Here is a 144,179-nt window from a genome sequence, read left to right as displayed (position 1 = left end):
ATATTCACAATAACACCTCCCTTAGTGGTTAGTATGAGTCAGATGTCTACATGCAATCCTTTAATTCTATAAATTCCCCTTTGTTTGTAGCTCTCTCAGTTTAAATGATAAGTTGTTGGTAAGTTGAATATCTCAGTTTTAATGATGTCTTAATTTTAAGGTAGATGGAAATTCAGAGGCAAAACTCTTTTCTCGCTCTTACATTGTATGTTCAAATTCATATACATTGGCAGGGATCCAAAATGTTTCTCTCATGCACAGCAACTATTAAAAGGAGAAGTGGATATATCAATTAAAGGATGACACAGTGCCACTCATTAACAATTCCATCTACAAGTATGTCCAGCCAAAGTATCTGGATGTATCTGGAACAAAAATGAGTATCTTTTCACAAACCCAGGTATGTTAGAAATAAAGTGTTATTCACCTTCTTGTATTATTCAGATTAATTTCCCTTGACATCTGTTGTACTACAATAGTGGGAAAAAATGTCCTTCCATTTGTAATTTCCTTTCACTTCTTCAAGATTGTATCTAAGTTCTGAAGAGCTTACAAAACACCAGGGAATCAGTATGTCCCAATTTCAGTGTCTTCTGAGCAAGCAGGCATCTGCCCAGATATTCTTCCTCATTTCTGATCCACACGGTGCCGTAAGTCAAAGGATTTCTCCTGTAATTCTAAGTCTAAGCACCATGGATCTTCTCCAATGCCAGTGCAGAGCCTGGAAGCTCTGCAGGGTGACCAAATTCCCATCCAGACTCTCAGTACCTTGAGACATTCCTGGGGTTCTGACAAGAGCTCAATCCCTTTTGCAGTCAATTTCTCCAAAAGTCTCAAGGATCTTGCCAGTTTTGAAGACTCTGGGGCCCTCTGATAACTGTCCATCCTCATTTTAAATGGAAAGAGAAAGGAAGAGGAAAGTCATCCCTTTCTTCAGAATGCTTTCAAGTATTCTGTGTATCTTTCACTCACTGAGAGGCCAGTAAGGAACAAGACTCTAAGAAAACTTATAAATATTTTATTATCACAAAAACATATTCAGACAAGGAAATTACTATGTATAACATAGACCTCCATCAGAGAGAATCAAGGTGGAATTGGGAGTTGGGAGCAGGGGGAGGATTTTGGACCAGTGCCAGTTGCCTGCTTTCATGATGGAAATCTTGTATTTGCTTTTTCCTCTTCATCTGGCAAACACAAACTTATAAGGAAAAATCAGTTTTACCTTTCAGTTGAGCTCACAAAGTAGATGAGCCAGCTCTGTGTAAGCCTGTCCTTTTCTGTAAAACTGTGTGTGTGTGTGTGTGTGTTTAAAATATTGTGAAGCCATTTAAAGAAGCATTGAAAATTTCTACAGATTTCTTTTTAGAAAAGGTTAAACCAGAAAATAGTGAACTATGAGAGATCTCCCAGCCTCCTCTCCTTTTTCAATTGCATTCCAAGACAAGAGGGAGCACATGAAATGGAAAAAGAAACTCCACCTCTGACTGGATGAAGATGCACCTGTAGCCAGAATCCACTCAGGATGGATTATGCTGGACAGGAAACTTGGACCACAATGAGAGACACATGCACAGGTGCCGGGAGCCGGCGAGAGACATTCCACTCGTGACAAAGGTCATGAGGAAGAAGGCTCGGCATACGCAAAGGCGGGATCGAGCCTCAGGAGTCCCCCCGGATATTTTCGAGCATCTACCCCCAAAAAACCCAGAGTCTGCCTACTTTATTGCTTTGTGCTCTCACCTCTGACTTTACTGGGGGCTGTCCCCTACCACCATCTCGCTCTCTCTGTCAAATTAACTTACAGCTCCAGTTAATAAAGTTCCTGGGCAATTAGGAGTGTTTAAATCCAAACCCCTCAGATGGCTCTCTAACTCGCCTGACAAGTTTACCCGGACTCCTACAGCTATGCATACGATTGTTTACAGTCTCCCAGCCTCGAGAGGCATGGGAAGCTTAAGATATTCAAATAGCTTAGAGCCTCTCAGAGAGTTAGAAACTGTCAGAATAAACTAGTAAAAGATTTCATTGATGAGCCAATGCTTGTTGCCAAGTTTTCACATCCCCTGAATTGTATCCTTGAATGTGTATTAATTAATATAGTTGGTATATAGAAAAAATAAGTAGTGGCCTTGGTGTTAGTAACTTTAGACCCTTAAGGTAATAAATTCTTTCCTTTGTTGTAAACCCATTACACATCCGCCCTATAGGAATGCAATTTTATCTTCGGAAGATGGCGCCACACCTTAAAATAATTACTCATAGGGAAAATAAGTCTTTGTTGATAAGTCCTTGTCAAGAGTCATAAAATGTTAATAGGCCTTCTGGCCAGAAGATGATGTAGATCACCTAAACCATTTGTATACGATAAATTTGCAGGAAAGAAACCCTGGTTTTTGATAAGGATCAAAAACTGCTGACTTTGCATCCCCTATTATCCTCTATGTGTAACTTAGGGTATAAAAACCCCTGTTGAAAATAAAGCTACGGGCCTTGCTCACCAACGCTTGGTCTCCCCATGTCATTCTTTTCACATTCTGGCTGAAGTCTCCATCTGGAGCGAGGATATCTTCTGCGACCATTTATTTGCCTGGGCTTCTAAGACCCACTCGAGAAGGTGTCTAAGGTGGGGCACCTTCCACTATTCGAGAGGGCACCTGTGGCCTCTGTGGTCAGAGCTAACCTGGTGTCACGGGTTATATTGATTTTCCGCGTAAACCAAGCTACTCAGCCTCTTTTCTCCACTGAATTTTCCTACTGAGCTATCCTCATTCTATTACTCTTTATATCTCTAATTAGCATATAAATAGTCGCCTAGGCCGTCTCTCCTTCGAATACCCTGGATCAGCCGGGGCTGGACCTCAGCACACAGGCTTCCAGCAGCTAAAGTGTCTGAGAGGGCACAGGCTTCTCTGAAGTCATGGATGGCTGAGGGGCACATGGACTGTCTAAAAACGCTACCCTAGATTCCTTCCTATATTCCTGACATCACAATGTGCACAAGCACCAGCTGAATTTGAAACATACAAAACACACCATTCTGCAAATGTGCTGTGATGTGGGATGTGAGAAAGGTCAGGATTCTAAAGCTTCTAATTTTCCTCAGCTGAACAGCTGGAGGCCTCCCTGGGGAGGCAGAAAGTTTCTGAACCCAGATAGCAGAGCTTTCTTTCTACAAAACATCTTTCAATAAACTGCTAGCTCAGGGAGTAATCTCCTATTTGAATGCGGTCTTTTTAATGATATAATATCTAAAAATATATACATATGAAACAAAAGAAATAAAAATGAGGGATAAAAAATAAATAAAAAATGTAGCCCTTGAATAAACAAAACTACTGAGTAAAAACCATTTCCAATAACTTTAAAACAGTAATAAAAATAGTGCACCTAAAAGATTAGAGATCAAGAAAGATACAAAATCTGATGATTAATTGAGAAAAAAGGAAATGAAAAAAAATGTCATGTGGAATTTATGAAAAACATAGAGGAGAAAATAAAATACACCAGGACAGAAATTAAGTCCAAGAAATTTTAATTCAAGAAGTCTTTCTTGAACTAAAAATACACTTAAAATGATAGATTATAAGAAATTATAGATTAAAGAGGTACATAATGGGTCAGAAAATATCAATACATAATTTTAAGCTTTGATACAAGTGCTAGAAGTTACTAGCATTCCAAAAACAGAAAGAACCCTTGAAAATCCAGGAAAAAAATAGACCATTTCCCTCCCCAAACTCAGAGGGCCCTCTCATCTCTGACAGCGGCATTCATTTCTGGGAGAGAGGATAGAATGCACACATCTTCAGAAGGAAAATCATTGCCTGGTTAATTACAAGAAAAATTTACCAGGCCAAGATATTTTATCAATTTAAAGATGACAGAAAAATATTTTTAATATATAGAACTCAGGAAATGTGATTCACACAATCTTTTCTTGAAAAATACATTAGAGGAAACACTTAAAGTGAAAAGAAAGGACCAGAAACACTGTGGTAAAAATTGCGGACATGGAGCATTAAATCCATTTAAATACAGGACATAGGCTAAATAATGAAGGGAGTTACAGTTACAGAGGAGGATTTTAGTGTTATGAACTATGACACAGTGGAAACAGTACTGTACCAAATAAAGTTGATATGGCAAAGTACAGAGAACACCTAAAAAAGGATGAGTATGTATCTGGCTTCATCTTTTTATAACTTGAGACCAAAAGATGTAGTTTAAAGCTATAAATAAAGTAACAGAGATATGCGTGCTAAGTCACTTCAGTCATGTCCAACTCTTTGTGACCCTATGGACTGTAGCCCACCAGGCTCCTTGGTCCATGGGATTCTCCAGGCAAAAATAATGGAGTGGGTTTCCGGGTTCTCCTCCAGGGGATCTTCATGACCCAAGGATGGAACCCACATCTCTTATGTGTTCTGCATTGGCAGCTGAGTTCTTTACCAGTAGCACCACTTGGAAAGTCCAAAAGAGATATACTCAGTTATAAAGATTAAATACAAAAATAAATCATATTAACAATATGAAATCAGGCAACATAAAACAAAAATCAGAGGAGGAAACAGAAGTATGAGGATGTCAAATTATGCTAATTGTAGTAATTCATCATTCAAGTCATTACTGACTCCTGCTTAGTCCCTCAGTCATGTCCGACACTTTGCAACCCCATGGACCAGGTTCCTCTGTCCATAGGGATTCTCCAGGCAAGAATACTGGAGTGGGTTGCCATGCCCTCCTCCAGGGGATCTTCCCAACCCAGGGATCAAACCCAAGTCTCCCTCATTGCAGGCACATTCTTTACCGTCTGAGCCACCAGGGAAGCCCATTACTAACTAAATAAGAACTAAAATTATGTCATACAGTAACAGTAGTAATATATATAACTACATGAGAAACTAAAATCAGAGTGCAAAACTTTCAGAATATCAAAAGAATAAACACATAAAACCAAATAAAGAAAATAAGTACTTGCTTATTTCCATCTATAAAGACTGATTATGAAATAAGCAAGTAACCAATAATAAGATCAGGGGGGTGGAAAGTGTTGGCAAGATTAGATTTAAACCAATAAAAATAATTTAATAAAAAGTGTGCCATATTTTTTAATTAATTTATTTTTTAATAGAAGGGTAATTGCTTTATGGAATTGTGTTGGTTTCTGCCAAAAGGTTTTTAAATTATGAAGGTATAAACAAAATCCATAGTGGCTTCACACAGTGTCATCTACCTAGTGGAACTAGACACCCTTCTCTGTACAATTCAAGGCAGACTGGACACAAGGATTTGCACGAGCTTAATAAAGATACGGGAGACACAGCAGCCACTACCTGGAGCTGGTCTAGGGCTCCAGGTGATGGCTGCAGTTCACACTGGCCCTGCTTTTCTGATTTGCCATTAACAAAAGTCTTCCCCTGAGCCTGTAGCTCTTCCACCCTCCATGAGAGTTTCTCGTTCAGCTTCTCCAAGTCCAGGACCAGATGCATGTGCAGCTCTTGTGAAAAAAAATCACCGGATTCCTCCACAGATGACTTCGACATTGAGACTGGACGCAGTAACAGGCGGTTTCCAGCCGGTCTCATGAATTCCAGAGCATCCCTGTTCTCTCCCTGTTTGCATCCAGCTTTTCTTCTTGACTGTTAACCTCAGCGATTCACAGTAACTTCAGGACTCCAACAGAGGCAATGATTTTCCAGATCTTCATTAGATCTCACAATTATTTAAGGTCATATGCCTACAGACCCATATTCTGCATCAATCATAGTGGTTCTGTGTCTCTGAATGAATCTTAACTCATACAAAAACAATGGTAACAAATGAGGTTTCAGGCAAGCAGCCTTAAAGATGAGTTCTCTGAACTGGTCCTGAGTTTTCTGGAACTGGTTCTCTGGTCTGATTAAATTTAAAGATCTTAGAGACTCTTTTTGCCAGGGGTAAAGGAAACATGGCAGGCAGTGGAAAGTAACTTAAACCAGCACCTTCAGAAACTTCTGTTATAGTGTCTATAGACAGCAGGGCTTAGAATTACCAATAGTTGCTCTCAGTGAACATTTTAGAAACATTTAGGAGTTCAGTGAGGCTGCTTGCTTGCTTTTAAGGGCACTGGAGAAGACGTAGGTGGTACAGATCTTAAAACTTGACATTTTAAATTCCGAGCTCAAGGTCAAAGTGACTAGACGCTTTCTATGATTATCCTAAGGCGGGGGGGGGGGGGGGGGGGGGGCGGGGGGCGGGGCGGGCAGGGGGAAAGACCCTCTTATTTTCTATTTCTGAAGGGTGAAATTTTTGAAAGGGTCAGGTGATTGAATTATAATGCAAATTGAGTTCCCAAACTCACAGAGTCTCATATGCTAAATTTAGAACACTGATTGGAAAGGACATGGACCCCAAATATCCGGGCCAGTATATGAAGCTAGGAACCCTTGAAACCCTGCATTCTGCTCCCTCCTTTGTCAATAAAGGAAACACTTTGATTCCTGAGATTAGTTCCCAATTGCCAGAAGGAAATGTTAGTTCAGTTCAGTTCAGTTCAGTCACTCAGTCGTTTCCAACTCTGTGCAACCCCATGTACTGAAGCGTGCCAGGCTTCCCTGTCTATCACCAACTCCCAGAGCTTACTCAAACTCATGTCCATCGAGTCAGTGATGCCATCCATCTCATCCTCTGTCATCCCCTTCTCTTCCTGCTTTCAATCTTTGCCAGCATCAGGGTCTTTTCCAATGAGTCAGTTCTTTGCATCAGGTGGCCAAAGTATTGGAGTTTCAGCTTCTTCCAATGAATATTCAGCACTGATTTCCTTTAGGATTTACTGGTTGGATTTCCTTGCAGTCAAAGAGACTCTCAAGAGTCTTCTCCAGCACCACAGTTCAAAAGCATCAATTCTTCTGTACTCAGCTTTCTTTATAGTCCAACTCTCACATCCATACATGTCTACTGGAAAAATCATAGATTTGACTAGACAGACTGGTTTGCAAAGTAACGTCTCTGCTTTTTATTTATTTATTTTTAAATTTTATTTTATTTTTAAACTTTACAATATTGTATTAGTTTTGCCAAATATCGAAATGAATCTGCCACAGGTATACATGTGTTCCCCATCCTGAACCCTCCTCCCACCTCCCTCCCCATACCATCCCTCTGGGTTGTCCCAGTGCACCAGCCCCAAGCATCCAGCATCGTGCATCGAACCTGGACTGGCGACTCGTTTCATACATGATATTATTCATGTTTTCATGCCATTCTCCCAAATCTTCCCACCCTCTCCCTCTCCCACAGAGTCCATAAGACTGTTCTATACATCAGTGTCTCTTTTGCTGTCTCGTACACAGGGTTATTGTTACCATCTTTCTAAATTCCATATATATGCATTAGTATACTGTATTGGTGTTTTACTTTATGGCTTACTTCACTCTGTATAATAGGCTCCAGTTTCATCCACCTCATTAGAACTGATTCAAATGTATTCTTTTTAATGGCTGAGTAATACTCCATTGTGTATATGTACCACTGCTTTCTTATCCATTCATCTGCTGATGGACATCTAGGTTGCTTCCATGTCCTGGCTATTATAAACAGTGCTGCGATGAACATTGGGGTACACGTGTCTCTTTCCCTTCTGGTTTCCTCAGTGTGTATGCCCAGCAGTGGGATTGCTGGATCATAAGGCAGTTCTATTTCCAGTTTCTTAAAGAATCTCCACACTGTTCTCCATAGTGGCTGTACTAGTTTGCATTCCCACCAACAGTGTAAGAGGGTTCCCTTTTCTCCACACCCTCTCCAGCATTTATTACTTGTAGACTTTTGGATCACAGCCATTCTGACTGGTGTGAAATGGTACCTCATAGTGGTTTTAATTTGCATTTCTCTGATAATGAGTGATGTTGAGCATCTTTTCATGTGTTTGTTAGCCATCTGGATGTCTTCTTTGGAGAAATGTCTATTTAGTTCTTTGGCCCATTTTTTGATTGGGTCATTTATTTTTCTGGAGTTGAGCTGTATGAGTTGCTTGTATATTTTTGAGATTAGTTGTTTGTCAGTTGCTTCATTTGCTATTATTTTCTCCCATTCTGAAGGCTGCCTTTTCACCTTGCTAATAGTTTCCTTTGTTGCGCAGAAGCTTTTAAGGTTAATTAGGTCCCATTTGTTTATTTTTGCTTTTATTTCCAATATTCTGGGAGGTGGGTCATAGAGGATCCTGCTGCGATGTATGTTGGAGAGTGTTTTGCCTATGATGCTAATCTTCTCTGTATCGTTCCAATTTTAGTATATGTGCTGCTGAAGTGAGCACTATGCTGCCAAAGCGAGCACTGTCTCTGCTTTTTAATATGCTATCTAGGTGAGTTGTAGCTTTTCTTCCAAGAAGCAAGCATCTTAATTTTATGGCAGCAGTCACCATCTGCAGTAATTTTGGAGCCCAAAAAAATACAGTCTGTCACTGTTTCCATTGTTTCCCCATCTATTTGCCATGAAGTGATGGGACCGGATGCCATGATCTTAGTTTTCTGGGTGTTTAGTTTTAAGCCAGCTTTTCCATGCTCCTCTTTTACTTTCATCAAGAAGCTCTTTAGTTCTTCTTCACTTTTTGCCATAAGAGTGGTGTTATCTGCATATCTGAGGTTATTGATATTTCTCTTGGCAATCTTGATCCCAGCTTGTGCTTCTTCCAGCCCAGAGTTTCTCATAATGTGCTCTGCATACAAGTTAAATAAGCAGGATGACAATATTCAGCCTTGACATACTCCTTTTCCTATTTGGAACCAGTCTATTGTTTCATGCCCAGTTCTAACTGTTGCTTCTTGACCTGCATATAGATTTCTCAGGAGGCAGGCCAGGTGGTCTGGTATTCCCATCTCTTAAGAATTTTTCAGTTTGTTGTGATCTATACAGTCAAAGGCTTTGGCGTAGCCAACAAAGAAGAAGTAGATATTTTTCTTGAACTCTCTTGCTTTTTCAATGATTCAACAGATGTTGCCAATTTGATCTCTGATTCCTCTGCCTTTTCTAAATCCAGCTTGAACATCTGGAAGTTCACATACTGTTGAAGCCTGGCTTGGAGAATTTTGAGCATTACTTACCAGCGTGTGAGACGAGTGCAATTGTGTGGTAGTTTGAGCATTCTTTGGCATTGCCTTTCTTTGGGATTAGAATGAAAACTGACCTTTTCCAGTCCTACGGCCACTGCTGAGTTTTCCAGATTTGCTGGTATATTGAGAGCAGCGCTTTCACAACATCATCTTTTAGGATTTGAAATAGCTCAACTTGAATTCCATCACCTCCACTAGCTATGTTCATAGTGATGCTCCTAATGCCCACTTGACTTCACATTCCAGGATGTCTGGCTGTAGGTGAGTGTTCACACCATCGTGGTTTTCTGGGTCATGAAGGTCTTTTTTGTATAGTTCTTCTGTGTATTCTTGCCAGCTTTTGTTAATATCTTCTGCTTCTGTTAGGTCCATACCGTTTCTGTCCTTTATTGTGCCCATCTTTGCATGAAAAGTTCTCTTGGTATCTCTAATTTTCCTGAAGAGATCTTTAGTCTTTCTCATTCTATTGTTTTCCTCTATTTCTTTGCATTGATGTCTAAGGAAGGCTTTTTTATCTCTCCTTGCTATTCTTTGGAACTCTTCATTCAAAGGGTGTATCTTTCCTTTGCCTTCAGGCACTCTGTCTATCATATCTAACCCTTGAATCTATTTGTCACTTCCACTGTATAATCATAAGGGATTTGATTTAGGTCATACCTGAATGATCTGGTGATTTTCCCCACTTTTTTCAATTTCAGTCTGAATTTGACAATAAGGAGTTCATGATCTGAGCCACAGTCAGCTCATGGTCTTGTTTTTGCTGACTGTAAAGAGCTTCTCCACATTTGGCTTCAAAGAATATAATCTATCTGATTTCAGTATTGACCATCTGGTGATGTCCATGTCTTCCCTTGTGTTGTTGGAAGAAGGTGTTTGCTATGACAACCCCTGGCAGTTGCCATAGAAAAAGTTACTTATTAACACTTTTATTGTCCTATCCCCACCATCTTTGTTGTTTCTAGATCTTGTTGTTATTCAGTCACTAAATCCTGTCTGACTCTTTGCAGTCCTGTGAATTGCAGCAGTCAGGTTTCACCATCCTTCACTGTCTCCCTGAGTTTGCCCAAACTTATGTCCATTGAGTCAGTGATGCCATCCACGATCTCATCCTCTATCATCCCCTTCCCCTCTTGCCCTCAATCTTTCCCAGCATTAGGGTCTTTTCCAGTGAGTCAGCTCTTTGTATCAGGTAGCCAAATATTGGAGCTTAAGCTTCAGCATCAGTTCTTCCAATGTATATTCAGGGTTGATTTCCTTTAGGATGGACTGTTTGCATCTCCTTGCTGTCCAAACAACTCTCAAGAGTCTTCTCCAGCATCACAGTTTGAAAGCATCAGTTTTTTGGCACTCAGTCTTCTTTATGGTCCAACTCTCTCATCCCTACATGACTACTGGAAAAACCATAGCCGTGACCATATGGACCTTTTTTGGCAAAGCATTGTCTCTGGTTTTTAATATACTGTATATGTACTGTATACTGTATATGTCATAGGTTTTCTTTCAAGGAGCAAGTGTCTTTTAATTTCATGGCTGCACTCACCATCTGTAGTGATTTAGGAGCCCAAGAAAGAAAAATCTGTCACTGTTTCCACTTTTTCCGCATCTAATGGCCATTAAGTGATGGGACCAGATGCCATGATCATTGTTTTTTTCAATATTGAGTTTCTAGTTTAGCTTTTTCACTCTCCTCTTTCACATTCATCAAGAGGCTCTTTAATGCCTCTTTGCTTTCTGCCATGTGTATGGTGTCATCTGCATATCTGAAGTTATTGCTATTTCTCCCAGCAATCTTGATTCCAGCTTGTGCTTCATCTAGCCCTGCATTTCACATGATATACTCTGCATATAAGTCAAATAAGCAGGGTGACAATATACAGCCTTGAAATTCTCCTTTCCCAATTTTGAACCAGACTGTTATTCCATGTTCAGTTCTAACTGTTGCTTCTTTACCTCCATATAGGTTTCTCAGGAGGCAGGTTAGGTGGTCTGATATTCCCATCTCTTTAAGAATTTTCCACAGTTTGTTGTGATCCACAGAGTCAAAGGCGTTAGCATAGTCAATGAAGCAGAAGTAGATATTTTTCCTGGAATTCCCTTGCTTTCTCTATGATCCGATGGATGTTGGCAATTTGATCTCTGGTTCCTATACCTTTTCTAAATCCAGCTTGTATATCTGGAAGTTCTCGGTTCACATATTGTTGAAGCCTAGCTTGTAGCATTTTGAGCATTACCTTGCTAGCTTGTGAAATGAGTGCAATTATGCAGTAGTTTGAACATTCTTCGGCAATGCATTTCTTTGGGATTGAAATGAAAATACCTTTCCCAGTCCTGTGGCCATTGCTGAGTTTTCCACATTTGCTGGCATATTTCTAGAGCTACAACCAGAGAAATTTTGGAAGGTACCAGAGGATAAGGTGAAAGTTTAGCCCCCGAGGAGATACAAGATAGATCATCACAGGAGTCACAGGATGTTGCCTTTATATATCAGTAGAAATCTGAGGAGCACTTAAGAGAATGAATCCCAGTGTTGCTGCATCTGGGTGGCAAAATGTAATGCTGGACCAAGCTCAAGTTATTAATGTGGGCTTACAAAAGAGAAATTCCAGGTTGAATGAGTCAAAAAGTCACTGGCCATGGCTCTAACATTTTCCTGATTGATTGACAGAAATCTAGACCCAGTGCTGGCCTATACTAAGTAAGGTAAGATGCTAGAACTTTCTCGGTATATTGTAGAGCAGTAGTTCTCAGTATATTTCACAGATGACTGGAGTCCCTAAGAACCTTGTATGAGGCTTGCAGGATCCAAACTATTTTCATAATAACTTTATATATTATTTAATATTTTCATCAGCTTGACATTTATACTGATAATGTAAAAAAAAAATGTATGTAGAACTGCTGACATATTACCATAAATCACAACAATGGCACTATACTTTACTAACAGTTTTTGTATGCTTTACCACCATGAACTTGTAGCAAAAAAAAAAAAAATGCCAGTTTCACTTAATAATGTTTTTGATGAAGTAGTAAAAACTGTTAACATTGTAAAGCTCCACTGTTTGAGTACATTCATTTTTAATATCTTTTGTAATGGCAAAGGAAGCATGCATAAAGGATTTAAGGTTGGTACTGATATTATCAAAAGTTAATTTTTAATATTGTATAATGGGACATGTCAATATTTGGAAAATCTGAATAAAACAGCATGGTGCTACAATATCATGCACAGATAAGAGATATATTCAAAGTGCAAGGCAGAGCAATGGATGTTAATGTTGTTACAGAACAGAAAATTTTATTTATATGGTTTCATTGTCACAGTGAAATTAACCTTTAAGAAATTATTATGGGGCCGTTTGGGCCTCCCTTGTGGCTCAGCTGGTAAAGAATCTGCCTGCAATGCAGGAGACCTGGGTTCAGTCTCTGGATGGGAAGATCCCTGGAGAAGGAAAAAGTTACCCACTCCAGTATTGTGGCCTGGGGAATTCCATGGACTATATAGCCCATGGGGCCGCAAAGAGTTGGACACGACTGAGTGACTTGCACTTCACTTTCACTTTGGTGCTAAATCAAAAAAGAGTATCTACAATTATCTGAGAAAACTATTAAAATATTCCTCCATTTTCCAACTAAACATCCATGTGAATCAATTCTTTCATCTGTTCCACCCAAAGTAAGCTACCTCAAGAAACTGAATACTGAAGCAGATATGAAATCTAGCTATCTTCTCTTGTTTTCAAAGATATTTTCTTTTCTTTTTTTTTGTTTTCTTTTTTCTTTTTTAATTTTATTTTATTTTTAAACTTTACAATATTGTATTAGTTTTGCCAAATATCGAAATGAATCCGCCACAGGTAAACCTGTGTTCCCCATCCTGAACCCTCCTTCCTCCTCCCTCCCCATACCCTCCCTCTGGGTTGTCCCAGTGCACCAGCCCTAAGCATCCAGTATCGTGCATTGAACCTGGACTGGTGACTTGTTTCATATTTTCAAAAATATAAAGCAATATCACTTTTCTCATTATTTTTTTGAGAAAATATTGCTATTTCCATTAAAACTATGTCATTTATGTCAATATGTGATGAGTTTATTCTTGTTATTTTAAATAAATTATTGATAAACATTGTTAACATTGAACAATTTTAATTTTGGTACTCAATAAGTCACATAAGTAAAATTCTTCGAGTTGCTCAATAATTTTTAAGGATATGAAGGGAGGGGACATCCATGGTACTCCAGTAGTTAAGAATTCACCTTCCAGTGCAGGGAACATGGGTTTGATCCCTGGTCTGGGACCTAAACTCACACACAGCAACTACTGAGCCTCCATTCTCTAGAGCTGGTATGCCACAAAGAGCCCGCGGGCTGCAATGGAGATCCCACATACCACAACTAAGACCCAATGCAGCCAAATAAATAAATAAATATAGACTTTTAAAGAATACAAAGGGAAACTGAGATGAGACATTTGAGAGTTGGTGTTATACAGGAAGATTTTAAAGCCTTAGGAAGACTGGAAGAGGCTGGAGTAAATTTTCACATACACATTCTCCACATCTCCAGGAGTATCAGGAGGATGTGTCCAGCTCAGCATAGGCCATGACTGACCATGTTAATTGCTCCCTGAATTTCATGGTCATTGCAGGACCTTGGGGCCAGAAACAAAGTGGATGTTTTACCACAGTGGGTTCAATTCAATTCAGTTCAGTTCAGTCGCTCAGTCGTGTCCGACTCTTTGCGACCGCATGAATCGCAGCACGCCAGGCCTCCCTGTCCACCACCAACTCCCGGAGTTCACACAGACTCACATCCATCGAGTCAGTGATGCCATCCAGCCATCTCATCCTCTGTCGTCCCCTTCTCCTCCTGCCCCCAATCCCTCCCAGCATCAGAGTCTTTTCCAATGAGTCAACTCTTCGCATGAGGTGGCCAAAGTACTGGACTTTCAGCTTTAGCATCATTCCTTCCAAAGAAATCCCAGGGCTGATCTCCTTCAGAATGGACTGGTTGGATCTCCTTGCAGTCCAAGAGACTCTCAAGAGTCTTCTCCAACACCAAAGTTCAAAAGCATCAATTCTTTAGTGCTCAGCTTTCTTCACAGTCCAACTCTCACATCCATATATGACCACTGGAAACCATAATCTTGACTAGACGGACCCAAATCATACTCAGAAGGGATTAATCCAGAGGAATATTTGGCATGAGTTAACCAAAATCATGGAGTCCCTAAAACTGAAATAGACAGGCTCTAGCAAAAGTGCTTGGAGAAGGCAATGGCATCCCACTCCTGTACTCTTGCCTGGAAAATCCCATGGACGGATGAGCCTGGTGGGCTGCAGTCCATGGGGTCGCTAAGAGTTAGACACAACTGAGCGACTTCACTTTCACTTTTCACTTTCATGCATTGGAGAAGGAAATGGCAACCCACTCCAGTGTTCTTGCCTGGAGAATCCCAGGGACGGGGGAGCCTGGTGTGCTGCCATCTATGGGGTCGCACAGAGTCAGACACGACTGAAGCAACTTAGCAGCAGCAGCAGCAAAAGTGCTACTTGACATTTAGGACAGAGAGCTCAATAGATCTGGCAAATGTTAAGATTCATGAGAGTCACCACGGAGAGAGCTGCAGCCCCTCTGGAAAGTGAGGACCTTAGCTTATAGACAGACCCCAGACCATGCACATGAAAGAGGTCATCTTATTCCTCTTAAGGAATGATCCTTCTTCCCTGCTTATAGCTGATGCTATCAGTCTTCTGACTGGACCCCCCACGTACACACAAAAGGAACTTGTAACCATTTTCCAGGATGATTGTGTACTGAATTAGGTGAAATAAATAGACTTTTAGGAGACAACTGAACATCAATTTAAAACTTAAAATCATTACATGTAGATAAAAAAACATGCAAATTAAAATGCTAGTCACAGAGTGGGAAAGATATTTGTGACACCTGTAACAATACAGGATCACATTTAAAACATCTTAAGAACTATAGGAAAAGACTGTCAATGTGTGTTCTTTTTTAATTTGGCAAGAGATTTGAACAGGTACTGATTAAAAGAGAATATCTAGATGGCCAGTAAGTATATATGAAAAGCAAACTCGTTAGCAATCAAGGGAAATAAAATTTCAATGAGACACCACTGCACGTCAACCAGAATAGCTAATTTTTAAATAAATATGCAAATTTTGGCAAGGAATATATCCATGATCCAGGTTATATAAACTAGTATATACTCTTTGGAAACTTAGATAACTACTACATTTGATCCTGTGTATACCCAATGATCAACAGAAATGCCTTCACATATGCATCAAACTGTGCACAGGAACGTTTATAATACTGTTATTTGTAGTAGTCTTCCTGCAGAAGGAGTAAATGGTATTGCAATAGGAAAGAAACTTTGTTTTCTATAACAGATTAATTACTAAAGGGATGTTGTCTATAAGCTTGAATTACACACAATGGCACATCTCTGGGAACACTGTCTCCCAGGTAATGAGCATTCACTAAGCTAAAACACCTTTGTTTAGCTCAGAGGAAACATCCTGACCAGGCCTTATGAATGTCTGCAGGGAGGAAGAAATTAATACATTCACTCCTGAGGCTGACCCAAACCAGAAATTGTTTGACTTTACTCCCTCCCCTTTGTGTATAAAAGAAGCCTGAAATCTAACTCAGGGAACTTGGTTCTCTGGGACCTGGTTCACCATTTTCTCAGTCTGACATCTTTTCAAACAAAGTCGATATTCCTTGTCCCAACAACTTATCTCTTGATCTATTGGCCCTGTTGTGCAGCAAATAGTACTCAGTTTGACCTTGATAACAGTCATCTATTTATACAATGAAATACAGTACAAAAATGGAAATGAAAGAAATACTGCTTCGTGCAACAAAATATGATATTCAAAAAATAAATAGTGAGTAAAAGAAGCTGACATCAAAGACTACATAGCACAAGATTCAATTATAATAGAACTAATATAAAGTGTTAGAAGTAAGAGTGCTGCTGCTGCTGCTAAGTCGCTTCAGTCGTGTCCGACTCTGTGCGACCCCATAGACGGCAGCCCACCAGGCTCCTCTGTCCATGGGATTTGCCAGGCAAGAACACTGGAGTGGGTTGCCATTTCCTCCTCCAATGCATGAAAGTGAAAAGTCAAAGTGAAGTCGCTCAGTCGTGTCCGACTCTTAGTGACCCCATGGACTGCAGCCTACTAGGCTCCTCCGTCCATGGGATTTTCCAGGCAAGAGTACTGGAGTGGGGTGCCATTGTAGTGGTTACCTTTTGGAACAGAGGCTGGAGATCCCAGCACCATTTATTGAAGAGACTGTCCTTTCCCCCACTGTGTATTCTTAATATTCTCATTGAAAATCAGTTGATCATCTATGTTAGGATTTATTTCTAGGCATTCTATGCTATTCCATTGATCTATATGTCTGTCTTTGTGCTAACACCATGATGACTATAGCTTTGAACAGGAAAACCTCATTTTATTGAGCTTTACTTTATTGTGCTTCACCACCAAAAAGTTATGGCTCACAGAATGATTGGATGATTTTTTAGCATTTTTTAGCAATAAGGTATTTTTTAAATTAAGATATGTACATTGTTTTTTTAGACATAACACTACTGTTCATTTAATAGACTACAGTATAGTATAAACATAACTTTTACATGCACAGGAAAACCAAAAACTTCATATGACTCACTTTATGATGATATTTGCTTTATTGTTGTGGTCTGGCACCAAGTCTCCATATCTCCATGGTATGCCTGCAATGCATTTTAAAATCAGAAAGCACAATGCTCCAGCCTTGTTCTTCTTTCTCAAAATTGCTTTGACTGTTTATAACCTTTTGTAGTTCTGCATGAATTGTAGAATTGCTTTTTTCTATTTCTATTAGAAAATGTCATTGGAATTTCGATAAAGATCAAATTAAATCCATAGATTGCTTTGGATCATGTCGATGTTTTAACAAAATCAGTTCTTCCAATATATTAACACAGGCTATCTTTCTATTCATTCATCTCCTTAGTAAGTTTGTTTCCAAGTATTTTATTCCTTTTGATGCTATTGTACATGGGATTGTTTACCTACTTTCCTTTTCAGACAGCTTATTGTTAGTGTATAGAAACATAACTGATTTTTGTATGTTGATCTTGTATCCTACAACTTTTTAAAAATTCATTTATTAGTTCTAGCAGTTATTTTAAAATAAGTCAGTGAGTTTTTCTGTTCAACTATTTGTTTTTCAGGATCATGCATTCTGTTAGGTATTTTTAAAATATTTTCTATCTCATGAAATTCTCTCTTTGTTCATGTGTTTTTCTATGGATCTTTGTGAGAGCTATTTTTAATTTTCTGTTAGGTAAATTGTACAACTCCACTTAATTAGAGTTGGTTTCTGAAGGCTCATTTTGTTCTTTTGTTTGGAACATCTTTGCCTGGTTCTTCATTGTCCTTGACTCTATATATCAGTGTCTATGTGTTGGACATAGCAGGTCTAGATTTCAGTCTTCATTATCTACCTTTGTACAGGAGAAATGCTTCACCAACAAGCCTGACCAGAGATTCTGAGGGTCTCTACCAACCCTCCCCATGGAGAAGCAGGCCACTGTGGCTTTTGCTTGCTCATTCTGTACTAAAGCAGGTGGGAGCTAAAGCATTTAGCAGTCCAAACCATTGCCTTCATTCCCCCTGTGGCAGCTACACTGTCCCAGAACCATCAGCACTCCAAGACAGATAAGACAGAAGCCAGTCCTCTAAGTGAGGAACCCCCTCAGAAAAGCTGGGACCCAGAACCAAGTCCTCTTTTCCCCATGGTGAAGCCGGGTGGAGCTAGGGAATCTCTTCCTGATCATATGGCACTGCAATAGGTGCATGGTCTCTGGCAGGAAGACATACCATCTTACTACCAGCTTTGGTCAGTCTGGTTTTGCATTTTCCCATGATGCAGAAGACTTACAATCAGTTCCTGATTTATTCCAAAGGGAATTTGTCCATGAAATATTGCAGTCTTGATGTGTTCGGTGTGGGTGGGATATGAAGGGTCCACAGCCAATTGCCATTCAGTTGATGCCACTGAAATTGACATATTATGTTAATTGTAAAACATGAAAGTAATTGTTTTAAAATCAGGAACAAAACAAGAATATTTGTTGTTCTAGGCTGAATTGTGTCCCCACAAAATTTTGTGTTGAAGTACTAACCCCCAATACCATAGAAAGTATTTGAAAATAGCATCTTGCACAGTAATTAGGTTAAAATGAGGTTATTAGAGTGTGCTTTAGTCAACTCTGATGGGTGTCGTTATAAGAAAAGGATATTAGGACACAGGCACATACTAAGGGAAAAACCACACGAAGATTCCAGAAGAAGAGACACTGTAAAACCCAAGGAAAGAAGACCTAGAAGAAGCCAACCGTGTCAGCATCTTGATAGGGACGTCGATCTAGAATTGTGAGAAATTAAATTTCTTTAGTTTCAGCCACACAGTCTGTGGTATTTTGTATGGCAGCCACAGCAGACTGACCTTCATGACACTGAAGATGCTAAACAGTACAATGATAAGTAAATATTAATAATTAATTAAAGAATGTAAAAGAAATAAAACTGTCATTTGAAATTTTTATTATATACAAAAAGTTCAAAGGAATCCACCATTAAATTAGAAAAAGTAATAAGATAATTTGAAATTTTTACAAACTGCAAAATATACAAAGTCAGTATACAAGATTTGAGGAGGATGTGGATTGCAGTCCTCTGAGAGCCCAACTTCACAGTTGAAGACTGAAAAATCTCCCAGAGTTCAGTTCCCATTTCTTCCAGAAAAAAAAAGAAAGATAAAAAAGAAACAGCATTTTCATGTTCAAAGGACTGAATTACCTCTTTCTTTTCACTAATTCAAAGAAGTTATCTTTTTCACTTTATCATTAAGGACTCAGTAAATTCAGCCTACCAAGACTGAAGTTCCATCTTTTTTATTCACTCAATAATACTCCCATCAGTTTTTTACTGTGAGGTTAACCACCTACAATCTGAAATTTTGTAAAATCATGAAAATATTTTAAGTCCATTTAAAAATTTCAAAATTTAAGGTGCTCTTAAAGCAAAAACCCCCCAAAATCCTTTCTCAGAGATCACTGCAGAATAGCTTGGGTGATTAATTCATTATTATAATAATTAATGGATTGTTAATTCACTCAACTAGCTGAGAGAGGCTGGATGATGTCACAGGACAGTTGTACATATACACAAACACAACATCTCACCAATTTGTTTATTAAATTGCCTTGTGACACAAATATTTAACTTCCTCATCTCCCAACTTCAATGCCATCGTGTGGTCTACATAAACCCAAAGTCACCTGGGTCTTCAGTCATCTGTCTCCTCATTCAACCCATTCAGTGCATTGGATTTGCACTGCCTGGACTTCCCACTTCAAGATGGAAGAACTCTTCCCTGGCATCTAGGAAGACTGACAGTTATTGGGTCATGGGATCCCCCCTCCTGGTGACCATCCGTAGCTAATGGCAACATCCTTGCCCAACATTACACTCCTTTCATGAGCAGCTATCTAACTGATCCTCAGGTGTAGGAAGGGCTGTGAAGGCACATCCCTTTTGCCCACATTCAGGACCCAATTCGCTGTACAATTAGCTAGTGTTTCCATGGTGATTCCCTCCTGGGTCCTGCCTCTTTCTCTCCCTAGCCCTTCTAATCTTGAGAGCACTCCCTGACTCCATGCAAGCCAATCACAGTCTCACAGTTGACTTCCCATGGAACCTCACCTCTGACTAAGCAGTTTCATAGCAGGTAAATTATATAAAGTGCTAAAGTCTGCTTATCGTCAGTGTCCTGGTTTTATGTTGTTGTTGTTCAATTACTAAGTTGTGCCCAACTCTTCATGACCCCATGAACAGAAGCATGCCAAGCTTCCCTGTCCTTCACTATGTCCCAGAGTCTGCTCAAACTCATATTCATTGAGTTGGTGATGCCATCCAACCATCTCATCCTCTGTCATCCCTCTTCTCCTCCTGCCTTCAATCTTTCCCAGTATCAGGGTCTTTTCCAATGAGTCTGTTATTTCCATCAGGTGGCCAAAGTATTAGAGCTTCAGCTTCAGCATCAGTCATTCCAGTGAATATTTGGAGTTGATTTCTATGGATCAGCTGGTAAGGAATCCACTTGCAATGCAGGAGACCTGAGTTCGATCTCTGGGTTGGGAAGACCTCCCCCCCCCAACCCCTCGGAGAAGGAAAAGGCTACCCACTCCAGTGTTCTTGCCTGGAGAATTCCATGACTGTATAGTCCATGGGGTCACAAAGAGTCGGACACGACTGAGTGACTTGCACTTTCACTTTCAATTTCCTTTAGGATTGACTGGTCTGATTTCCTTGCTGTCCAAGGGACTCTCAAGAGTTTTCTCCAGCTCCAAAAACTGGTTCAAAAGGTGAGAGATTAGGAAATTAACAAGTTAAGGCAAAGTAACCAAATGTTGTGTAGAAATATTATCCTTATCCTAATTAGTTCCAAACCATCTTTAGTTCACTTTGGAAAGTCCTCCACTGATTGTTTTGTTGCTGTTGTTTTTTTAAAAGATAGGTTACAAATTACTTTTACTATACTTTCTTCATAAGTTGGGGTGAGGGTAGGAAGGAGAACCTCTATTTCCCAATAATAGAAGAATAAGCCTGTAAGTAAAATTGCTTCCTGAAATCTTTTTTAATGTCCATTTCTATCAAGACAGGGAAAAAGTGGAAACAATGTCAGACTTTATTTTTCTGGGCTCCAAAATCACTACAAATGGTGACTGCAGCCATGAAATTAAGAGACGCTTACTCCTTGGAAGGAAAATTATGACCAACCTAGATAGCATATTCAAAAGCAGAGACATTACTTTGCCAACAAAGGTTCATCTAGTCAAGGCTATGGTTTTTCCTGTGGTCATGTATGGATGTGAGAGTTGGACTGTGAAGAAGGCTGAGCCCTGAAGAATTGATGCTTTTGAACTGTGGTGTTGGAGAAGACTCTTGGGAGTCCCTTGGACTGCAAGGAGATCCAACCAGTCCATTCTGAAGGAGATCAGCCCTGGGATTTCTTTGGAGGGAATGATGCTGAAACTGAAATTCCAGTACTTTGGCCACCTCATGCAAAGAGTTGACTCATTGGAAAAGACTCTGATGCTGGGAGGGGTTGAGGGCAGAAGGAGAAGGGGACGACAGAGGATGAGATGGCTGGATGGCATCACTGACTCGATGGACGTGAGTCTCAGTGAACTCTGGGAGTTGGTGATGGACAGGGAGGCCTGGCGTGCTGCGATTCATGGGGTCGCAAAGAGTCGGACACGACTGAGCGACTGATCTGATCTGATCTGATCTATCAAGACAAGAAAATTTGAATCCTACTTTTTAAACAAAGAAAACATTGCCAGTGGGAAAGAGATAATAGGATCCATTTGTGAAGATATTTTGATGTTTCAAGCATACTTTAAGCACAAAATATATTTGTCTCTCATGGCTCCTGCAAATCATAAGGCAAAAAAGTAGACTGATATTTTGAATTCTGAGAAACTGGTATATTACAAAAAGGAAGAATCATGCCCAGTCCTTTTTAGTGCTAAACTCTCAAGGCAGTTTTGAGCACATAATAAATGCTTAATACTACTTGTTAAGTAGATAATCAAATGAGTGGATGTCTAAGTATATTGGTAACCTTCTGAAGATAAGCCTCCATTCATCCTCATTTGGAATATATTTTCCTCATCTCTAACAAAATTAAACTTGTACTTTCTTTTCACTTTTAATTTGATTTATCAATAGGTGATAATGCCATATTCCATTTGAAAAGAATATATTCTGTCCTCTCTGTTAGAAGTAGAACTAGAAGTAGAATAAGTCAACCTAGAAAGAGAAACCACAGCTGTCATCCTTAAAATGAGATTTAAGAAAGTTGTTGAGACAATTAATTACTTGGCATTAGTTTCACAATTCTCCTATTCTCAAGGCTTGTATCATAATAACAGAAACCATAATCCAGAGAAATGGAAAGATGCTCCTTGTATTCTTCCATTGTTTTTAAAAAACACTTACTGTACTTCTTCTGTGAACCAGACACTGCACGTAGGATGTAAAAATGGATGAAATAATACTCAAGAGGTCACACTCTAGAGAGGAAAAGATATTGGACCCATGTGATGTATAATGCGAGAAGCATAAAAGTAAGGTGTAGGGCACGCACAGAATGTAGAAGGCAGGGGGCCACGTCCCCACAGAGGGGAGAGGGCTTCTCAGAGGAGGTGGCCTCAGGAATGAACCTTAAATGATGAGTTAGGATTCACAGATTGGGGTCAAAGAAGCTGTTCTAAGGACTTCCCCAGTGGTCCAATGGTTAAGTGTCTGCCTTACAATGCAGGGAACACAGGTTTGATCCCTGGTCAGGGAACTAAGATCCCACATCCTGTGGAGCAACTAACCCTGTGCCACAACTAGAGAGTCTGTGAGCCATAATGAAAGCTATCGAGTGCTGCAACTAAGACGGATACTACTAAATTAATAAATATTTTTCTTTTAAGAAGCTATTCTAATCAAGGGTGATTAAAGCAATAGTGGTGAAATTGGCTAGGAGTACACAGGGAGATTTTTAGGTATTGGGATCAATAGGAAGTGGTGATGGGATGAATGAGCCAAGAAGAGTCAACAGGAAAAGAAGAAAGGTTGACCCATGCATATTTGATGCATGAAGCAGGACACCCAAAGCCTGGGAAAAAAACTGAGAAATAGGGTGGGGAGGATGGTGGGAGGGGGTTTCTGGATAGTGGGGACACATGTATACCTCTGGTTGATTCATGTTGATGTATGGCAAAAACTACCACAATAAGTGTGAAGTAATTATTCTCCAATTAAAAAAAATTCTTTTAAAGGGAGAAACGGGAATAATGGACACACAGAGGTCTAGGACAGAGGCCAAATTCAACCTGAGCTTGTCCACTGAAAGCTCACTTTTCAAGGGTGGAAGGAGGCAGAGTAGCATTGGAGATCAGAAAGACTGAAAGTTAATTCTCTGGGCTTTTACTAAATTTTTTATTAAAACTTGCTCTAGAGGGTGTGCCCCTCTAGGGTCCAGCCCCGGTGGATCCAGGGAATTTGAAGGGGAGACGGCATTGGCGATCATGAGACAATAGCTTAATTGTTAACTAGAGATATAAAGAGTGGTTAAATAGGGATAGCTCAGTGAAAAAATTCAGTGGAGAAAAGAGGCTGAATAACTTGGTTTATGTGGAAAACCAATAAAACTCCAAGACAAGGAGTTTGCACCACCTACGTAGGCCACAGGCATCCTCCCATTCTCCCAAAGGAGAGGAGACACTAAGGCCTCCCTGGTCAGATCTTAGAAGCCCAGGCAAAATTAGTAGGCTTGGCGAGCCTCCATGCTCCAGATGGGAATTCAGCCAGAAGGTGAGAGAAAGAACGACATGGGGAGACCAAACTTCGGTGAGCAAGGCCCACACTTTATTTTCCAAAGTAGTTGTTATACCTTAAGTTGTGCATAGAGGATAATGGGGGAAGGGGTAGAGTCATGCAAGGTCAGCAGTCCTTGATCCTTATCAAAGCTAGGCTTTCTTCCTGCAAACTTATATGCAAAAGTTTAGGTGATTTACATCATCTTCTGGCCAGGAGGCCTGTTAACATTTTATGACTCTTATTTTTCTCTAAAGGTGATTATTCTAAAGTTAGGGGCCACCCTCCAAAAGCATTAGATAAAGTTGCATTCCTATAGGGCAAAAGTGTGGTGGGCTATAACAAGAAAAGAATTAACTCAAGGGTCCAAGGTTACAAACATTAAAGCTACTACTTACATTACTATACACCAACTATATTAATCAATACACTCCCAGGGACACAGTAAGTAAGGGATATGGAAACTTAGCAGCAAACATTGGCCCAATAAATGAAAACCCTTCATCAATATAATTTCTAATCAACCCACTATACTATTTATACTATACTAATAATCTTCTAACTGATCAAAGGAATCTGCATTTAGAAAGTTTAGAACATCTCATGCCTCTCACTGTTGGGAGGCTGTGAACAATCACATGTGGCTGGAAGAACCTGTTCAGGCAGGCTAGAGAACTTCCAAAGGAGTTTGTGAACTAAAACACTCTTGTCACGCCCAGGAACTTTATTAACTGGAGCTGTAAGTTAACTCTTTTTCAGAGAGAGAGAGATGGTGGTGGGGGACAGCCCCCCATAAAGTCAGAGGTGTAGGTGAGAGCACAAAACAATAAAGTAGGCAGACTCTGGTTTTGGGGGTAGATGCTCAAGAATTTCCAGGGGGACTCCTGAGGCTCCATCCCGCCTTTGCATATGCCGAGCCTCCTTCCTCATGACCTTTGCCATGGGCGGAGTTCCTCACTCTGGCTCCCGGCAAGGGTGGGCTCAAGATTTCAGACAGATTATTCTTATAAAATTAAGAACTTTTATGTCTATGAAATGCAAAAATTTAAGAATGAATGAAGTTAGAGAGAGAAAATAGAGAAGTAAATAATTTTCTCCTGATAGCTTCAACTTATATATGTATACATTATCTATAAGTTCATCTGTTGAGGGTGAAAGGTCTTTATTTAGGGTGGTGATTTTGAATACAATTACTTCAGACCTGTGTGCTTAGTTTTCTGTTGTTATCCAGTAAATAGCAAATCAAAAAACCATCAGAATTTGTATACCAAAAAGAATATATAACTCGCTTTTCCTAAGCCACCAGTCTAAAAGAAGACAATCAAGAGGATACAAATAAATCTCTCTTATTTTAAGAGAGATTTTAATAATCGATCTCTCCCTCCAGCCTCATCCTTAGATATGCAATCATCAAAGAGCTCTTAGCCATGGTTGTTGAACCACAGCTGTCCTTTGTACACTACATATTTTGCTTCTCAGAGGAATGGACATGCTTTCTTTGCCAAAGGCTGGCATTGAGCACCACTAAAAAGACATGGCAAAATCGGCTGATTAACTTTTTGACTTTGTTTTCCCTGATGAGAAATTGCAGCTTCATTGTTATCAAACTCACATCTGGCGGCTCATCATTCAAGAATCTAATATTGAGAGACAAGCAGTCGGTAAGAGGTGGTTGTTGTTCACTCACTAAATTGTGTCTGACTCTTTGCCAGCCCATGGACTGCAGCACAGAAGGCTCCTCTGTCCTTCACTATCTCCTGAACTTTGCTCAAATTCATGTCCATTGAGTAAATAATGCTATCTAACCATCTCATCTCCTGCCATACCCTTCTTCTTTTCCCTTCAACCTTTCCCAACATCAGGGTCTTTTCACCAATGATTTGGCTCTTTGCATCAAGTAGCTAAAGTATTGGAGCTTCAGCTTCAGTATCTGTCCCTCCAGTAATTATTCACAGTTGATTTCCTTCAGATTTGACTGATTTGATGTCCTTGTAGTCCAAGAAACTCTCAAGAGTTTTCTCCAGCACCACAATTCAAAAGCATAAATTCTTCAGCATTTAACCTTCTTTGTGGTTCAACCCTCATATCCCTACATGACTACTGGAAAAACCATAGCTTTGACTATATGGATCTTTGTCGGCAAAGTAATGTCTCTGCTTTTTAATACCCTGTCTTGGTGTGAGATAGCTTTTCTTCCAAGGAGCAAGCGTCTTTTAATTTCATGGCTGCAGTCACCATCTGCAGTGATTTTGGAGCCCCCCAAAATAAAGTCTGTCACTGTTCTCATTGTTTCCCATTTATTTGCCATGAAGTGATAGGATCAGATGCCATGATCTTAACAACTTTTAAGCCAACATTCTCACTCTATTCTTTCACCTTCATCAAGAGCATCTTTAATTCTTCTTCACTTTCTGTGATAAGGGTGGTGTCATCTGCATATCTGGGGTTATTGATATTTCTCCTGGCAATCTTGATTCCAGCTTGTGTTTCATCCAGTTGGCATTTTGGATGACGTACTCTGCATATAAGTTAAATAAACAGGGTGACAAGCTTCTTGACATGCATACAGCTTTCTCAGGAGGCAGGTAAGATGGTCTGATATTCCCATGTCTTTCAGAATTTTCCACAGTTTGTTGTGATCCAGTCAAAGGCTTTAGTGAAAGTGAAAGTTACTCAATCGTGTACGACTCTTTGCAACCCCATGGACTATATAGTCCATGGAATTCTCCAGGCCAGAATACTGGAGTGGGTAGCCTTTCCCTTCTCCAGGGATCTTCCAACCCATGGATCGAACCCAGGTCTCCTGCATTGCAGAGAGATTCTTTTACTAGCTGAGCCAGAAGGGAAGCCCAAGAATACTGGAATGGGTAGCCTATCCCTTCTCCAGTGGATCTTCCCAACCCAGGAATAGGGGCTTCCAGCATTGCAGGGAGATTCTTTACCAACTGAGCTATGAGGGAAGTAGTCAATAAAGCAGAAATAGATGTTTTTCTGGAACTCTCTTACTTTTTCAAGCCTGAATTTTGTAATAAGGAGCTCATGATCTGAGCCACAGTCAGCTCCTGGCCTTGTTTTTGCTGACTATATAGAGCTTCTCCAACTTTGGCTGTAAAGGATATAATCAATCTGATTTCGTTATTGACTATCTGGTGCTGTCCATGTGTAAAGTCATCTCTTGTGTTATTGGAAGAGTGTGTATGCTATGACAAGTGTGTTGTCTTGGCAAAACTCTGTTAGTCTTTGTCCTGCTTCATTTTGTACTCCAAGGCCAACCTTGCCTGTTACCCCTGGTATTTCTTGATTTCCTCCTTTTTGCATTACAGTCCCCTATGATGAAAAATACATCTTTTTTGGTGTTTTTGTTCTATAAGATCTTGTAGGTCTTCATAGAACTGATCAACTTCAACTTCTTCAACATTAGTCATTGGGGCATAGACTTGGAGCACTGTGATATTGAATAGTTTGCCTTGGAAACAAACCAAGGTCATTCTATCATTTTTGAGATTACATTAAGAACTGCATTTTGGACTCTTTTGTTGACTGTGATGGCTACTCCATTTCTTCTAAGGAATTCTTGCCCACAGTAGTAGATACAATGGTCATCTGAGTTAAGTTCATCCTTTCTGGTTGGTTTTAGTTCACTTATTCCTAAAATGTCAGTGTTCACTCTTATCATTTCCTGTTTGACCACTTCTAATTTACATTGATTCATGGAGCTAACATTCCAGGTTCCTATGCAATATTGGTCTTATGGCATTTGACTTTACTTTCACCACTAGACATATCCACAACTGGACGTTCTTTCCACTTTGGCTCAGCTTCTTAATTCCTTCTGGAGCTATTTCTCTGCTCTTCTCCAGTAGCATATTGAACACCTACAGACCTGGGAAGTTCATCTTTCAGTGCCCTATCTTTTTGCCTTTTCCTACTGTTCTTGGGGTTCTCAAGGAAGGAATGCTGAAGTGGTTTGCCATTCCCATCTCTGGTGGACCATGTTTTGTCAGAACTTTCCACCATGACCCGTCCATCTTGGGTGGCCCTACATGGTATGGCTCATAGTTTCACTGAGTTAGAAAAGCCTGTGGTCCATGTTATCAGTTTGGTTAGATTTTTGTGATTGTGGTTTTCATTCTGTCTTCCCTCTTCTGGATGAGGATAAGAGGCTTGTAGAAGCTTCCTGATGGGAAGGACTGGCTGTGGGGGAAACTGAGTCTTAGTCTGGTGGGCAAGGCCATGCTCAGTAAATCTTCAATCCGATTTTCTTCTGATGTGTGGGGCTGTGTTTCTTCCTTGTAGTTTGGCCTGAAGCCAAACTTTGGTAGGTGCAATAGCGGTAATGGCAACCTCCATCCGAACGACTTACGCCAGCATGCTGCGCCTCCCAGGACCTTCGTAGTCAGTGACGCTGACCCCGTGGCAGGTCATTGCTGACCCATGCCTCTGCTGGAGATGCCTGGGCCCTCACAGGCAAGTCTGGCTCAGTCCTTGTGGAGGTCACTGCTACTTTCTCCTGGGCCCTGGTGAGCACAAGGTTTTGTTTGAGCCCTCCAAGAGTCTCTCTTTCCCTAGTCCTGTGGAAGTTCTATAATCAAACCCCACTGGCCTGCAAAGTCAAATTCCCTGTGGGTTCTCAGTCCCTTAGCTGGGTCCCCAGGATGAGAAATCTTTTATGGGCCCTAGAACTTTTTGCAACAGTATGAGAACTTCTTTGGTATAATTGTTCTCCTGTTTTTGGGTCGTCAGCTCAGTGGCTCTGTAGTAGAGCTAATGGTGAACTCCAAGAGTACTTATGCCAGCATGCAATGCCTCCCAGGACTGCTGCAGCCAGAGCCCCTGCCCCTGAAACAGGCCACTTCTGACCCATTCCTCTGCAGGAGACACTCAGTCAAAGGCAGGTCTGGCTCAGTCTCTTGTGGAGGTCACGGCTCCTTTCCCTGGGTCCTGGTCACACAAGGGTTTTGTTTGTGCCCTCCGAGCATATCTGGTGGGTATGACATTTGATTTTAAATGCAATTGAGCCCCTCCTACCATCTTCTTGGGGTTTATGCTTTGATCTTGGACACAGAATATCTTTTTTTTGGTGGGATACAACATTATCCTGTCAGCAGCTAGTCACTATTTTGGTGTTCTCGCAAAAGATTAATACACATCCTTCTACTCTGCCATCTTTTGAAGAAAGAGCCAATCTCCTGCTAAACCTAAATATTGCACAGAACATCAACATCAGCAAGTTTCTCTGTGATCATGGTGGTAAAAGACAGAATCATGACTTCAGGCATAACTGAGCACAGACAGAGTAAGAACAGCATACAACCCAAATAAATGGTCGATCATCATCGCCTCCTTCCAGTAAACATGAGTACATGAGTGTCACTTCTCCACCAACCACAGCATCCTCCTGCCCAGTCCATCTCTCCTGCCCCGTATAGACGAAACATTAATATACCCAGTTACAGACCCGCCCTAATGAATACACCCAATACAGAACCAGAACAACTGCTGTGAACCGTCTCCACAGTCACCTCATCCAAGCCCGTCTTCTATGTCTGCCCTCTCAGACCCCCTCTGCTGAGAAATCCACATTCCTTGTGTAAGCTCCCACATTTGTCTGGTGTCTCCTGGGGATCTTTAATGACATTCCCTGAGGATAAAAATACTGGTGATGGGTAGGATCAATTGAGAGTAAGAGGATATTTTTGTGCACATTGAATGTGAGGTATGTTATTTTTTTCATTTACTATTTTTAAACTGTAATTGCTTTACAATGTTGTGTTAGTTCTGCTGTATAACAAAGTGAATCAGCTATATGTATACATATATCCCCTCCCTCCTGAGTCTCTCTCCTGAGGAACATTATTTTTGGAGGGAACTAAATGTATTGATCTGAGATTGATCAAGAGTTTACGCTGACAAATCTGTGAGTCATTAGCATAGAGATGGAAGTGAAGTCAGAGGGAGGGGGACATATAAGTAGATCTGGAGTATATCTGAATAAACTCTGTATATTGAGGGGAATAAATAGGTCCAACACAAATCTTTAGGAGAGAGGGGACAAGACAATGGCAAAAGAAGAATCAGGAATGACAAGGGACCTATATGAAAAATACATATCACTTATGAGTGATGTCATAGAAGACAAGCAAAGAAATCTCCTCAAGGAAGAGTAATTAATCAAATCTATAAAATTTGTTTAATATAATGTTAAATTTTATGCTATTATTTTCACTTGCAGCCTACCCTATGAACTCTTACAACTATCTTATCATAAAAGCAATGCATGAACTTAATTTTTAAAAGAATACATACACATGCACTCTACATATTTCCCAGGTGTGTCTACTACTAACAGTATTGTGTATTCATAAAATGTATTTTTCCTTGAACTTTTTATATGGAAGCATACACTTATTTTTGTTTTTACATAAATAGGAACATATTACAAGCGTTTTGTACTTTTATATGGTTCATGAGATTCTCACAGAAAGTATATTGGGGCAGTTTGCCATTCCTTCCTCCAGTGGATCACGTTTTGTCAGAACTCTGTGCTCTGACCCATTATCTTGGGTGGCCCTACGCGGCATGGCTCATAGCTTCATTGAGTTACACAAGCTCCTTCACCATGACAAGGCAGTGATCCATGAAGGTCAATCCTCATACTGATTCCCAAGAAGGGTAGTACTAAAGAATGTGCTAACCATTGGACAGTTGCACTCATCTCCCATGCTAGTGGCTCAGTTCAGTTGCTCAGTAGTGTCCGACTCTTTGCAATCCCATAGACTGCAGCAGGCCAGGCTTCCCTGTCAATCACCAACTCCCAGAGCTTGCTCAAACTCAAGTCCATGGAGTTGGTGATGCCATCCAACCATTTCACCCTCTGTCATTCCTTTCTCCTCCTGCATTCAATCTTTCCCAGCATCAGGGTCTTTTCTAACAAGTCAGCTCTTTGAATCAAGTGGCCAAAGTATTGGAGTTTCAGCTTCAGCATCAGTCCTTCCAATGAATGTTCAGGACTGATTTTCTTTAGGATGGACTGATTGGATCTCCTTGCTGCCCAAGAGATTCTGAAGAGTCTTCTCTAACACCACAATTCAAAAGCATCAATTCTTCAGCACTCAGCTTTTTTTACAACTCTCACATCCATACATAACTACTGGAAAAACCAAACCTTTGACTAGATGGACCTTTGTCAGCAAAGTAATGTCTCTGCTTTTTAATTTGCTGCCTAGGTTGGTCATAGCTTTTCTTCCAAGGAGCAAGCGTCATTTAATTTCATGGCTGCAGTCACCATCTGCAATGATTTTGGAGGCCAAAAAAATAGTCAGTTACTGTTTCCATTGTTTCCCCATCTATTTGCCATGAAGTAATGAGACCAGATGCCATGGTGTTAGTTTTTTGAATGTTGAGTTTTAAGCCAGGTTTTTCACTCTCCTCTTTCACTTTCATCAAGAGGCTCTTTAGTTCTTCTTCACTTTCTGCCATAACAGTGGTGTCATCTGTATATTTGAGGTTATCGAAATTTCTGCCTGCAATGTTGATTCCAGCTTGTACTTCATCCAGCCTGGCATTTTGCATGATGTACTCTGCATATAAGTTAAATAAACAGAGGGACAATATACAGCCTTGATGTACTCCTTTCCCAATTTGGAACCAGTCTGTTGTTCCATGTCCAAGTCTAGTAAGGTCTATGCTTAAAGATAGAGGTCTATGCTTAAACAGGTCTAAGCTTAAAGCATGCTAGTAAGGTCATGCTTAAAATCTTGCATGCTAGGCTTCAGCATTATGCGAACCAAGAACTTCCAGAGGTCCAAGCTGGATTTAGAAAAGGAAGAGGAACCAGAGATCAAATTGCCAACATTCTCTGGCTCATAGAGAAAGGTAGGGAATTCCAGAAAAACATCTACCTCTGTTTCCTCAGCTACTCCAAAGCCTTTGTTTGAATCATTATAAGCTGTAGAAAGTTTTTAAAGAGATGGGAATACTAGACCATCTTACCTGTTTCCTAAGAAACCTGTATGTGGATCAAGAAGCAACAGTTAGAACGCTGTATAGAACAACTAATTGGTTCAAGATTGAAAAGAGTATGACAGGGCTGTCTGCTGTCACCCTGTTTGTTTAATCTATACCCTGAGCACATCATGAGAAATGCAAGGCTGGATGAGTTACAAGCTGGAATCAAGATATGTGGGAGAAACATCAAATACCTCAGCTATGCAAATGATACTACTCTAATGGCAGAAGGCAAAGAGGAACTAAAGAGCCTCTTGATGAGGGTGAAGGAGGAGAGTGAAAGAGTAGGCTTAAAACTAAATATTAAAACAAACAAAAAAAAAAAACAAAAAAAACTTAAGATCATGGCATCTAGCCCCATTACTTCTTGGCAAATAGAGGGGTAAAAGGTGGAAGTAGTGACAGATTTCCTCTTCTTGGGCCCTAAAATCACTGCAGATGGTGATTGTAGCCAGGAAATCAGAAAACGTTTGCTTCTTGGCAGGAAAGCTGTGACAAACTTAGACAGTGTGTTGAAAAGCAGAGACATTACTCTGCTGACAAATGTAGGTCCATATAGTTAAGGCTATGGTCTTTCTAGTGGTCACGTACAGTTGTGAGAGTTGGACCATAAAGAAAGTGGGCCAGTGAAGAATTAATGCCTTTGAACATCTTGAGATTTTTTCCTTGGACATCAAGGAGACCAAACCAGTCAATCTGAAGGGAAATCAACCCTGAATACTCACTGGAAGGACTGATGCTGAAGCTGAAACTTCAGTATTCTGGTCATCTAATGTGAACAGTTGACTCATGGGAAAAGTCCCTGATGCTGGGAAAGATTGAGGGCAAAAAGAGAAGAGGGCATCAGAGGATGCAATGGCTGATGCAATGAACATGAACTTGGGCAAACTTCTGAGATGGTAAGGGACAGGAAGACCTGGCATGCTGAAGTTCATGGGGCCACAAAGAGTCAGACATGACTGGATGACTGAACAACAACAAGTGCTTTGTACCTTGCTTTTTTATTTAACAACAAATTCCTGCACAGTAAATATGACCACATAGTATCATCCTTTTCAATGTCTGTTTGATATTCTTTTGTACAATGCATCATACATTATTGTGTCATTTTTAACCAATTTATTATTATTATCTGGGGTATTTTCAGTCTTACAGAGTTGCAGTGAAGATCTTCATACACAAAATTTTAACTGCTTATGCAAGTATATTTGAAGGATAAATACCTCAGACTGGAATTTCTGGATTAATGACATTGTGTAGCCAATCTTTAACATTCACTAAAGGGTTACATCAGGCACTCTATCTATCAGATCTAGTCCCTTAAATCTATTTCTCACTTCCACTGTATAATTTCCAGTGGTCATGTATGGATGTGAGAGTTGGACTGTGAGCACTAAAGAATTGATGCTTTTGAACTGTGGTGTTGGAGAAGACTCTTGAGAGTCCCTTGGACTGCAAGGAGATCCAACCAGTCCATTCTGAAGGAGATCAGCCCTGGGATTTCTTTGGAAGGAATGATGCTAAAGCTGAAACTCCAGTACTTTGGTCACCTCATGCGAAGAGTTGACTCATTGGAAAAGACTCTGATGCTGGGAAGGATTAGGGGCAGGAGGGGAAGGGGACGACGGAGGATGAGATGGCTAGATGGCGTCACTGACTCAATGGACGTGAGTCTGAGTGAACTCCGGGAGTTGGTGATGGACAGGGAAGCCTGGTGTGCTGCGATTCATAGGGTCACCAAGATTTGGACATGACTGAGCAACTGAACTGAACTGAACTGAAAGGGTTACATGAAGTAACATATTCACAATATTAGTTCTTATTTCCCCAAACCTCAGCAAATTCCAGATATATTTTCCCCAGCCCTGATTTCTTCTCTTGATTGTCTGAAGCGTGGCCTCCATCTGCTGACCCTACATTGCCCTTACCTTTCCAGATACAATTTGGTTTCCAGATGCTACCTGCATTATTTCGCTTTCCAGCCCACTGACACTGTACCAGACAGTTAGGCATTAAAAGCATACTCTTAATAGTATTTGGCGGTACTATATCCAAAAATACAGAAATGCCCCAAATTTGCCAATCATTCCTCCCTTTCCCTTCTCCCATAAGCTTCCCAAGGTAACTCTATAAAAGAAACAAAGCAAATGGAAAACAAAATACCACTTAGTGACCATGGAGTCGGTGACCAGTGACCACGAAAGCACATATCTGGCAGAGGATCAGGGGCTGTGGCTAAGTGTGACCTTTTCCCACACCACCCTCCCCTCGCCCAAATCTGTATCTTGGGAGGACTTGACAACCTATTAGGTGAGGAAATCATGGATAGAGCTGCTGAGTTTGTCGGTGAATTGCCTAACTCAGTCACCTAAGATAGAAGAGCAGAGGAGAATATTTCTGGATTAACATGTATTTTTAACTTCAAGCTTTCTCATCACTGGTGAAGGAAGTGGAATTTCTTGGATTTATTTATATATGAGAGCAGCAGCTCCTCTTCCTCAAGTGGATGCAGGAAGACAGGGAGGAACAGAGCAGAGAGGTCCTCCTCCCCCAGCGGTCAGAGAGAGACCAGAAAGAGAAGCCCCCCTACATCAGACCAGGACATGTTTCCTAAAACTGCTTATTTCTGGGCAAAGTGAATGCTGTGACACAGGCAAATCTGCAAGCACCTCTCCTTCTTGGCACATTGTGTTAATTGCACAATCGTGTCTAACTCTTTGCAACCCCAGGAACTGTAGCCCACCAGGCTCCTCCATCCGTGGAATTCTCCAGACGAGAATACTGGAATGGGTTGCCTTTCCCTTTTCGACGGGATCTTCCAGACCCAGGGACTGATCCCAGGTCTCCCGCATTTTAGGCAGATTCTTTACTGCCTGAACAACCAGGGAAGCCCAAAAGTGTTAGTGGCTCAGTCATGTCCAACTCTTTGCCACCCCATGGGCTGTAACCTGCCAGGCTCCTCTGTCCATGGAATTCTCCAGGCAGAAATACTAGAGCGGGTTGCCATTCCCTTCTCTAGGGGATCTTCCCAACCCAGGGATTGAACCAGAGTCTCCTGCATTGCAGGTGGATTCTTTATCATCTGAGCCACCAGGGAAGCCCTTCATGAAGGTCTAATTTATTTTAGGCAGCCAATATGGACATTTTCAGGGAGCAATAGTCCTGCCAGGCTCCTCTGTCCATAGCAATTCTCCAGGCAATACTGGAGTGGGTAGCAATTCCCTTCTCCAGGGGATCTTCCCAACCCAAAGATAGAACCTGGGTCTCTCATTGCAGGCAGATTTTTTTTTTTTTTTTTTAATCATCTGAGACACCAAGGAAGCATGTAATTGTTTTTATCTTTGTTTTGATACAAGTGGAAGGAAAATATAATATAAAATATTTAGATGAAATTGAACTTCATTCTGAATTTAAGGATGAACTTCACTCTCGAAGACCAATGTATGAAAATACATAAAATGTGCCACTGGTTTCAATTTTTTAGAAATTACAACTTACCAAAGATAAAATGATTCTGATTTTGCCTAGAGTCAGCAGAACATAACTAAAATAAAGATGTGATCTCAGACTCATGCTTTTTCATATTCTCTGCCTTAGCACATGTTGTAGACTATTCCGAAGGTTCTTCCCTCTGTCAACCTGGAAAACTCTTACACATCCATGAAGACACAGCACACGTGACACCTCCTCTGTGCTGCCTTCCCTGCTCTTTCCTTTATTTTCTCACTCTAGCTCATAGTTATTTATACCAAGGCACTCATCTCACTGAACAGAAACCAATTTTTCCTTTCCCTGCCATCCCCACTAGACAGTGAGGTCCTTAAGAGTTTGTGGTTTGTGGTTTAGGTACTGTGTTTCCAGAACTGAAAGCATTATCTGGAACACAGATATTCACTAAACATTTATAAAATAAATAAAGAAAAATGTATGGCCACTTATGCTTCTGACTCATTAATTGGAACCAGAATGACAAGGAAACTTAAAGAATGTCTTTTCGTTGAAAGATTGCCTAGAGGAAGAATTCCATTAACTAGAGGTTCCATAGAATAGAGAACTCACAAAATATGAAAATTGATACCTTAATAAAAAAATCAGGAATATTTGTAGCTTCTGGACACCTGGTAAGAACTTAGGAGGAAAGAAATGATTTCCATCTTCTGGATCCATAGGAGCATTAAGTGACTTTCAGTGAGTTTCAGCCATTTGTTGACAAGGTTTATATGTTCTAAAAACTCTTATCTCCTTTTTGTTTTAATCATCTCTAAGATTTACTGGCAATCAAAGATAACTGTGTAAGAATAAAATCTACACTTCTGCTTAAGAATTTCTCTGTAGCTCACTAAACTTGCTCTTTTTGGTTTAATAATTCCCTGGATCAATGTAAGCTGATAAACACTTACTAATATAAGAGTTTATGAACCTAAATGAAAAACACTTCTCTCCTTGTTATATTAAATAGAATGGCTTGAGTTCTAAGTTCTACTTTACTTTGTACACACATCAAATGTTTTATTTTTCCTTGTGATTGTTTTTGCTTTTGTTTCAGTCACATACAAAATGAATCAAAAATATTATCTAACTAGGCTTAAACTTACTATTGCAAAGTAAGATTATGCAGCAAGACAATAACTCCATTGACAGAGTAGAAAGACAATTAAAAAATTTTTTTTTCTTCCCACTATCTGATCAACAACCAATTTAGAAGAATGTAACTCACGGACATTTTTTCATGTACAGAAGGAACTGCTATCTACTATTAAGTTTTAGCTAGAATCAGAAGGAGTAGAGGAAGTCAGAAGAAATGATGTAAAGAAAATCCTCTTACTGAGATTGTGGGGAGAACAGAAAAAGAGAAGGACAGTGAGGTGCTCATATATGTGTCTAATTTTAGGTTCTCTAGGGGAAAAGAGAGAAACCAAGGGAAGAGAGGGCACTAGGGGAAGGCAGCTGTGTCCACAAGCTGCCCATCTGCCCATATCTACCTGGGCACAAGGCACATCAAAATAAACTTGGCAGCATGAATAAAAAATGCTGCCTGCCACATTAGCAAACAAGGGATGTTGCAAGCCTCAAGCCAGTACAGTCCCCCGACCAGTGAGCCCGGATGCTATCAGGCTGGAAACAAAGAACGCTTAGCATGTAGCAGTCAGCTGCTGCAGTCAATCATGCGATGCACCCTGATGGAATTCAGGATAGGGACACATAGGCTGCTCACTGCCAAGCCCTAGTGCACTGCAGCTGCTCCCTCTGGTGTGCCCTGTGCGGACTCAAGATGAGAAAGCACAGGACTCAGGCCCCAGATAGCAGAGGTGCACGGCAAAGTAATGGTTTCAGTGAGCCCAGATTCCTGTGTGTATGTTCCCATACACTGTAAAGTGGTAAATTCCTTAGCTTCTTTAATTAACAATAATCTTTTCATGTTCTGACTAACTGGTTTTTGTTGCAGAAACTCCTATGTATCCTTGCTCTTCCTTTACCTCTTCAGAGCAGCTCCTCAAAGCTACTTGAGAGGCTTTTGGAATCGAATCCTCAGTTCAGATCAGCTCAGTTGCTCAGTCGTGTCTGACTCTTTGCAGTCCCACAGACTGCAGCATGCCAGGCCTCCCTGTCCATCACCAATGCCCAGAGTTTACTGGAACTTATGTCCATTGAGTTGGTGATGCCATCCAACTATTTCATCCTCTGTTTTCCCCTTCTCCTCCCGCCTTCAATCTTTCCCAGCATCAGGGTCTTTTCCAAGGAGTCAGTTCTTTGCATCAGGTGGCCAAATTATGTGGATCTGAATAAAACAGAATTCTCGACTTTTGTAGTGCATTTTTTTTTTTTTTTTCAGTCTCCAGCAGCACAGTGTCATCAAGTAGATGGAAGATATTATGGGTTTAACATTCCCCAAATTTTGATTTTTCCCAAAATTTACATGTCAAAGCCTTAATGTTACTGAATTCAAGTTTGATCTGCTCACCACATGACAGGCCAGTAATTTGGAGCCGAGGTATTGAGGCAAGGAATAGCGACTGTATACTGAAAGCTGGGAGTTTGAGAAGATGGTAGACTAATGTCCCAGAGTACCATCTTATCTGGGTCTGCATGCCAGTTTCTATTAGAGAACAAAGGCGGGTGGGGAGTGAAAAACAGTTAACTAAAAAGGTCATAAATTTTGCAACTATCTCTCGGCTTGGCCACATTGGGGAGGGGATGTGTTAATTTCTTCTTTTCTGCAGCCATTCACTGGTGTTCAGGGTCAGAATGTCTCCCTGTGAACTAAACCTTAACATGTAGGCAAAGAAGCAGGGTTTCCTAGCTCAGGCCATTATGTATGCTCACAGCTACAGACGGTCTTCTCCCAATGGCTCAGCCAGTAAAGAACATACGTGCCAATGCAGGAGACACAGAGGCACAGAGAGTTCAACCCCTGGGTTGGGAAGATCCTCTGGAGAAGGAAGTGGCAATCCACTTCAGTATTTCTGCCCGGAATATTCCACAGACAGAGGAGCCTGGCGGGCTACAGTCTATAGGGGCGCAAAGAATCAGACATGACTGAGTGTGCATGCACACACACACAATTATAGACAGTGTCCTTTTGGCAATTATGTTAGGGGAAGCACACTGACTGAAACCGCCCACCCTGGCCAAGCACCATAGTAACCATTTGCATGAGTTGTTTTACAACAGTAGGTTCTGGTAAGGAACACTGAACAAATAAGCCACCACCAACCGGAAGAGTTTTGGAAGGTTCAAAAGGTGACACCACATGTCCAACCAGGCTGTTTTCCGTGGCTGTGACTTCAAACTCGGGCTCCCCCAGTTTCGTCTGTCAGAGGATGAACTGTGAAGGAGAGAGGAATCTCCCTGGCTGCCCCTCCCCATGGACCCCCTTCAGTTTCAGTGTGGGGCAGGGAGAGTGACAGGGCCCTCATGGGGGCTCATGGTTGAAACCGCTCATTATGTTGACCTCGCAAACAAAGAGTAAAGTCACAGTGACCCTTGAGACTGCCCAAACTGCCCAAACAACACTCTATTTTCTCCCTGGCGCCTACCTTCTCAAAGCTACAAGACCACCAGATTCCAGACCTCTAGCTACATGATCACACAGGATGCAACTACAGGCTAATAATTAACCATCCCTTCAAAGTATGTTTCATTGGCGGGGTATAAGAAAGACCCTGTCAGAAAGGGAGGACACTGGTTCTCCTTCAGGGCCAGTCATCCTATTGTTTCCCTCTAATAAATTTCCCTTTTCTTGCCTCACTGCCTGGCTCTCTTTCTTTTTCTCTGCACTCACCTTCCAGAGAGGAAGGGAATCATCTCAGGTTCTGTTTCAGCACTGAAAGACCAAAGCTGCCAGGCTTGGTCCCCGACCTTTGAAAATGAGCCGCAGCCTCCAGAAGCTCGCATGTGCTTTCCCTCATTCAGTATTCCAGTTTGCTTGAGTCTTGGCTGAGTATTCTATTATTAAAACAACAGCAGCAGCACTGCTGCATTTCAATAGAGACACCCAAGCTATGATTGTCAGAGTTTGAGTTATTAGTGGCATTGCTTGGAAATGTCCTTATTGTTTCTTAGACATTGTAAGCTTGATGAAGATTTAGAATATATCTTCTCCCTGCCTGGCCAAGCTACTCTGCTTCAACAATACACTCGCTGGGTGATTTTATTAGCTCCTCGGACATACATGGCTAAGACTTCAGTTTCTGTTCATGCCATATCTGGTGTAACCAGCATTTTTGTAACAGGGAAGAACAGAATCTGACTCCCTGTTTTATCTATTTCTTCTGCTTTAACCTTTGCTTCCTGTTGCTTTTGTTACTATAATCACTAAAAGGATGCTATCTATAGCTGTGAGCATATATAATGCACTGCCTTGGAGAACCCAGCCCCTTTGCCTGATAAATTGTCTTTGTTAAGTTTGCAGGGAGGCATTCAGACTCTGCCCACTTGAATGGCTACAGAAAAGAAGAAATTAACATGTCCACTCCCTGAGGCTGGCCAAGCCAGTAGATATTTTGCAAGAGTTAAGGCCTTTGTACATTACTTCTTCATCTCCTCCTCTTGTCTGTTCTGTAAAAGAAACTAGCATCCAGACCCTGATAAGTTGTTACTCTGGGATGCTAGTCCACACCTCTTCGGATACCTGGCTCTCTGAATAAAGTTGCTGCTCTCTGTCTCGACACCTTGTCTCCTTATCATTGACCTATCATGCAGCGAGCTGACTGAACTTGGGTTTGGTAACATCTTGTAAAATGGGCTTTTAATAAAATTGAATACACCTTTTGCTGTTGTTCAGTCGCTCAGTCATGTACGACTCTGTGACCCCATGAACTGCAGCATGCCAGGCTTCCCTGTCCTTCACCATCTCCCAGAGCTTGCTCAAATTCATGTCCATTGAGTCAGATATGAAAAAAAAAAAAGAGGCTATTATAGAGATGTCCATAAAAATATAGTTAATTTTGGGCTGTTTCTGTTATATTTCATACATGTGATTTATTTTTGTTCCTAGTTTTACTGGTAACAAAACATGGACATACAAAGATGTCTGAAATTACTCATTTATATTAAAGTAGCAAGGATGGACATTTGTATTTATGGAGACACACCCATCCCAATCTCTAAGGTCATTAACTTATTGCTATTGCTATTGCTAAGTCACTTCAGTTGTGTCCGACTCTGTGTGACCTCATAGATGGCAGCCCACCAGGCTTCCCCATCCCTGGGATTCTCCAGGCAAGAACACTGGAGTGGGTTGCCATTTCCTTCTCCAATGCATGAAAGTGGAAAGTGAAAGGGAAGTCGCTCAGTCGTGTCCGACTCCCAGCGACCCCATGGACTGCAGCCTTCCAGGCTCCTCCATCCATGGGATTTTCCAGGCAAGAGTACTGGAGTGGGGTGCCATTAGTCATAATAAATGATCTCTAAGAATCAACTTGCAATTCTGAAAATGATAAGCTTCCCTTTCTGAAAGAAAGCAGGGCAGTGGCTCCAAGAGAATGCCAGTGGAAGGTCTTTCCAACCTTAGTAGTGAAGTCTTGTGAAATTCTCAGTGATTTACTATAAATGACTAGACAAGCTACTATTTGGCATTAAGATAAACCCAACTTAAAAAAGTTGTGTTAATAAAGCCACAACTCAACAATTTGTTCAGTGTCTTTTCATGCATTAGGACATTTTAAGTTTAAAAATATAGAAAAGAAAACCAGCACTTAAAATTATAATTATTAGGCTTACTACAAATCCTTCTTCCTGATGTTATCCCAGGTCGGACTTACAGTGTTACACCAAGACATCATTAGCTCCTTCCTTCATAATCACTAGTTTCCAGTGTTCCTATTATTGTTCCTGTCCTGTATATATTAGAACAATTTTAAGAGGCAGTTGGTACTGAGATTTAAGATGTGAGCCTCGTGCTCTGGACTGAGGCAGGGTCTGATGCAAAGCTCAGCTCTGCCATTTGCTGTCAGTGGAGCACTGGTAAGTTAATCACTGTGAAGGGTGGTTTACTCTACTCCCAGGTATAATTCAGATAGTAATAGCTGTTATATAAGCATTTACTGAGATAACATCTAAAAATTAGCATTTAACATGATGCCTGGCATATAATTTTAAATCAGATCAGATCAATCACTCAGTCATGTCTGACTCTTTGTGACCACATGAATCGCAGCATGCCAGGCCTCCCTGTCCATCACCAACTCCCAGAGTTCACCCAGACTCATGTCCATCAAGTCATTGATGCCATCCAGCCATCTCATCAGCTGTCGACCCCTTCTCCTCTTGCCCCCAATCCCTCCTAGCATCAGAGTCTTTTCCAATGAGTCAACTCTTCACATGAGGTGGCCAAAGTACTGGAGTTTCAGCTTTAGCATCATTCCTTCCAAAGAAATCCCAGGGCTGATCTCCTTCAGAATGGACTGGATGGATCTCCTTGCAGTCCAAGGAACTCTCAAGAGTCTTCTCCAACACCACAGTTCAAAAGCATCAATTCTTCGGCGCTCAGCTTTCTTCACAGTCCAACTCTCACATCCATATGTGACCACTGGAAAAACCATAGCCTTGACTAGACGAACCTTTTTTGGCAAAGTAATGTCTCTGCTTTTGAATATGTTATCTAGGTTGGTCATAACTTTCCTTCCAAGGAGTAAGCGCCTTTTAATTTCATGGCTGCAGTCACCATCTGCAGTGATTTTGGAGCCCAGAAAAATAAAGTCTAACACTGTTTCCACTGTTTCCCCATCTATTTCCCATGAAGTGATGGGACCGGATGCCATGATCTTTGTTTTCTGAATGTTGAGCTTTAAGCCAACTTTTTCACTCTCCACTTTCACTTTCATGAAGAGGCTTTTGAGTTCCTCTTTACTTTCTGCCATAAGGGTGGTGTCATTTGCATATATGAGGTTATTGACATTTCTCCCAGCAATCTTGATTCCAGCTTGCACTTCTTTCAGCCCAGCATTTCTCATGATGTACTCTGCATATAAGTTAAATAAACAGGGTGACAATATACAGCCTTGACATACTCCTTTTCCTATTTGGAACCAGTTTGTTGTTCCATGTCCAGTTCTAACTGTTGCTTCCTGACCTGCATACAGATTTCTCAAGAGGCAGGTCAGGTGGCCTGGTATTCCCATGTCTTTCAGAATTTTCCACAGTTTATTGTGATCCACACAGTCAAAGGCTTTGGCATAGTCGATAAAGCAGAAATAGATGTTTTTCTGAAACTCTCTTGCTTTTTCCATGATCCAGTGGATGTTGGCAATTTGATCTCTGGTTCCTCTCCCTTTTCTACAACCAGCTTGAACATCAGGAAGTTCACAATTCACATATTGCTGAAGCCTGGCTTGGAGAATTTTGAGCATTACTTTACTAGCGTGTGAGATGAGTGCAATTGTGTGGTAGTTTGAGCATTCTTTGGCATTGCCTTCCTTTGGGATTGGAATGAAAACTGACCTTTTTCAGTCCTGTGGCCACTGCTGAGTTTTCCAAATTTGCTGGCATATTGAGTGCAGCACTTTCAAAAAATATTACTTATAATTAGATTAAAAAAATGAAAATTTTAGCAAAACAAGGGAGATAATCACAAGTTGAAACTTTTGAACATATGATTCTTAACCAAACAGCTATTTAATATTTGAACAATGTGAATAGTCCTCATGATGTATTTAGACTTTAAAACATCAATACAGTACACTAACACATATATATGGAATTTAAAAGATAGACTTTTACAATGGCTATCAAATTGTTAGAAATGATCATTTCTTTTTTACTTTTTAATCACATTGAAGCATAGCTATGATTTACATTGAAATGGGTGTTATAAGTAAAATCCAGAGATGACTTAAAGTGTATGGGGGGAAGAGGTACTTAGGTTACGTACAAGAACCATTTTGAATACCTGTGGATTTCAGGCTCCATGAGAGTCCTAGACAACCCCCCCAAGCATACCAAGGAACCACCAGGTCATAACAATGAAAGTGCCAAATCCTAACCGCTAGACAGCCAGGGAATTCCCAAGAACTACTGTCCTCTAATGTGCTAAGACAGTAGACCTTAATTGTTCTCACCACACACACACACACACACACAAATGGTAATTATATGATGGGATGGAGGTGTTAACTAATGCTATGGTGGTAATCTTTTCCCAGTAGCTAAATGTATCAAATCAATACACTGTACACCTTAGACTTACACAATGTTATCTGTCAACTATATCTCAGTAAAGCAGGGAAATTAAGCAAAAAACCTAAAAATACACTTACCTTTGACCAAACTAGTATATTTAATTTTATAAATAAAATACATGTACATTTGTATCTGATTTGTATTTATCTAAAATCTTTTAGTAGATGTGGGGAACATGCATATTTTTGTGTTTAATCATTGTCTGCTAGGTTCTGTCACTGAATGAGAGTCTTGGTTTCATTCCTATTGAGAAATAAGCTTAAGTAATGGTTGAGAATAAGAAAAATTATAATGAACAAGATGCCACATTATGCATGAAATGTGTATTTGTTAACATTTTGTTCTAAATTAATTGCATATTTCATTTCAATATAATGCAATGTTTTTTAATATTAAGCTTAACCATTTAAAGGATTTCAATTTTTTATTTAAGAAATGCACAATTAATCCATGCTTTCCTATCAACTACCCCTGTGGGAAGCCTCTTCTTGTGGACTGTGAACCAGGGCTTTACTACTGACAGTTCTCCTAGAAGAAAACTAGGTGTTAGCCTGTAGTGAGGAAAACTTGCAGTGATTTGTCAGTGTCCTTATTAGAGTGCTTCAAAGTAAGTAGTTTGACTGTGTAAATTAAATATACTAAACATCCTCATATTCCTGGGGTGGAATTGGCCAATATGGTAGCACTAGCCCCAAGCAGGTATATAAATTCAAATGTAAATTAATGAAAATTAAATACATTTAGATGGAATTCCTGGGTCCCACCAGCCATAATTCCAGTGACATGCAGCCCATTTCCATTACGGTAAGAAGGTGTCCTAGGTGGCACTAGACTTGAGTTACCATTTTCCATTGTAATGAAAACTAAGGTTAAAAGAGAATTACTGAAATAACGTGAAGACTAAACATTCATTTCTTTCTCTTTTTCATCCCTTTGTTTAATTTCTTTTTTCCCGTTTTCTTCTGCCTGTGTTCCTCATCTCAATATAGTATCAGCCAATATGATTTCAGTTTCAAAATGGATAATTTATTTCAAATAAAAAATTAATTTAGAAAAACAAGTTGAAGTAAACAGGTTTCCTGAGAAATTTAGAGAACAATATAGAAATGGATATTTTAAACACTGTATGTTAGGTGATTATCTAGTTAACAAGCAATTTCCAAATAAAAATCTGTTAATTCATCCTTGGTGAATTAGGCAAAACTCACTTTGATTTTTCATTCTTCATGTTAGAGAAAATTCTCCATCCTTTTCCAATTATTGTGAAGAATGTCACACTTCAGAATTATTTCTCCAGACTCTCTTGAGAGAAACAGCCAGGCTTGGTGCTCACTGGGCCACCTTGCTGTTAGTGGCAACCTCTGGCCCCACAGCAGAGCCCTCTGCTTCTGTGTGCTTGGAGCAATGGTGTTGGGATAGGACTCTCCCACTGCTCCATCACTGTAAGACAAGATGGGATGGGTTGTGTTCTCCCCAGGGCATCTTCCCTCCAGGTCTATTTCTCTTTCAAGTTTAGGCCATCTTGCAGGAATAAACTGACTCCAATTCAGATAAGAGCGACCTCACACCAGTCCCAGACCCAGGCATGTCTTACAAATACTCTTTTACCTAAAAGCCCTGCACTGGCTCAACTATTTAAAAAACTGGTTTCCGTACTTCTCTACCATTTGCTCCATTAGCCAACTCGGGAGAGAATAACAACCTTTAATTAACAAAATTCACGATGCACAATAGTGTTTCTTCAGTCCCCCACCCCAATCCCCATTTCGTTAGGGCTTCCCTGAATAGTTCAGTTGGTAAAGAATCTGCCTGCAATGTGGTATACCTGGGTTCAATCCCTGGGTTGGGAAGATCCCCTGGAGAAGGGAAAGGCTGCCCACTCCAGTATTCTGGTCTGGAGAATTCCATGGACTGTGTAATTCATGGGGTCACAAAGAGTCAGTCGGACATGACTGAGTGACTTTCACATAGTTCCTGTAGTTGGGGTATTTTTTAGACTTTTTAAAATAGTTCCCCTGGAGGGAGCCTTTTTAGACTTTTTTTTTTTTTTTTAATTCAGTGAGCACACTGCTGGATCTTACTTCCCTGACCAGGGCCACAGCAGTGAAAGCGTGAGTCCTAACCACTGGACTGCCAGGGAGTTCCTGCTTTTTAGACGTTTTTAACTAATCTTCCCAGCATGAAATTTTAATACCTCAAATATATTGTGTATCTAATTATAATTATATATATTTAATACATAATTACTGTAGGTGTATCTGCTTTGTACTGAGAGGGTAACAGGCAGGAAGGCTAGGGGTCTCCAAACGAAGGAAATAGGCTGCAAGTGTCACACATTTTTAATCTCTCTCTTAAACAGCAGGAGGAAACAAACTGCAAGTGTCAGATTTTTTTTTCCCTTCTCTATACAAAATTAAAAGGAGGTTTCTCTTAAAATTCTGTGTTGCCATGATGACACCTGGTTCCACCTGAACGAAACTTTTCTCAAATCTCGAGCTGCTGCTGCTACTGCTAAGTCACTTCAGTCGTGTCCGACTCTTTGTGGCCCCATAGACGGCAGTCCACCAGGCTCCCTCATCCCCGGGATTCTCCAGGCAAGAACACTGGAGTGGGCCGCCATTTTCTTCTCCAATGCATGAAAGTGAAAAGTGAAAGCAAAGTCGCTCAGTCGTGAACGACTCTTCGTGACCCCATGGACTGCAGCCTACCAGGCTCCTCCATTCATGGGATTTTCCAGGCAAGAGTACTGGAGTGGGGTGCCATCATGCGTTTTCCCTATGGAAATGTTTTTCTTAAGCTAGGTTAATGAATTACGTATTTACCCTAGACTCTTTTCAAGTCAGTTCCTCTTAAGACTCAAACTGATAATGGCTCAAGGAACCAGTATGTTTTACTCATACATTGTTCTCCTAATCTATGTTAATAAAACTACATATTTTCTTGGAAACCTGCCTTTCTTCAATATTCACGTCAATTATTTTATATCCCGGGATGACTCACCTTGTGCCAAGTTTATCTCAAAACGCATGTTGTGGGTGAGGCGCCTGGTCCCACTCTGAGTTTTGAGACATCTCCTTTCTCTAACAGTTTGCTCATAGGTGTATAACATACTGCTAAAGGCTAGCAGGGGGGCACTCTTTCTGCCCCCTTCTGATGTCTATGCCAGAAGCTTTCTCTCTTTTATACTTTAATAAAACTTTATTACACAAAAGCTCAGAGCGATCAAGCTTCATCACTGGCCCTGGATTGAATCTCCTTTCCTCTGGAGGCCAAGAATCCCAGCATCTTTCATGGCTCAGCAACAACCTTTCAGTACATAAAAAGTGTAAGATTTTTTCACTTTCCAAGAATCAAGTTCTATCCTGTTGGGGGTGATGTTTCTCTCTTTGATAACTCCTAATAAATGGGAACTGAAATATCAGAAATAGGTACCATTTTCTAGATACTTTGTGTATGTTGCAGTGTGTACAATTCAAAGATTATAGCTCACTTGAGTGTCAGGATACAGAAAATATTTATTTTTTCCTGCATACAACATATTTGCATACTTTGGTAGGTTAGTGAGGAAATAAACACTCTGGGCTTTCTGAGAGGTTAAAGAAGTCCTTGGATTTGCCCTTGGAGATCTTGAGTCATTCTACTCTGTTTTCAGTGTAACTGCTGACAGGAAGGGGAGGACTGGGAAAGAATATGGAAAGAGGGGAAGAAGTAGATGAAGATACTTAGATAATAGCACATTTTTTTATTTCCCATATTTACTCAAGCTCATCATCTAATAGCTTACCCTGTCTTTTTTGAAACTCTAACTTAACAGGTTAGTGCTTAGAAAGCATCTCTCATTTCCCCTTTCTCAGTTAATAAAATTCCCCACCATAAAAAAGAAAATAATATTCAAATATTGAACACTGAATTCAATATGAGAAAGTCATCATACTTTAATAATTGCTAAAATTGTACACTAATCTGCATGTTTTAACTTACAAAGTTTTCTTCCATCATGTTAGTTGATAAATCAACAAATGCTTACAATTAAGACAACAGTAATGTGTTTTGTTTATATTTTCCTTTATTATGATTCACACTTGTAACAATTAGGAATAAGGGATGGTATGGGGAGGGAGGAGGGAGGAGGGTTCGGGATGGGGAACACATGTATACCTGTGGTGGATTCATTTTGATATTTGGCAAAACTAATACAATTATGTAAAGTTTAAAAATAAAATAAAATTGGAAGAATTAAAAAAAAAAAAAAAAATAAAACTGAAAAAAAAAAAAAAAAAAAAAATAAAGTGTAGTGAGATATTGTTCTTAAAATGCATTGAACTAAAGTAGCAGGTGAAAATACACTCTGAATTATTCCTTCACTTATTCAACATTATTTGTGTGCACCATGTGCTGGAGGAAGCAGGCGCAGCTAAAGGAGCTGAGTGACCATCCTGCTCATCTGTCGAGCCCCTCTCTTCTCAGGAGAGAGCCTCACAAGCAGAGGGCTTTCCCTTGGGCTACAGCTCCTTAATGAAATTAGGCTCATGGGCACATAGTTCTCCATTCCTTCCTTTTTCTCCCCAAATTTTCACTGTATGTGGGCAATAACTTCTTTAGAAAGCTCCATGCTCTCACATTCTGAGTCATTTCTGCTTGGAACAGAAACAAGCTCTTCATTAAAGTAGCTTCACCAGACAAGGTTTTGATACTTTTCTCCCAACTTCTTTTTGCCCAAGTAGAGACTTGATCTCGAAAGGGCTGAGAGACGATTACTAGAGGCAACAGCTTCTTTCAAGTACTTGTTCAAGAGCATGTCATTCTTCTTCCATCACCTCTTACCCTCATATACTCCACCCCAATATAAAAGTCACAAGTATGCCAAAAATGAAGTGCTTAAATCAATTTCATACTTAAAAAGCTTATACAACCTGACTAGATTATCCTAAAATGTTAGCCTACAATTGACACTTACTCATTTGGTGGAAGGAGGAAAAGAAGTTGGAAATATTCACTCTGAATTCATTAAAATTCTTTTATTTCTACTGTCTATAGCATTTCCATTTTTCTAGGAAGAAAAAATCCTCACTGTGAGTCTAATATTTATTTAAAGTGTTTTCCTATCCTAATAAAGGAAATAACATTTACGGACTCAGAGAAGAACACAGGTGTAACTATGAGGGTACAAAGTCATAATGACTGACCTCATAGAACCAAGAACAACCTGCCACAACTTGTTTCTGTGGCAACAACAGGATCCACTATAGGAAGGAGAGAGCTTCTCCATGGGGAGCAGAAATCTGACATCAACTGACACAGAAAGATGCCCCTTGGGATTACTCACACTCAACATTTGTTTAAAAGTCATTGCCAGCCTCTGAGAGTGATTGGAGGCTCTTAACTTCAAAAGGAATTTGAAAGGTTTTTGACTCTTTTTTCAGCTCTGGAAACTTAAGATAAAGCAAAAGTGGTACACACGTATTTCAATGCATTTCTACAGATTTCAAGCTGAATTTTAGTTTTGCTTTTGCTTTTCCCCCTTCTTTTAAATGTGTTTTATTGAAATACATTTGATTTACAATGGTGTATTAATTTCTGCTGTATAGCAAAGTGACTCAGTTATACATTTATATACATTTTTCTTTATATCCTTTTCCATGATGGTTTACCATAGGATACTATTGAATATAGTTAGTTCCCTGTGCTACATGGTAGGACCTTGCTGCTGATCCATCTTATGTGTCATAGTTTACATCTGCTAAGCCCAAACTCCCACTCCTTCTCCCCACTCCCCGCCCCCCTTGGCAACCACAAGTCTGTTCTCTGTGTGAGTCTGTTTCTGGTTTATAGGCAGATTCATTTGTGTCATATTCCAAACATTATCGTGCTCAGTGAAGTAGTCAGAAAGAGAGACTAATACCATAGGATATCACTTATATACGTGTTTTCCTCTTTTTGTTTCCATCAAGCTAAACTCTAGTGTAGATATTTTGAACCCACCAATGTCGAGCTCTAACCACTTTATAAAAAGGTATTTATATCTGTATTCCCAGGGATCATGCAGCCCCAGGGACTATTTGTATTTAGAAAATGGATTAAAGGCCACCTGAGTGTATTTCTCTCTTTTACAATAACTAGTTAAGGCCAAGAATAACTCTTTAAAGGCTCTTCAGAAAACTCCTTATCTAAGTGGGTTTTGCAAATATCTCTCCTTTTGGGGTAGATTTCTGGATGCTACTCTACTGCCCACCTATCATTTATTTTATTAATGACAGAGGTAGAATATATTCTTCTAGATATAAAGCAGAAAAATTGACTTGATGCTAAATAAATAGATGAATATCCTTGTAAGCAGCTCTCTGCAGAAGCCCTTTTGTCACTAACATTAAACCAGGGACCCCATGCTCTACTCATCTCCAGTCCAAGCACACCTTTCAAATCTTTGGAGCACATGATACCTTGCCTATCTTGTTGGTGCTTTCTGTAGATCAAAGAAGTAGAACTGAAGAATAAGTATTTAACAGATAACCAAATCTCTTCTCCAGCTTCCCCTTCGGTAATCTTGGGAACAAACTGTGTGAACAAGATAGCATCTGAAGAAAGGCAACAAGGAGCTGACAAGCCTGCACACTGTGGGGGATAGTGATGACTCTGACTTCCATCTCAATGATTAGCTGGGGTCACTTGCCTGTTTCCTTTTATAAACCTTCATGGCCCAATGGAATCTTCAGAGATGATTATGGGGAACACCGAGTCCACCATCTCCCGGATGTCGGCATTCTGATTAAAAGCAACTTTACTTTCTACCAACATTTCTCTCTCTCATATGCTGCTTTTCAAGTGGCAAGCAGTCAGACCCGAGTTTGGTAACACCTTAGTCAAAGGAAGGAGGGAAAATTATCAGTGGAAAGGGATGTAGAAGAGTTAACTACTTTGGTCTTGCCAAGTTGTCAACCCATTTGAAGTACTGAAACCCAGAGAATTTCTCCTAGGATATTGGAAAGTAGCTTGCTTCTCTACCTTAACCATCATTCCCTCCCCATCTCTGAGCATAAAGTAAAATATGCAATCCGCACTGATTTTCTCTTTGGCTTGTTTTGAATCAGGTATCTGAGGCTTGAGTCACTGGAAGGATGGAGTTATCACCACTGAGAAAGCAGACCCTTCTAGTGGAGCAAGTGAGAACAGATAACTCAGAGGTGGTGCGTTAAGGACACTTTAAGGTGCTGATTAGTCATCCAAGTGGAAATGTCAGGAACTCTGTGAAATTCCAACATGGAGGGAAGTCTGGGGGAGAGATGAGTATAACTGGGGAATAGAAATGCATCAAGCACAGAGCTCTGTCACTCTGCCCTATAAGACTCAGAGCAAAGAGCAAACCAGCAAAGGAGACTAACAGCAAAGCCCCTCCCTACACATTTCCAGGACACCGGGTGCTTTCATCCAGGCAAATTGTGGAACAGGTGCCCCATCTGAGAAAGCCAGTGGCCAGTGAGGTAGCATAAACAAGAGAACCTGACATCCTAGAAGCCAACTGGAATAAGTTGCAAAAAGCAGAAAATTATCAACCATGAAAAGAAGTGAAGTATGAAGGCTGAAGTCAGACCATGGTAGTTGGCATTGTAGGAGGCATGGGATGGTTTTAACAAGAGTGGGAATATCAGTGGGAGCAAAATCCTGATTAGAATAAAGAGAGATGAGAGAACTGGGGACTGGGATTATAAATCATGTTTAAAATCTTTTTTTTTTTTTTTCTTTTTTTTACAAAAGAGAGCAGAGAAATAGAGCAGTAACTGGTAAAGTGGGCCAAAATAATGATTTCTTTTTAATTATAGGATGGGACAGACAATAGCAATTTTTTCAATAAGGAAAGATTGATGATGTCAGAGGCGAGAGGAGAGAATTGCTAGAGTGATGTCTGAGTAAGCAACAGAGCACAAATGATGTGATTGTTTTAAATAAGAGCTCTACTTAAAGAAGATAGTCATAGGACTTTGCAAGGAAGAAGTGCAGTAGATGGACATGGTGATGGGAGTCTGGATGCTCTGTGTCACAGACAGTTCTCAGGAAGAAAATTCAGTTGGAGTTTGGAATGCTGAATATTTATGAGGGATCGACAGCTATAGAGAGAAGTGGGAGGGAACAGGATTGGCTGGCAGGAAAATTCAAAGTACAGTGCATGCCTGGCAAAGCCGTATCAACTCCAAAGACAACTTTGGATTTGTCCCTTGGTGAAAGACTGATGTTGAAGCTGAAACTCCAATACTTTGGCCACCTGATGCGAAGAGCTGCCTCATTGGTAAAGACCCTGATGCTGGGAAAGATTGAAACCAGGAGGAGAAGGGGATGACAGAGGATGAGATGGTTGGATGGTATCACCGACTCAATGGACATGAGTTTGAATAAGCTCTGGGAGTTGGTGATGGACAGGGAGACCTGGCGTGCTGCAGTCCATGGGGGTCTCAAAGAGTCGGACATGACTGAGCGACTGAACTTAACTGTCTTTACACTGCTGCTACCCACTTCCCCCAAAACTTTTCTTTTCTTTCTTCCCTCTTCCCTCCATCCCTCCCTCCTTCCCTTCCTTCCTTTGCTGTGTCAGGTCCTAGTTGTGCCACATGGGATATTTGATCTTCATACGAGATCTTTAGTTGCAAACTCTTAGCTGCAGCATGTGGGATCTAGTTCCTTGACCAGGTATCAAAACTGGGCTTTCAATATTGGGAGTGTGGCGTCTTAAGTCCCTGGACCATTGGGGAAGTCTCAATGACTCTTCCTGAAGGGATGATGTGGATAATACATCTGTATGTCCACCACAAAGAATTTTTTCCATTTTCTCAGTACAGAGGCATTCAAAATCGGTATCCAGGACAGTGAAATATGGGGTGAGGGAAGTGGAGGGCTTGGAGACTGAGTGTTGTAAAATTGCCACCTAGGTGGGACTGGTGAATAGTCTTGGGAAATATGGTGCATTTCCAGGCAGCTCTAAGGGTGCATTTTAGGGGTAGTACTGAGGAATTTCAGCATGATAGTTTGGTTTTCTCCAGTCACATTCATGTGCAGCTTCAGGAACAGAATGAGAAAAAAGGAAGAACTGAGAAATCATTTAAGAGGGGCGGGGGCGGGGGGGGGGGGGGAGGGAGGCGGGCAGATCATTAGGGACTTGCAAGTCATTTAAGGACCTTGTCTTTTTTCTCTGAATGGGATGTGAAGCCATCCAGGGTTGTTTAATCCTTTTGACTTTGAACAATAATACACACATCTGGAATTTCATAGAACATAAATGTACAGCCAAATAAATTATCACAGAGCAATCACCCACATAACTCTATCCGGAGGAATAAACAAGGTATAGCCAGCAACATAGAAGGGCCCCCCCACCCTTGCCCTTCCCCAACAGTTATTCCCTTCCTCACTGTAAATGACATTTACTTTCCTAACATTCATAATTATTTTCTTGCTATCTTTTTTTTCCCCATTTTTAATAGCTGTGCTACCAAAACTTGTATCCCTGAAGTCTAAAGATTCGAATAGGTGGTTTTAACTTTGCCTTTTTCATCTTTTCTTAAGTGGAATCAATGTACTTTTACTCTTTTTGTATATGGCAGTTTTGCTTTACCGTTTTTGTTTTTCTTTTTAATTTTTTAGATATGGGCCAATGTTTTCTAAAGTCTTTATTGAATTTGTTACGATACCATTCCTGTTTTATGTTTTGGTTTTTTTTTTTTTTTTTGGCCTCAAGGCATGCAGGATCTTAGCTCCTTGACCAGGAATCAAATCTACACGCTCTGCATTAGAAGCAAAGTCTTAACCACTGGACCATCATGAAAGTTCCTACAATATGTTTCTGAGGTTCATTCACAGTGTTGTATTTTTAAATTCAGGCAACCACAGGATCAGTCCTAGGTCTGGTTTCCAGCAATCCCAGTGTTGCAGTTATCAGGAGATAGCTTTGTGAAGGCAGTTGGCTTTGTCTTTGTTTACACCAGGATAAGAACAATTTTCTTGGTCCTTACTCAGGTTGAAGGATTAGAACTTAAAGCCCTGAGTTTATCTCTTTTTTCCTGCAAACTCTCCAGTCAACTTACAATAATTGCCTAATGCAAAGTCCTTAATCTTTACTTCCACGGTAATGTTTTCTGCCAGCAGCTACTTGATCAATTAAAACTTTGTCTTCTCTAGACACCAGCTGTTTAGTTACCACATGAACTATTGTTTTGTTGTTCTTGTGCACAGGCATTTTTTGTCTTTGTAGAATGTTCTTAGATTTTGCAAACACCCAAATATCACTCCTCATCACAGTATGCCCGGAGAGAGCTTTTTTAAATGGAGACTGACAATTAAATTTGTTAAGCTATAGATGTTTCTCCTTTCTTTTAGTGTAAGAATGACTTCCTGTTCAGTCTAAATCATAAATTCACCATTGGGCAGAAACATTGGGAAGACATTATCTAGATGTGTAAGACCATTAAATATTTCCTTTTTCCCTGGCTACAATTATTTGGAAGTTTTGCTTATAAAGCCATTTGAAATCCAACATTGTTGAGGCCAACGTTTCTTTAATTTGAATGTATCCACAGATACAGTTTTGCAGATATAAAAATTCTGTAAGAAATCAGAAGCATTTTTATAGAGATTTTAGCTTCGTAATTCAATGTCTCCCAATGTAAACTGTGAATACAGCTTTGGGAGTTCATAATTTTTTTTTTTAAAGGACTTGTGAACTATCAAATCTAAAAACCATTTGTTATATATACTTGCTCTAAAAGGAGAAAAACTTGAGACTCTCTCCAGCCCCTTCTCTCTTTACAAACAAAAGGAAAGAACTGCCTGAACAGGCAGAGCTACGGAGAAAGACTGGACAAAGAGGCCTTCTGATCGCCAGCTACAAGAGGCTCAAGAAAAGACTCAGATAGGGCCGTAATTCCTGTGGTAGAGGCAGGCTGTGTCGCTATACACTTGGCACTACCAGGGTCCCTGCAAGCCAAGCAGCTGCGCCACCTTCACACTCAACTCTCACTGGGGCACAGCTGCCACAGGCAAAAAAAAAACATCTTTTGTCTATACACACAGGGTCACTTTGGTCATGTCCAACTCTTTGTGACCCTGTAGACTGTGGCCCTGCCAGGCTTCTCTGTAAGGGGGGTTCTCTAGTTAAGAATACTGGAGCGTATTGGCCAATACTGGTTCCCATACCCTTCTAGAGCACTATATTTCCTATTGCCCTAGCCACCAATTCACCTGAATATCTGGTACTGCCAGAACCCCTGCAACCCAAGCAGCTGCACCACCTCCATACCTGGCCTGCACAGAGGCAAACTCAAGTCCTCCAGGGCAGCCTCAGGAGCAAACCCCAGTGGATGACCCACATGCAGAGGTGGAAATAAAACAACTGAAACCCAGGGGCAGTGTGGCTAACAAAGAAGATCCAAAACCTTCCCACCAGCTGTACAAGCTGCAGATTAAATCCACATAATCAACTAGGCTTAAATCCACATGATCAACTAGGCAGACTCTGTGTCTATGGAATATATAAAAGGACATTGAGAGCTCCCACAAAAGAAAAGGCACTAGTTCTGAGAGCTGTGGACACTGGAGGCAAGCACACACAGGAGTAGGACCAGATTAGAATCCGAGCTGCCCCCACAGCAGGTCCAGAGATCAGCACAGTGTTGGAGGGCATCCTAGGGAGGTGAGGTGGATTGTGACTCCCAGGGAGGGAAAGGATTCTGACAGCAGTGACTCAAGAAAAACATTTATTATTCTTATGGTTTCACTTGTTCTGTAGATTCTTGTGGATTTTTTTCTTTTCTCTCCCTCCCTCTGTTGTGGTTGACGATTTTATTGGCACTACAAAGTCTATTAAGCTTTTGAGCTTTTTCTTAGTCACACTTTTTTATTGTTATTATAAACCTCTGCCTCTACTTTGGGCTTTTGCAGTTCTGTGGAGTCTTTTTTTTTCCCCCCCTTTTTAAATTTTTTAAAACCTATTATCTTTTCTACATTTATTACTGTTTGCTTTTCCTACTGTTCTTTTCCCCTTGCAGTTAATCTTCAATGTATATAAATCTTTATCTACCTCTATTTAAATTTATATATTTTTCTTTCTTTTCTTTCATTCCTTTCTGCTCAACATATTTGTTAGTTTTATTTTCATTGCTTTATTCCCCAATTGGCACCTTACTTTAGTTTTGTTTTCCAGTTTGTGCTTTAGTTTTGTTCTTAACTGGTAGATATAATCTTTGGTTTCCTTTGTTTACAGGGTCAATCTATTGTACTTTATTTTTGTTGGAGTGTTTTGACTTTGCTTATGGGTGTATATGTATATTCCATTATTTTAATTATTATTTATCTGATTTTATAACTACCATTTGTCTGGGGCTCATCTTTGGTTTCTCATTTTTGGATATTTGTTTTAATCTCACTTAATGCCATAATAAACCACTTGTGGAATCTTCGTTCCTGATCAGAGATCAAGCCCCGAGCCTTTGGAGTGGGAGCACTGACTCCAAGACTTTAAACTACCAGAGAACTAACCCTGCTGCTGCTGCTGCTGCTAAGTTGCTTCAGTCGTGTCGGACTCTATGCGACCCCATAGACGGCAGCCCATCAGGCTCCCCATCCCTGGGATTCTCCAGGCAAGAACACTGGAGTGGGTTGCCATTTCCTTCTCCAATGCAGGAAAGTGAAGAGTGAAAGTGAAGTCGGTCAGTCGTGTCTGACTCCTAGCGACCCCATGGACTGCAGCCTACCAGGCTCCTCTGTCCGTGGGATTTTCCAGGCAAGAATACTGGAGTGGGTTGCCACTGCCTTCTCCAGAACTAACCCTAGGGAGTATCAAATAGTGAGGACTCACACAAAGGAAACCACTTGAAAATAAGACCCAGCATCACACAACCACCAGTAGCATCCTGTGCAGGATGCCTCATCTAAGCAACAAACAAAACAAAAATACAAACCCAATCATCAGCAGACAGGATTAGCACCTCACTCAGCCTTGCCCTTTAGAGGAAAAACAAGCAAACCAACAAAAAAATCTCAGCACAAATCTCATCCTATATAAAGCTTACAAAAACCACTGGACCAACTTTCAGAGGGTGGAAATTAAAAGGAAGAAAGAATTCAACCTTGAAGCCTGGGAAAAGGTGACCTCAAACACAGTAAGTTAAATAATAATAATAATGAAAAGGCAGAGAAATACTACACAAATGAAGGAACAAATTAGAAACACAGAAGTCAAAAAAAAAAAAAAGAGGATCTAGGCAAACTACCTAAAAAAGAATTCAGAATAATGATAGTAAAGATGATCAAAAGCCTTGAAAACAAAATGGAGAAAATGCAAGAATCAATTAACAAAGCAAACAACACAATTACTGAAATTAAAAACTACTCTGGAAGGAATCAATAGCAGAATATCTGAAGCAGAAGAACGAATTGGTGAGCTGGAAGATAAAATGGTGGAAATAACTTCTGAAGAGCAGAAAAAAGTAAAAAGAATGAAAAGAACTGAGGAGAGTCTCAGAGACCTCTGGGACAAGGTCAAACACACCAACATTCGAATGATAGGGGTCCCAGAAGAAGAAGAGAAAAAGAAAGGGTATGAAAAAATTTTTGAAGAGATTATAGTTGTTGAAAATATCCCCAACATGGAAAAGTAAATAGTCAATCAAGTCCAAGAGGTGCAGAGTCTCATACAAGATAAACCGAAGGAAAAACACACTAAGACACATACTAATCAAACTAACAAAGACTAAACACAAAGAAAGAATATGAAAAGCAGCAAGGGAAAAACAACAAGTAACATACAAGGGAAACCCCATACGTTTAACAGTGGATCTTTCAGAAGAAACTCTGCAGGCCAGAAGGGAATAGCAGGATATATTTAAAGTACTGAAAGGGAAAAAGCTAAAACCAAGGTAACTGTACCCAGCAAGAGTCTCATTCAAAATTGATAAAGAAACCAAAAGCTTTTCAGACAAGCAAAATCGAACTCAGTACCACCAAACTCGCATTACAACAAATGTTAAAGGGACTTATATAGTCAAGGAATACAAAAGAAGAAAAAAGATCTACAAAATCAACCCCAAACAATTAAGAAAATGGCAATAGGAACATATATATCAATAATTTCTTTAAATATAATTAGATTAATTTTTCCAACCAAAAGACACAGAGTGGCTGAATGGATACAAAAATAAGACACATATAGGCTGAAGGTGAGAGGATGGAAAAATATATTCCATGCAAATGGGAAGCAAAAGAATGCTGGGAGTAGCAATTCTCATATCAGACAAAATAGACCTTAAAATAAAGAATATTACAACAGATAAGGCAGGACACTACATAATGATCTAGGGATAAATCCAAGAGGAAGACATAACAATTGTAAATATCTATGCACCCAACATAGGAGCACCTCAATACATAAGAGAAACACTGCTGCTGCTGCTGCTAAGTCGCTTGAGTTGTGTCCAACTCTGTGAGACTCCATAGACAGCAGCCCACCAGGCTCCCCCATCCCTGGGATTCTTCATGTAAGAACACTGGAGTGGGTTGCCATTTCCTTCTCCAATGCATGAAAGTGAAAAGTGAAAGTGAAGTCACTCAGTCGTGTCCAACTCTTAGTGATCCCATGGACCGCAGCCTACCAGGCTCCTCCATCCATGGGATTTTCCAGACAAGAGTACTGGAGTGGGTTGCCATTGCCTTCTCCAAAGACAAACACTAACAGACATAAAAGGAGAAATTGACAGTAACAAAATAATAGTAGGAGACTTTAACACCCCACTCACACCAATGGACAGATCATCAAAAAAGAAAATTAATAAGGAAACACAAGTCTTAAATGATACATTAGATGAGATCTCATTGATAGCAAGAGATCTCATTGATATCTTCAGGACATTCCATCCAAATACAGAAGAATACACCTTCTTCTCAAGTGCACATGGAACATTCTCCAGGATAGCCCACATCTTGAGTCACAAATCAAACCTCAGTAAATTTAAGAAAACTGAATCATATCAAGCATCTTCTCCAACCACAACACTATGAGACTAGATATCAACTACAAGGGAAAAAAATGTAAGAAACACAAACACATGGAGATTAAACAACACTTTTCTAAATAATCAACAGGTTACTGAAGAAATCAAAAGGGAAATTTAAAAATTTCTAGAAAAAAATGACAATAAAAACACAACACAAAACCTACGGGATGCAGCAAAAGCAGTTCTAAGAGCATAGTTCATAGCAATACAATCCTACCTCAAGAAACAAGAAAAATCAAATAGACAGCCTAGCTTTACATCTAAAACAACTGGAAAAAGAAGGAAAAAAACTCCAAAGTTAGTAGAAGGAAAGAAGTCTTAAAGGTCCAAGCAGAAATAAATGAAAAAGAAATGAAAGAAACAATAGTAAAGATTAGTAAAACTAAAAGCTGGTTCTTTGAGAAGATAAACAAAATTGACAAACCTTTAGCCTGATTCATCAAAGAAAAAAAAGAAGAATCAAATCAGCAAAATTAAAAATGAAAAAGGAGAGGTTAAAACAGACAATGCAGAAATACAAAGGTTTATAAGAGAATATTAAGAACAACTATATGGCAATAAAATGGATAACCTGGAATAAATGGACAGATTCTTAGAAAAGCCCAATCTTCCAAGACTGAACCAGGAAGATATAGAAATTATGAACAACCCAATTATAAGCAGTGAAATTGAAGCTGTGATCAAAAATCTCCCAAAAAACAAAAGTCCAGGACCAGATGGCTTCACAGGAGAATTCTATCAAACATTTAGAGAAGAGCTAATGCCTATCTTTCGCAAACTCTTTCAAAAATTTGCCAAGGAAGGAACACTTCCAAACTCATTCTATGAGGCCACCAGCACCCTGATACCAAAATCAAACAAAGACAACACAAAAAAAGAAAATTACAGGCTAATATCTCTAATGAACATAGATGCAAAAATCCCCAAAAAAATTTTAGCTAACAGAATTCAGCAACACATCAAAAACCTCATACACCATGATCAAGTTGGATTTATTCCAGAGATGCAAGGATTCTTCAATATACGCAAATCAATCAATGCGATACAGCTTATTAACAAACTGAAAAGATAAAAACCATATGATAATCTCAATAAATGCAAAAAAGCCTTTCACAAAATTCAGCACCCATTTATGATTAAAACACTTCAAAAAATGGGCATAGAAGGAATCTACCTCAACATAGTAAAGGCTATCTATAAGCCTATAGCAAACATTATTCTCAATGGTGAAAAACTGAAAGCATTCCCCCTAAGATCAGGAACAAGACAAGGGTGTTCACTTTCACCACTATTATTCAATATAGTTCTGGAAGTCCTAGCTACAGCAATCAGAGAAGAAAAAGAAATAAAAGGAATCCAGATTGGAAAAGAAGAAGCAAAGCTCTCACTTTTTGCAGATGACATGATACTGTATGTAGAAAACCCTAAAGATAGTATCAGAAAAATTACTAGAGCTAATCAGTGAATTTAACCAAGTCGCAGGATGCAAAATCAATACACAGAAATCACTTGCATTTCTATATACTAACAATGAAAAATCAGAAAGAGAAATTAAGGAATCAATTCCATTCACCATTGCAACAAAAAGAATAAAATATCTAGGAATAAACTTACCTAAAGAGACAAAGTAACTGTACAAAAGCTCAACATTCAGAAAACGAAGATTATGGCATCTGGTCCATTACTTCATGAGAAATAGATGGGGAAACAGTGGAAACAGTGTCAGACTTTATTTTTGGGGGCTCCAAAATCACTGCAGATGTTGACTGCAGCCATGAAATTAAAAGACGCTTACTCCTTGGAAGAAAAGTTATGACCAACCTAGATAGCATATTCAAAAGCAGAGACATTACTTTGCCAACAAAGGTCCATCTAGTCAAGGTTATGGTTTTTCCTGTGGTCACGTATGGATGTGAGAGTTGGACTGTGAAGAAGGCTGAGCACCAAAGAATTGATGCTTTTGAACTGTGGTGTTGGAGAAGACTCTTGAGAGTCCCTTGGACTGCAAGGAGATCCAACCAGTCCATTCTGAAGGAGATCAGCCCTGGGATTTCTTTGGAAGGAATGATACTAAAGCTGAGAGTCCAGTACTTTGGCCACCTCATGCGAAGAGCTGACTCATTGGAAAAGACTCTGATGCTGGGAAGGATTGGGGGCAGGAGGAAAAGGGGTCGACAGAGGATGAGATGGCTGGATGGCATCACTGACTCGATGGATGTGAGTCTGAGTGATCTCTGGGAGTTGGTAATGGACAGGGACGCCTGGCGTGCTGCGATTCATGGGGTCGCAAAGAGTCGGACATGACTGAGTGACTGAACTGAACTGAACTGAATGAAATAAATCAAAGATATAAACAGATGGACAGATATTCCATGTTCCTGGTGAAAATGACTATACTACCAAATGCAATCTATAGATTCAATGTGATCCCTATCAAATTAACAATGACATTTTTCACAGAACTAGAACAAAAAAATTCCACAATTCATATGGAAACACAAAAGATCTTGAATAGCCAAAGCAGTCTTGAGAAAGAATGGAGCTGGAGGAATCAACCTTCTTGACTTCAGATTATACTACAAAACTACAGTCATCATGGAGAAGGAAATGACAACCTACTCCAGTATTCTTGCCTGGAGAACCCCATGGACAGAAGAGCTTGGTGGGCTACAGTCCACGGGTCGCAAAGAGTCAGACACGACTGAGTGACTTCACTTTCACTTTCACAGTCATCAAGACAGTATGGTACTGGCACAAAAACAGAAATATGGACCAATGGAACAAGATAGAAAGCCCAGAAATAAACCTATGGGCACCTTATTTTTGACAAAGGAGGCAAGAATATACAATGGGGCAAAGACAGCCTCTTCAATAAATGGTGCTGGGAAAACTGGACAGCTCCATGTAAAAGAATGAAATTAGAACACTTCCTAACAACATACACAAAGACAAACTCAAAATAGATTAAAGACCTAAATGTAAGACCAGAAACTATAAAACTCCTAGAGGAGAACACAGGCAGAACACTTGATGATATAAATCAAAGCAAGATCTTCTTTGACCCACCTCCTAGAGTAACAGAAATAAAAACAAAAGTAAACAAGTAGGGTCTGATTAAGCTTAAAAGCTTCTGCACAGCAAAGCAAACTACAAGCGAGGTGAAAAGACAACCCTCAGAATGGGAGAAAATAATAGCAAATGAAACAACTGACAAAGGATTAATTTACAAAATATATAAGCAGCTCATACAACTCACTACCAGAAAAACAAACAACCAAATCAACAAGTGGGAAAAAGACCTAAACAGACATTTCTCCAAAGAAGACATACAGGTGGCTAACAAACACATGAAAAGATGCTCAACATTCATCATTATTAGAGAAATGCAAATCAAAAGTATGAGATATCACCTCACACCAGTCAGATTAGCCATCATCAAAAAGTCTACAATGATTGATGCTGGAGAGGCTGTGGAGAAAAGGAAATGATCTTGCACTGTTGGTGTGAATGTAAATTAATAAAGCTATTATGGAAGATGGTATGGATACTCCTTAAAAAACTAGGAATAAAACTACCATATGACCCAGCAATACTACTCTTAGGCATATACCCTGAGGAAACCAAAATTGAAAAAGACACATGTATCCCATTGTTCATTACAGCACTATTTGCAATAGCTAGAACATGGAAGCAACCTAGATGTCCATCAACAGATGAAAGGATAAAGAATTTGTGGTACATATACACAATGGAATAATACCCAACCATAAAAAGGAATGCCTTTGAGGCACTTCTAATGAGGTGGATGAACCTAGAACCTATTATACAGAGTGATGTGAATCAGAAAGAGAAAGATAAATACCATATTCTAACACATATATACAAAATATATAAAAATGGTACTGAAGAATTTATTAACAGGGCAGCAATGGAGAAACAGACATAGAGAATAGACTTATGGACATGCGGAGGGGGGAGGAGAGGGTGAGATGTATGGAGAGAGTAACATGCAAACTTACATTACCATATATAAAATAGAGAGCCAAGGGGAATTTGCTGTATGGCTTAGGAAACTCAAACAGGGGCTCTGTATCAATCCAGTGGGGTGGGATGGGGAGGGAGATGGGAAGGGGTTTCAAAAGGGAGGGGATATATGTGTACCTATGGCTGATTCATGTTGAGGTTTGACAGAAAACAACAAAATTCTGTAAAGCAATTATCCTTCAATAAAAAGATTAATTTAAAAAAAGAGAGGAAAGCTTCTTTTCTAGAAAAATGTAAATGTCCCAGGCTTTTACTGGGTTCTAGTACACTGTGGCCAGAGAAGGCAATGGCAACCCACTCCAGTACTCTTGCCTGGAAAATCTCATGGATGGAGGAGCCTGGTAGGCTGCCGTCCATGGGATCGTTAAGAGTTGGACACAACTGAGTGACTTCACTTTCACTTTTCACTTTCATACATTGGAGAAGGAAATGGCAACCCACTCCAGTGCTCTTGCCTGGAGAATCCCAGGGATGGGGGAGCCTGGTGGGCTGTCATCTATGGGGTCGCACAGAGTCAGACACGACTGAAGTGACTCAGCAGCAGCAGTACACTGTGGGGGACAGGGGGTGAGAACAGGTTAAGAACCAAAGAGTCTATATTAAATAGTGGTTTCCTAGCCTAATACAAAGTATTTAACATTACTGCCAGACTCCAGGATCAGCTGTAACTCCAATAAACTGTCTTAGCAAGACCAGGTGTATCTGAGAAATGTGCTCCATCATGAGCTTCCCCAGTAAATGTCTGTGACAGTGTTTCTAAAATGTGTCCTGTAGGATATGGGACAGGGAGATGCTCACTGGAGAAAAATAAATGTGGGAAGTAACACATTCTAGAGTCCATATATTAGATTGAACCAAATGAATTTTGTAGGCAATTTCATAGATTTCAAAAAGTATCTGAACATATTAGTTAATGCCTATAGATTATTTTCTTCTGCCCTTGTATTTTAAACCCCTAATTTTGCTGGACAGGATTTATTTTGAAATTATGATACTGGCAATAAAGTACCAGGAATTATTAAAAAGCAGAGACATCACTTTGTTGACAAAGGTCTGTACAGTCAAAGCTATGGTTTTTTCCAGTAGTCATGTATGGATGTGAGAGTTGAACCATAAGGACTGAGCGCCAAAGAATTGATACTTTTGAACTATGGTGCTGGAAAAGACTCTTGAGAGTTCCTTAGACAGCAAGGAGATCAAATCAGTCAATCATAAAGGAAATCAACCCTGAATACTCATTGGAAGGACTGATGCTCCAATGTTCTGGTCACCTGATGCAAAGAGCCAACTCACAGGAAAAGACCCTGATGCTGTGGAAGACTGAGGGCAGGAGAAGCGGTCAACAGAAGATAAGATGGTTAGACAGCACCACCAACTTAATGAACATGAGTTTGAGCAAACTTTGGGAAATAACAGACAGGGAAGCCTGGTGTGCTGCAGTCCATGGGGTTGCAGAGTTGGACACGACTTAGCGACTGAACAACAACCAGGAATTACAGTTGGTCAAAAACCAAACTGCTATTAAATAAAATTAATCATTTGCTTTGAATGCATCAGCCACTAAGACAGCTGGCACACCCGAGGCTGACACTGCCATGTCCTGACACAAAGCACTGCAGGATGCATGGTCAAGCAGACATTTGGAGAGTGGTGCAATGGGGAAGAACACCCTCCCGTGTGTCACAGGAGCACACGTGAAAGGTTTCAAGAGCTGCAGCAATGGTTCTGCCAGTGGCTATGGATACTGAGAACACATTAGTTCACTTCTATCATCTAAACATTACAGATCACCACCATCTATACATCACGTTTTGATAGGGATTCTCTGCTAAAAAGTTTCATTCCTTTGTATCTGTCCCAGTATTTGGGCCATATTTTGTGTTAGTCTTCCCTCGTGGCTCAGATGGTAAAACCTCTGCCTGCAATGCGGGAAACCCAGGTTCGATCCCTGGGTCCTGGAAAAAGAAATGGCAACCCATTCCAGTACTCTTGCCTGGAAAATTCCATGGACCAAGGAGCCTGGTAGGCTACAATCCATGGATTGCAAAGAGTCAGACACGACTGAGCAACTTCACTTTCATTTTCACTTTGTGTTAGAAACAATGTTTAGCCCTTGTATTTTCAATGTAAATAAAAAGCTTTTACCCTATCACATCAGTTTGCTCTTTCTGGGGGATGTTACAGTGCAACTAACTACAAAATAAGTCAATGTAACATTTATTCCCATTTCATCAACCTTATGAGTAGAAATAAAAGGTACTGAACTAAAATATGCATAATAATCAGGCTTTTGCACTAACTTTCAAATGCATATATTTGCAAGTATACATATAAAATATAATTAAGTATACTTCTTTATTGAATGTGCAGAAGAAACTTTTCATTGTTTTCATTTTCATTCATTTTCATTATTTTACCATTTGATACACAATTGTGTACCTCATTTCCAGAACACTAAGTAATTGTACATGTCTGGAGTGCAGAGTCAAAGATGAGAGAAAATTTTATCGCTGCTAGTAGTTCAAAACAAGTACTTTGGCCTGATAGGTGGTATTAAGAAGGTATTTCTCAACTTTAATTTCAGAACAGTATAGTAAATGTTTCCATGGTTTTCTGGAACATAATTGCTACATAAATTTAGGATCTGGCTGGGTCAGATTGATGAGTAAGGCTTTTGGAATAAGGGCAATTTATCTGCAGAAAAGGACACAAATGTGTACTGCTGTTGCTTTTACCCTGAATGTACTGTCATAAATACAGACAGTATTAAATCATAGAGTACCTGCAACATAACTGGACAATTTCTCATAATCATTTTATTTTCCAGCTTGCATTCATTCTATTGTCTATTTTTTTTTTTTATAGACCTGAGAGTTTATTCATTGGAATCAAATAGGCAATGTCAGAAAGATTTTATGAACACATATTGTAAGAACATACAAACTGACTCTGCAGAACATTCATCTAGTTTTTAATTCCTTTCTTAAAAAGACCTAGTGTTTAACAACATACTTACTTTCCCTTGGGTTTCCCTGGTAGCAAAGATGGAAAAAGAATCATATCTCAACAATGGGATCATTAAACCAGTTAATCATATCATCTTAAAATGTTTAAATTCATAGTACTGAAAGCAAATGCCAATGATTGCTGCAATAGAATATATCTAAATGATACATTATGTCCAAGATTTTCTCCCTCCCCAAATCTTTAAGGAAACTTGTTCTTAAGAAACACTAAGATTTTTAGCATATGGGGATTTTAAATGCATTTTTTTAAAATCAAATAGTATTAAATTATAGACTGGAACTCAAGATTCTATTCATTATTAACTGAAGTCTTTACTGAATTTGTTATATCGCTGTGTTATGTTCTTAGCTTTTTGGCTGCGGGTTTGTGGGATCTCAGCTCTCTGAACAGGGACTGAACCCACACCCCCAGCACTGGAAGGCAAAGTCTTAACGACTGGACCTCCAGGGAAATCCCTCTACCCTTTTCCTATGTCTTGAAATTTTAATGTACTTGAGTTTCACCAACTCTAAACAAGCAAGGAGAAAGTAGCACAAGACGAGGCGGGGGTTGAGGGTGGGGAGTAACAAGTCAGAATGAATGGGTAGGAGGAGGGGAAAGGAAAGAGGGAAGAACAAGCATCTTGCAGTCTTCAACGTTCGCAAAGGTGAGACCCCTGTACACAGGCTCTGCCAGTGCATCCAACTGGTATGACAACTAGGCCCTACTAATCATTCAGTTACACAGCAGGATGGGTGCATTTTAGAACTTAACTTTATGACTTAACCATAAGGCTTCTGAAATGTATTTTGCAAAGTTCTGTACTGCACCTCCTATTCTAGGTCTACACTAGAGTCTCAACCCAGTTCTTTCAGTCTTTATTCCTAACATGAGGACAAGTCATCCAATTACCAAGGACTTCACTATCTTTTCCATTAAAGAAAGGAAAAGGAGAAAGACACTCATCTAATAAAATAAACGTATTAGCTTAGGCTATAATTTTTATTTCATTTTATCATTATTTATAACAAGACATGCAAAAGGCTTCCCTGATGGCTCAGATGGTAAAGAATCTGCCTGCAATGCAGGAGATTCGGGTTCAATCCCTGGGTCAGGAAAATCCCCTGGAGAAGGAAATGGCAACCCACTCCAGTATTCTTGCCTGGAAAATCCCATGGACAGAGGCGCCTGGCGGGCTACTGCCCATGTGTTGCAGAGTCAGACAAGACTGAGCAACCAACACACACAGACATGCAGAAGCATTATCTGTATGCTATAATGTGAATGACTATCTATTTCATTGTAGAAAAAAGGCTTAAAGAATAGCCTATTTCAGATGACAAATGGCATGTGAAGAATATTCTAAGTATTTATATTGGCTAGTAATTTAAGGATCTAAGACCATATGATTTTAAAAACAGCACTCTAAGATTAAGGTGATGAAAATTATAATATTTTTTTCCAAACTTGGGTTCCTCCTCTTAAACTCCAAAGATGTGTACAGCTAAAAAAATATATATATAACAGAACCAAGTGAGTGAGTTGTCATGAACAATTCAGGCAGCCAGTTTTATTTCTCTCTTCTTCCCCAACTCCCTCCACAGCCTCACTACCACCCTAAACAACTCCCTTCAGTCCCAGAGGGAAGGGTGTAGAAGTTGCAATAGACATGTACCCTGAAATCCACACAGACCAAGAATAAATCCTGAAATTCATCACCTGGGGGTACCTGTTAAAAGTGGTTTCCTAGATCTTATCTCAGATCTACTAAATTTGAATCTTAGGATAAAACTCAAGAATGTGCACTTTTAATAAATCATTCAAAGCTTAGGTCATTTCTGAAGTTTCAAAGGCCTTGAAATAAGTATAGGGAGGAAGGCAAGTTGGACCTAAGTACCTAAGGTAGCAGCTTAATTGAAGGCAGCAGTCAAATGGTATCACTCAGCTCTAAGTTTCTTCAGGTATTAAATAGATATTGTCAATATCTACAGTCTACTTTTGAACAGAGGTCTAAAGATTTTTTACATACCTTGAGGATTATAACAGCTCACTAACTTGTTGCAACTGAATGGCAACATCTCACAATTTCTGTTTTGGGGTTTCCTCAGTGCTTTTAGATATAGCCTCATGTAACTCTTAAAATATTTCATCAACCAAAAGAAGACTGTGTTTTACTATGCTGTAAGACTGTGCTGTGATCTATAAAGGCAACTCCTAAACAGAAACTGCAATAAATATCATTTCAAAAAAGAAACATGAAATACAACACATGTTTAAGCCAGTGTTACCACCAAAGCAAGAACCTCTCATCTCAAGACCCAAGAACCTGAATAGAGTCTCCTCAGCCTTTGGGGGTGGCGGGGGGAGGGGGAAGAAAATGGGGACCTGCAACTAGAATCCACATGCTTGTGATAAATTACCCGGTTACCCTAACCAGCAAACAAGTATTATTTTCTAAGACTGCCAAGGAATGAAAGATTGGAAAACACCAATTTAATATTAAGTACAGGTCTGAAGATCAGAATTCAGTTTATCTTCTTGCTGCCTCACTGGCAACCTTAGTGACTTGACTTCTCTGGAGTCCTTAGGCCGCTCCAAGGTTATTAAATTAGGACTACTCTAGGCTACTTTTAAAGCCTCTTCTATCTCTAAAATTCTAAGATTTCCTTACACTTATGTTTCATGAGTACATAATCATGTAAAATAACATTCACTGGTTATTTAATTAAAAGTCTACATTCAGTCTGTCATTTAATAGGTTTTTTTTTAAGCACTTAATCTGTGCCAGGCATCCAAGAATCTGGGAAATCCATATGGACACACAAGTCTCCTTGCTGTTGGTAAATGCACATTACTGTGAATGAATAATGCATTTTACTGTGAATACTCTTTGTGTCTCTTTAAGCAGTTAAACAGTAAAGTTTACTGGATCATGCCTGAATAATGGAAATCTGCACAGATAATGGAAAGCCTGTCAATGCAAAATAAATAAATATTAACTTTAATTATACACATGACTTCTGCCAAGACATAATAATGCTTTTCTTCTCTGTATTTTCACCTGCTTTTAAAAAAAAAAAAAAAAAGGTACATTTTAATGTATTGGTAAACTGCATTTACAACCAGAGTCAATTTTTAAAATATATTTATAAAAATAGTTTATTTTAAAGGCTTTCAATAGGACTTAACATTTTATTTTCAGATATACCAAGAAGATAATCAGTATGGTCAATATATTTTAATCCATGATGAAAGGTGCCCCAGATTATTAAATTGAGGCATACTATTTAATTAGGCAAGGTTCAAAGAATTAATTAAATATTACATAATTGGATTCCCCGCCACAAGTTTAACATTAAATTTTCATAAAGGTTACAATACATATCAACCTAAAACTGAAGGAACTATTTTTTAATTTACAATGCTTTAAAAATCTAGCTCTATAATCTCTTTTTAAAAAATGCTTCCACATATATACGCATGTGTGTACATAAAAGTCCACATTTCTCAGGAATGTATCAGATCAGATCAACCTAATAGTAAGGTCCAAAATGAGCAGAATTACCATCTCCAGAAGAGGAGGGCAGAGGCAGGGGTGGCGGGGGCGGAGGTGGGGCTAGGGAGTAGGGCAGGGGGATTATCGGGTGAGGGGCCACAGCAGGGGCAGCCCAGCCCATGTTTGCAGAGGCAGGCGGTGGGGGTGGGGGGGGAGGGAGGGAGAAGTTATGCATGTCAAACCCTGGAGGAGGGAAGGGATACTGTGGCATCATGGGGCTATCCTGTCTCTGTGGCGCAAATCCTGAAGGGTCCTGAGGGACCATGTGTTCTGCGTTATAAAACTGTGGAGGTGGGGGCCTGCTAGGGCAAGATTGAGGATATCTACCCTGGGAAAATCCTCTTGTGAATTCTCTGTTATGATATCCTTTGGAATGCTCTGAAGCAGAGCTATGAACATTCCAATTGTGATGTACTTCTGCAAAATCTTCACCTTTGAAGGAAAGAGCACAAAGACAAAATTAAAATTAATTTTCATACATCAAAATACAGTGTTTAAAATTTCAGGAATGCCTTAACTTCCAGTATATCTTACAGTCGTTATAATTTTGTAAGGCTTACAATGATCAACTTTAAATGAATCCTAAAGGTCAGAGGATCAGGAGAAGGAAAGTTTATCAAGATAAAACTTTGAGACAATAACCACTTGATTTCAGCCAAATACCACACAGAAAACTGGACACCACTTCCACTCACATGTTCAAAGGTGGTCAAAGAGGCTGAGCAGGGAGCCAGTCAGCACGTCCCCTCAATGACAATGCAGATCACATGGGGAACATAGACTTTTGTCTCTACTGGCAATAACTCCCTAAAAGCCTTCCTCCACTTCCTGCACTTGCAGTGGAGTCAGAGAAAACCCAGGACAGTCAAGACATTCATCACTGCCCAGCATAACAAGGCCAGTCCCAATAGTGTCAGGAGCAGTAATGAGGCACTCTTACATTCAGCAGACACAAGAGGAGGCCTGCCTGTGCCCAGGAGTAATGAGACAGCCCCAGGCTCAGATGTCAACTGAAGCTAAAAAGAAAAGCTTAACTCTTATACTCACCTGGACGTAAACAGTAATAATGCAACCTCCTTCCTTTCCCCGAAAGAACAAAACAACGTATTAGGTTGGTGCAAAGGTGACTGTGGTTTTGCATTGTTGAACTTTTGCCATTTCACATTGGAATACATTCTTAAATAAATGTGGTTATGTTACACATCATTAAATGCATATTTCTCACTTTATGTTTTTTCCCTAATGACTTATTATTTGCTGTTTATTTTATATTTATTTTAGACTGGAGAAATGATGTTTGACAAAAAGCAAATACAAGCAATTTTATTCTTCGAGATCAAAATGGGTCATAAAGCAGTAGAGACAACTCACAACATCAGCAATGCATTTGACCCAGCAACTACTAATGGACAGTGCAGTGGTGGTTCAAGGAGTTTTGCAAAGGAGGCTTGAAGATGAAGAGTGCAGTGGCTGGGTATTGGAAGCTGACAATGATTGAGGATCATCAAAGCTGATCCTCTTAACAACTGTATAAGAAGTTGCTAAAGAACTCAGTATCAACCGTTTTATGGTCATTTGCCATTTGAAGCAAACTGGAAAGATGAAAAAGCTCAGTAAGTGGCTGCCTCATGAGTTGACTGAAAAAAAAAAAGTCATTGTTCTGAAGTGTTATCTTCTTTAATTCTATGCAGCAACAACAAACCATTTCTCAGTCAGATTGTGACATGCGATGAAAAGTGGATTTTACACAACAGCTGGCAATGATCAGCTCAGTGGCTGGACCAAGAAGCTCCAAAGCACTTCCCAAAGCCAAATCTGCACCAAAAAAAGGTCATGGTCACTGTTTGGTGGTCAGCTGTCGGTCTGATCCACTACAGCTTTCTGAATCTCAGTGAAACCATTACATCTGAGAAGTATGCTCAACAAATCGAACTGATGCACTGAAAACCGCAACACTTGCAGCCAGCACTGGTCAATAGAAAGGGCTCAATCTTTTTCCACGACAATGCCCAACCACACGTCACACAACCAACACTTCAAAAGTTGAATGAATTGGGCTATGAAGTTTTGCCTCATCTACCATATTCACAAAAGCTCTCGCCAACTGAGGACCACTTCTTCAAGTAGCTCGACAACTTTTTGCACAGAAAATGCTTCCACAGCTCAAGGCAGAAAATGCTTTCCAAGAGTTTGTTGAATCCCAAAGGACAGATTTTTATGTTACAGGCATAAACAAACTTGTTTCTTCTAGTTGGGAAAATGTGTTCATTTTAACAGTTGCAATTTTGACTAATAAAGTTGTGTTAGAGCCTAGTTATAATGATTTAAAATTCACAGTCATAGATTGCACTCTAGTTGTAAAACAACAACAGTAGATTGTGATAATTAAAGACCTAAACGAACCATTGAAAAAGCTATACTCATACAATCAACACTGCAGATAAATGCAAACAGAATTGTAAAACAATTTATAACCACAGGAAGGCAGAAGAAAGACAACAGAGAAATAAAAATTAGAAAGAATACAGAAAAGAGCAGATTTAAGCCCAAACATATCAATAATTACATTAAATATAAATGGTCTAAATATACCAATCAAAACACAGTAGTTGGCAGAGTGGATTAGAAAACAACTATAGTATGTAAAAAGCTTATTTCAAGTGATAGTCACGTTGAATGTAAGAGAATGGAACAAGCTACAATATGCAATATAACTAATTATAATAAGATCAGATAAAACAGGCTTCAGAATAGGGACATTTTATGATAAAAGGGTCACCTACCAATTCTGTGCAATTAAAGACAATAGGAAAGGCCTGGAGGGAGGGGAGCCTGGTGGGCTACAGTCATTGGAATTGCAGAGTTGGACATGACCAAGCAACTAACAGTGAAAGTGAAGTCACTCATTCGGGTCCGACTCTCAGCGACCCCATGGACTGTAGCCCACTAGGCTCCTCTATCCATGGGATTTTCCAGGCAAGAGTACTGGAGTGGGGTGCCATTGCCTTCTCCGAACTCCCACCTTAAGAATCTATAAAAACCAAAACAAAATAAACTCAAAGCAAGCAGTAGAAAGTTAATGATAAAGAGTTAAAAGAATGCAAATGCTAATAGAAAAATAATAAATAAAAATCAATAACAAAGAATTGGCTCTGTGAAAGATCAATATAATTTGCTATCTTCTAAGCAAAACTGAAAAAATACAAGCCACAAATGATGAATATCAAAGACATCAAAATGAAGACAATCTTGCAAACCAACTCTACATACATAATTTGACAAATTAGATGAAATGGACCAACTCCTTGAAAAATAAAAGCTACTATAACCTATCCAACATGGAAAAGTAAGTAAACTATTAAGTAAACTGAATTTGTAATTAAGTCTCCCCAAAAAGCTATCTCCAGTCTGAAGTGGTTCACTGGAGATTTTTTTTACCAAATATAAAAAATTAACAGCAAGTCTACATAATGTTTTCAAGTATACCAAAAACAGAAAATCTCAATTCATTTTTATGAAACTACTCTGCTGACAATAAAACCAGTTAAAAATAGTCTGAAAGAAAACTAGACCAATACCTCTCATGAATATAAACATAAAAATCTTTATCAAAATATAAGCAAAATTCAGCAATATTTACAAAGAATTACACGCCATGGTTAACTGGTTTATTCCAGTGATGCTCATTCAATATTCTAAAACCAATGTAATCTACTTTATTAACAAGTTAATGAAGGAGTCTTGTGATATTATCAATCAATGCAGAAAAATAATTGTCAAAATTATTATTCGTGATTTCTGAAAAAATGTTTAGGACGACTAGACAGAAGACTAAACAGAAGCTTCCTCAACTTGATAAAGAACACCTACAGTAACCCTATACTAATATTATACTTAATGGTGAAATACTGAATGTTTCCTTCTATGATCAGGAATAAAACATACGTACTGAATATAGTGCCAGATATTACAGTCAATTCAGAACTGAAAGAGAGCTAAAAAAGCATACAGATTGGGAGGGAAAAGACAAACACTATTTCTATTTGCCACTGACATAACTGTCTACATTGAAATCTCAGGAGAAAAACTCCTAGAACTAATGAGTTCAGCAAAGCCACAAGACACAAGCTAAACATACGAACAATAATTATTTCTATATTCTAGAAATGAACACATGAACACAAATTAATGCAATAGCAGTTACAATGATTTCCCCCAAATTGAAATACTCAGGTGTATATATATTAAAAGATGTACAGAACTTACATTCTGTAAACTACATAATGCTGGTGAAAGAAATTTTTAAAAAATCTAAATTAATGGAGATGTATACCATGTTTGTGGAACAGAAGACTCAATCCAGTTAAGACGTCAATTCTCCCCAAACCAATACACAGGTTCAATCCAATTTCTATCAAAATCCAAGTAAGACTTTCTGTCAATATAGGGAAGTTTATTTCAAAAGTCATATGGAAAGGCAAAGGAATTAAAATGGCTAAAAATAATTATGAAAACTTTTAGGAAATAAAAAAGAGAAAATCTTTGGAATGTAAGTCTAGGAAAGGAATTCTCAGACTCCATCAAAGTAAAGCAGATAAATTGGGCTTCATCAAAACAAAAAAATTTCATTCTGCAAAGCTCCTTTATAATGATGAAAACTCAAGCTAAAGAAATATTAGCAATTAAATATAAACTCTCATAACTCAAGAGTAAAGCAGAAATACAATTAGAAAATGGGCACAATATGAACAAAAAAGCATTGAAGGGATATAGATAGCAAATGAACACATGGAAAGCTGGTCAGTATCACTAGCCATTAGGAAAATCCAAGTTAAAATCACAACTACGTATCATTCACATACTGATTAGAATGGCTAAAATAAAAAATGATGACAATGACAAATGCTTGTGAGAATGCAGACAAACTGGGCAACTCATACACTAGGGATAAGAATGTAAAGTGGTAAAGCCACAGGAAAAACAATATGAAAGACTCTCAAGAAACTAAACATGGAACTACAGTGGGCCCTTAAATAACACAGGTTTGAACTACATAGGTCCACCTTTAAGCAGATTTTTCTCAATAAAAACATACTATACAATCCATGCTTGGCTGAATCCACGGATGTATAACCATGGGTACAGAGGGCCAACTTTAAGTCATACAGATTTTCAACTGCATGGAAGGGAGGGGGATGTCAGTGCCCCTTACCCCAAAGTTGTTCACTTGTCAACTGTATTATATAACCCAACTGTACTCTTGGACATTTATCCCAGAGAAATGTGAACATTTGTGTTCACATAAAAATCTGTGCACAAATGTATAAAGCAGCTTTATTCATAAAACCCAAAACTGTAAACAACACAAATGCCCTTAAATGGATGAATGGTTAAACCACCTGTGGTATACTCATACTACAGACCACCACCCTGGAATGAAAACATACTTATTATACATACAACAATCTAGATGATTTCCAGAAAAATATGCTCAGTAACAAAACCCAACTGATAATTTATATGAACCATTCTTGACAGGACAAAATATATCACAGAAATGGCACACAGATGAGTGCCTGTCGGGAGTTGAGGAAACGGAAGAAGAAAGGAAATGGGTGTGGATATAACAAGGCAACATGAGGACCTTCTTCTGTGACTGCACTGGTGTTAAAAGCTAACAAAACACCTTGATTTTAGCTTAAGCACTATATCATTTAATTCTAAAAATGGAAGCAAACAGGTTTCTTGAAAAAAAAAAAAAAAGGACTGATAAGCACAAATGATTCTTTTACTTTTTATCCCAAGGGGCCATTTTTTACACCCCCAAGCTTGAAAACTACCCGAGTGTCCCTTGTGCCTCTCCTACCACACCCCACCCCATGCTGTGCGATGCCTCCAATACTGGCAGATGCCAGAAAGTACAAGAAAACCCCTAGATAGCTCCCTCAGTTTTCTTACTGAGCAATTTATACAGATGTAAATGAAGATTAAAAATACTATATACTACACTTAGGAGTGCCAAAGAATGCTCAAACTACCACAGAACTGCACTCATTTCACACGTTAGCAAAATAATGCTCAAAATTCTCAAAGCCAGGCTTCAACAGTACGTGAACCATGAACTTCCAGATGTTGAAACTGGATTTAGAAAAGACAGAGGAAACAGATCAAATTGCCAACATCCAGTGGATCATCGAAAAAGCAAAAGAGTTCCAGAAAAATATCTACTTCTGCTTTATTGACTATGCCAAAGCCTTTGACTGTGTGGATCACAACAAACTGTGGAAAATTCTTTAAGAGATGGGAATACCAGACCACCTGACCTGTCAAGAAGCAACAGTTAAAACTGGACATGGAACAACAGACTGGTTCCAAATAGGGAAAGGCATACATCAAGGTTGTATACTGTCACCATGCTTATTTAACTTATATGCAAAGTACCTCATGAAAAACGCTGGACTGGACGAAGCACAAGCTGGAATCAAGATTGCAGGGAGAAATATCAATAAACTCAGATATGCAGATGACACCACCCTTGTGGCAGAAAGAAAAGAACTAAAGAGCCTCTTGATGAAAGTGAAAGAGGAGAGTGAAAAAGTTGGCTTAAAGCCCAACATTCAGAAAACTAAGATCATGGCATCCGGTACCATCACTTCATGGCAAATAGATGGGAAAACTGTGGAAACAGTGACACTTTATTTTTTGGGGCTCCAAAATCACTGCATATGGTGACTGCAACCATGAAGTTAAAAGATGCTTGCTCCTTGGAAGAAAAGCTATGACCAACCTAGACAGCATATTAAAAAGCAGAGACATATATTAAAAAGCAGAGACATCCCTTTGCCAACAAAGGTCTGTCTAGTCAAGGCTATGGTTTTTCCAGCAGTCACGTATGGATGTGAGAGTTGGACTATAAAGAAAGGTGAGCACTGAAGAATTGATGCTTTTGAGCTGTGGTATTGGAGAAGACTCTTGAGAGTCCCTTGGACTGCAAGGAGATCCAACCTAAAGATCAGTCCTGCATATTCATTGGAAAGACTGAAGCTAAAGCTGAAACTCCAATACTTTGGCCACCTGATGGGAAAAACTGACTCACTGGAAAAGACCCTAAGGCTGGGAAAGATTGAAGGCAAGAAGAGAAGGGGATGACAGAGGTTGGATGGCATCACCAACTCAATGGAGAAGAGTTTGAGTAAACTCAGAGTTGGTGATGGACAGGGAAGCCTGGTGTGCTGCAGTCCATGGGGTTGCTAATTTGTGATTTGTGATTTTGCTTCAGACACGATTGAGTGACTAGACTGAACTGAATGCTGAGGAGGGCACGGCAACCCACTCCAGTATTCTTTCCTGGAGAATTCTACGTACAGAGGAGCCTAACAGATTCCAGGCCCTGGGGTCGCAAAAGTCGGACACAACAGAAGAGACTTAACATGTATGCACATTTTCTACATTTAACTCACCAGGTTCATTAAATTCAGATCTGAATTTTTTCCGACCTTGAATCTGAGATTTTTTCCTCTGTTTGGCTTCTTTTTCCTTTTCATCATCACTGAAATCCAAGGCCTTACACGAAAAAAATAGATTTATGTCATATGCATTTACCAATCCAATGGTACATTATCAGAGGTAAAGAGAATAAAGCACTTATTTAAGTGACCCTGAAAGTTAATACATGTACACATGACACAAATCAGAAGGCATAATGCCGTGGCAATGTGAATGCTAAAATAGGACTGCTTCTGATTGCGTAATCCTCTAAGTGGGCATCCACTGACTCACACAGCGTCAGCAAAATCACAAATTAATACAGATCATGAACCTTTAGCACTGCTTGAGAATCTACAATGACCAAAGTTAAATCTATAAATATCAAGAATTTACAAAACTGAGAAACTTCATCAGAACTTATGAGCACATTAAAAAACTCTTATAATTGTATTTTTGTTTTATAAAAATGCAAAAGTATAAATTCATGCTATTTTTAAGAACGTATATACTCATTGCTGTAATTTTCATGTTTTAATAAAGACCATATATATCAAGCTACTTTGAAATGTAAATTATTATTGCTGACAAGAAAAAGAACACTCTTTTTAGGAAGGTGAGTATCCTGTAAAAAATGGAGAAGTAGGCAGACTGTAATTATTTTCTACCTCCAAAAGAAAAGTAGCTTATTAAAAGTACCATCAATAAACATCTTCATGTCCCATGTGGTGAATATACTAAACTAAAAAAAAATATTTTAAATGATAATTTTGCCTTTACCAGGTATCAACAAAATTGATAAAAACAGGACACTATAAGGAAAATGATAATCTGATAATAATTAAAATGTGATTGAAAATATTTTTTTCTGAAATGACCACAATCTCTAATTGTGAGGTATAAAAGGCGTCAGAGGGAGGGGAGAGCACGCGGGCTGGCAGAAGGCAGTGTGACTAGTGAGCAGTTTCGAGGACATCCTTCAGGTCAGGAATGAGGGATGTATAAGACTGAGTCCTGTCTTCCTTTCTCAAATACTGTGTGAAAAGACACTTACCTCTGGTGGTGGTTCTTGATCATTCTTCCACGATGCATCTGATCCCCTATCCCTAGGGGAACAAACAAAGGTCAAAGGGTCAAAGTACTTATTAAGATTCTGTTAAGTGCTTATAACCTAATAGCATGGAAAATAAAAAAGCAAAAGACCTAAGCTCAATCTTAATTTGCAATATATAAGACAATAAGAGAAAAGAATAAAGGTTCATTTCTCTGTTCTTTATTTAAGAAAATGTGGGAAAAGCACACATATATATTAGGAGTGGAGAATCAGAATGAGAAGTCGACACCACGCTGTGCAGGGCAAAGTGGTTCTGCAATTCTTCAGCAGCTCCAGGTGCTCTGACTCTGACTGATACTCTCGTAATACCTGAGCTCAGCTCATAAACCTCCTTCAGTAAATACCTATCCAAGACCACCATCAGACGTTCAGGTGCCAAGGACACGAAAAGGGAATATGAGGTATTTCCTTATGTAAGACTTTACAGGTTCAACAACAGAGATCATAACATGAAATGCTTCTTCCTCAATTCACCTGAGAATTATCAGTGATCCTCCATGAGTAAGCAAGGCTTGTTCCAAGAGTGACTCTCAGAGCAGAGGGTGAGACAAAGGCATCTAGAGTTTGGGGAGGAGGAGCTGTGAAGATCCGATAGGACACTAACTCTTCTTGGTGAAAAGTTTTATATTCTATGACCAACAAAAGCATGTAGATCTATTATAATTTCTGACAGCTCATTTTTAATTGTATCTGTTTGATCCTGATTTCACAGTTTGACAGTATTTGTTATTCAATTACATTAAAATATTACAAAGTATTAGGAGTAGATGTTGTCCTCATTGCTTGACACCAAATCTCAAAAATAAATGAAACTCTCAGGAATTAATTAATCCATTAATCCGTTAAAATCAATTTACAGATGTCAGTGAGCTCACACAACATGAAATCTTTTTTTCTGAGTCTACTCTACTGTTTTAATTTGGAATTCTGTTGTTATACATAAAGCCTTATCAATGACTTTTTCCATTTTTAATTATTATCTTCTACCCATGCATTTATCATAGCTCCAGGGCTCCTTTTTGCATGGATACCATCTCACGGCCTGAAGTGACCTAAGAATGAAATCTTCTAAAGGCAGAAATGGGAAAAGTTCCCCAACTGGGGCATTACCACAGAAAATCAAAAACTACTAAACAAAAGAACAAGCAAGATTTCCAACAGCACCTTTAACAAGAGTAAGTTCATGGGAAGCTAAGATTAAATTAACCCAACTAAAGGCAGGCAAGCTGGAGATAAGTTCAACTTCTCCACCTCAAAGGAAAGGAGTTCCCTTGACCAACAGAAAAAATGCAGTCTAGAACAGAATGGACTTCATCAGCGGGGGCTTCTGCAGAGTGTGCTCAATTTCCAGATTCTTTAGTTTCTTATTCTTTCTTTGCAAAAAAAGACAAAAAATCTTGTTCTTGCAAATCAGAACAAAGACTGCTTCTAAATCTATCTAAAAACACCTTCAGAAAAATCTCTTCATCCTATCTATTTTAAGCTAAAATAGTTTACCCCTTTAAAGCTAATATATGGAATATCCAAAGCAACAACTTAATATTCAAACAGAACAAAATGCTATTTAAGGCATGATTTTAAAGCATATTAAAATTTTTATAACTTTGCTATATTTAATTCACCTTTCACGTTAATGGTTATTTAGAAAAATTAACCTTACATAGCCTGAAGAACAACTTAAGTTCCTGTAGGTACTTCTGTGTTTTCTTAAACATGAGTTTAACAAATTATCAGGAACAAAATATTCATCTCATTTCAGAGATTTCCAAATATTAAAACTCAGACTGGATTTAGTATGTAAGTGGTAAAGAGGCCTTCTCCCAGATGGGACTGGTATCATGGTTTGACAAGCACCCAAGTTACTACTCACGATATCTTCTGCAAAAACAACACTCCTAATGCTTCACCTGTATTTCAAGTTTCCAACTGAAACACAGTTAGAGTTCAAAGGGACTTTTGTGTCAAACTGAGTACAAAATCTTTTCAGATTTAAGATCTCTTCCCCAATCCTTTGCTGTATTTTTCTCCACTCCTAAGTGGGCAACATTTTATTGGTTCATATTTATTACATCCTTCCAAAGCATTCAATTTATATTTACAGAAAAAGTTATTCTACTTTAATTCATATGCCACTGGCTTGTGCAAAAATTATGTAATTATAATAACAAATCTGATAAAAATAGCTCTACAGCTAACATCTGGCAACAAATTTATACCTGACAAATATATAGCTCATCAGTGGAAACAAGAAATATCACCAGATACATACCACAGGGTATCATACAGCACATTTACAGACAGAATGGAGATCGCTGGTTTGCTTGTTAAGTCAACTCTGTTAATTGCAGCTTGATACATAACACACAAATATGTTCTTCTATAAATTCACAATTTATAAGCAACCTAAAATTTACTCATTTTCTTTTTTCTTTTTAAGAATTATAAAGTTGCATTAAATAATGAAGCTTATGGATGCAATCCAAAGAAATCTTTCTTTACGATGGAAAAGTTGTAGCACATATATGCACGAAAGTATATAATGGAAAAGATAATGAATTAAAATTCAGAAAATGTATATGGCCCAAATGTGCTCTTACCAGTTGATCCTGTCATTTTGGTCAAAAAATACAAATGATCTCTACCTTGTAAAACCTGATAACAACTGTAGCTTTCAGAGATGTTACCAGGAAGACAAATGAGCTCTTGGGAACACAGATATCAGCATAACTGCAAGAAACTACATCACTAAGAATTACTCCTAAAACACAAACACCAGATAAGCAAAGAGGTAACATGCCAATAAAGTACTTACTGTTTAAGCTTCTCTGTGAATATATACTGGGTGAAGTCTTTCATTGATGGAGCAAAATACATAGTGTCCTTTATTTTAATACCTTTATTTTCAATATGCTCTGAAGAATTAAACCGTAATACATAAAATGGATGTGCAACAGGTCCAAATATCTCAAATATCTATAAAAGAGAAGAAACATAAAGTTCTCCTTCGACAGTAAAATAAGGACTTCAAAAGTTCATACTATTGGGACTTCCCTGGCAGTCCAGTGGTTAAGCCTTCACTTTCCAATATAGAGGGTGCAGGTTGAATCCCTGCTTGGGAAATTAAGATCCCACAAGCCTCTTGACCAAAAAAACAAAACATAAAACAGAAACAATACTGCATGTGTGTGATTTTTCAGATTCCAGTCATCTATCAATGGACATGTACGTGGCTTCCACGTGTTGGCCACTGGAAATAGTGCTGCTATGAACTCTGGCATACATGTACCTTTCCAAATTATAGTTTTCTCTGGATATACACTCAGAAATAAGACTGCCGGATCATACACTAACTCTACAGATTTTTAAGGAACCTCCATACCACCGTCCATAGTGGCTGCACCAATTTACATTCCCACCAACAGTGAAAGAGAGTTCCTTTTACTCCACACCCTCACCAGGGTTTATTATCTACAGACTTTCTAGTGATGGCCATTCTGACTGGTATGAGGTAATACTTCACTATAGTTTTTTTGTTTTGATTTTTTTTTTAATTGGAGGCTACTTATTTCACAATATTGTGGAGGTTTTTGCTGTACGGTCACATGAATCAGCCACGGGTGTACATGTGTTCCCCATCCTGAACCCCCCTTCCATCTCCCTCCCTATCCCATCCCTCAGTGTCATCCCAGTGCACCAGCCCTGAGCACCCTGTCTCACACATTGAACCTGGGCTGGCGATCTGTTTCACTTATGATAATATATATGTTTCAATGCTATTCTCTCAAATCATCCCACTCTCGCCTTCTCCCACAGAGTCCAAAAGTCTGTTCTTTACATCTGTATCTCTTTTGTTGTCTCGTATATAGGGTCATCATTCCCATCTTTCTAAATCCCACATATATGCGTTAATATACTATATTGGTGTCTTTCTGACTTACTTCACTCTGTATAATAGGCTCCAGTTTCATCCACCTCATTAAAACTGATTCAAATGCTTTCTTTTTAATAGCTGAGTAATCCATTGTGTATATGTTGACCTGAATTTCTCCAATAATTAGAGATATTGAGTATCTTTTCATGTGCCTCTTAGCCATCTGTATGTCTTTAGAAAAATGTCTATTTAGGTCTTCTGCTCATTTTTGATTGGGTTGTTTGATATTGACTTGTATGAGCTATTTGTGTATTTTGGAAATTAATCCCATTGGTAGCATAAATTGCAAATATTTTCTTTCAGTCTACAGGCTTTTTGTTTTGTCTATGGTTTTCTTTAATGTGTAAAAGCTTTTAAGTTTGATCAGGTCCTGTTTGTTTATTTTTGTCTTTCCTTCCATTACTCTAGGAGACAGAGCTAAAAAAAACACTGCTGTGATTTATGTCAAAAAGGGTTCTGCCCATGTTTTCCTTTAAAAGTTTGATCATATCCTGTCTTGTATTTAGGTCTTCAACCCATTCTGACTTTACTTGAGCAACATGGTATTAGAGAATGTTCTAATTTCAATCTTTACATATAGCTGTCCAGATTTTCCACCTACTAAAGAGACTGTCTTTTCTTCATTGCCTATTCTTGCCTCTTTCATTGTAAATTAATTGATCATAAGTGCATGAGCTTATTTTCCGGCTTTCTATCCTGTTCCACTGATCTACTGCTCCCTTTTAAAGCCTAAAGTTTTAGTTTTTTTCATGTTAAATATATTTTTCATAATATATAATTTCTGTGGCTATTTAACACTCCTTTATAGATCTAGCAGAATTTAACCTATCTTATATTGTAGAATATTGAGACAAGCTCCCAATTTGTTCAGAAATGATGCCATAATGAACACCTTTATCTGTAAATCTCTGTACTTCAGAATTCCTGAAAACTAGTTCATAAGGGATGGAACTATCAAAGCCAAAAGTATGATTACTACTAAAACTCTTGATGCAAATTATTAAATAACATTCCAAATAATAATTTAAATCAACTGCATTAAAAGTACCTATTTTATTACATCCTCAGTTGCTGATTGACTGAAAAGTCCTCATTTGTTAAAAAGTAAAACAAAAAAACAATAAAAACAACAAACACTCGAACAAATATTCAAAACTAAAGGTAGAGACAATGATCAAGAAATCCAACTTATAGGTGGCATAAGTTGTTAATGTTTTAAAAATTCCCTAATATAAGAATTCAACATTAAAAATGGAATTCATTCATTAATTATCAACAGGAACTAATCGTTTCTAGGATTAAAGTGCAAAAGGCAGAATTTCAAATCTGAAGTTGCCCTCCTTTAAATCAGTGGGAAACAAGGAAGGAGATGGGACGGGGGCAAAAAAAAATTAGACCACCTGCGTTATAAATTGCACTTTGCTCCTTTTTAGCTATTGTGATTTCTGAATAAATCAGGATAATTCTATTTCCTTACAGTTTCAGTGAATTTAAAAAGATACCGAAGATATCTGACACTGTAGCTGATTATTACTGTTACTGAAAAGGAGAGGGAAAAGGAAGAATGTCATAAATAAAAGGAAATCATGGAAATAATCAGTTTTAATTCAGTCAGAAAAGCAGGAAGTACGTTTCCCTAGCCTCTTCTCCCTGGTCTCCCCAAGAGGTACAGCAGCATCCCTGTGCTCAAGAACTCCCCTCCCCAGCCATCTCCACTCACCTCCATTCCTCTCTCTCAACAGCTTCCCAGGCTAAGCCCCTAGACTCTCTCTAGGCCCTTACAAAGGTACCAGCAGTAAATAGGGTTTATTCTGTATTTCAGTACTTCTTCCTCTGAACCAAAAGTACTGAGACCCATACTTGAAACAAAAGTATTAAGCCTAGGTATTTGAAAGAGAAAAGTCAACACCACCCTTCAGGTATTAAAGTCTTTCTTCTCTTCACAAACTTTTTCAAAAATTGCCAAAAAGTATTAGCTCTGGACTCCAATTAATTCTGTCACTGATTGCTTTGCAGTTCTAAGAGACTCATTTATTTTGGTAAATTAGTCTGTCAACCTAAAAAGTAGGCAGTGCAGGGTGGCATGGCCCTCATAAAAGCCAAATCCCTTTCTAATCTGTCAGAATGGAACAGCAGGAAAAGGCACAGAAAAGGGAAAATTATGTGAGTTGCTCTAATAATATAATTCAAAATAAATGCTTTTTTTCGGATTAAACACGAATTAATTCTATTTCTTAAAATAAAAAAGATATCAACTGTCACTTATCTAGGAAAAAGTAAAGCCCAATAAGTTTTCTCCAGAGACAACATCTGGTTTCTTAATTGTCTGTTATCAACTCAATACTTATTTACTTAGCCCATATAATCCACAAAGGACTCGAACTATACACAGTGGAATATCCCGAGGTGAATAAAACTCTGCCCCTGCTGCCAGAAAGAGAATACTTGGTTGATATTTATATTCTTCATCTTGGAAGATTTTCTGTCCTCCGATGACCACTCAGAATTATATATCTATTGGGTAAAATGCAGCCATCCATCATGCAGGGTTGTTCCCTGCATGTAAGGATGTTAAAAGGGACCTAATCTTATAACAGTACTAAAGTACATATTCACAATTCTCCAGAAAGTGCTTACAGTGACACTTTACTGGTGTCACCTAAAACTTTTTCCACTTGAAAAGATTCCACTCTCAGCTTCCAAGTGAGGAAGTCAAAGTCTAAAAAGTTTCAAGAGCCACTATTCAAAGGGCCACAAAAAGCAAAAAGGTTTATGAACTATTATGCATTGGAAAGTTTCCTGCACCCAACTGAGTACCTGGAAGAACTGTGTCTTATTCAAAATACAGACCCACTGCCTGGCAAAGAACCTGACAAATGTCAGGAAAAAAATTCTATACAAAAACAACAACAAATTAAACCAATTTACAGACAAACACAAATTACTGAAGAAAATCAGGAATGTACTAAAATTTGAGAGCTCTAAATTGCTCACATACTTAACTAATAAACTTAAGATACTAAAGTCAGAAAATCCAATCAACAAAGAAACAGGGTAATTAGTAGGAATTGAGTATTGTTTTACAAACCTTTCCTGCTGCCTGTCGATCAGTTTTAAAAATTACAGTCTCCTCATTAACTGGAGGTACGTTAGTCATAGATTCAATTATTACTGAAAATGAAACAAAATAGATTATTTCAAGATTTAATCAGAAGATAATGCAGAATTCAAATCAGAATCTTTAAAGAAGGCTTTAATCTCCACATAATTTAAAATGAAATTTAAGGTGGGATAATATACCTTGGTAACCATTCCTCCTGGATAAACAAGTAGCATAAGGAAATATATTCTACATTATTTTCTTTTATATGAAAGCTAAAATTCTCGGAAAAAAGATTAAAGTACAAAATCTCACAGAAAGCTGGAATTACCCATTAGTCAAAAGTCAACAAAGTCAAGCTGTGTACATTTTCTCAAGCAATTTTTATCCAAAAAATAATAATCACATTTAGTCACATAACTTCCTGTTTTAGAAGAAATTAGTCTTGTTTCTCACCCTAGAAATCCTTTTCTGAAAAGTACTGATTACATACCAATATATGAAAAAGTTAAAGAATTCACAAAAATATTTTCCTCTGAACAGATGAAGAAAGAAAGATAGAGTTCCCAGTAATGTGACTCCTAGGTGCACTGGGACGACCCTGAGGGATGGGATGGGGAGGGAGGCGGGAGGGGGATTCAGGACAGGGGACACATGTACACCCATGGCTGATTCATGTACATGCATGGCAAAAACCACTACAATATTGTAAAGTAATTACCCTCCAATTAAAATAAATAAATAAAATAAATAAAAAGACAAAAAGCTTATCCCCCCAGTCTAGCACATTCTCCTGTTCTTGTTAAGTGCCACAATGTCAAACTAACAATATACAACAGCAAAACGAAAACAAACACACATATACATTCACACAGATACACATACACACTAGATTCTTAGAAAATTAGAGCTACAACAAAAATACTCCATCACACCATACAGATAATGCCATCTCCACTTGGAATATGAAATATTAGTTGATTATTAAAATCCCTTCAGAAGATGGTGAAGGAACAGGACGGGGAGACCACTTTCTCCCCGACAAATTCATCAAAAGAACATTTAAAAACCAAGTAAATTCCATAAAATAATTTCTGAATGCTGGCAGAGGACATCAGACACCCAAAAAAGCAGCCCACTGTCTTCGAAAGGAGGTAGGAAAAAATATAAAGACAAAAAAAGGGACAAAAGGGAGGGACGGAGCTCCGTCCCGGGAAGGGAGTCTTAAAAAGAGAAAAGTTTCCAAACACCAGGAAACACTCTCACTGCCGAGTCTGTTGAGAGATTTGGAAGCACAGACGGCAACCTAACAGGGAGGAAAAATAAACAAACAATTAAAACCCACAGATTACAAGCCCAACGGTAACTCCCCCAGCGGAGAAGCAGCAGAGACGCCTGCATCTGCCACTAGCAAGCGGGAGCTGGACAGGGAGGCATGGGCTGCATCGCTTAATGTAAGGATCTGGCCTGAATGCCCGGAGCACTATCTGAGCAAACTAACTTGGGCTAGCAAATCAGACTGTGGGATAACTATCACGCGAAAAGCCAGCCTTAACCTAAGACACTGCCAGGCCCGCGCATAGAACAAAGGACTGAACAGAGACAGCCGGCTGCAGACCATCCCCCTCCGGTGACAGGCAGCCAGAGCTGGAAGGGGGCAATCGCAGCCCGAGAGAGACATTATCTACAAAACTGTAAGCAGGCTTCTTTGCTAACTAAGACTTCGTGGGGTTCTGAACGGTCAACATCCGCCTGAGAAGGTGTGCCGGTTGTATACCCAGAAAACCGAGCGGCAGGGATGGAAAGGTGATAAGTCGCAGCGAAGGCGCTGGCCAAAACACCTCATCACCTGAGCTGCTCGGACCTGGGAAGGGCACAAAATGCAGGCTCAACTGAGTCTGCGCCTCTGAGGACTACCCGAGTGCCTGAACCTGAGCGGCTTAGACCTGGGAGGTGCATGCAGCCCAGGGCCGGCCTTGGATGGTTCCCAGAGGAGCAACCTAGAGCCTGGGCAGTGTAGGCAGGGAGGGTACATGCGCCATGAGCGGGGGCAGGCCCAGTGTGGCTGAGGCACTGCGAGCACACGCCAGTGTTATTTGTTTGCAGTGTCCCTCCCTCCTCACAGCGCGACTGAACAAGTGAGCCTGAAAAAAAAAAAAAAAAAAGTGTCCACCATCGCCCCCTTTGTGTCAGGGCAGAAATCAGACACTGAAGAAACCAGCAAACAGAAGCTAAAACAGAGGGAACCACCTTGGAAGCAACAGGTGCAACAGATTAAAACCCTGTCATTAGTACCGACTACATACGAAGGGATCTATAGATCTTGAGAAATATAAGCCGGACCAAGGAACTAGCCGAAAATGAACTGACCCCACAATACCCACAACACCACCAGAGAAAGTCCTAGATATATTTTTATTATTTTTACAATCATTCTTTTTTTTTTTTTTAATTTTTTAAAAAATTTTAAGTCCTCTATTACTCCTTTAATTTTCACTTTTATGCTAAAGCTGAAACTCCAGTACTTTGGCCTCCTCATGCGAAGAGTTGACTCATTGGAAAAGACTCTGATGCTGGGAGGGATTGGGGGCAGGAGGAGAAGGGGACGACAGAGGATGAGATGGCTGGATGGCATCGCTGACTCGATGGGCGTCAGTGTGAGTGAAGTCCAGGAGTTGATGATGGACAGGGAGGCCTGGTGTGCTGCGATTCATGGGGTCGCAAAGAGTCGGACACGACTGAGTGACTGAACTGAACCTACTATTACTTTGCAAAAAAAAAAAAAAAAGTCTCTATTTTTTTAAAAGCAAACTTCATATATATATTTTTTATAATTTTTGTGACTTTGTTTTTTTTTTCTTTTATTAATTTTTTTCTTTTCTTTAACATTGTATTTTTGAAATTGCAAACTCTACTCTAGATTTTTAATTTTTGCTTTTTGGTATTTGTTATCAATTTTGTACCTATATTTTTTTTAATAATTTTGTGACTTTTTTTTCTCTTTTTCTTTTCTTTAACATTGTATTTCTGAAATACCACACTATACTCTAGATTTTTAATTTCTGCTTTTTGGTATTTGTTATCAATTTTGTACCTATATTTTTTTATAATTTTTGTGACTTTTTTTTTCTCTTTCTTTTATTAAATTTTTTTCTTCTTTTCTTTAACATTGTATTTTTGAAATTCCAAACTCTACTCTAGATTTTTAATTTTTGTTTTTTGGTATTTGTTATCAATTTTGTACCTATATTTTCTTTATAATTTTTGTGACTGTTTTTTTTTTTTGTTCTCTTTTTCTTCTTTTCTTTAACATTGTATCTTTGAAATTTCACACTCTACTGTAGATTTTAATTTGCTTTTTGGTATTTGTTATCAATTTTGTAACTTTAAGAACCCAATCTTCAGTACCCATTTTTACTTGGGAGCGAGATTACTGGCTTGACTGCTCTCTCCCCCTCTGGACTCTCCTTTTTCTCCACCAGGTTGCCTGTGTGTCCTGCCTAACCCCTCTCTGCTCTACCCAACTCTGTGAATTTCTGTGTGTTCCAAACGGTGGAGAACACTTAGAGAACTGATTTCTGGCTGGATCTGTCTCTCTCCTTTTCATTCCCCCTTTTATCCTCCTGGCCACCTCTGTCTCCTTCCTCCCTCCTCTATTCTCTGTATAACTCCGTGAACATCTCAGAGTAGTCCACCTGTGGAGTGCACATAAGGAAGTGATTACTGGCTAGCCCGCTCTCTCCTCTATTGATTCCACCTCACCTCGTTGGGGTCACCTCTAACTCCCTCCTCCCTCTTCTCTTCTCCATGTAACTCTGTGAACCTTTCTGGGTGTTCCTCACTGTGGAGAAACTGTTCATCTTTAACCTAGATGTTTTATCAATGGTACTGTATAGAAGGAGAAGTTTTGAGACTACTGTAAAAATAAGACTGAAAACCGGAAGCAGGAGGCTTAAGTCCAAACCCTGACTCCAGGGAACTTCTGACTCCAGGGAACATTAATTGACAGGAGCTCATCAAACACCTCCATACCTACACCAAAACCAAGCACCACCCAAGGGCCAACAAGTTCCAGAGCAAGACATACCACGCAAATTCTCCAGCAACTCAGGAACACAGCCCTGAGCTCCAATATACAGGCTGCCCAAAGTTACTACAAAACCACTGACATCTCATAACTCATTACTCGACGCTTCATTGCACTCCAGAGAGAAGAAATCCAGCTCCACCCACCAGAACACCGACACAAGCTTCCCTAATCAAGAAACCTTGACAAGCCACCTGTACAAACCCACACACAGCAAGGAAACTCCACAATAAAGAGAACTCCACAAATTGCCAAAATACAGAAAGGACACCCCAAACTCAGCAATATAAACAAGACGAAGAGACAGAGGAATACCCAGCAGGTAAAGGAACAGGAAAAATGCCCACCAAACCAAACAAAAGAGGAAGAGATAGGGAATCTACCTGATAAAGAATTCCAAATAATGATAGTGAAAATGATCCAAAATCTTGAAATCAAAATGGAATCATAGATAAATAGCCTGGAGACAAGGATTGAGAAGACGCAAGAAAGGTTTAACAAGGACCTAGAAGAAATAAAATACATAATGAATAATGCAATAAATGAGATCAAAAACACTCTGGAGGCAACAAATAGTAAAATAACAGAGGCAGAAGATAGGATTAGTGAATTAGAAGATAGAATGGTAGAAATAAATGAATTAGAGAAGAAAAAAGAAAAACGAATTAAAAGAAATGAGGACAATTCTCCAGGACAATATTAAACGCTACAACATTCGAATCATAGGGGTCCCAGAAGAATACAAATAGAAAGACCATGAGAAAATACTTGAGGAGATAATAGTTGAAAACTTCCCTAAAATGGGGAAGGAAATAATCACCCAAGTCCAAGACTCCCCGAGAGTCCCAAATAGGATAAACCCAAGGCGAAACACCCCAAGACACATATTAATCAAATTAACAAAGATCAAACACAAAGAACAAATATTAAAACCAGCAAGGGAAAAACAACAAATATCACACAAGGGAATTCCTATAAGGATAACAGCTGATCTTTCAATAGAAACACATGTATACCTGTGGCGGATTCATTTTGATATTTGGCAAAACTAATACAATTATGTAAAGTATAAAAATAAAATAAAATTAAAAAAAAAAAAAAGAAACTCTTCAAGCCAGGAGGGAAGGGCAAGACATACTTAAAGTGATGAAAGAAAATAATCTACAGTCCAGATTACTGTACCCAGCAAGGATCTCATTCAAATATGAAGGAGAAATCAAAAGCTTTACAGACAAGCAAAAGCTGAGAGAATTCAGCACCACCAAACCAGCTCTCCAACAAATACTAAAGGATATTCTCTAGACAGGAAACACAAAAAGGGTGTATAAACTCAAACCCAAAACAATAAGTAAATGGCAACGGGATCATACTTATCAATAATTACCTTAAACGTAAATGGGTTGAATGCCCCAACCAAAAGACAAAGACTGGCTGAATGGATACAAAAACAAGACCCCTATATACGTTGTCTACAGGAGACCCACCTCAAAACAGGGGACACATACAGACTGAAAGTGAAGGGCTGGAAAAAGATTTTCAATGAAAATAGACCAAAAAAAAGCAGGAGTAGTAATACTCATATCAGATAAAATAGACTTTAAAAGAAAGGCTGTGAAAAGAGACAAAAAGGTCACTACATAATGATCAAAGGATCAATCCAAGAAGAAGATATAACAATCATAAATACATATGCACCCAACATAGGAGCACCGCAATATGTAAGACAAATAAATGCTAACAAGTATGGAAGGGGAAATTAACAATAACACAATAATAGTGGGAGACTTTAATACCCCACTCACACCTATGGACAGATCAACTAAACAGAAAATCAACAAGGAAACACAAACTTTAAATGATACAATAGACCAGTTAGACTAATTGATATCTATAGGACATTTCACCCCAAAACAATGAATTTCACCTTTTTCTCAAGCGCACATGGAACCTTCTCCAGGATAGATCACATCCTAGGCCATAAACCTAGCCTTGGTAAATTCAAAAAAACTGAAATCATTCCAAGCATCTTTTCTGACCACAATGCAGGAAGATTAGATCTCAATTACATGAGAAAAACTATTAAAATTTCCAACATATGGAGGCTGAACAACACGCTGCTGAATAACCAACAAATCACAGAAGAAATCAAAAAAGAAATCAAAATTTGCATAGAAACAAATGAATATGAAAATACAACATCCCAAAACCCGTGGGACACTGTAAAAGCAGTCCTAAGGGGAAAGTTCATAGCAATACAGGCATACCTCAAGAAACAAGAAAAAAGTCAAATAAATAACCTAACTCTACACCTAAAGCAACCAGAAAAGGAAGAAATGAAGAACCACTGGGTTAGTAGAAGGAAAGAAATCTTAAAAATTAGGGCATAAATAAATGCAAAAGAAACAAAAGAGACCATAGCAAAAATCAACAAAGCCAAAAGCTCGTTCTTTGAAAGGATAAATAAAATTGACAAACCATTAGCCAGACTCATCAAGAAACAAAGGGAGGAAAATCAAATCAATGAAATTAGAAATGAAAATGGAGAGATCACAACAGACAACACAGAAATACAAAGGATCATAAGAAACTACTATCAGCAATTATATGCTAATAAATTGAACAACGTGGAAGAAATGGACTAATTCTTAGAAAAGTACAACTTTCCAAAACTGGACCAGGAAGAAAGAGAAAATCTTAACAGCATGGAAATCACAACTGATTTCACAATTTCACGGAAATTGAAACTGTAATCAGAAATCTTCCAGCAAACAAAGCCCATGTTCAGACAGCTTCACAGCTGAATTCTACCAAAAATTTAGGGAAGAGCTAACACCTAGCCTACTCAAACTCTTCCAGAAAATTGCAGAGGAAGGTAAACTTCCAAACTCATTCTATGAGGCCACCATCACCCTAGTACCAAAACCTGACAAAGATGTCACAAATAAAGAAAACTACAGGCCAATATTACTGATGAACATAGATGCAAAAATCCTTAACAAAATTCTAGCAATCAGAATCCAACAATACATTAAAAAGATCATACACCATGACCAAGTAGGCTTTATCCCAGGGATGCAAGGATTCTTCAATATTTGCAAATCAATCAATGTAATACACCACATTAACAAACTGAAAAATAAAAGCCATATGATGATCTCAATAGATGCAGAGAAAGCCTTTGACAAAATTCAATACCCATTTATGATAAAAACTCTCCAGAAAGCAGGAATAGTAGGAACATACCTCAACATAATAAAAGCTATATATGACAAACCCACAGCAAACATTATCCTCAAAGGTGAAAAACTGAAAGCATTTCCCCTAAAATCAGGAACAAGACAAGGGTGCCCACTTTCACCATTACTATTCAACATAGTTTTGGAAATTTTAGCCACAGCAATCAGAACAGAAAAAGAAATAAAAAAATCCAAATTGGAAAAGAAGAAGTAAAACTCTCACTGTTTGCAGATGACATGATCCTCTACATAGAAAACCCTAAAGAATCCACCAGAAAATTACTAGAACTAATCAATGAATATAGTAAAGTTGCAGGATATAAAATTAACATACAGAAATCCCTTGCATTCCAATACACTAATAATGAGAAAACAGAAAGAGAAATTAAGGGAACAGAAATCCCTTGCATTCCTATACACTAATAATGAGAAAATGGAAAGAGAAATTAAGGAAACAATTCCATTCACCATTGCAACAAAAAGAATAAAATACTTAGGAATATATCTACCTAAAGAAACTAAAGACCTATATATAGGAAACTATAAAACACTGGTGAAAGAAATGAAAGAGGACACTAACAGATGAGAAATATACCATGTTCATGGATTAGAAGAATCAATATAGTGAAAATGAGTATACTACCCAAAGCAATTTATAGATTCAATGCAACCCCTATCAAGCTACCAACAGTATTCTTCACAGAGCTAGAACAAGTAATTTCACAATTTGTATGGAAATACAAGAATAGCCAAAGCAGTGTTGAGAAAGAAGAATGGAACTGGAGGAATCAATCTGCCTGACTTCAGGCTCTACTACAAAGCCACAGTCATCAAAACAGTATAGTACTGGCACAAAGACAGAAATATAGATCAATGGAACAAAATAGAAAGCCCAGAGATAAATCCACGCACATATGGACACCTTATCTTTGACAAAGGAGGCAAGAATATACAATGGATTAAAGACAATCTCTTTAACAAGTGGTGCTGGGAAAACTGGTCAACCACTTGTAAAAGAATGAAACTAGAACACTTTCTAACACCATACACAAAAATAAACTCAATGTGGATTAAAGATCTAAACCTAAGACTAGAAACTATAAAACTCCTAGAGGAGAACACAGGCAAAACACTCTCTGACATACATCACAGTAGGATCCTCTATGACCCACCTCCCAGAATATTGGAAATAAAAGCAAAAATAAACAAATGGGACCTAATTAAACTTAAAAGCTTCTGCACAACAAAGGAAACTATAAGCAAGGTGAAAAGACAGCCTTCAGAATGGGAGAAAATAATAGCAAATGAAGCAACTGACAAACAACTAGTCTCAAAAATATACAAGCAACTCCTACAGCTCAATTCCAGAACAATAAATGACCCAATCAAAAAATGGGCCAAAGAACTAGACATTTCTCCAAAGAAAACATATAGATGGCTAACAAACACATGAAAAGATGCTCAACATCACTCATTATCAGAGAAATGAAAATCAAAACCACAATGAGGTACCATTTCACACCAGTCAGAATGGCTGCGATCCAAAAGTCTACAAGCAATAAATGCTGGAGAGGATGTGGAGAAAAGAGAACCCTCTTACACTGTTGGTGGGAATGCAAACTAGTATAGCCACTACGGAGAACAGTGTGGAGATTCCTTAAAAAACTGGAAATAGAACTGCCGTATGACCCAGCAATCCCACTGCTGGGCATACACACTAATAAGGAAACCAGAAGGGAAAGAGACACGTGTACCCCAATGTTCATCACAGCACTGTTTACAATAGCCAGGACATGGAAGCAACCTAGATGTCCATCAGCAGATGAATGGATAAGAAAGCTGTGGTACATATATACAATGGAGTATTACTTCAGCCATTAAAAAGAATACATTTGAATCAGTTCTAATGAGGTGGATGAAACTGGAGCCTATTATCCAGAGTGAAGTAAGCCAGAAAGAAAAACACCAATACAGTATACTAACGCACATATATGGAATTTAGAAAGATAGTAATAATAACCCTGTATACGAGACAGCAAAACAGACACTGATGTATAGAACAGTCTTTTGGACTCTGTGGGAGAGGGAAAGGGTGGGATGATTTGGGAGAATGGCATTGAAAAACATGTATAATATCATATATGAAACGAGTCGCCAGTACAGGTTTGGTGTATGATACTGGATGCTTGGGGCTGGTGCACTGGGATGACCCAGAGGGATGCTACGGGGAGGGAAGCGGGAGGAGGGTTCACGATGGGGAACACGTGTATACATGTGGAGGATTCATGTTGATATATGGCAAAACCAATACAATATTGTAAAGTTAAAAAATAAAATAAAATATATTAAAAAAATAAATAAATAAAAATTAAAAAAATAAAATCCCTTCAAGTATTTCAATTGTATCCCAATTAATTTCAAGATTTACTAGTTCTAAGTTGGAACATGCACTAAGGAACGGGCAACAATTTTTGAGCTAGATCTGCTTTTGGAATAAAGACAACAAAGACTGATAATAATACTGAATAATGACAGAATTTCCCAGGGTCAAATTACATGAAAATTAAAAACTAACTAATTCAAAACCCTCACATTTGATAGAAAGGTAAGAGTGCCTGAAGAACTATGGATGGAGGTTCGTGACATTGCACAGGACGCAATGATCAAGACCAACCCCAAAAAAAGAAATGCAAAAAGGCAAAATGGTTGTCCAAAGAGGCTTACAAATAGCTGAGAAAATAAAAGACGCGAAAGGCAAAGGAGAAAAGGAAAGATATACCCATTTGAATGCAGAGTTCCAAAGAATAGCAAGGAGAGATAAGAAAGCCTTTCTCAGTGATCAATGCAAAGAAATAGAGGAAAACAATAAAATGGGAAAGGCTAGACATCTCTTGAAGAAAACAGGAGATAACAGGGGAACATTTCATGCAAAGATGGGAACAATAAACTACAGAAATGGTATGGACCTAACAGAAGCAGAAGATACAAAGACGAGGTGGCAAGAATACACAGAAGAACTGTACAAAAAATTCTTCATGACCCAGATAACTATGATGGTGTGAACACTCACCTAGAGCTAGACATCCTGGAAGGTGAAGTTAAATGGGCCTTAGGAAGCATCACTATGAACAAAGCTAGCGGAGGTGATGGAACTCCATTTGAGCTATTTCAAATCCTTAAAAATGATGCTGTGAAAGTGCTGCACTCAATATGCCAGCAAATTTGGACAACTCAGCAGGGGCCACAGGACTGGAGAAGGTAAGTTTCATTCCAATCCAAAAGAACGGCAATTCCAAAGAATATTCACACTACCACACAATTGCACTCATCTCACACACTAGCAAAGTAATGCTCAAAAGTCCCGAAGCCAGGCTTCAACACAACATGAACCATGAACTTCCAGATGTTCAAGCTGGTTTGGAAAAGGCAGAGGAACCAGAGATCAAATTGGCAACATCTGCTGGATCATCGAAAAAGAAAGAGAATTGCAGAAAAACATCTTCTGCTTTATTGACCACATAAAAGCCTTTGACTGTGTGGATCACAAAAAACTGGAAAATTCTTAGAGATGGGAATACCAGACCACCGACCTGTCTTCTGAGAAATCTGTATGCAGGTCAAGAAGCAACAGTTAGAACTGGACATGGAACAACAGACTGGTTCCAAATCAGAAAAGTACATCAAGGCTTTATATTGCCACTCTGCTTATTTTACTTATATGCAGAGTACATCATGAGAAATGTTGGGCTGGATGGAGCACAAGCTGGAATCAAGATTGCCGGGAGAAATATCAATAACCTTGGCTAGGCAGATCACATCACACTTATGGCAGAAAGCGAAGAAGAGCCTCTTGATGAAAGTAAGAGAGAGAAAAAGTTGGCTTAAAGCTCAACATTCAGAAAACGAAGATCATGGCATCTGGTCCCATCACTTCATGGCAAATAGATGGGGAAACAATGGAAACAGTGATAGACTTTATTTTGGAGGGCTCCAAAAATCACTGCAGATGGTGACTGCAGCCATTAAATTAAAAGACACTTACTCCTTGGAAGAAAAGTTATGACCATCCTAGACAGCATATTCAAAAGCAGAGACATTACTTTACCAACAAAGGTCTGTCTAGTCAAGGCTATGGTTTTTCCAGTGGTCATGTATGGATGTGAGAGTTGGACTTGAAGAAAGCTGAGTGCCGAAGAACTGATGCTTCTGAACTGTGTTGTTCGAGAAGACTCTTGAGAGTCCCTTGGACTGCAAGGAGATCCAACCAGTCCATCCTAAAGGAAATCAGTCCTGGATGTTCATTGAAAGGACTGATGTTGAAGCTGACACTCCAATACTTTGGCCACCTCATGCGAAGAACTGACTCACTGGAAAAGACCCTGATGCTGGGAAAGATTGAGGGCAGGAGGAGAAGGGGACAACAGAGGATGAGACGGTTGGATGGCAACACCAACTCAATGGACATGGGTTTGAGTAAGCTCCAACAGTTGGTGATGGACAGGGGCGCCTGGCATGCTGCAGTCCATGAGGTCACAGAGAGTCAGACACGACTGAGACTGTGAACTGAAGAAAAGAGTACATAAGAGATTTTAACATGGTCGTATGGTGAAACCCACACAGAACTATCACCACAACCTAGCTGACTGATATTTAATGTTATTTTCTTTTTTGTAAAAGGTCTAAATAATGTTACATGTTTCAAGTTTCAAAACAGAGTGTGTAACAAGCATGTTCAATAGCAGCACATGCTCTGTTTGATTCATTAATCTTTATTCCCAGCAGGTTGAGAATTTTGTTAGTCTATTAGGATGTGTTAGTCAAAATAGTATCTTTTAAAAGCATTCTTTCACATGTATTACATAATTTACTTTTCTTTCCCTTGAGAATGAACATTATGACCTAAACTTTTTCTATACACATCAAGTCCAATAAACAGCTGACTCATACTATATAATCAAGCAATTACCTCTCTGATTTATTTTTGCATATTATTAAATACCATAAGGTAGTAAATGTAATGACTCAAGAATCCTGTAAAGTTTTAGTAATTATGATTTTTATAAAAAGGTTTCATTTAATTGGAATTTTCATTAATAAACTGCCAAATTGTAAGTAAGACTTATTTTTTAAAATAGTGATAAGACAATTTAAAGAAAAGATGAAAACAACAGTTTCAGAAGGATAGGTGTTTTAACTCTTCTCTTAATGTTTGATAAAATTCACCTGTGAAGCTGTCATGTCCTGGACTTTTGTTTGTTGAAAGGTTTTTAATCATGGTTTCAATGACCCTGCAATTCCACTCCTGGGCATATATCCAGAGAAAAACATGGCCCAAAAAGATGCATGCATCCCAGTGTTCACTGCAGCACTGTTTACAAAAGCCAAGACATGGAAGCAACCTAAATGTTCAGTCACAGAGGAATGGATAAAGATGTGGTACATATATTCAATGGAATATTACTCAACCATTAAAAAGAATCAAATAATGTCATCTGCAGCAACTTGGATGGACCTAGAGAGTGTCATACTGAGTGAAGTCAGACAGAGAAGGAGAAATAGCATATGACATCCCTTATATGAGAAATTTATAAAGAAATGATACAAATAAACTTACTTATAAAACAGAAAGAGACTTACAGACTTAGAAAACGAACTTCTGATTGCCTGGGGAGAAGGGATTGTTAGGGACTTTGGGAAGGTCATGTACATACTGCTATATTTAAAATGGATAACAAAGATCTACTGTAGAGCACATGGAACTCTGCTCAATGTTATGTGGCAGCCTGGGTGGGAGTGGGGTTTGGGGGAGAATGGATACAGGTATATGAATGGCTGAGTCCCTTCCCTGTTCACCTGAAAGTACTAGAACACTGTTAACTAGCTATACCCCAGTACAAAATGTTTTTGATGTTAAAAATAAATAAATAAAAAGATCAAAACATAAATTTTCATTTCTACCACTGATTGATTATACAACAGATCATAGGAGCAAGTGACTCAAATTCTTCTATGTCCCTTAAGTCATAAACTATGGACTGGTGGACCATTTAGGCCTTTTTCTCAGTTCAAAAATCCTATGTCTTTGTCAACTTGCAGTCCTATTTTTTGGTGTTGCTTACTAGAGTTAACAGTAGCAACATTAATTTCAAAGTCTCTCCTGTACTGACATCATATCTTAGGGCTAAAAGAAATCGGTAAAATTTAGTTCTCATATACTCCAATGGGTTCATATTTCATGGCATTAATGTCAGTATTAAATCACAGAACTTTCTAATTTACTTGTTTGTAAGATAAAATCAAAGGCAGTAGGCAGAGTAACAGCTCTCTACCCACAAAAAAAGATATCCACACACACAAATCCCTGAACCTGTGAATGATATTTTATATTAAGAAGACAGACTTTGCTGATAAGAATAAGGCTAAGCACGTTGCAGTACAAAATTACCCCGGTTAACAGTGGGTAGACCCAATCTAAGGAGTCCTTAGGAACAGAGAATCTTCCCAGTCTATGGTGATCCATCAGAGGGGGATGTGATGATAGAGAAGGTCACAGAGAAGCTACATTATGGATTTTGAAAATGAAGGGAGGGGGCCATGAGCAAAGGAATGTGAGAGACCTTCAGATACTGGAAAAGGTCAAGAAATGCATTATCCCTCAGAGCCTCCAGAGAGCAACTTGGGCCTGAAGGACCCCTTGACTTTAGCCAGTGGGACCCATCACACTTCCAGCCCACAGTACTATAAAGTAATAAATGTGTTGTTTTAAACCACTAAATTTGTAGCAACTTAACAGCAACAGAAAACACATGTATCATTCAAATAAATTTTGGAGAAATTTCTATGTCAGTAAAAGCACACTTTAAATTTTTAAAAAGACATTGTATTTATGTACTACTTCCCTGGTGACTCAGATGATAAAGCGTCTGTCTACAATGCGGGAGACCTGGGTTCGAGCCCTGGGTTGGGAAGATCCCCTGGAGAAGGAAAAGGCAATCCACTTCAGTACTATTGCCTGGAAAATCCCATGGACAGAGGAGCCTGGTAGGCTACAGTCTATGGGGTCACAAAGAGTAGGACACAACTGAGCAACTTCACTTTCACTTGGTGTAAGTAAAAACAGAATATATCTGTTCAAACCTAAGAGCTATAAAATGAAGTATTATTATATATTTTGGAGAAAATTCCCTAACCATAAGTCTTTGATTATTAGTATATGCTTGCATATAAATTATAATTATTAATAAAAATATATACATACCTAATTGTTCAATAATACTTGAAACCATTCCAAGAGGCTTTAATTCAATATCTTCAGGCAGAACAATAGTGAGTTCTTCAACAGAAGGTAGTTCCTGTAATACAAAAAAGCAGTAATCTTCCACCAGCTTCAAGGACTTAATTTTTTTTTTTTTTTTTAAAAGATGGCTTCCATGTAGTATGCTGTTTCTGTTTCTGAGATGTAACATTAAGTATTTTTCATCTCTTGGATCTCATCCTTTCTAGTGTCTGAACATTTCTCCCCTCTCCAACATCTCCCCACCTAAGTGATTCAAGAGATCTAGTATCTACACCCTAACCGATAATGCAGACCTAAATACCACTCTAGATTTTTCCAATCGACTTGAACAAGAGACCATCCTAAAAGAGACAATATAAAATAACTCCCAGAGACATTCCATTTGAAGAGAATTAATTCTATTGGCTCTGATTTCTCCACAGAAGAGTTCTCTGATCTGTCTTAATGTGGTTAGTTAATTAATTTGACTATGACTAAACAATTTAACAGAGGAACAGCTAACTTTTCTGAGGCTGTGTGAAAGAAAGATGAATTTCTGGTCTCTTCAAGACAAAATACATAATTCCTTGAAATGATGTAGTAAGTTTCAGCTCAAGAAGCTGTGAAGCTGTTACCTGATTATCTTCTTCCCTGTCTAGGTTAAAACCAAATTTCTTTACATTCTGACCCAGGTGCTGTTTGTCAGTTGTACAGAAACTAGATATTGAAGTGGAAAGGATACTGAAGAAAAATCTAAGAAAGCAGACCTTAGGTTTTAAATTAAATAAAAAGAGCTTTCTGTTCACCTTTGTCAAATGATCACAACTGACTCTCCCAAGTAAAGTTTTTCCCTAAGAAGGGCTTCAAGGAAAGTGCAAAGAGCCTACTAATGGTATACCAGGGTTAAGTCTGGGAGAGAAAAAATGACTTTTGGAGAACTGTTAAAAAAGACAGGAAAACCTAAATCATACAGAGCATTTTAGATGAGTGTATCTCAGATACTCATTTTCCTCTACAGGATCTCCAGTCCAGGCTTTTAGCAAAAACAAGACTGGGAGCTGACTGTGGCTCAGATCATGAACTCCTTATTGCAGAATTCAGACTTAAACTGAAGAAAGTGGAGAAATCCACTAGACCATTTAAGTATGACCTAAGTCAAATCCCTTATGATTATACAGTGGAAGTGAGAAATAGATTTAAGGGACTAGATCTGATAGATAGAGTGCCTGATGAACTATGGACGGAGGTTCTTGACATTGTACAGGAGACAGGGATCAAGACCATCTCCATGGAAAAGAAATGCAAAAAAGCAAAATGGCTGTCTGGAGAGGCCTTACAAATAGCTGTGAAAAGAAGATAAGCAAAAAGCAGAGGAGAAAAGGAAAGATATAAACATCTGAATGCAGAGTTCCAAAGAATAGCAGGGAGAGATAAGAAAGCCTTCCTCAGCCATCAATGCCAAGAAATAGAGAAAAAGAACAGAATGGGAAAGACTAGAGATCTCTTCAAGAAAATCAGAGATACCAAGGAAACATTTCACGCAAAGATGGGCTCAATAAAGGACAGAAATGGTATGGACCTAACAGAAGCAGAAGATATTAAGAAGAGGTGGGAAGAATACACAGAAGAACTGTACAAAAAAGATCTTCATGGTCCAGATAATCACAATGGTGTGATTACTCACCTACAGCAAGACATCCTGGAATGTGAAGTCAAATGGGCCTCAGGAAGCATCACTACGTACAAAGCTAGTGGAGGTGATGGAATTACCGCTGAGCTATTCCAAATCCTGAAAGATGATGCTGCAGAAGTGCTGCACTCAATATGTCAGCAAATTTGGAAAACTCAGCAGTGGCCACAGGACTGGAAAAGTTAAGTTTTCATTCTAATTCCAAAGAAAGGCAATGCCAAGGAATCCTCAAACCACTGCATAACGAACTACACTCATTTCACATGCTGGCAAAGTAATGCTCAGAATTTTCCAAGCCAAGCAACAACAGTACATATACTGAGAACTTTCAGATGTTCAAGCTGGATTTAGAAAAGGCACAGGAACCAGAGATCAACTGCTAAAATCCACTGGATCATAGAAAAAGCAAGAGAATTCCAGAAAAATATCTACTTCTGCTTTATTGACTACATAAAACCCTTTGACTGTGTGGATCACAACAAACTGTGGAAAATTCTTAAAGAGATGGAAATACAAGACCCATATATAAGAAACACATATACAGGTCAAGAAGCAACAGTTAGAACCCAACACGGGACAACAGACTGATTCCAAATTGGGAAAGAAGTACATGAAGGCTGTATGTTTTCACCTTGCTTATTTAACTTATATGCAGAGTACATCATGCGAAATGCCAGGCTGGATGAAGGAAGCACAAGCTGGAATCAAGATTGATGGGAGAAATATCAATAACCACAGATACGCAGATGACACCACCCTCATGGCAGAAAATGAAGAACTACAGAGCCTCCTGATGAAAGTAAAAAGAGGATTGTGAAAAGGCTGACTTAAAACTCAACATTCAAAAAACAAAGATCATGGCATCTGGTCCTAACACCTCATGGCAAATGGGGAAACAATGGAAACAGTAAGAGACTTTATTTTCTCGGGCTCCCAAATCCCTGCTGTGGTGATTGCTGCCATTAAATTAAAAGACACTTAATTCTTGGGAGAAAAACTATGAAAAACCTAGACAGCATATTAAAAAGTAGAGACACTACTCTGTCAACAAAGGTCCGTCTACTCAAAGTTATGGTTTTTCCAGTAGTCATGTATGGATGTGAGAGTTGGACCATGAAGAAGGCTGAGCTCTGACAAACTGATGCTTTAGAATTGTGTTGGAGAAGACTCTTGGGAGTCTCTTGGACTGCAAGGATATCAAACCAGTCAATCCTAATGGAAATCAATCCTGAATATTCATTGGAAGGACTGATGCTGAAGATCCAATACTCTGGCCACCTGACTGGAAGAGCCGACTCATTAGAAAAGACCCTGATGCTGGGAAAGACTGAAGGCAAGAGAAGGGGATGACAGAGGATGAGATGGTTGGATGGCATCACCGACTCAACTGACATGAGTCTGAGCAAACTCTGGGAGATGGTGAAGGACAGGGAAGTCTGGCATGCAGCAGTCCATGGGGTCAGAAAGAGTCAGACACAACTCAGCGACCGAACAACAGCAATGCAACCACACAAGGATGAAAACTGCTTGCTATTTCACCAAATTACAGTAAGGTATAGAGCAAAATCTTTCATTACTTTTAGACTGTAACAAAGTCTGCTGGTTAAATAAAGCTAAGAGTTTGTAGATAGAGGAAAGGAAGAAAAGCAGAAATGCTATGAGATCTTTTATGGAAACCTCCGAACCAGGTAGGAGGGCAGATCACATGCCAGTAACACTTAAGACACAAATCAATGCTATTCTCAATAAATATATGCTATTTTGACTACAAAATGGAAGGCTCCTTAATTTGTATTTTCTATAAGGAGGAATAAAGGCCCATGCAATATAATTACGTTTTGATCCAAACCAAAACTCTGATACTGTTTTCATCGTTTTTAACTTTAAATATAGAAGTTACATATGTTCCTTTTTTTTTTTTAATAAAAACTTCAGTAGTACAGAAGAATACAAAAATATTTAAAACATGAACAGCAAATAAATTTAAAAAATAAAAAGCAAAATAAAAAAAAAGCAAAAATCTCCCCTATCCTATTCCTTTCAACCTTGTTCCAATTCCTCTCCATAGACAGCTGTTAACAGATTTTCAAATATGTTTACTAGGCAGACACAAAGTTTACATTTAACTTTAATATGTCTCATTCAAATAAAATATCCATATTGTAATATAAGCTATCTTTTTCATGTTATATCTTGCACGTCTTTCTACATCAAAAATAAGTATGTATTTTATTTAAACTCTTATGGTGTTCCACTATATAAATGGACTATAACTTAGTATACCAATCATCCTATATAATAATAATCTGCACAGCTTTAATTTTTATTATTACACAAAATGATACAATGAACATTCTTTAATACATACGTTTGTGTAACTCTCATGATAAATTCTTCTAAGTGAAACTGCTAGATCCAAAGGTATAAACATTTTTAATTTTGACAAATACTGCTAAATCTCCTTTCAAAAAGGCTGCATCAATGCACACTTCCATGAATGATGTATGAAGAGATTTTCCTATTATCGATGTCATCACTCAGGAGCAAACTTTAAAGCCCACCCAATAGGTCCAAAATAGTATCCTGCCTTAAATCCAAATTTCTTCATTAATCAGGACAACATGATTCCTGGCTATCTGAATGTATTTATGAATTGTTTGTATACTTTACATATAGTTCTTCTGAAAGGTTTATCTTTTTATCAGTTTGTAAGAAAATTTGGGGTCTTTAAGAACATTTGCCCGTTATCAACTATACAGCAAATATCCATTCCCTTATCTCCCAAATATATCAATCTTTTCCTTTTTTCTGATTTTAACCCCGTATCACATTTATGAAGACCTCTATAACAAGATCACGTTTGAAACATTGTTGCTGTCCTTACTTTGCTGCTGCTGCTAAGTCGCTTCAATCGTGTCTGACTCTGTCTGACCCCATAGACCGCAGCCCACCAGGCTCCACCGTCCCTGGGATTCTCCACGCAAGAACACTGGAGTGGGTTGCCATTTCCTTCTTCAATGCATGTAAGTGAAAAGTGAAAGTGAAATCGCTCAGTTGTGCCTGACTCTTAGCGACCCCATGGACTGCAGCCTACCAGGCTTCTCCATCCATGGGATTTTCCAGGCAAGAGTACTGGAGTGGGTTGCCATTGCCTTCTCCTTCCTTACTTTAGTTTCACTTTTAAAATTATATGTATGATGGAGAGAGTAACATGGAAACTTACATTAGCATATGTAAAACTGCCAATGGGACTTTGCATTCTGTCTCAGGGAACTCAAATAGGGGCTCTGTATCAACCTAGAGGGGTGGGATGGGGAGGGAGATGAAAGGGAGGTTCAAGAGGGAGGGGACATATGTATAACTATGGGTGATTCATGCTGATGCTTGACAGAAAACAACAAAATTCTGTAAAGCAATTATCCTTCAATTAAAAAATTAATAATAAATAAAGTACTCTTATCAAAAAATAAAATTACATGAACACAATATCATGCTGAAATTCATGTCTAGTGCTTTTCTTGTGTAGTCACTCTATTATCATATTTTCAAAAAAATAAGTTCTCCTACTTTTCAATATTAGCACATTGTATTTTGAACTGTTCAAATAACTATGGTTGGTATGACTACAATACAAATGTCAAGCAAGTGTGATGATTGTGGGCTTGTATCTCTATCAGGAATGTTTCAAATGTCAAGCATAAGAATGAATTTTGATTGGGATTTTTTTTTTAATAAGGTTAAGAAAGGTATACATATATTCCTATTTTTGTGTCTCTTTTTTAAGTGAGACATGATGACTGTTAAACTTTACCAAATGCCTTTTCATCATCTTTTGAGATTATTATCACATAAATCACTCTGAGTTGAGCATGTCAAACTATACAGGGTCTGACAGAGTCCTGACATCCTGCTTCAAGGATGTCTGTGAGACAGCCAGCATAAGAGACAAGGCAAGGTAAATAAAGCCAGACTATTTGCAGGGAGGTGGGGACTTACACCTGTGTTCAAAATACAGGCTGGCAGGCTCCCTGAACTGTTACTACCCCATTTTCAACCTATGTATTAATAAAACAGCAAGTTTTGCCTACTAATGGGAAGGATTTCTGATCTCACATAGAACCAAACTTAGAATACAGATATAATACTTCTAATTCCAGCTCACTGACCCCAGGACTCTGAAATGTGGAAATATATACAGTTTTCTGTGATTCCTACAGAAGGCCAATGAAGGCATTCAACTGCTTCTTGATGGTAAAAGACTCTACCTATAAGAGCGATATGCATGAAGTCTCTTATCACAAATGCTCTACAAAACACAAAAGGTATGTATAGTACATATAACTTAAGAGATAAATGGAATCAGCCTATTACAATTCCAGGTTAACAGCCTGTTTTGGAATTTGCTTTTGAAAGTCTAGTTAAGCCAACCAGTATATTTGCTTTGGAAATGGCAGATATTCTGGAAATGGAATCAATGGAGAAAAGAGATATTTGTCCTTTTCAAATAAGCATGCTAGGAAACAAGGGATAAAAGATAAAGGGGGCAAAAATCTCCCAAACTCCCTCAACAATTCATCCAAGGGATGTGCTTTCCATGAAGATTTTTGACAGGTTTGAAGGCATAATTTTAGAAGGTTCAAATGGAAAGCTTCTCGGACTGCAATGTCACACCGTCAACATAAAATCCTGTCTCAACATGTAGATAGATGTCTCAAGTTATGTTAACTTCCCTAACCATTAAGCTGAAGAACTGCACCACCACCAAGCCTAGTCAGTCTTTATCAAATTAACCTGTGGTTTTGTTTTCTTGTGAATATATTAATGTCTAATATACTATTCTTTTACCGGCTTAAAATCTATGTCCCAAACTAGACAACAAATCCAACAAAAACTAGGACGAGGTCTGCCTTGCTTCTTACTATGGTAAGAACAATGACTATCACAAAGTAAATAGTATATACTAAATGATATTTAGTATATATCACAAAGGTATTTAGTATATATTTATTACATGAATTGACTTAGCTCAACAACCCAAGCTAAAAACAAATAAACAAACAAAAAATTTAAATTGGAGTTTTTCAGGCAAAGCACGAATCAGATAATGAAACTACAATTCTTAAAATTCAAGAGAGAATCCTCAAGGAATGAAAAGGATCTCAACCCAGCCTTCTCAAAAAGAAAGTAAAAAAGGGTGGCTTCCAATTAAGCTTCACTGCACAGAACTGACACACAGATACCTCAGGTTTGCAGCAGCAAGTATTATTGTAGCCAGGAGAGTAACTAATACAGCAGTTGCCCTGGTACAAAATTCAATCTGCTTAGTCTCATAACCTCCTTCAAATAAAAACCAAAACTTTGTTTTCCACAAGTGGAGAAAGGATGTGTATGTGTGATAGAGACGAGGAGAAGCACACTCCAGTGACAAAGAACAAAAGAAAGGGACCAAAACACACAGTAAATGACACTAGTGCCTTGCCAGTGGAGAGTATATAGAGTCAGAGATGAGACACGTAACAACGACAAACCAAAAGGCTGAGGGCAGACATGATGAGGGAAATCCAGGCCCTTTATCATATAAACAAAACCGAGTCTCATGAAAACAAAAAGTTAGAAACCTATTTACAGCTAGTTAGGAAGATTCAAACATGAGCCTGGTTTACCTATGACCCTCATAGAAAGATTAATGAGTGAGTAGGAAAGACTCCTACTCTGCTTATCTAATACAAGATGTTAATTAATTTGATTATTTAAATTTAATTAATTAAAATTAAATAAAATTTACAATGCAGTCTTCAGGAGCACTAGCCACATTCAAGTGTTCTGTTGCTGTGGTATAAAGACAGGGTTAATATAATAGGACATGTCCATCACTGCAGGAGGACTGGCTGGATAGCACTGCTTTACACTCTCATACATCCAAAGAGCCCTCCATTACTAAATATATACCCAAGTATAAGCGGACCATCTATTTTTAGCCATTAATACAAGTATAATTTTAGGACCACATTCTAACAGTATGCACCATATTAGGTCTTGACGTTAACCTGAATACCTGGGAAATGAAGGTGTGTGATCAATCTTTATCATTATTGTTATTTGCTACTTTCCAAAATTAAAAAGAAACTAACAACTTATTTTGGATATATACAATCTGCAGCTAAATATAAATATCTATGCTTTCATGCGTGCTTAGTTGCTAAGTTGTGTCTGACTCTTTGTGACCCCATGGACTCTAAGCCACCAGATTCCACTGTCCATGGGATTTTCCAGGCAAGAATGCTGGAGTGGGTTGCCATTTCCCACTCTGGGGGATTTTCCTGACCCAGGGACTGAATCCACATCTCCTGCATTGGCAGGCAGATTCTCTACCACTGAGTCACCAAAAATAGGCATAGCATTCAGCAAAATGCTAAAAGTCAACATACTAATGAAATCCAATCCTCTACTTCTGGCGCATCTACAGATCCAAATCAAAGGCTTTATTAAAGGGCAACAGAGGGTTTCTTACAATAATGTAGGAAAGCTTAAATTAGATGACAGAATCATCTTTCACCATTACAAATTATGCTCATTACTCAAAAACCAAATAATCGGGAAGTTCAAATGATCAAATTCCAGTGCTGTGAAAAAGTCCTAAGCAGGAACTGAAAAACAGAGCTGACTAGACTCCATCTGATGCCAGATCTGAATCTGCTCTTCCTCACTCACTGCATCAGGAAAGTCATTTTTGGGTTATCAGTTTTCTTATCTATCTATAAGTAGTGAGAAACTAAGCAAAAAAAAAAAAAGTTCTCAACAATTCATACAAGTGATTAATAGTACAATTTTTAAAAATGTTTAACAGCATGCAATCAAAAAGACAGAATATTAATACAGAAATTACATAACAGACTTGAATAAAGTTACTCTGATTCTGAAGAACAGATGTTATGCTCTTCAGCTATGGCATTAAAGAAATGCAAGGTCCCAACCACATCTCAAGTAACTGTGAAAGATCAACAACAGTCTATCATTGCTCAGTTAAACAAAATATTCAAATGTGTAGCATCTAACATTAAAATTCATCCTATTAAAAATTAAACTGTAGATACGCCAGTCAAAAAATGGTGTCTAAGACTTTCATCAGAAAAATGGAAGGAGCTAATCAGTCAGAAATGGCCCTCTGAAAAAACAACAATATCTTACAATGGCCCTGACTTCCCTAGCTCAAGGAAGGCTTATCACTGGGGGAGGGGGAAAAATCAGTAATTCATGATCTTTTCAGGTAAAATTATCTAAAGAACCTTGTTTTGGGTTTTCACTCACAAACACAGAAAAAGGGCAGCAAATAGTGAGAAAGAAATCAAACATTCCAAATGGCAACTAACCCATTTGATGCCAGTTTGGGGAGAACTTTAAAAACTGAGGAAAGTGGAACAAAACTATCCCACCACTCTCTCCTGTTAGCCAGGAGCAGAGGACTGCACGTGGCAGCCAACTGTGTCTCCAGCCAAGCTGGAGTCTTCTTTACAGACATTGGTCTTTATCCTCTAAAACAGCCACAACTCACTCATTAAAATCTACAGGGGTCAGGGAACCTAATAGAATGTTTTTCTGTAATAATGATCATATACATGTATATACAGAAGACACATATGGGTACTCTACTGAATAAATTAGTATTTATCCAGGATCAGTTGTGCTTCATAGAAGCTTACTGAAGTAACTGTGCAATGCAGTACAAAATTTTAATTTTTAAAAAAATGTGAGCACTGTTTTTAAAAAGCACCAAATATTACTGAAAACCTACCTCCTTTCAAGTATATAAGCCATTTAAATATCAGGCATTTTGAGAATAATATTAAAAAGTGTCATCAACAGTCTTAAGGTACGATATGATAATTCCACATATACTAGACTCAACAAAAGCTGAAGCTAAATAAGGTCTACACTTTTAGGACAAAACTTTTAAATCAAGTTAGGCCCTGAAAACACCGTAGTCAATCAACGATATTAAGAGTAGAACAAGGTGCAAGACAATTTCAAGACTGTGAGAAGTAAAAAAAACTGAAATAATCCACTGTAACTTCTGATCACTTCAGGTGGCCTAGGTATTTCCAGATCCTCACATTAGGAAGTTTCATGATACGGGTCTTCACTGTCACAATCAGAAAAACTGTACTCACCCTAATTACAACTACACAAAGTGCCAACCTAATTACACTGCATAATTATATTGCCTACTGTATACTCCATATAATATATAATATAGGCAGTCTCTAAATTATGAAAGTAAATTTACCAAGAGTTACCTACAAGTACTTAAATGTTTTTCTTGGTCATGCTATATTACACACATAAATACACATTATCTCTAATGCAGTATTATTCATGTTTTATCCCCATAAACACTGCAATCATAATTTTTAAATATGTAACTTCAGGTTTTCAGAAGAGAAAACAATGGGCACTAATTTATACAATTAACTTCTGATTAAGACTTAGAAATGTCACAATCCTATAAATGTCCTTATGATTCTAAATCTTCATCACATCTAATTTATTTGAAAGAAGAGTTGAGGACATTCTCAACTGAGAACTGAGAGAAAATTCTTCAAAAAGAATCTAATTTTCCAATTCATTGAAACACTTCATAAACCCTATGTGGTTTAAATGTAGTTCCAAAACTGTAATATGTGTGCTGCTTTACATTTATTGTATAGATTATATATAAATCTTCTCCGCTTTCAAGTGTTTATGTTTTAAAAGAATGATTCCCCTTGGTTAACTTTAAGTCCTATACTGCATTCCTGCACTAAGTAAAGAGATGATTACAACTACTCTCCTTTCCAATGTGTCTATGGCTGACCAATCCCTCTTTCCTCCTCTTCCTCTCAACTTTTTTAAATCAGGTTATAACAACATCTTGTCATCCCAAAGGACCGCTGCAGCTCTGTTTAACTCCAAAAGGACAATCTTGAGGTCACTTCACTTTAGTTCCCACATACTTACAAATATAGATCTGCAATAGTTAGTAGGTAGATCATCAGGATCTAACTGTCCAACAATAGAAACGATTTAAAAAGTTAGATCCAGGAAGGCAACATTCCTGCTTAACAAACAGACTAAAGAGGTAAAAGTTAAGCTCAGCATGCCTAAACAAAAGGTAACAGAGTTTTGCCAAGAGAACACACTGGTCATAGCAAATACTCACTTCCAACAACACAAAAGACGACTCTACACATGGACATCATTACATGGTCAATACTGACATGAGACTGATTACACTCTTCACAGCCGAAGATGGAGAAGCTCTATACAGCCAGCAAAACAAGACCTGGAGCTCAGTGTGGCTCAGATCATGACCTCTTTATTGAAAAATTCAGGCTTAAATTGAAGAAAGTAGGGAAAACCACTAGACCATTCAGATATGACCTAAATCATCAAATCCTGTATGATTATACAGTGGAGGTGACAAATAGATTCAAGGGATTAGCTCTGGTAGACAGAGTGCCTGGAGAATTATGGGCAAACTAGGTTCATAATATTGTACAGGAGGTGGTAACCAAACTCATCCTCAAGATAAATAAAGGCAAAATGGTTGTCTGAGGAGGACTTAAAAATAGCTGAGAAAAGAAGAGATGTGAGATGAGGAAAGATATACCCCACCGAATGCAGAGTTCCAGAGCACAGTAAGGAGAGATAAGAAAGCCTTTTTAAATGAACAATGAAAACAAAGAAGAAAACAACAGAATGGGAAAGACTATCAATCTCTTCAGGAAATTTGGAGATAAAAAGAGAACATTTCATGCAAACATGGGCACAAGAAAGGACAAAAACAGTACAGACCTAAGAGAAGCAGAAGATATTAAAAAGAAGTGGCAAGAATACATAGAAGAACTATACACAAGGGTCTTAATGACCTGGATAACCACGATGGTGTGGTCAATCACCTAGAGCCAGACACTTGGGAGTGTGAAGTCAAGTGGGCCTTAGGAAGCATCACTACAAAGCTACTGGAGGTTATGGAATCCCAATTGAGCTATTTAAAATCCTAAAAGATGATACTGTTAAAATGCTACACTCAGTATGTCAACAAATTTGGAAAACTTAGCAGTGACCCCAGGACTGGAAATGGTCAGTTTCCATTTCAATTTCAAAGAAAGGCAATGCCAAAGAACATTCAAAGTACCAGTTGTGCCCATTTCACATGCTAGTAAGATAACGCTCCAAATCCTTCAAGCTAGGCTTCAACAGTACTTGAGAACTTTCAGATGTACAACCTGGTTTTAGAAAAGGCAGAGGAATCAAACACCAAATTGCCAACATTCCTTGGATCATGGAAAAAGCAAGGGAATATGAGAAAAAAATATATTTCTGCTTCACTGACTACGCTAAAGCCTTGGACTGTGTGGATCACAACAAACTGGAAAATTCTTAAAAGAGATAGGAATACCAGACCAACTTACTTGTCTCCTGAGAAAACTGTATATAGATCAAGAAACAACAGTTAGAACCAAACATGGAACAACAGACTGGTTCAATATTGGGAAAGTAGTATGTCAAGTTTGTATGGTGTCACCCTACTTACATTATGTGAAATATAGGCTGGATGAATCACAAGCTGGAATTAAGATTGCCTGGAGAAATATTAACAACCTCAGATATGCAGATGATACCACTTTAATGGCAGAAAGCAAAGAGGAATTAAAGAGCCTCTTGATGAATGAAAAAGGAGAGTGAAAAAGCTGGCTTAAATCTCAGTATTCAAAAACCAAAGATCATGGCATCTGATCCCCTCACTTCATGGCAAATAGGGAAAAACTGGAAACAATGACAAATTTTATTTTGCGGGCTTCCAAAATCACTGCAAATGATGAGTGCAGCTAAAAGACGCTTGTTCCTTGGAATAAAAGCTATGAGGAACCTCCACAGCATATTAAAAAGCAGAGACATCACTTCACTGACAAAGGTCCATATAGTCAAAGCTATGGTTTTTCCAGTAGTCATGTATGGATGTGAGAGTTGGACCATAAGGAAGACTGAGCGGCAAAGAATTATTTGATGGTTTCGAACTGTGATTCTGCAGAACTCTTCAAAGTCTCTTAAGACGCCAAGGAGATGAAAACAGTGAATCCTAAAGAAAATCAACCCTGAATATTCACCGGAAGGACTGATGCTGAAGCTCCAATATTTTGGCCACCTGATGAGAAGAGCTGGCTCACTGAAAAAGACCCTGATGCTGGGAAAGACTGAGGGCAGGAGGAGAAGCGGGCAAAAGAGGATGAGATGGTTAGATAACATCACCAACTATGAATTTGAGCAAATTCTGGGAGATAGAGAAGGACAAGGAAGCCTAGCGTGCTACAGTCCACAGGTCACAAAGAGTGGGACGTGACTTAGCATCTGAACGACAACAAATGCCTCAACAATAGGAAACAGTCCAGAATATAAGAAACTTTATGAAGAGTCAGGCCATAACACCAGTAAAGCTGGTCTTTGTTCTAAAGATCTCACAGATGTATCACAAACTCTGAAACTGGTACTAAATATTTGATCCATTTGAATTTATGCACACCTTTTTGCAAAGACAACACAGGAGATTTCACTGGTTTTCTTCAGAATTTCATTAGGAAATCAGAAGACTACACACAGCAAACAGTTCCACTGCACAGCCCTGCTGCCTGAGAAGATACACACCAGTAGACCTACAAAGGCACATTCAATACCAGCTAGAGCTACTTTTCACTTTCATGCACTGGAGAAGGAAATGGCAACCCACTCCAGCGTTCTTGCCTGGAGAATCCCAGAGATGGCGGAGCCTGGTGGGCTGCAGTCTATGGGGTCCCACAGAATCGGACACGACTAAAGCGACTTAGCAGCAGCAGTAGAGCTACTTTATGTAACAAAGGAGGGGGCTCGTCCCAGGAAGCATGAACTGTCATCTGAAAAAAGACAAATTCAAAGCTAAGTAATAGGACTGTCTCAAAAGTCAGCAAAGAATATGGCATGAATAGCCAGTTCATGGAGAAAGTGAGAGGAGAACATATCAAATTTTCTACAGAGCCAGGAACAAGAAACCCAAGTGCAAGCTAGAGGTAAAATGATTGAATCTACAGGCAAACAGAAGTGAGTCAGCAAATAAAATGACACTCAGAGCTTTGAGAATGCCAGGAAGCACATAAAAGAAACAGCACAGCCATCCTCAATAGCTACCTTGGTTCCCAGTGGCTTTCCTAGCCAAGGAAGTTTACAGTAAATCTCCTTCTCCTAATGTAATCTGGTCTCTGTTGCAGCTCCAAGAGTCCAACCTATGTCATATGTGATTAACTGCTTCCACGTATTTCCCTCGTTCCCTCCACAGAAGATAAATGTTATCACTGACTGAACAACAGCTGCCATGTTCTAAGCCTCCCCTTCCCATGAACACATCCCTTGTGGTTTGTATGTGGCTGATACTACCCATACTCTTCAAAATTCACACCCTTTCGCACTCCCTTTCTGTCACTTATCACATACACTCCCACCCTCACACTCTCCCATTCGCTTTCTCTCATTTACACTTTCCTATACACTCTCCACATGAGAGTATACGAGTGACCATGCAATTCATGTCCAGGCAATCAGAATACCCATCTCACTAGCTTCAATTATTTGTTCAGACCCATGAACCAGGCTCCCAGTAAACCAATCCAAGTTCTGTCCATGACGTTCATTCAGGAGTATCAGAGGCCCAGCCACCAGCCACGTGCAGAAACATCTTCTTAATAACAAAGAGTAGATCCTAAAGACAATGAGTACTTGAAGCCACACCATTCTTGAAATTCAGGGCCAAGTCATTCTCTTCCCTTGACCTTGAGAGCGCAAGTCCCAAAAGAGTCCTCATATACTCTTCTACAGCCCTAAAAGATTTACAGCAGACCAGGGAACTCATTCCTCTACATATCTCCAAAACCATATGTAGGAGTAGGAACTTCTAGTACATTTGCTTTCTAATCCTAAGAATATAAAATAGTATGAGGAGCTAGTTAAGAATTCAAAATTTAAAAGAAAAAAAAAGGCTACGATTGCCCCTTCCATCCTTCCCAAAGATCCTTCAGAACTAGCACAAAAAGGAAGACACCCTCTCACTATTTCAAGTTTTAAAAACTAATATATTTTCCCCAGCAAAAAAAGGAATTTTGATATGAGCTAAGCATACATTCACACAATTCAACAGCACTTCCAGCACTTCTCCCCGTCATTTACTGTCTGCCTCTCCAGTAGGTGTATTTAGAATAGAAACCAGATGGGTCTTGTTTCTGGCACATGGCAGGCGTGTTGTAATAGTTTAAACATGAGTGAATGTCACATGCCCACTCACTCACCCATTCCACAAGTCACGTATTACTCTTGACTGACAGCCCGATATCTGAAAAGCACTCTGCTGGGCACTACATGAGCCACAAAGATCAGCTATGAACCAGTCTTCAAAAATGTGGACACAGACTCTTTTTGACTTTCTGATGAAAATATGGGCACTCTATCCAGAAAAATACCTAAATAAATTGACTAAGATTTTGCATTAAATTTCAAGAATTCCCAAGGGAAGAATTTCAGATCCAGTAGGATAAATAAGAAAATGAAACACGTGTACACACCAAAGTACTATGATCCTTTATTTGTTGATTCTTATATTCTAAGAGAGATTTAAGTAGAAAAGTGATTAAGATACAGGGACAAGACCAAACAAATCTGCCAATAACTTCAGAAAATAATCATAAGTTGGGAGAGCCTCTGTGTAAAAAACCACTGAGATTAAGGTCGGCAGTATGAAAACATAAATCACTGATGAATTCACACACAAATTCCAGGGTTCCCTCAATACACAAGGCATAACTGAGATAGAAAATTCCTTATTACAAGTAGAGAAAAAGGAAATAATTGATCCAGTATGGTCATGAAAAGGTTCCTGAATGTCTCTAGGCTTTAAAAATTTCTCTCAAATTTTGCTTTACTACTTCACTGGTTTAAGCGTTTTATAACTATAATTAGGGACCACTAAATTTCTTAAAAACATTAACAATAATTAAAAGTACACGTGGGAGTTGTAAAAAAAAAAAAACCATATGGCAATACAGCCCATACTGTGAAATTCTAAGAAGACTTTCCTCTTATACCATAAGGCTTCAACAAGACTATCATTAACCTCCTAGGAACAGCATACAGTCTAAGAGGAAATAACCATGCATTCAAATGCCAATAAATATCTATCCACAATAAACAAGTTTTCTCCAACTGTAATAATGATAACGCTCCAAAAACTTCCAGTAAACAGAAATCCTCAAAAGTGCAACCGATCTAATTTTACTTTCTATTTCTCCAAATGCAATTGATTAAAAAAACAGTTTCAACTGCTACTGAACTAAAGTTTCTCTGAGTTTTGGACCCCTTCCAAAAAAACAATTGTACATCTTACAATCTTTAGGGAAGATAAGAATGAAAGGCAGCAAGCTAAACTAGATGCCCAGCACATTATCAAAAGTTAGCATTAGAAACAAACCTGAAAAATTATTCAGAATCAATTCTTTCTTTCACTTAAGAAAGCCAAGGCATGGCACAAGTATGACCAGTAAAAGTTGAGAGTGGTCTTCAAATTCATGGAGCAGATACAGGCCAAATGAAATGATAACAGTATCATAAAATATTTCAGAACATATAAATTAAGTTTAGTAACAAATCTAAGTACTTACACTAAGAAGTAACTCATCTTTTGTTTTAAGAGGAAAATTCTTATTTTCCTTCTCAACTAGTAAGTCATCTTCTCCATCTGACAGAACTGGAGGAAGGGACATACGAGAGGAAGACGATGAAGACGATGATGAGGAAGAGGAGGAGCTTGAACTATCGGAATCTGTTTCACTATAGAGAAGAAAAAGTTGAAAACGATACAAAAGCATTATTACAATGGTATTAAAATATGATTATTCAACTAGAAAATATCTGCGTTACTAGATGTTTATCATTGCTGGTATAATTCAAAGGCTAGCATTTTGAAATTGACTATAGTGTTTGGAAAGCACTCTAATCAACTGATCACAAACCCTGCTCTAACCCAAACCCTCTTTTTACAACTGTCTCTTATGTGATGCATCAGTCTGAAGCACGTGACAAATCACTGACCAAAGAGAATTCTGGGCCAGGCACCTGTCTTATTAGTCACCAAGGATCAGATCAATTAAGCAAAGAGACTTGCTTCTCAGTCTTCAATTTGGAAACTTTTCCAAGTTACCATCCATGCTGAACACTCCGCTCTCTGAAAACCCCTTTAGCCCTTGACTTCCACAACAATTCTCAGAGCCAAAAACTATCCTCTTAGCTTGAACTGTTCACTGGTACCCCCTTCAGCTCCTTTTATGTGCTGTTTCTACAAGTCCCATACTCATCTCTTCTCTCCGGTACTCTTTCCATGTATAACCTCCAATGAGTTCAATCATTACCAATGTGCAGATAACTGCTAAATTTTCAGTCTTGATATCCCTAAGCTCCACCCCTAAACTCTTAATAGCTGCCAAATTAATGACCTACAAACTCACAAGTTAAAAACAGTGCATTCTCCCTACTAATTCTGTTTTTCTCTTTCAGTTTCTCTTGTATTTCACTGTTTAGTCCTGAATCCAGTCACTAGAGGTAGAAACCTTGGAACTGTATCAAAGTATTGCATGCTCAGTCAATGATGAAATTGGTAAACATGACTCCTATTCCACTAGAAAAATCTAAATATAGAGTGCTACTAGCTGATGTTAAGGAATTAGGGTTCATTCTACTACAGCTGATAATGACATGGTTGTTATGTAAAAAATATTTTATCAGAAATGCACAGTAAAGAATTTACAGGAAAGGTGGCATGCTGTCTGACACTTGTTTTAAAACTATCAAGTTAGAAATGTTAGGTAAAACAAAGTTAAGGGGACTTCCCTGGTGCTCCAGTGATGGGGAATCCACCTGCCAATGAAGGGGACATGAGTTCAATCCCCTGTCCAGGAGGATTCCACATGCTGTGGAGCAACTAAGCCCAGTGTACCACAACTACTTAGTTTGCACACCTAGAGTCCACGCTCCACAAGGAGGCCACCACAATGAGAAGCCCACCTACCACAATCAAGCAGCGCCCCCCGCCCCAACCTCGCCTAACTAGAGGAAAGCCATGCATGCACAACACAGCCAAAAATAACTAAATAAAGCTAGGAAATAATGGAAACTGTGAAACTTGGTGATGGCTATGTGTACAGTCATTATATTACTCTGAGTCCGAAAATGTCCACAATAAAATGTTTGAAGTAGGGTGGGATAGGGTGGGAGGGAGGTTCAAGAGGGAGGGGACAAACGTATACCTGTGACTGATTCACGTCAATGTACCGCGGAAACCAGCCAACACAACATTTTAAAGCAATTGTCCTTCAATTAAAAGTAAATAAATTTAAAAATACATATCCAAAAAAAAGTTTAAAGTAAGTTTTACCTGTAATCTGATGTTCAAATTTACATTTCCATACCTGAATTGTCCTCCTACTGCTTCCCTGACATCTTCAATTTGTTGACAGTGAAACCTCAAATTAACTGTCTAAATTTAACATTCCTATTGGTTTACAGCCCCCATCCCAGAAAGGTTTCTCCCCATCTCCGTAAACAGCACCGCCATACACCCAGTTGATGCCCCTCTTCATAGGCCACATCTATTGGCGATCCAAATCGGGAAAGTTTCAAAATATTCAATCCAAACACCGTCACACGGTGGACTAATACAACGTCTTTCCCATTGCTTTCACACTAAGCCAACCACTCTGCTTTCACTCTTGAACACACAGTTCAGTTCCTTCTCCACAGAGTAAACCATTAAAATGCTAACTTGAGCATGAAAATCATCTGCTTAAAATTCTTCAAATTTCTCTAGCAGTTAGAATGAAAATTAACATGGCCTGAGGGTCCTACCTGGTTGGGTTCTACAACAAGTGCCTTGCTTGGTCCTTCCTTGTAATTTTCAACAACTCACTTTTTTTTTTTTTACTTCATTTTTCGTCCCTCTCACCAGAATGTAAGGCAAGCATCGTGTGTATATTGTTCACCGACACAGCATGGCATAAAACACACTCATACACTTGCAGACAAGATTCAGCGTGGTTCAGTGAACTCTCCTCCCACCACAGAACTTTCCTATATAAAAGACAGGAGGTAGGGCTGGAGAAGCCTCAAAAGCTACGCAAAGCACGTAGTAATAGTTGAATCACTTTCCTGAAAAATTCATCACCAGAGAAATTCTACTACCAAAACTGTCAGGAGTCAATCTGAAAAGAAACAAAAATCCTTTATCTGATGCCCCATTTATCTGGTTCAACCAGCAAGAGTACACACTAAACTTGAGAAAAAGATTTGCCACAAACCTTAAATTATAACCCCCAAGGCCATACCACGTCGAGTGGTCACCGGAATAAGCCCCCACTCTCAGGTTTTCTACGTTCTAACTGCAAACGACAAACTGTCCACAGAGGGCTCTCGGACCGCCAGCCTTAGAGGTGGGGCCCCGACAGCCTTGCTCCCTCCCGGGGACACTGCAGACGCGGCAAGGGACGCGCCCCGGCTCCTGCGCCCTCCTGCCTCCTTGGCCCCGGCCTCCCGCTACCAGAGCCATCCCCACGTGCCCGGCCGCCGGGGGCACGACCTGTCCGAGTCCGAATCTGAGTCGGAGTCCGAGTCCGACGTCTCCAGGCCGCTCCCTTCCAGAGGCGGCCCCGGGAGCGACGGCGGCAGGAGTTGAGGCGACGGTTCGCCCGCAGACTCCGGGGCCCCCTGGTCTGCCGGCGGCGCTGCGACCGGAGCGGGGCCCGGGGCCGGCGCGGCCACCTCCTGGCCAATTCCGACGCCGGCGCCACCGAATTTCAGTGTCTGCAGCTGAGCGGCGGAGGCCTCCACCACCTCCATGGCGCAAACTTAGGACGCTCGCGCCGGGAGGCTCACCACCTCGCCGACAGCGGCCGCGGAAACGAAGCACAGGCCCGCTTCACGCGCCGCTCCGATAACCACACGCGGGGCCGTCCGGAGACGCGCCCCCGCTGCAAACGCAGCGGCACTTCCGGGAAGCGTGTGACGTAACGGGACGCAACGGCGATCCCTGGGGCGGGGCGATCCGGAGGCCTTTGCACGCGGAGCCGAGCGGTCCTAAAGCCGCTGATTTCCCTGCGTCCTGGGAAACGCTGCTCATTGTGAGAGGCCAGATGGAGAGACATTCCCGCTGCTAGATCTGGGGCAGTTACACGGAGGCTGAGATGGGAAGGAGGGATGGCAGGACTGGAAGACGCCTGATGGGGCGAGGCCCTGCAGATTGGAAACTTGAGTCAGGAAGCTTTGAACCAGCACTTTGAACCAACAGCAGTGGACAGGCAACAAACACAATGACCATCCATCCCCAAAATTACAACTCATATTTTTGTTTGTTCGTTTTCTCCAAAGCGCTCCCAACTTAAAGAGCGCTAATCGTGGGGGAAACATGTTGCTGCCTGTTGGTGTTTTAGTTGACACTTTCGTAGAAAGGGTGGAATGGGGGTGAAATGAGTAATGGCCTGAGAAACCATTATTCTAGGTCTTAAGGGAGGCAAGCAAGAAGTTCTTAGGATTGAAGAAGAGGTAAGAATTTTCTTGTTTTCCTGTTAGAACTTCAGTTTGAGGCTTTAGCCCCTCAGATAATAATAAATAGTAATCATTGTGACCATTTAGTAAGCGTGCGTATGTGCCAAGGACTGCCTAAGACACTATCAGTATTCACGCAGTTTCATTATGTGCCGTCCACAGTGCCAGACCTTCATAGAAATTACAAGAGTAATACATTGTCGCTAGTTTTAAGGAGTTTACCATTTAGTTGAAATAAAAAGGTCAATGCACAGGAGATAGAGATATTTGAAATGTGGAATAGAATTTGCTAGTTCAGCAGTGATAGAAAGTTAAAGACTGACATGATGTATCGTAGAAGTCTTCCAAGTAGAAGCAGGAATTTAAAGTTGAGGTACTACTTGCTAAAACAGTGATTAAGCACAAATTAAGCTCAGTATGTCCAGCTGAATTGACCTGTGCTTGAATCTTAGCTCTACCATTGCCATGTTGGTGTAACTGATTTGGGAAGGAAAGTCTGACATAACTAAATTTCATTTTCCTTATCTATAAAATGGAGGTAAAAATACTATCTCAATTTTGTTGTTGTTCAGTTGCTCAGTCGTGCCTAAGCTCTTTGCAACCACATAGACTCCAGCAGGCCAGGCTTCCCTGTCCTTCACTATCTTCTGGAGTTTGCTCAAACTCATGTCCATTGAGTCAGTGATACCATCCTTAAATCATGTCATCACTGTCTCCCCTTTCTCCTCTGCACTTAGTCTTTGCCAGCATCAGGGTCTTTTCCAGTAAGTCAGCTCTTCACATCAGGTAGCCAGAGTATTGAAGCTTCAGCTTCAGCATCAGTCCTTCCAATGAAAATTCTGGGTTGATTTCCTTTAGGATTGACTGGTTTGATCTCCTGGCAGTCCTAGAGACTCTCAAGAGTCTTCTCCAGCACCAGAGTTCAAAAGCTATCAATTCTTCCCCTCTCAGCCTTCTTTTATGGTCCAACTCTCACATCCATACATGACTACTGGAAAAACCATAGCTTTGACTATATGGACCTTTGTGGGCAGAGTGATTGATGTCTCTGCTTTTTAATATGCTGTCAAGTTTCCTCATAGCTTTTCTTCCAAGGAATAAGCATCTTTTAATTTCATGGCTGTAGTCACCATCTGCAGTGATTTTGGAGCCCAATAAAATAAAATCTGTTGCTGTTTCCGATTTTTCCCCATTTATTTGCTATGAAGTGATAGAACTGGGTGCCATGATCTTAGTTTTTTGAATGCTGACTCTTAAGCCAGCTTTTTCACTCTCCTCTTTCACCTTCATCAAGAGGCTCTTTAGTTCCTCTTTGCTTTCTGCCATTTAGGGTGGTGTCATCTGCATATCTGAGGTTCTTGATATTTCTCCTGGCAATCTTGATTCCAGCTTGTGATTCATCCAGCCAGGCATTTTGCATGATGTGCTCTGCATGTCAGTTAAATAAGCAGGGTGACAATATACAGCCTTGAAGTTCTCCTTTCCCAATTTTGAACCAGGCCATTGTTCCATGTCTGGTTCTAACTGATGCTTCTTTAGCTGCATGCAGGTTTCTCATGAGGCAAGTAATGTGGTCTGGCACTCCCATCTCTTTAAGAATTTTACACAGTTTGTTGTGATCCAGACAGTCAAGACTCAAGTATCTCATTTAGTTCATATGAATATTTTTAATTAAGGTTTTATACAAAAGAATGGCATGTGTCATATACATGTTTAGTGCACAAAATTCCATGAAAAATAGACTAATACATGGATATGAATAAAATGATGCTTCAGTGACAATGATCTTGAGGATCTATGCAGTATAATTTTAAGCAGAGAACAAATTTGGGTCAGAGGGATCCTCCAGTTAGCCAAAAAAGTCTTGAGTTTTTCCAGGAATTGAGTGTTGAAAGTCTTAATGAACGATACAGTCAATGAAATAGAGTAAAGGAAATCCCAAGCATCAGAAGAATCAAAGTACTCTAAACTGTCTAACTGAGAAAACTGGCAAGAAGTTGGCATTACTAATAAACATGAAGGACTTGGAACAAGATAATGAGTTTGTGATATTGAATTTGAGGAAAAACTGGACAATTGAAAAATACCCATAGTCCTTTGAGGGGAATTGAATAGAAAGGTCAAGACCAGAAGCCTAGGTTTAGGAACAATCCAGACACCTATTTGTTCACTCAGTGATCATTTACTTACTAGTGTGCCCATGCTTACATCATGAACTGGGCAAATAGAAAGGTGATTTAAACACAGGCCCTGCCCTTAACTAGCTAACACTTTAGTAGAAAAGACAAGTTGAAAACAAGGGATAAGTATTTTAGTAGAGAACTGTATTGTAGCACAGGCATGCACTACAGAAGACAGATAAACCAAAGTAATACTAAACAGAAAACAATAGAGAGTAAAGAAGGCTTTACAATGAGCATGGCAAATGAACTGGAATTTTAAAGAGAACCAGGAATCAAAGAAAGTAGATATCATATTGATGTTGATCTGAAAGAAATGACTGATAGTTCTTCACCAAAGATGGATCAGGATCAGCAGAGAATTGTAATTCTGGATCTGCAAAAAAGGCAAAATGGTTGTCTGAGGAGGCCTTACAAATAGCTGAGAAAAGAAGAGAAGTGAAAAGCAAAGGAGAAAAGGAAAGATATATCCCTCAGAATGCAGAGTTCCAAAGAATAGCAAGGAGAGATAAGAAAGCCTTCCTCAGTGATCAGTGGAAAGAGAGGAAAACAATAGAATGGGAAAGACTAGAGATCTCTTCAAAAAGTTTAGAGGTACCAAGGAACATTTCATACAAAGATGGGCACAATAAAGGACAGAAATGGTATGGACATAAGAGAAGCAGAAAATATTTGAAGAGGTGGCAAGAATACACAGAAGAACTGTACAAAAAAGAGCTTAATGACCCAGAAAACCATCATGGTGTGATCACTCACCTAGAGTCAGACATCCTAGAGTTTGAAGTCAAGTGGACCTTAGGAAGCATCACTATGAACAAAGCTAGTGGAGGTGATGGAATTCCAGTTGAGCTATTTCAAATACTAAAAGATGATGCTGTAAAAGTGCTGCAATCAATATGCCAGCAAATTTGGAAAACTCAGCAGTGGCCACAGTACTGGAAAAGGTCAGTTTTCATTCCAATCCCAAAGAAAGGCTATGCCAAAGAATGTTCAAACAGTTGTACTCATCTCACACATTAACAAAGTAATGCTCAAAATTCTCCAAGCCAGACTTCAATAGTACATGAACTGAGAACTTCAGATGTTCAAATTGGATTTAGAAAAGGCAGAGGAACCAGAGATCAAATTGCCAACATCTGTTGGATCATTGAAAAAGCAAGAGAGTTCCAGAAAAACATCTACTCCTCCTTTATTGACTAGGCCAAAGCCTTTGACTGTGGATCACAACAAATTGTGGAAAATTCTTAGAGATGGGAATTCAAGAGCACCTTATCTGTCTCCTGAGAAAGGTGTATACAGGTCAAGAAGCAACAATTAGAACTGGACATGGAACAATAGACTGGTTCCAAATTAGGAAAGGAGTACGGTAAGACTGTATTTTGTCACCTTGTTTATTTAATTTATATGCAGAGTACATCATGCAAAATGCCAGGCTGGATGAAGCACAAGCTGGAATCAAGATTGCTGGGAGAAATACCAATAACCTCAGATATGCAGATGACACCACCCTTATGGTAGAAAGTGAAGAAGAACTAAAGAGCCTCTTGATGAAAGTGAAAGAGAAGAGTGAAAAATCTGGCTTCAAACTCAACATTCAAAAAACTAAGATCATGGCATCCAATCCCAATGGGATCCAACCAGTCAATCCTAAAGGAGATCAGTACTGAATATTCATTGGAAAGACTGATGCTGAAGATGAAGCTCCAATTCTTTGGCTGCCTGATGCGAAGAACTGACTCATTAAAAAGACCCTGATGCTGGAAAAGATTGAAGGCAGAAGGAGAAAGGGATGACAGAGAATAATATGGTTGAATGGCATCACTGACTCAATGGACATATGTTTGAGCAAGCTCTGGGAGTTGGTGATGGACAGGGAGGCCTGGCATGCTGCAGTCCATGGGGTAGCAAAGAGTCGGACATGACTGAGCGACTGAACTGAACTGATATTATCAAGAGTGTAGACACTGGAGATCATCTGAAGTGCTATGTCATCTGCAAAGGTTTGGTGACAAACTTCCAACAGGCTTAGTCTGGATATCTTGGGAAAGTTGTCTCATCCAGTGTCATCTGTTTCAGCTCCAGGAAATCTCTACTTTGAAGTCACCAGAGTACATGCAGCTCCAGTCAGGGTTCTGGGCTTCCTGTAGGTGTGTCATGTGGATCCAGGAGTCTGCCCTGCAGTTCGGCTCCACAAGACTTGATAAGCAATACCTGATAGTAACCTTTCCACCGAGGTTGAGGAGTGTTCTACTAGAGCTTCCCCAACAGATGAAGTCTTCAGTTTCTGCTAAGCATGAAGCTTAGGGTTTTTGTCTCTCAAGGGCACACTCTGAAAATGTTGTTCTACCAAAACATGGCTATTTTTAATAGAAGCAAGTAGCCTTTATACTATTGGAGTTTCTCCCCTTTATTAGTTAGGGCTCACAAGAAGCAGGCAGAGAAGGCAATGGCACCCCATTCCAGTACTCTTGCCTGTAAAATCCCATGGATGGAGGAGCCTGGTAGGCTGTAGTCCATGGGGTTGCTAAGAGTCAGGCACGATTGAGCGACTTCACTTTCACTTTTCACTTTCATGCATTGGAAAAGGAAATGGCAACCCACTCCAGTGTTCTTGCCTGGAGAGTCCCAGGGATGGGGCAGCCTGGTGGGCTTCCATCTATGGGGTTTCACAGACTCAGACACGACTGAAGCAACTTAGCAGCAGCAGCAGCAAAAGAAGCAGGAGCCAAGGTGCATCGGGCATCCTCTGACCATCCTCGAAGCTGAGTGTCCAAAGCAAGTGGATCTGAACTTTAGAAGGACCAACAGCAATGCTTTTGGCCAAAGTAGTTGGAGTACCTCTATAAATGCTGCCAACTGAGTCTTCCAGTAATGCCTTTAATGTGTTAAACTGAGGGCTGAGGAAAGCACACTGAAAGTGCTGAAAAACTGGCAAAATAGCACAGACTTGTCAAAGTACCTGGCTGGTACAATGGGTTGCTCCATCACTATGAAGTTTGAGAGGAGTTCCTCAGGTAGGGGTACAAAGGACCTTAGCCACAGAAGAGGCAGTAGCCTGTCTGCAAAGGAAGGCTTCAGTGCAGTGTGAAAACATACACTCCATGACTAAAAATATTTCTATCCATAAGAGAAGGACGTTATGTGAAATTCATTTTCCAGACCTTGAATTGTCCATTGAAGTGAAGTTGCTCAGTCATGTCCGAGTCTTTTGCGACCCCATGGACTGTAGCCTACAAGGTTCCTCTGTCCATAGAATTTTCCGGGCAAGAGAACTGGAGTAGAATGCCATTTCCTTCTCCAGGGAATCTTCCTGACCCAGGGATTGAACCCAGGTCTCCCACATTGCAGGCAGACACTTTACCATCTGAGCCACCAGGAAATTGTCCGTGAGGTAGTTTAAAATGTCTAAGACCAATAAGAACAGGCTTCCCTGGGTGGTAATTTGGACAAGTGGAACAACTGAGTTCAGCTCAATTCAGTCGCTCAGTCATGTCCGACTCTTTGCTACCCCATGGACTGCAGCATGCCAGGCCTCCCTGTCCATCACCAACTCGCGGAGCTTGCTCAAACTCATGTCCATCTAGTCAGTAATGTCATCCAACCATCTCTTCCTCTGCTGTCCTCTTCTCCTCTGCCTTCAATCTTTTCCAGCATCAGGGTCTTTTTAATGAGTTAGTTCTTCTCATCAGGTGGCCAAAGAATTGGAGCTTCATCTTCAACATCAGTCCTTCCAATGAATATTCAGGACTGATTTCCTTTAGGATTGACTGGTTGGATCTCCTTGCAGTCCAAGGGACTCTCAAGAGTCTTTTCCAACACCACGGTTCAAAAGCATCAGTGCTTTGGTGCTCAGGTTTCTTTATAATCCAACTCTCACATCCATACATGACTACTGGAAAAACCATAGCTTTGACTAGATGGACCTTTGTAGTCAAAGCAATGTCTCTTCTTTTTAATGTGTTGTCTAGGTTTGTCATGGGCTTCTCTGATAGCACAGTTAGTAAAGAATTCACCTGTAATGCAGAAGACCCTGGTTCAATTCCTGGGTTGGGAAGAACTGCTGAAGAAGGGATAGGCTACCCACTCCAGTATTCTTGGGCTTACCTTGTGGCTCAGCTGGTAAAGAATCTGTCTGCAATTTGGGAGACCTGGGTAGCATCTCTGGGTTCGGAATATCCCCTGGAGAAGGGAAAGGCTACCCACTCCAGTATTCTGGCCTGGAGAATTCCATGGACTGTATAGTCCATGGGGTAGCAAAGAGTCAGACACGACTGAGCAACTTTCACTTTCATGGCTGATTCATTCTGAGGTTTGACAAAAAGCAACAAAATTCTGTAAAGCAATTATCCTTCAATTAAAAAATAAATTTAAAAGCATCATTCTTAACATAGGAAATAAATATAAGAACACAATTACTCCAAGCATTGTGGATAAAGCACTAAATAAGAGGAAGTAAGTCTGAAGCATAAAATTATGAAAAAAATAAGTTATTTCCCTGTTCTTGCTTTCCTCCCCTCCCCTTGATTTTAAACAGGAAGATAGAACTCCACATACCTTGAGACCTGATAGTTCTCAGGTACCAATCATGATGCTAATCTGTTTATAAGCATCATATTTAATCTTTGCAGTGTATCATTAGGGACTTCCCTGGTGGTTCAAATGGTAAAGAATATGCCTGCAATATCAGAAACCTGGGTTTGATCCCTGGGTGGGGAAGATCCCCTGAAGAAGGAAATGGCTAACAACTCCAGTATTCTTGCCAGGAGAATTCCATGGACAGAGGAGCCTGGCAGGCTATAGTCCCATGGGATCACAAAGAGTCAGACATGATGGAGCAACTTACACACACAAAGTATCATTATCCTCTTTTATACACAAAGACGGAGAAGGCAATGGCACTCCACTCCAGTACTCTTGCCTGGAGAATCCCATGGACAGAGGAGCCTGGTAGGCTGCAGTCCATGGGGTCTCGAAGAGTCGGACACGACTGAGCGACTTCCCTTTCACTTTTCACTTTCGTGCATTGGAGAAGGAAATAGCAACCCACTCCAGTGTTCTTGACTGGAGAATCCCAGGAACTGTGGAGCCTGATGGGCTGCCGTCTATGGGGTCACACAGAGTCAGACACGACTGAAGCAACTTAGCAGCAGCAGCAGCATACACAAAGAAACAGGCTTAAATAGGTTAATAAAGATGCCCACGATCACAGAGCTTGTAAGATAGGAGTTGGCATGTCACCCTAGGTAGGTCTGATTCTACATTTGTACTCTTTTTTCTTTTTCTTTCCTTTTCTTTTTTTAAAATTGATGTTGTGAACGAAAAATATTGCCTGCTACATCAGTAAACAAAGGGATGCTTTAGCATTCAAACTATCAGCCACTACAGCAACCCCAGAATGTGCATATTGAGAGGATTTAGGATGGAGAAAAGCCTGACACAGGCCCTAGAGAGTTAAAGTGCACATCAAAGGGATGATCTCAGGGTGCCTAGACTGTGGCGTCTTCCCTCTCACAGAAAAATGTTACACTTATTAGCTTGAGATGTCTGGTTTTCTTTCATTAGCAATCATCTTTTGAATTTCAACTACCTGTTTTTTGTTTTTGTTTTTTTTTTTTTTTGTAAGGAGGGGGACAGTTCTTTTGTTTTTTGAATTTTTTTTTTCAATAACATGTATATATCCTGGTTCCTCTCTTACATCTTCAGATCAGTCCCTCAGAGCTATCTGACAGGGTGTCTTCTGGGCTTAAGTCTTCAGTATGTCCTCAAAATAAAACATAATTTCTCAACCTTCAGGTTGTACCTTTTTATTTCAGTTGAGAATGTATAATGGATTTACAGCATTTTATTAGTTTTCAGTATATGGATGAATGTTTCTCTTTCCAAGTAAAGGCAAAAAAATATTGACTAGCTTCATCAACTGCATCCAGAAGAATGCACTGCACAAATAATTTACAGTGAAGAAGTTACTTCTAGTGGGATTGGATGTCAGTAACATATGAGGTTGGAAACAATAAGGTGCCAAAGGAAAGCAATGTCCTTTACCACTCAGAGGCCCTAGACAAAGCTCAATCCTTGGCCCTTATGTTTTCTCACTAGTAAAATAGAAAAGTTATAGAGTTGGTACAAGGGATAAGAGGCCTTGAGACCTGTAATCTTCTACTGTGAACTTTATGCCTTTGTTATTGTTCAGTCACTCAGCCATGTCTGACTCTTTGCGACTGCAGCATGCCAGGCTTCTCTGTAGTTCACCATCTCCTGGAGTTGGCTCAAACTCATGTCCATTGAGTCAGTGATGCCAACCAACCATCTCAGCCTCTGTTGTCCCCTGTTCCTCCCGCCTTCAAACTTTCCCAGCATCAATGTCTTTTCCAATGAGTCTGCTCATCCCATCAGGTGGCCAAAGTCCTGGAGTTTCAGCTTCAGCATCAGTCCTTCCAATGATATTCAATCTTGATTTCATTCAGGATTGACAGATTTGATCTCCTTGCTGTCCAACGGACTCTCAAAAGTCTTCTCCAGCACCACCATTCTAAAGCACCAGTTCTTCTGTGCTCAGCCTTCTTTACAGTCCAACTCTCACATCTGTACATGACTACTGAGAAAACCATAGTTTTGACTATATGGACCTTTGTGAGCAAAGTGATGCTTCTGCTTTTTCATAGGCTGTGGAGGTTCCTCATAGTTTTTCTTCTAAGGAACAAGCATCTTTTAATTTCATGGTTTCAGTCACCAACCACAGTGATTTTGGAGCTCAAGAAAATAAAATCTGTCATTGTTTCCATTTTTCCCCCATCTATTTGCTATGAAGTGGTAGAACTGGATGCTATGATCTTAGCTTTGCGAATGTTGAGTTTTAAGCCAGTTTTTTCACTCTCCTCTTTAACCTTCATCAAGAGCTTTTAGTTCCTCTTTGCTATCTGCCATTAAGGTGGTGTCATCTCTGTATCTGATGTTATTGATATTTCTCCTGGCAATCTTGATTGCAGCCTGTGCTTCATCCAGCCTGGCATTTTTGCATGATGTACTCTGCATATAGGTTAAATAAACAGGATGACATTACACAGCCTTGAGATACACCTTTCCCAATTTTGAACCAGGCCATTGTTCCATGTCTGGTTCTAACTGTTGCTTCTTGACCTGCATACAGGTTTCACAGGAAGCAGGTAATGTAGTCTGGTATTTCCATCTTTTTAAGAATTTTCCACAGTTTGTTGTGATCCACACAGTCAGAGGCTTTAATGTAGTCAATGAAGCAAATGTTTTCCTGGAATTTATTTGCTTTTTCTGTGATCCAATTAATATTGCCAATTTGATCTCTCATTCTTCTACCTTTTCCAAATCTAGCTTGTCCCTTGGAAGTTCTCAGCTCGTGTATTGTAAAGCCTAGCTTGAAGGATTTTGAACATTACCTTGCTAGCATGTGAAATGAGTGCAATTGTGCAGTAGTTTGGACATTCTCTGGCATTGCCTTTCTTTGGGATTGAAATGAAAATTGAGCTTTTCCAGTCCTGTGGCCACTGCTGAGTTTCCCAAATTTGCTAGAATTTTGAATGCAACACTTTAATAGCATCATCTTTTAGGATTTTAAATAGCTCAGCTAGAATTTCCCCACCTCCACTAGCTTTGTTCTCAGTAAAAAGGCCCACTTGACTTTACACTCCAGGATGTCTGTCTCTAGGTGAGTGACAATACCATCGTGGTTGCCCAGGTCGTTAAGACCTTTTTTTTGTATAATTCATCTGTGTATTCTTGCCATCTCTTCTTAATATCTTCTGCTTCTGTTAAATCCATACTGTTTCTGTCCTTTATTGTGCCCATACTTGCATAAAATTGGACTTTCCTGATAGCTCAGTTGGTAAAGAATCTGCCTGCAATGCTGGAGACCCCAGTTCAGTTCCTGGGTTGGGAAGATCTGCTGGAGAAGGGATAGGCTACCCACTCCAGTATTCTGGCCTGGAGAATTCCATGGACTTTATAGTCCATGGGGTTGCAAAGAGTCAGACAGGCCTGAGAAATTTTCACTTTCACTTTGCATGAAATATTTCTTTTGTATCTCTAATTTTCTTGAAGTGATCTCTAGTCTTTCCCATTCTATTGTTTTCCTCTATTTTTTGTATTGTTCATTTAGGAAAGCTTTCTTATCTCTCCTTGCTATTTTTTGGAACTCTGCTTTTAAATGGATTTATCATTCTCTTTCTCCTTTGCTTTTTGCTTCTCTTCCTTTGTCAGCTATTTGTAAGGTCTCCTCAGATAACCATTTTGCCATGTTGCATTTCTTTTTCTTTGGGATGGTTTTGGTCACTGCCTACTGTACAGTGTTACAAATCTCTGTCCATAGTTCTTCAGGCACTCTCATATCTAATCCCTTGAATCTATTTGTCACTTCCACTGTATAATCATACGGGATTTGATTTAGGTCATACCTGAGTGGCCTAGTGGTTTTCCCTACTTTCTTCAATTTAAGTCCAAATTTTGTAATAAGGAGCTTGTGATCTGAGCCACAGTCAGCTCCCAGCTTTGTTTTTCCTGACTGTATAGAGCTTCTTCACTTTTGGCCTCTAAGAATGTAATCTGTCTCATTTCAGTATTGACCATCTGGTGATGTCCAAGTGTAGAGTCGTCTCTTGTGTTGTTTGAAGAGGGTGTTTGCTATGACCAGTGCATTCTCTTGGCAAAATTCTATTAACCTTTTCCCTGTTTAAAATTTTGTACTCTAAGACCAAACTTGTCTGTTACTCCAGGTATCTCTTGACCTCCATCTTTTGCATTCCTGTCCTTTATGATGAAAAGGACATCTTTTTTTGATGTTAGTTCTAGAAGGTCTTATTGGTCTTCACAGAGCCATTCAACTTGATCTTCTTCAGCATTAGTGGTTGGACCATAGACTTGGATTACTGTGTTGTTGAATGGTTTGCCTTGGAAACAAACCCAGATAATTCTGTCTTTTTTGAGATTGCACACAAATACTGCATTTTGGACTCTTGTTGACTATGAGGGGTACTTCATTTTTTCTAAGGGAATCTTTCTGACAGTAATAGATACAGTGGTCATCAGAATTAAATACACCCATTCTGGTCCATTTTAGTTCTCTGATTCCTAAAATGGTGATGTTCACTCTTGCCATCTCCTGTTTGACAACTTGATTCATGGACCTAACATTCCAGGTTCCTATGCAATATTGTTCTTTACAGTATTTGACTTTACTTTCACCATCAGACACATCCATAACTGGGTGTCCTTCTTGTTTTGGTTCAGCCTCTTCATGTTTTCTGGAGGTATTTCTCTGCTCTTCTCTAGTTATATTGGACACCTGCACCCATGAAATTAAAAGACATTTACTCCTTGGAAGGAAAGTTATGACCAACCTAAATAGCATATTCAAAAGCAGAGACATTACTTTGCCAACAAAGGCTCGTCTAGTCAAGGCTATGGTTTTTCCTGTGGTCATGTATGGATGTGAGAGTTGGACTGTGAAGAAGGCTGAGCACCGAAGAATTGATGCTTTTGAACTGTGGTGTTGGAGAAGACTCTTGAGAGTCCCTTGGACTGCAAGGAGATCCAACCAGTCCATTCTGAAGGAGATCAGCCCTGGGATTTCTTTGGAAGGAATGATGCTAAAGCTGAAAGTCCAGTACTTTGGCCACCTCATGCAAAGAGTTGACTCATTGGAAAAGACTCTGATGCTGGGAGGGATTGGGGGCAGGAGGAGAAGGGAACGACAGAGGATGAGATGGCTGGATGGCATCGCTGACTCAATGGATGTGAGTCTGAGTGAACTCCAGGAGTTGGTGATGGACAGGGAGGCCTGGAGTGCTGCGATTCATGGGGTCACAAAGAGTCGGACACGACTGAGTGACTGATCTGATCTGATCTGACCGACCTGGGGGCTTTCATCTTTCAGTGTTCTATCTTTCTGTCTTTTTCATGGCGTTCTCAAGGCAAGAATGCTGAAGTGGTTTGCCATTCTTCTCTCCAGTGGACTACATTTTGTCAGAACTCTCCACCAAGACCCATCCATCTTGTGTGATCCTACATGGCATGGCTTATAGTTTCACTGAGTTATACAAATCTGTGATCCATGTGATAATTTTGGTTAGTTTTCTGTACTTGTGGTTTTCATTTGGCTTGCCTTCTGATGGATATGGTAAGAGGCTTGTGCAAGCTCCCTCATGGAAGGGACTGGCTGTGAGGAAAACTAGATCTTGCTCTGGTGTGCAGGGCCATGGTCAGTAAATCTTTAATCCGGTTATCTGCTTCTGGGTGGGGCTGTGCTCCTTCCCTGTAAATTGGCCTGAGAGGCCCAGTCCTGGAGTCTTGTAGTCTCTATGGAAGGGCTGTGGTCCTTGTTAAACCTAATGGGGACTTCCTCCAAGAGGACTTGTGCCAACATGCTACACCTTCCAGGACTGCTGCTGCCAGTGCCCCTGACCCTGTGGCAGGCCACTGTCAACCCACCTGTCCACTGGAGAATTCTGTACACTCACAGGCAAATCTGGCTCAGTTTCTTGTGGAGTTACTGCTCCTTTCTCCTGGGTCCTGGTTCACACAAGATTTTGCTTGTGCCCTCCAAGAGTCTGTTTCCCCGGTCCTGTGGAAATTCTGTAATCAAATCCCACTGACTTTTAAAGTCAGACTCCCTGAGAATTCCTAGTCCCTTTGCCAGGTCCCAGGTTGGGAAGTTTGTTGTAGGGCCTATAGTGAGAACTTCTTTGGTTAATTGTACTCCAGCTTGTGGATTGTCTACTCGGCAGCTCTATGGTGGGACGAATGGAGACCTTCCCAAGATTTATGCCACATACTCTGCCTCCCAGCACTGCTGCTGCCAGTGGCTCTGTCCTTGCAGCAGGCCACTGCTGACTCATATCTCTGCAGGAGGCCCTAAAGCACTCAGGGAGGTCTGGCTCAGTCTCTTGTGGGGGTCATTGTGTGCACATGGTTTTGTTTGTGCCCTCCAAGAGTCTCTGGCAGGTATTAGGCTTAGCTTTAAAATTGATTTCGCCTGTCCTACCATCTTGTTGCAGCTTCTCCTTTGTATCTTTACAAAGATACGTGGGGTATCTTTATTTGGTGGGTTCCAACATCCTCCTAGACCATTCAGGTATGACCTAAATCAAATCCCTTATGATTATACAGTGGAAGTGAGAAATAGATTTAAGGGCCTAGATCTGATAGAGTGCTTGGTGAACTATGGACTGAGGTTTGTGACATTGTACAGGAGACAGGAATCAAGACCATCCCTATGGAAAAGAAATGCAAAAAAGCAAAATGGCTGTCTGGGGAGCCCTTACAAATAGCTGTGAAAAGAAGAGAAGCAAAAAGCCAAGGAGAAAAGGAAAGATATAAACATCTGAATGCAGAGTTCCAAAGAATAGCATGAAGAGATAAGAAAGCCCTCCTCAGCGATCAATGCAAAGAAATAGAGGAAAACAACAGAACGGGAAAGACTAGAGATCTCTTCAAGAAAATTAGAGATACCAAAGGGACATTTCATGCAAAGATGGGCTCGATAAAGGACAGAAATGGTATGGACCTAACAGAAGCAGAAGATATTAAGAAGAGGTGGCAAGAATACAAAGAAGAACTGTACAAAAAAGATCTTCATGACCCAGGTAATCACAATGGTGTGATCACTGACCTAGAGCCAGACATCCTGGAATGTGAAGTCAAGTGAGACTTAGAAAGCATCACTATGAAAAAAAGCTAGTGGAGGTGATGGAATTCTAGTTGAGCTATTTCAAATCCTGAAAGATGATGCTGTGAAAGTGCTGCACTCAATATGCCAGCAAATTTGGAAAACTCAGCAGTGGCCACAGGACTGGAAAAGGTCAGTTTTCATTCCAATCCCAAATAAAGACAATGCCAAAGAATCCCAAACTACCACACAATTTCACTCATCTCACACACTAGTAAAGTAGTGCTCAAAATTCTCCAAGCCAGGCTTCAGCAATAAGTGAACCATGAACTTCATGATGTTCAAGCTGGTTTTAGAAAAGGCTGAGTAACCAGAGACCAAATTGTTAACATCCACTGGATCATCAAAAAAGCAAGAGAGTTCCAGAAAAAATATCTATTTTTGCTTTATTGACTATGCCAAAGCCTTTGACTATGTGGATCACAGTAAATTGTGGAAAATTCTGAAAGAGATGGGAATACCAGACCACCTGACCTGCCTCTTGAAAAATTTGTATGCAGGTCAGGAAGCAACAGTTAGAACTGCACATGGAACAACAGACTTGTTCCAAATAGGAAAAGGAGTACGTCAAGGCTATATATTGTCACCCTGCTTATTTAACTTCTGTGCAGAGTACATCATGAGAAATGCTGGACTGGAAGAAGCACAAGCTGGAATCAAGAATGCTGGGAGAAATATCAATAACCTCAGATATGCAGATGACACCACCCTTATGCAGAAAGTGAAGAGGAACTAAAAAGCCTCTTGATGAAAGTGAAAGTGGAGAGTGAAAAAGTTGGCTTAAAGCTCAACATTCAGAAAACGAAGATCATGGCATCCGATCCCATCACTTCATGATAAATAGCTGGGGAAACAGTGGAAGACTTTATTTTGGGGGGGCTCCAAAAATCACTGCAGATGGTAACTACAGCTATGAAATTAAAAGACGCTTACTCCTTGGAAGAAAAGTTATGACCAACCTAGATAGCATATTCAAAAGCAGAGACATTACTTTGCCAACAAAGGTCCGTCTAGTCAAGGCTATGGTTTTTCCTGTGGTCATGTATGGATGTGAGAGTTGGACTGTGAAGAAGGCTGAGCACTGAAGAATTGGTGGTTTTGAACTGTGGTGTTGGAGAAGACTCTTGAGAGTCCCTTGGACTGCAAGGAGATCCAACCAATCCATTCTGAAGGAGATCAGCCCTGGGATTTCTTTGGAAGGAATGATGCTAAAGCTGAAAGTCCAGTACTTTGGCTACCTCATGTGAAGAGTTGACTCATTGGAAAAGAGTCTGATGCTGGGAGAGATTGGGGGCAGGAGGAGAAGGGGACGACAGAGGATGAGATGTCTGGATGGCATCACTGACTCGATGGACGTGAGTCTGGGTGAACTCCGGGAGTTGGTGATGGACAGGGAGGCCAGGCGTGCTGTGATTCATGGGGTTGTGAAGAGTCGGACACAACTGAGCGACTGAACTGAACTGAACTGAAAATAAATTCTGTCACTGTTTCCCCATCTATTTGCCATGAAGTGATGTGACCAGATGCCATGATCTTAGTTTTCTGAATGTTGAGCTTTAAGCCAACTTTTTCACTCTCCTCTTTCACTTTCATCTTGAGGCTCTTTAGTTCTTCTTCACTTTATGCCATAAGGGTGGTATCATCTGTGTATCTGAGGTTATTGATATTTCTACCAGCAATCTTTATTCTAGCTTGTGCTTCATCCAGCTTAGCATTTCACATGATATACTCTATATATAAGTTAAATAAACAGGGTGACAAAATATGTCCTTGATGTACTCCTTTCCAGATTTGGAACCAGTCTGTTGTTTCATGTCCAGTTCTAACTGTTGTTTCTTAATCAGCATACATGTTTCTCAGGAGGCAGGTCAGGTGGTCTGGTATTCCCATCTCTACAAATTTCCAGTTTGTTGTGATTCACACAGTCGAAGGCTTTGGCATAGTCAATAAAGCAGAGTGAGTGAGTGAAGTTGCTCAGTCGTGTCCGATTCTTTGCGACCCCATGGACTGTAGCCTACAAAGCTCCTCTGTCCATGAAATTTTCCAGGCAAGAGTACTGGAGTGGGTTGCTATTTCCTTCTCTAGGAGATCATCCCATCCCAGGGATTGATTCCAGGTCTCCCGCATTGCAGGCAGACGCTTTAACCCCTGAGCCACCAGGGAAGTCAATAAAGCAGAAGTAGATGTTTTTCTGGAACTCTCTTGCTTTCTCAATGATCCAATAGATGTTGGCAACTTCATCTCTGGTTCCTCTGCCTTTTCTAAATCCAGCTTCAACATCTAGAAGTTCATGGTTCATGTACTGCTGAAGCCTGGCTTGGATAATTTTGAGCATTACTTTGCTACCATGTGAGATGAGTGGAATTGTGTGGGAGTTTGAACATTCTTTGGCATTGCCTTTCTTTGGGATTGGAATGAAAACTGACCTTTTCCAGTCCTGTGGCCACTGCTGAGTTTTCCAGATTTGCTGGCATATTGAGAGTAGCACTTTCATAGCATCATCTTTTAGGATTTGAAATAGCTCAACTGGAATTCCATCACCTCCACTAGCTTTGTTTGTAGTGATGCAATTTGACTTCACACTCCAGGATGTTTAGTTCTAAGTGAGTAATCACACCACCTATAATAAAGTGGGCTAAATGCTAAAAAGTAGAAAAAGCTGGTGACAAGAGTGTGTTATAAAGGGACCCAATTTATTCTGATGGAGTTAGGAAGATTTGCCTAAGGGGGAGAAATTGAATTGAAATATAAAAGTTGAATACAAATGAATAAAGCAAGGAAGTGGGCAGGAAAGAACGAGAAAGGAAAGAAGAGGCAGGAGATAGGAAGGAATAAAGGGAGATGGTGGGGAATAGCTTTCCAGGCAGAATCAATAGCATATACAAAGATTCTGAATTCAGGAATATGCATATTATGTTTGAGAAACTGAAAAAAGACTAGTATCTTCTGGTAAGTTCTACGGAGCATGGAAAACTTTCAGAAAAGGAAGATTGGGACCAGTTAATATGTGGGATTTTATCACAAGAGTCATGGAAAATTACTGAAAAGTTTTAGAGAAACAATTGATAAGATTAAATTTGCATTGTTAACTGCCTTATAGATGGACTTTGTAAACAGACTCTGCCATCCATCAGAACAATAACATAAAGGCCAATTTCATTGTTGATGAAGAACTCTAATTATTAAAATGACTAAAAATTTATCTTAAATCAAAATTGGAATACACAGAAATCTTTGAATCCTGGCTTCTACAAATAAGTATATATATAATGCACAATGATCAAATTATTATTAAATTATATTGAAGAATACAGTTTAAAAGGTAAAATATAAATATAAAATGAACACATCATAGATTTTAACTCCTTGTCAAATGAAATTAGTAAGATGCTACAACCAGTTTCAAAGGAAAATTCAAAAAGCAATACATATATAGGAAAAGATATGCTGAAATAAATTTACAAATAGATGCACAATGAGTCAACTCACAAGAAATAATCAATTCCACTCTCCACCTGGAACAACTGATTTGCATTTCTATGGGGAAGGATCTTTGCATTGTTATTATGTACTCATAACTTGCAGGGCATCAAGAGAGTGCTGAAATGATGAGAGTGAGAAAAAAAATAGAAGAACACATTTTGGGTCAATTTCAAGTCTTTGAGAATTTTTCCTACCCATATATGAATATAAATTTTATATAATAATGGTGCTCTAATGCTGGTCAAAAAAGTGCTGCTCTGTCCTGTAATAGATGTGACCTAGAATCAATGCTCTTATTTTTAGCAAAGCTCTATGGGCTTCTGGAACACTTCTACTTTATTATTGATATAGGTCAGCTTTAGAATCTAGGAATCCAGACAAATTTCAGTCATGTGAGACTCTGAGCAGAGAATCCAGTCCCATAATGCAGGATTCCTGACCCATGGAAACTGTGAGATAATAAATTCATATTGTTTTTAGTCATTAAAGTTGTGAAATTTTTACACAGACTATAAAACTATGAGTCCATCTATATGGAGCTCAAAACTAGGCGAAACTGAACTATGGTTTAAATAATAAGATGCAGCTATCTCTGGGAAGTAAGGAGGGAAATAATTGAGTGTGTTTGTGTGGACTTCTGAAATCTGATGATGCTCATTTCTTGATCTGGAGAGGTGCGCTTACTTGGTAGAAATTCATTAAGCTGTACACTGGGAAAGTACTTTGTTTACTTTTGTTAGCCATTCCCTTCTATAGGGGATCTTCCTGATCCAGGAGTTGAACCCAGGCCCCTTGCATTGCAAGCGGATTCTTTACCATCAGAGCTACCAGGGAGGCCCTCTGCATGTATACTTCAGTTAAATATTATTGAAGAAAGATAGGACTTAGCTTTTCTGTGAGTTTATATTATTCTATTGAGAAAAAAAAAAAAAAAAAAAACACCCTGATAATATTAACATATATTAAGCCCTTCTAAGGGCTTCATATGAATTTGCATTTTTATATTTTAATTTTGGTTTTGGCACTCTTTTTAATATAGAAATTTGTTAACCTGGTATAGTCAGATGTAAAAATACTTGTGCTTTGAGATACACAGTTGACCCTTGAATAACATGGATTTGAACTGTGCAGGCCCATTTATACATGGCTTTTCTTTCCAATATAGTATTTTCATTTTACAGATACTTAAGTATGGGGGAAGTGTTCCATTAGGGATCACAATATGAGAAATAAAAAGAAGTGGGGTCTAGGTCCTGATTCTATCTAAACCGTTGCAATTTTCTGCCCTTGGGTAAGTCTTAGAGCAATTCCTTTGTTTTTGAGGCAGAGACAGTGATACTTAGACTTGGGCTATGGAGACTGAGGGGTGAAGGGCAGTAGGTACTCTTAAACCCCACCTTGTTTGAGGGTCCACTGTACTCAGTTCTTGTTTAAGAATCTTTCCCTAACCTGCAATGTTTTTAGAGTTAAATCAACAGAATTGATTAAACTGTATCTAGGGACAAATAAAGTGTTTCTAACATATGATAATTAGTTTAATAATTTCTATTTTTGTTAAAGATAAGATCAAGATCTTTTGAGTATATGAAAGGAAGTTTCCTCTTCCACACAGACACTTATAATTAAAGAATATTTCATTAACTATATTGAACCTGTTTTTCTCATTCGTTTTTAATAAGTGACATCACTTCTTAGGCCTAACATATAAAGACTCTATTGTGGAAATCACTGCTGATGAACAGGAAAAAAGAAAAAAAGAGAAAAAAAAAAAAAAGAAATGAGACTGTTTAAGAGACCTCTGAGGCAATATCAAGCAAACTAATATTCACATTATAGGAATCCTAGAGGAGAAGAGAGAGAGAAAGAGCCTGAGCAAATATTTAAAGATGTAATAGCTGAAAACGTCACTAACCTGTGAAGGGAAAAAGTCACACAAGTCCATGAACCAATGATTACACACAGAATTAACTCAACAGGAACATGCCAAGACACATTTAAATAAAATGACAAAAATTAAAGATAAAGAGAGACTATTAAAAGCAGTAAGGGAAAAAGCAACAGTGAAAGTGAAGTCACTCAGGTGCGTCCAACTCTTTGCAACCCCATGGACTATAGCCTACCAGGCTCCTCAGTCCATGGAATTTTCCAGGCAAGAGTACTGGAATGAGTTGCCATTTTCTTCTCCAGGGGATCTTCCTGACCCAGGGATCAAACCCCAGTCTCCCATATTGCAGGCAGACACTTTACCGTCTGAGCCACCAGGGAAGCCCATAACACACAGAGGAATCCCCATAAGACTCTCAGCTGCTTTTCTCAATGGTAACTCTGTAGGCCAAAAGAAAGTGGCATGATATACTTAACGTGATGAAAGGGAAAAACTTATAGCCAAGAATACTCTACCTAATCAAGCATTTATTCAGTTTTGATGGAGAAATCAAAAGTGTTCCATACAAGCAAAAGCTAAGAGAATTAAGCACCAACAAACTAGTTTTACAAAAAATATTAAAGGTGAAAAAGAAAAGGCCACAACTAGAAACAAGAAAATTATAAAATGAAAAGCTCACCGATAAAGGTAAACATACATAAAGGTAGAAAATCATTCACACAAAGCAGTAGAGAGGTTAAAAGGCAAAATTAGTAAAGTCATCTGTATCCACAATAAGCAGTTAAGGTGTACACAAAACAATTAGATGTAAAATATTAAATCAAAAACAATAATCATGAGGGGAGGAGAGTATAAATGCAGGGTTTAAAAAATGCATTTGAAATCAAGAGATCAGCAACTCAAAATACTCACATATATAGAGAGAAACTGCTACTAAAAAAGCACTTAAGGTAACTGGAAACCAAAGATCTGTAATAGATAGATATATGACATAAATCATAGCAATACTTTTTAAATCAATCTCCTAAAGTAAAGGAAATAAAAACAAAATATGAATGAATGGAAACTAATTAAACTTAAAAACATCTGCACAGCAAAGGAAATGAGTGACAAAATGAAAAGACAACCTACTGCATGGGAGAAAATATTTGCTAATGATATAACTTAAGCCATTAATATCCAACATATAAAAACAGCTCATACAATCCAACATCCAAAACATAAACAACCCATTTAAAAAATGAGCAGAAGAACTGAATAGACATTTTTCAAAAGGAGGAAATGCTGCAGGCCAATGGGCACACAAAAACATAGCTCATTATTCAGAGTGAAGTAAGCCAGAAGGAAAAACACCAATACAGTATACTAACGCATATATATGGAATTTAGAAAGATGGTAACAATAACCCTGTGTACGAGACAGCAAAAGAGACACTGATGTATAGAACAGTCTTATGGACTCTGTGGGAGAGGGAGAGGGTGGGAAGATTTGGGAGAATGGCATTGAAACATGTAAAATATCATGTATGAAACGAGATGCCAGTCCAGGTTCGATGCACGATACTGGATGCTTGGGGCTAGTGCACTGGGACGACCCAGAGGGATGTTATGGGGAGGGAGGAGGGAGGAGGGTTCAGGATGGGGAACACGTGTACCTGTGGCGGATTCATTTGGATATTTGGCAAAACTAATACAATTATGTAAAGTTTAAAAATAAAATAAAATTAAAAAAAAAAAACATAGCTCAACATTGTTCAAAATCAGAGAAATGCAAATAAAAACCACAGTGGAATATTACCTCACACCTATAAGAATAGCCATGATCAAAATGAGCATAAATAATAAATGCTGGTGAGAATGTGGAGAAAAGGTAACCTCCCATATACCATTGGTGGGGACATAAATTGGTGTGGCTACTCCAGAAAGCAGTATGCGGATTTCCTACAAAACTAAAAGTAGCACTGCAATATGAACCAGCCATTCCACTCCTGGCTATGTATGTATATAAAGACTAAGCCACTAATTCAAAAATACACAAGGATTTAAGTGTTCATAACATCACTATTTATAATTGCCAGGAAATTAAAACAAACTTAGTGTGCAACAGATGAAAAAGTAAAGATGTTTTATATATATATATATATATATATATGTTTTATATATATAAATGTATATACATATATATATATATGTATACATATATTTATATATCACATAAATATTTGTATAAAATATTTTTCTATATTGTATAAAAGATTAATATATATTTATATATTACACATATATATGCATATATAAATATATATCTATACATACATATGTATATATATACATATATAACAAAAATATAGATATATATCTATAGATATATAAAACATATATGCTTATATAAACATATGTATATAAAGATATATAGAGATAGATATATAAAGATATATATAGAGAGATATATAAAACATATATCTAATCTATCTACCTATCTATCTGTATATATATTCACATGTACATACACTGGAAGCAGACCTTGGTTCGATCCCTGGGTTCAGAAGATCTGCTGGAGAAGGGAATGGCTGCCCACTCCAATAGTCTTGCCTGGAGAATTTCATGGACAAGGGCTACAGTCCATTGGATGGCAAAGAATCAGACTCCACTGAGCAAATAATATTTTTACTTTCGTTTTCATATACATATGTATAAAAGAGGGCTTTCCTGGTGGCTTAGATGGTAAAGAATCTGCCTTCAGTGTGGGAGACCTGGGTTTAATCATTAGGTTGGGAAGGTCCCCTGGAGGAAGGCATGGCAACCCACTCCAGTATTCTTGCCTGGAGAATCCCCATGGACAGAGTATCCTGGCAGGCTGCAGTCCATGGGGTGGCAGAGTTGGGCACAACTGAGTGAACCGAGGTCAGGGGCGGCGACGAGAGGAGTTACCCCGCGTCCGAGGTCAGGGGCTGCGACGAGAGGAGTTACCCCGTGTCCCATGTCAGGGGCAGCGGCCGGGAGGAGAACTCCACGCCCCAGGCTCGAGGCCAGGGGCGGCGGGCAGGAGAAGCTACCCCACACCCCCACACCCGAGGCCAAGAGCGGTGGCCGGGAGGACCAACCCCACGTCCAAGGAGCCGTGGCTGCGCGGGCGCAGGAGGGCCTAGAGGAGCTATCCCACGTTGAAGGTCAGGAAGGGCGGCAGTGAGGAGATACCCCTCATCCAAGGTAAGGAGCAATGGTTGCGCTTTGCTAGACCAGCCGTGAAGAGATACCCCACGCCCAAGGTAAGACAAACACAAGTAAGATGGTAGGTGTTGCAAGAGGGCATCAGAGGGCAAACACACTGAAACCATACTCGCAGAAAACTAGTCAATCTAATCACATTAGGACCACAGCCTTGTCTAACTCAATGAAACTAAGCCATGCCCGTGGGGCAACACAAGATGGGCAGGTCATGGTGGAGAGATCTGACAGAATGTGGTCCACTGGAGAAGGGAATGGCAAACCACTTCAGTATTCTTGCCTTGAGAACCCCATGAATGGTATGAAAAGGCAAAATGATAGGATACTGAAAGAGAAACTCCCCAGGTCAGTAGGTGCCCAATATGCTACTGGAGATTGGTGGAGAAATAACTGCAGAAAGAATGAAGGGATGGAGCCAAAGCAAAAAGAATACCGAGCTGTGAATGTGACTGGTGATAGAAGCAAGGTCCAATGCTGTAAAGAGCAATACTGCATAGGAACCTGGAATGTCAGGTCCATGAATCAAGGCAAATTGGAAGTGGTCAAACAAGAGATGGCAAGAGTGAATGTCGACATTCTGTGAATCAGCGAACTGAAATGGACTGGAATGGGTGAATTTAACTCAGATGACCATTATATCTACTACTGCGGGCAGGAATCCCTCAGAAGAAATGGAGTGGCCATCATGGTCAACAAAAGAGTCTGAAATGCATTACTAGGATGCAATCTCAAAAACGACAGAATGATCTCTGTTCGTTTCCAAGGCAAACTATTCAATATCACAGTAATCCAAGTCTATGCCCCAACCAGTAACGCTGAAGAAGCTGAAGTTGAACGGTTCTATGAAGACCTCCAAGACCTTTTAGAACTAAAACCCAAAAAAGATGTCCTTTTCATTATAGGGGACTGGAATGCAAAAGTAGGAATCAAGAAACACCTGGAGTAACAGGCAAATTTGGCCTTGGAATACGGAATGAAGCAGGGCAAAGACTAATAGAGTTTTGCCAAGAAAATGCACTGGTCATAACAAACACCCTCTTCCAACAACACAAGAGAAGACTCTATACATGGACATCACCAGATGGTCAACACCGAAATCAGATTGATTATATTCTTTGCAGCCAAAGATGGAGAAGCTCTATACAGTCAGCAAAAACAAGACCAGGAGCTGACTGTGACTCAGACCATGAATTTCTTATTGGCAAATTCAGACTTAAATTGAAGAAAGTAGGGAAAACCACTAGACCATTCAGGTATGACCTAAATCAAATCCCTTATGATTATACAGTAGAAGTGAGAAATAGATTTAAGGGCCTAGATCTGATGGAGTGCCTGATGAACTATGGACTGAGGTTCGTGACATTGGACAGGAGACAGGGATCACGACCATCCCCATGGAAAAGAAATGCAAAAAAAGCAAAATGGCTGTCTGGGGAAGGCTTACAAATAGCTGTGAAAAGAAGAGAAGCAAAAAGCAAAGGAGAAAAAGGAAAGATATAAACCTCTGAATGCAGAGTTCCAAAGAATAGCAAGAAGAGATAAGAAAGCCTTCTTCAGTGATCAATGCAAAGAAATAGAGGGAAACAACAGAACGGGAAAGACTAGAGTTCTCTTCAAGAAATTCAGAGATACCAAAGGAACATTTCATGCAAAGATGGGCTCGATAAAGGACAGAAATGGTATGGAACTACCAGAAGCAGAAGATATTAAGAAGAGGTGGGAAGAATACACAGAAGAACTGTACAAAAAAGATCTTCACGACACAGATAATCACAATTGTGTGATCACTGACCTAGAGCCAGACATCCTGGAATGTGAAGTCAAGTGGGCCTTAGAAAGCATCACTACGAACAAAGCTAGTGGAGGTGATGGAATTCCAGTTGAGCTATTCCAAATCCTGAAAGATGATGCTGTGAAAGTGCTGCACTCAATATGCCAGCAAATTTGGAAAACTCAGCAGTGGCCACAGGACTGGAAAAGGTCGGTTTTCATTCCAATCCCAAAGAAAGGCAATGCCAAAGAATACTCAAACTACCGCACAATTGCACTCATCTCACATACTAGTAAAGTAATGCTCAAAATTCTCCAAGCCAGGCTTCAGCAATATGTGAATTGTGAACTTCCTGATGTTCAAGCTGGTTTTAGAAAAGGCAGAGGAACCAGAGATCAAATTGCCAACATCTGCTGGATCATGGAAAAAGCAAGAGAGTTCCAGAAAAATATCTATTTTTGCTTTATTGACTATGCCAAAGCCTTTAACTGTGTGGATCAC

At 39.3% G+C, this 144,179-nt stretch overlaps 1 protein-coding gene, 1 long non-coding RNA gene and 1 pseudogene across 2 annotated transcripts; 1 reads left to right on the top strand and 2 right to left on the bottom strand.

Annotated features, from left to right (window-relative positions):
- Positions 1-8,236: 8,236 nt before the first annotated feature.
- On the bottom strand, positions 8,237-8,293 carry LOC112447179 (uncharacterized; annotated as a pseudogene).
- Positions 8,294-48,412: 40,119 nt separating this feature from the next.
- LOC112447026 (uncharacterized) lies at positions 48,413-50,298 on the top strand. Its single transcript, XR_003035045.2, has 2 exons — positions 48,413-48,640; positions 49,765-50,298. It is a non-coding gene; the product is annotated as an uncharacterized lncRNA (long non-coding RNA).
- Positions 50,299-68,457: 18,159 nt separating this feature from the next.
- Positions 68,458-118,878, bottom strand: NAF1 (nuclear assembly factor 1 ribonucleoprotein). The gene is made up of 8 exons (NM_001075652.2): positions 118,475-118,878; positions 115,509-115,677; positions 99,087-99,180; positions 84,494-84,576; positions 80,287-80,447; positions 77,415-77,466; positions 76,336-76,438; positions 68,458-69,307 (listed from the first exon to the last, which is right to left on the bottom strand). Exons 1-8 carry the CDS (start codon positions 118,732-118,734, stop codon positions 68,853-68,855), a joined length of 1,377 nt encoding a protein of 458 aa, NP_001069120.2. The 5' UTR covers positions 118,735-118,878; the 3' UTR covers positions 68,458-68,852.
- Between the last annotated feature and the right edge of the window lie 25,301 nt (positions 118,879-144,179).

The sequence above is a fragment of the Bos taurus genome, chromosome 6 (genome assembly GCF_002263795.3).
Source record: "Bos taurus isolate L1 Dominette 01449 registration number 42190680 breed Hereford chromosome 6, ARS-UCD2.0, whole genome shotgun sequence".
Lineage (NCBI taxonomy): Eukaryota > Metazoa > Chordata > Mammalia > Artiodactyla > Bovidae > Bos > Bos taurus.
This window is presented reverse-complemented; position numbering and strand designations above follow the sequence as displayed.

Bases quoted from the DNA above. Each gene is read 5' to 3' on its own strand.
- NAF1 (NM_001075652.2), bottom strand. From the start codon at position 118,734: ATGGAGGTGGTGGAGGCCTCCGCCGCTCAGCTGCAGACACTGAAATTC. The intron at 99,181-115,508 runs GTAAGTACTTAG...TTTGTATTACAG, and splicing joins AAGATGAGTTACTTCTTAGT to GAACTACCTTCTGTTGAAGA. The intron at 69,308-76,335 runs GTGAGTTAAATG...TTTCCTTCAAAG, and splicing joins ATCTGAATTTAATGAACCTG to GTGAAGATTTTGCAGAAGTA.